Source organism: Poeciliopsis prolifica, unplaced genomic scaffold, assembly GCF_027474105.1.
Source record: "Poeciliopsis prolifica strain line A6 unplaced genomic scaffold, Auburn_PproV2 SCAFFOLD002, whole genome shotgun sequence".
In the NCBI taxonomy this organism is placed as follows: domain Eukaryota; kingdom Metazoa; phylum Chordata; class Actinopteri; order Cyprinodontiformes; family Poeciliidae; genus Poeciliopsis; species Poeciliopsis prolifica.
Genome location: NW_026562377.1, coordinates 24,016,043 through 24,151,708, shown reverse-complemented (window position 1 = coordinate 24,151,708; position 135,666 = coordinate 24,016,043). Strand labels below are relative to the sequence as shown.

Genomic DNA, 135,666 nt, shown 5'->3' with positions numbered 1-135,666 from the left:
CGGCAACCCATTGATTAAGGGACGAACTCCTACCATCACTGTCCCTGGATAGCCATGCTTTTTTGATGAAGTGAGAGCAGTTGCTTTCTTTGATTGGTGCTCTGTCATATTGCAGACTACTTAAAGGACAGGTTACATAGGCAGTATAACCAGCGGCCAATCAGGATTAATGTTGTTGAATAAATTCTTTGGAGGAACGCTCAGCGGCATTGCATCCCAATATGACGCATCTCTCTCCTGCAACTCAGAGCACGAAGGAGTTTATATTTTTTTTGTAGAAGATATTACATTTTATATGTCTTAAGTAATGATTCACATGTATATTGCAGGCAAAATGCTACATGTACTCACACAACCATTACCCTTTCAGCCAGGTCCCCAATGTATGAAGAGGAGATGAAGAATAGATGACATCTTGAGCTCCGGCCTTATGCACATGTTTTTATTTTTACCCCCAGACTTCTTGGGAGCCATCTGTTTAAAGATTTAAAGAATATCTTGCTCTTGTCAGCCTGTGAGAGTCAAGTAGCTTGACCAACAGCTATACAAAAAAAAAAAAAGAAGAAGTACTATCGAGTAAATGTAGATCTCTGTCTGGGGTGAAGGGTGAGCTAGAAACCAAGACACAACTGACAAAAGATATTAGTTTGAAGACCAGATAATGTCCATGGACGTGATGATATGTGCAAAGAGTTCATGCAATGCACATCTGACCCGCTGTGCTCCCTTTCGGCTGATTGAAGAATTTAGCAACTTCCTGATGTTTTCCCTGCAAACAGCCTCTGCTGCACATACTTGTGGGCTGTTTAGAGAACAGTTCGTTCTTGGCTTCATGTCTCAGTCCTGACAGTCCTGAAGTGAACAGAGGATTGGAAAAAAAAAAACAGTGAGTAGATCTGACAGCTCACCCTGAAGAACTAATTCTGATGTATTCCTTACCTTGAATGACTCTTAATCACAACTGGATGTACTCTCCAGAAACAATAGTTTAATAAGAGCTCTAAAGTAAGAAAATCCATGTGTGATAACCTCCCTGGAATTTGTTTTTCCAAAGAATATTTTAAAGTCTTATGTTTGCATCTTAAACTTCCTGCTCTCCTTGTCTCCTTGTTGATAATTGGCGTTCTTAGGCAGATGGCAGTTTTTAGAAAAAAGCCAAGTTCTGACACTGAGTGCCTCCCTCAAGACTTCTCCCCGATTTTCTGAGAAAGCCTCTGAATAGATCCCGACAAGCCATTACTGTTCTCCACTTTCTCCTGTTTATTTCTATTTACAGCAGTTAATACAATTATTCCCAGTCGTGACCTATTTAAGCGGAGCATGCTACGAGCCATTAGCATTCAGAGAGTCTACAAAGTTACCACATTGATGGATTTGTAAAAGGAGGTTGTGTTTTTTACCGCATGCGTAGGTGGAGGTTCAGAGGCCTCCTGTTTGTCTTCATTTAACTGATTTTCTGTTGCCATAGGAGCAGGCCTCTTTTTTTTCTTTTCCCTTTTCCCTCCCTTGAAAGAGCAGCACTTCAGAGCGCACTGTCTGGATTCAGATCAACAAGAAGGTGTCAGGGGAGTAGTCCAGGATTTTACGCTCATCATCGCTCCCATTACATGACTCGCAGCTCACTTTGGAGAGAATATTTAGTTGAGAACATGGTTTTTATTCCAGAGCCAATCATGAGGATGTTGCAATGTTTTGGCAGATCTCTGACACCAGTGTGTATGTGTTGCCTGCTTTCAGAGAACATCAATCTTCCATTGTAAAAAGAAGAACACGTCTAAAGTGTCTTTGTCGTTCTTTTACCTTCATTTCTTTCGGAAGGTTTTCAAATCTTAGTGATGTTGCCTTTGATTTATGACTCCTTTATAAAAGACTTAAGAGACTTTGCTGTAAATCAAGTGGAAAAAGAAAAAGTCAAAATTCCACTGTAGGCTTGTTTTTCTCTGCGTATTAGTGGCCCTGACCTTTTCTTTGTCTGAAATATTTTTAATTCTTGGACCATAGCACCGGCTTTGCTCTCTTTTGGCCAATTAAATAATTGAGTTAATTTGCCAATTGCTCGATTGGGTCTGATGATTTTCCTTGAAAGAAAACTTTTTCCTAATCTGCACTGTATGATAAACAGAATTGGACTGGATTGAATCACTGAATCAAATTAATCTGGACAAAACTGGTTTGTACGTAACGATGGTGTTGATTGTTTATCGGTACTAGGTAGAAAAACAAGAAGGGAAATAATTAGTGGTGGGACTCTATTAAAATGTTTAATTTTATGTCTGTAATTGTAAATATCGACAAAATAAGCAATATTTTAAAATCAACGAACCTTTTTGCTACAAATCTAAAGAGTAATTACACGTAGGAGCTCAACAACAAAGATATTTGTTTTAAACCCTTAGCTGTCATGAGGACATCAGTGTCCTCATACTGACTTGCAAATACATTGTTTGGTTGTGACAGTTAATGTTTTTGCGTTACTCAACCATCTGATTGGTGCAAAGTCCTGTACAGCTTTCAATCGAATTGCTTTTAGTTGACAATGTAAAAATGTTCCTGGGTTAATACAAAACTTTTGGCAAGCCATTGTCTTGTTTTCAGCTACTTTGACAGTAGCTGAAAACAATACAATGACAGTAAATTAAATACATATCAGACACCATCTTAATTAGGTTGAAAAATTCACTTTAATGGACAGAAATATGCACATCAAAAATATTTTTCAACAATTTTTGCGACCAGTGATCCCGGGGCTGTTTTTATGAGCTACATAGGCAGTTGCTCAGGGTAGCATGAGAAAGGGGAGCACAAAAGTAAAAAGGTCTTTGTTGCACCCCAAAAAATTGTTTTCATTGTTCTTGCTTGCACAATCACACATGGGTCCTTGCACTTATATCTGCGCAGGACCCATGCGTGGAGTTGGCGCACCTGCTTGCTGCTGAGTAGGGAAACCAGCTTATGTGCTATTTATTCCAGCAAGAATCTCAGATCATTTCCTGCTTTTTAATTGACTGGAAGAGGAGAAAAGAGGAGGGACTGCTAACAAGAGCTGCTACTGTCTTTGGGGAAAATCTTAAAGATATTAACCTCTAATGACTACAGGCTTGCTTCTACTATTTGAAGTTTCTTTTAGTCCTCAGAAGTTTCCTCTAAAGTTTAAAATTACCTTTGACATGGTAGAGAAACGCTAGCGATTCACAGCCATCAATGAAACAGCAGAGAGAACAGAAACTGACAAACAGAAACTGTTGCAGATGATGTCTTCACCAGCTACAGATTATAAGAAAAGATGATTCCTTTCAAAGTTTGTCATATTGTTTCCGGGATGCGATGTATCCTTTTCAACAATGCCAGAGAGTCCCTGTTGAAAAAGTGGGTCAATGGAGCTATTTTTAGTAGCCATCGCACACCCCCATTTTTGCAAACAAGCGCATGCAAAAATTCCAGATGAAACGGCACCCAGCCACACCGAACAAATATTCCAAGTGAAATCAAGGTGTTCAACTTGCCGGTAAATGGGGTGAGCTATTTATCTGGTTTCAAACTTCACCTCCCTGCTGAGATGAGAAGTTGTGTGAGGGCATGAAATGACTGGGAAGGAGGCGGCTTTGCCTCCCTGAATTGCCTTTGAAAAAAACCTGGTGGTGGGATGGAGTGGGGTGGGGGGTGCTTGTGAGACTTTTGGGTCTCTCTGTTCTAAAGTGGGCTTCTGTTTCATCATCTCCCCGGTCCCGGAGCCTTGCGTGGCTACCTTGTTGTAATTCCTCCTCGTTTTCTCGGGTTTCTCTCTCATATCGCCTTTTTTTTTTTTTTTTCTTATTCCCAAACACATCATTTGAAAAGGAAGTGTTTTCTGCCTTCCCTCTCCGTTAGAAGTGACACAGTGGGCGATGATGTGACGGAAGCGTACCGGAGACGGCGTCCTCACATGCGCCGGCGCTGGTTTAATGTTCTGCAATTGCGCACAAGAAAAAGTTTGTCAACTAACAGAGCGTGAAGCAGCGTATGCTCTAAACCCGGATTTGGAAAAACATGAGCCCCGGATAATTTGAAAAGAAGTAACCAAGGAAGTGAGCAAGTATTAGACAGGCCTCTGCCGAGATCATATGCCGTTAATGAAGGCAGGGAAGCAGTGAATTACTGCGTGCCTTGAAATCAGACTCAATAAATCACATGAGAGTGGGGGAATGGCCCCAACAAACGGGCGAGAGGACGGCAGTGGAGCAGAAAGTGATTTTGCGACTGAGCAGAAAATGCACTGTATTCCTGGGGGCATTGCATGACAAATCTGTGAACTCTTACTAAAGAGAGGTGGAGCATTGTTTGCAAGAATTCATGAATGGCTGTTTTCACCCCGCGCTAACCTTGGAGAAGGAAAGCTGTGTTAATTGTGGCAGGACTGGGTCATGCTGGAAGACAAACCTTAGTCCAGGTTCCTCCAGGTAGGTTTCTCACGTGGGAGTTCGCGCCGGCGACGCCCGAAGCACCAAGGCGAAGCCATGTGAAGCTTTTCGTCACCACAGGGAAAATCTCTGCTGGGCCACAACTTTCATCCTTCCAGACACCATGACAGAGGTCACTTATCCAGGAAGACCCCATTTCTACTTTCTCAAGCAAAATCAAACTCCCATGATGCAATATTTGGTAAAGTATGAGCTTCTCACTTCTGTTGTGCCCATTTTCCTTCTTTTTTTTAATAGGTAAAGTAAGGAGAAAGTTTCTCCAAAGGGAAAAAAAAGTCTAAGGTTATGTAAAAGATAGCTGAAAATATCCTACCTTGCTCAAAGGCAGTGGTTAAGAGTAAATGTGTTACTTGCCACTGTTGATTCGTCAACTCCAGTCGAGCTTTCATCCTCCTGACATTGGTCTCGCATATCGAGGCAATCATTTTTCTGCCTGCTATTCAACACAAGTCAGACTGGTGGGGGCGCTCGAGGCGGACGCTCCTCCTCAGACGGGGTCGGGAAACATTTCAGAGGAACCGGGCGCCGCGGCTCTCCGGGGCCAGTCCAGGGTGACGCCGCGTGACGTCCAATGGAGGAGCCGTTTGGGTCGGTAGCGACACGCGCCGGCCGGAAGGCCTCGTCCGAGTCACAGTCAAGAGGTGGCGCGAGAGGAGATGAGACAGAATCAGGCCGGCCGAACAAAGCAACAAATAAACACAGGTGGACTACAATTCTGACGATTCTTTCATCAGGGGTTGCGCATCCACCTCCGGACTGTGTTACTGCATGTCAAACATGTTGTAATCGCTCATGTAGGACATGAGTCTGCTCCCCGCGGCGCTGCTCCGCTTGTTCTGCTGCAGCCTGATCATCTCTGGACCAACACCGCCACCTAGTGGCCGGATTGTCTCCCCCTCTGGCAGGGACAAATACCCCCGCTCCTTGTTGCCTCCCAGTTTATCTGGGGATCGGCATCAGAACCGATTCACACATTTTTAATCAATCGTAAATATTTCCCTGCATTTGGACCGTCTGAAGACATTTATTGTCCCTCCTCGGTTCTCCGCTGTGACGATTTTGAGCAGTTTTAGCAGCAAGTGTGGCTTTATTTTACTGCATGTCAAGTCAACATAGTGAGGTGATCCGTCTCACTAACAAGGACCGGTGTGAAACGTCTGAAATCTGACGTCATTTAGCTGTCAATTAGCTGTCACTGCTAATTGATAGAGTGAACCAACCTGACCCTGTAATTTTGGACCTTTTCTGTTCCTGTGCTGCAGGATTATTGATTAAATCTGGACATCTAGAGGCCGTCCACGGATCAGTTGTTAATGTTAACAGGAGGTTACAGTTTGGAAGCTGATCAAATAATCCACCCCATCTGTGATGAAGTGCAGTTTCTGTCCCAGGTATTGCCACTTTCACCTTGATTGGCAGAAAGAAAAATCAGTTGTCTGGAAATGCTGCCACTGATGAAAAGCAAAGACAAGGAAAGCTGAGTGGCATCAACTGCATGCTGGCTTCCTGAGCATATTGACCTGCTTCTTGAAGCTACAGTTACATACTTTTTAAAAATAAAAATATGCCACTTATAAAAACAATATTTATTTATTTATTGTCAAAATTATTATTATGTTGTGACAGTATAATCTGTGGGGGAAAAAATCAAGCTCCTTTACATCACTTCATCAGAAACAACCAATAGGGGCCAAAAGGAGGGTCTTACTGCTGCCAATCACTCTCACGTAGACTCACATCCTCCCCTTGCTCTCTTCTACACCACAGCTTCTTCCCATCAGCAAAACCTATCCTGAATGCTAAAGCTGGTTAGCATGGCCACTTATGACAGTGGATGAACAGTTTCCTGAGAACGGTAAGTTGTTTCTCCTCCATTAGCACATTTAGCGGTAAGAACATGAAGTTGATTGACAGCACTAAGACCCTCCTCCTGGACTTGATTGGGTGTCTTGACCTGGAACGGTGCTTTTTTTTGGAAGACCATAGTAGTTCAGGGTTGAGGTGGAGGAGCTTGATCTGTTTTATATTGCACTGTCACAACATGGTGATAGTTGTAACAAATATGTAAAAAAAAAAATCATATTTTTGTAAAAGTTACATTTTGCAGCTTTTAGTTTGTTAAAGTTCATATTTTATATTTTGAAAAACAAGAACTAGAAAACTGCAACATTTTATCTAATGAATATTCTGTGTTTTTGTCCACGTCTGTCATTTTTGTATGTGTGTGTTTAGCAGAAGCAGGAATGATTGTTGCTTTCCTGCTTTTAAACAGTCAGTTCAAATTGCAAATAATCTTTGTTTAAATACTGTGATACGGTGCCATTTTTACTCCAATCCCACTTATGATTGATGTTAACAGTCTCTGTTGAATTAGGAAATCATTTTCATTACCAGAGTTAGTAAATCAAAGAGAAAACAAAAAATTGATTGTCTTCCAAATCCAGGATTTATGAATGGCAGTCGGCTGGAGCCAGACACGTATCACTATCTTTTTGCACTTTACCCGTCTAGATCAGCTAAAAGTAATGCAGTAGATCAGCACAGACAAATATTAGGCCTTGTCTTGAACTATAGCAAAACACATTTGCCTTATCCTTCCACCAACTTTTCAAAATCCTGTTTTCAAGACAAAATGTCTTTCTTGCATTTCCAACTGCTAACTCTGTAGTTTTACATTTCACCTCATAACTCAAAATACAAGCCGCTTTCCCTTTGTTCCTGACAGAGGAGGTCAGGAGTTTTAACCTTTCATCTCTGCAAAAGCTAACAGCCAGCTAACGCTCCGATTTCTGGCTTTCCAGGCACCGAACTGGACCGATTCTCCTGACCCTCTCAGCCGCTGACTGGAAACGTCCTAATGAACCGACTCCCAACAGGTCAGCCCTCGGTCTCACCCAACAAGTTCAATCGAAGCTGTTTCTCCTCCATGCGCTGGAAAGGGATCCCCATGGCAATGTACAGAGCGGTGAGCTCGGGGTCAGCATGTGCAGCTCTCCCACGCCACACAGCTGCAGGCTCAGGTCGGCCTACGGCAGTCCAGGCACTTCGCTCTCAGAGTGGAGTTCGGTTAGGATTCAAAGAACTGACCTCTGCTGGAGACTTTTTGGGGTAGCTATGTCTGAACAGAAACGTGTATAATATTTTCCCTAAAAGAAAATCTGTCTGTCGCTGGATGAAGCTGTACTTTTCTGCAGAGCTTTTACTGGACCAAAAACACTGAAGGTTTGGTCATTTTTCAGCTCGTCGAGCTTCTGCTGAGTTAATGAACCCCTCTTGGCCCGTCGGCTTCAGTGAGGTCTCAGCCTTCCTCGGAGGGGAAAAAGAAGTTGACACTGTTGCTCTCCCTCAGCTCATACAGAGACCACGGCAGGGACCACGGAGGTTTATGCTACAGCTGCTAATTCTCTGTGAGATTTTATGCAAGTTCAAACACGTCTCCATGTGTTTGTGAAATAAGATACGTGTAAAACGTAACAAATAATTTCTGCTCAACAAGAAAATGAAGAATGGATGCCTTTAAGACATGTTTGTCTGCCACATAGAGGACAGTTACAAGTACCTAGGTATACCACAAGCAAATGGCAACCTCAATGAGGTCACAAGGAAAGGAGCCACAGCTAAATACCTCCAACGAATAAGGCAAGTCCTGAGAAGCCAGCTCAATGGCAAGAACAAAATCCATGCGATAAACACAGCTATGCCTTGCCAGTAATCAGATACCCTGCTGGAATAATTAGCTGGCCAAAGGAGGAGATAAAAGATATTAAGACCAGAAAACTACTAACAATGCATGGAGGGTTCCATCCCAAATCCAGAACCCTGAGACTGAACACGAGCCGCAAGGAAGGAGGCAGAGGACTAGTGAGTGTGAGAACCACTGTCCAGGACGAAACAACTAAGATCCATAAATACATCAGGGACAAAGCCTCACAGACAATGTGCTCAGTGAATGTCTCAGACAACAGGGAACGGAGGTTGAGGTGCCAGAGATACCATCATGGGAGGACAAGCCCCTACATGGGATACCACCAGCAAATAACCCAAGTGGCTGATATCAGTAAATCCTACCAATGGCTGGAAAAAGCTGGACTCAAGGACAGCACAGAGGCCCTCATCCTGGCCGCCCAGGAATAGGCCCTAAACACCAGAGCAATAGAGGCCCAGATCTACCACACCAGACAAGACCCAAGGTGTAGGTTGTGCAAGGAGGCCCTGAGACAGTCCAGCACATCACAGCAGGGTGCTAGATACTGGCAGGGAAAGCGTACATGGAACGACATAACCAAGTGGCAGGTATAGTGTACAGAAACATCTGTGCAGAATATGGACTGGAAACCCCGAGATCAAAGTGGGAAACACCCCCAAAAGTGGTGGAGAACGCCAGAGCTAAGATCCTGTGGGACTTCCAGATCCAGACAGACAAAATGGTAATGGCGAACCAACCAGACATTGTCGTAGTGGATAAACAACAGAGGAAAGCCGTTGTGGTAGATGTAGCAATACCAAGTGATTGCAACATCAGGAAAAAGGAGCACGAGAAACTGGAGAAATACCAGGGCCTCAGGGAAGAACTGGAGAGGGCCTGGAAGGTGAAGACCACAGTGGTGCCTGTGGTCATCGGGCCCTCGGGGCAGTAACCCCCAAACTGGAGCAGTGGCTACAACAGATCCCAGGAACAACATCAGACATCTCAGTCCAGAAATGTGCAGTCCTTGGCACAGCCAAGATACTGCAGACCTCAAGCTCCCAGGCCTCTGGTAGAGGACCCCAGCTCAGAGGATGAGAACCACCCGCAGTGGGTGAGAAGGTGTGTGTGTGTGTGTGTGTGTGTGTGTGTGTGTGTGTGTGTGTGTGTGTGTGTGTGTGTGTGTGCGTGTGTGCGTGTGTGTGTGTGTGTGTGTGTGCGACAGACTGGCGACCTGTCCAGGGTGTACCCCGCCTCTCGCCCGGAACGCAGCTGGAGATAGGCACCAGCACCTCCCGACCCAGTTAGGGAGAAGGGTGCTCAGAAAATGGATGGATGTGTGTGTGTGTCTGTGTGTGTAAATTTTTTCCCATTGGTTGGTTGAGGTGTACGTCACAACCCCGCGTTTCGATCTAAAACCATCTCTTGTCTTTCTGTTCTTTCTGTTCTTCAACCATCTGTTCTTTACAAGACAGATCAGACAGTTTGGAGATATGACCCATTGCTACAAGCACAAACAGTCGTGGCATACATGTCCATGTATGTCCATATATGTCCTATGGGACCAAGAGGAACACCAAACGTCACTCTTAATAAGCTAATTAATTAGTGAGCATTAGTTACCACTGATTCAGACTCATGTTTAGCTCAGATCTTTCTGGAGATTTGCTTTGCGTCCGCCTGCTTGTGCATGCAAACGTTTGTAATGGCTGTCTTAGTTCTCAACGTGCTCATCTGACAGCAATTAGACAGGAAACCATAGGAGCCCGGATTCAGAGGTTGCAACATGATGGTAAATTGCAGATGAACATTAACTGCACTTATCTCTTGAGCGAAACACGCGCTGCACGACTCACCCTGCGATTATCGTGCTCTACATACGGTTCTGTTTCATACAGCATCCACCAGAATTAAGCTATGTCTTGTTGATTCGATGATTAATTCATGTTCATATCCACCGTCAGTTGTCGACGTGCGTCTTTGGAGAACCCTGAAAAGCTGCGTGGAGCTCCAGTTGAGTCAGAAACCGAAGGAGATGTTTTAGTGCGGTGGTGCCAACTGAAATGCTTAGGGCTTGGCAACATTGAACACTTAAAAAAATGCAGGGCTGATTACTTGGCCGAGATACAAGGATGCAGATTTCTCTTATCTTCACTCTGACTGATGTGATGCATCATAGGGCATCATAGGGCAGAGTGTTTTGTAAGTTGAATGGCTTACAGAAACGTACTTAGGCAGACATCCCATAATGCATTTCCTACATCAAGCGAAATGATTCACTGCGGTTCAGGTGCCCAAATTTATCTTGACTTCAACTTTCAGGGTCCTGTATGGTAAAGTGCCATTCTGTTTTAGTGAATTATTAATACCTCTGGTTTAATTAATCTTTTTTAATTCAATTTTTATAAAACAAATCGATGCATCCTGAAACCTGAAGCTGGGAATTGAACTGGGAAAGTGGAAAAAAATCGTAATCTACTTGTAATCCCAAGGACTGGGTATAAAACTCAAGCTTTCTTTGTTTGGACATTGTCTGAAGAGTCTGGACTCGTTCAAAATGCCATGGAGGACAATGTTGTTCAAATGCACTTTTCCTTGAGTCCCACTGAAGTAATATTAGCATTATATATCGAAGTCGTTACGTCAACGTAGCTTTGCTCTCTGAAGAGGCGAATCCGAAGTTCAACCTCATGAGATGACAAAGACAGCGTAAATTCTAGCATCCAAGTAAACCGGGGGAAGTTGGAGGTTTGGGGGTGAGGAGGGCAACAACAGTGACGACAACAAAATCATAAAAATGTATATTTTTATGGCTCTGGTGTGTGTGTGTGTGTGTGTGTGTGTGTGTGTGTGTGTGGGGTGTGTGTGTGTGTGTGTGTGTGTGTGTGTGTGTGTGTGTGTGTGTGTGTGTGTGTGTGTGTGTGTGTGTGTGTGTGTGTGTGTGTGTGTGTGTGTGTGCATCTCAGTTAAGGTGATGAGAAGGGTAAAACTGGAAAGACACTTGGCCCTCAGGAGTAACACGGGGCAGGCAGCGCTGACCACTGACTTTCGCACGATAGAGAGGGCTGCCTGAGGCAAAGAACCGCAGGCGCCCCTTCCAATCCAGACTAAGCCTGGAGTGAGGTCAGCCCGGCGGCTGGGATTCCGGACAAGCATTCTTTCACCGACTGGAGCTTATTTTCATGCCAGCTCATGAATGATGTCATGACCAATGTGTGCAATCTTAAACTTTAATTTGGACAAAACAGGATCAATGAAGTTTAGTACAAAGTGATTCATTTAAAGCGACTGATACAATTCGAGTGTCACCTGCAAGCCTCAGTTTTACTTTGATACATTTTTGTTTTGTTTTTTCTAATATAGTAAAATTTTTCCTAGTCATTTAGAGCATAGCGGATTTTATCAAAGTGTGCAATGTTTTTTCTCTTTCTGTTTTTAAGAACAAATACATAAAAACTATGCAATATTCAGTTTGATCACCAGGTTTTTGCTCTATGTTGAATGTTAATTTATTATTAAACAAACTGAGGTAATTTATTTAACTATGAAAGGCAGATCTTACAGGAAATAGGAACTTTACAACTCCGTCTGTAACGTCATACATTTAAACACTCTTAACCTTCATTATTTTCCCCCTCTTTTTCCACATACTGCTACAGAATTAAAGCAACATTTATTTATGATCATGCTGTAGTTTAACAAATTCCTGCTGTTATATCATGAGATCAGACATCTTGATCAAGAGATCATGACATATGCGTGGAGCTCATATTTCAGGTGAGTACCGATTATTTGTTATGTACATATTATTGAGAAGTCCACTTATTTCAGGAACTTTGTCACAAACTGAAATACATTATGTAGATTAATTACACAGAGATGGATGTTTGAAAGCAACTAATTTCTGTTAACTATAACTTTCCACTTACAGCTAACAAAAGCATGATATTATAACTTAAGGCATCACATCAGACCTGTTGCCTTTGTGAAAAATAAGTCTAAAAAAACACCTGCTTGAAGGTTGTCAATTTTCAAAAGGTACTTTTTAATCTGACAAATGAGCCTCACTGGGAAGCATATGCTAACTTCTTAAATATGACGTTTTTCGTGATGGACTGGCGGAATAAATTAAAAAAATCACTGTAAAAATAAATCGTTGAGTAGAGGTTGAACAAACTGCTTGTCTCTGTTTGGGATGTCGTGAAGGGATGCAGCGGACTGCAGAACCATCCGTCAGCTCCTGGTGACATAACTCTGACGCTGTTGTCTGTCGTCACGCCAGAATGTCAGGCCTCTTGAAAAACAAGTTCGCACAGAGAGTGTGGAGAACAGATAACAAAGCCGTGTGTGTTTGTGGTCGACGATTGAGATCATCGTCCCAACAAGAAATTCTTCTACGTTTTTAGTTACAAACCATAGACATTAACTTGGATCATCCACTGTTACGCAAAATTTGCAAGGTCTTATTTTACTTTAAATTGTTTTCAAGAGACTACAAACAAAGGTGATTAAGAGATTACTTTTTTTTTGTGAGAACTTCATCAGGAACGCATAGCTGAAGGAAATCACCTTTCGAATCCCTAGAAATAACTATTTGACAGTCGATCAAAATATCAATCACTTTAGAAAAAAAAAAAGATCAGAAATAAAAGCTAACGGCCATTCACTGCATTTATGAGAATGACAATTTGAGGCTGCTGCCCGTGGGAGTAGCTTAGCAACCGTGAAGGAAGAATGCCTTAAGAAACAGGAAAAATGCTTAGATTGCTTTGACAGAAGCAGAATGTGACTGGAATGGCTTCAAACTCTGAACAAGACTCTGATAGAGTTGTCATTGGAAACAAGTGGCTGCGTGAGCAAAAACGCACACAAACTCACATCCAACTGCTGCTGTTCAAGGATTTGAGGGAGGGAAAACTCTCACTGGCTTTCACTTCTGGTTCGCGTCACCCTGATTGTTTCGCTGCCCTGCTCGATCCTCAAAGCTTTACTGCTGCAGTTTTAGGCAAACAGTGGGAAATTGAGCCAGAAAAATCAGAGCAAACTAAACCTGCCATTAGGTTTAGAAGCAGTTGTAGAGTGTACTCGTGTAAAGCTTAAGCAATGCATATTTTTTATGTTTCTGCACTGCTTCATAGTATAATAGATGGAGGTTGATGTCAGACTGTATCTGTTTGGCATATTTACAATGAAAACACACTGCATAGATATGCAGTAATACAAAATGCACGTTATGTACATACAAAAAGTACATTACTACTCACACATCCCTTGGTGAACATCATTTTTGTTACAATCATGTACGGTATATTATTGTTAATTATATTTATTTTTTTATATATTTTTTATATGTTTTTTATATGAACCTACTGAATTTGCTCAGTGTGGGACAATGAAAAACATTTCAATTCAGTCCACTGTCAATTGTATCGACTCTTTCTTTTCTATTAAAAGAGTAATTTCTTGTGACAAATTAATTCAGCTTCAGCTTCACTGTCATCTATAGTATTGTGAATCAAACACGCCAACAGTCACAATAACAGGAAGCATTTTGTAAGCTGTCAAATCCTGACATATGATCCCTGCACAGATCACATTTTAGAGAATAAGGCGTGGCTTAGTTTTTGGTGAAAACAGTGTTATGTTACTGATAAAGGGAGGATTCATTGACAAAGTTTTCTTTGGTGTGTTTGAGACTGCATGATGTGGGTGTTATGAGGGGAGGTGTAAAACAGTTGATGTGGAAGAGGCCCTCAATGGAAAGAGCTCAGGAGACCCTGCTTTAATGCATGAAGTAATGTACTTCTCATCATGTAGCAGGTGCTGAAACATGAAGTCGAGTCCCATTCGGATCAGAATTTGCATGGTGACATGCAAAGTAGGCATGGCAGACATTTCCTTTCCTGGGGGACTCACAATATGCCAGTTCTTTTGCTGTACGACTTGGGTTCAAGTTTATTTTTCATCGTGCTAATTCGATGGAAATGCGTTGAATAAAAGACATATTAATGCACATTATATTAGCATTTGATGCAGTTAACAGAGGCTTGGATATTGACTCAGTTGCCAACAGTTTTTGAACATCTTTCTCATAGATGCTGCAGATGTTCAACTTTATCTTTTTTGACCAAAGTCGGAGTTTTGGGTTTTACTGTTTGAGAAATATGAAGACTATATGTACTTGATATATCTAACCATATGAGTTTATGAATTTCTTTATTTTTTATAAGTTTAACCAAAGAAAAATATCAGAAAATGTAATTTTGACCGTGTAATTAAATAGTGTCACATTCGAAGTCAACAAAAGTCCTATGAGACATGATGTGGTTACTAACTTTTGTTTTACCTGATACATTTATTTGCATAATTACAGGAAGAAAAAAAAACCAGAAAAGTTTTCATTTGAACTCAAACATGTCACATGTAATACTACCAGCAGCAGGTTATTCTTTAGACCATCTTGGGTAAGTTTAACATTGGTTGTTAATAGTTACGGAGCTAAAACACTTCATTATCTCTTGTCTTTTATTTGCAAAAGACCTTTTTGTGTGTTTTTTTACAGGAAGAAAAAACAATTTGTGCGTGTCAGTAAATTCTTATATCTCTAGTTCATTATTGAGAATAGACAATCAAAATGCACAGAGAGTGTATTTGATTTATATATTTATTTTATTTTTAAAAAGGCATCTTTTGTGGCTGCCAAACGCTTGCCGGCTTTGGTCCTCGTTGGGAAAAGTGTGAACAAAACTGATTTAATGATTTAAGCTCATTTTAAAAAAAACAAAAACACACACACACACTGATAAAATCAAATCTTAGACTTTCTTTTCTTTTCTGTTTTTTTTTTACTTTCATTTTCGATTTTGGAGAGCGTTCTAGTCCTGCTGCTTCCGCCTGTTCATTCAGCTCCCAAAGTTGAGCACATTTCCTCCGAGAGGACAGGCGAGGTGAGTAAGAGCTTATCGCTTTCTAATAAATACCCAAGTTTGTTTGACAGGGGAGCAACCGACGCACACGTCCCTTCAATCACTAACTAACTAACGAACTAACTAAATAACTAGTTGCTCTCTCTGGTTACGTTTCTCCTCTTAATCTTCTCTAAGAGTTCGTTTTCGAGGTTCATAATGGCAAACGAAGAGAAAGGAGTTCCCACAGAGAAGCAGCAGAGCCCGCTCAGCTCCTCCTGCTCCAGCGGACCGGCGGACTCCCAGGAGGCCGCCTATCAGGCTGAGGTCGCCGGGGAGCAGAAGACGGATCTCGGTGCGGCTCGCCCCCAGCTCGCTGACCTCCCCGCGGATTCCTTCCTGCAGCACTTCAAGACGAGGAAGTTCTTTGTGTTGAGGGTAATTGGCTCCATTTCCACCTCGCAATGCTTTACTCTTCTTCTTTGTTTTGCTTCTTGGACGTATCGGTGGGTGTAAATGGTTTGAAACCGCCTCTCGTTGTCTCATGCAAGTTCATCAATGACCAAAATACCGGAAATGCAGAATAAGATTGAGCTGATCAGCCTGTTGAACTAAAGTAAATGTACAACATGAGTCAGTCAATCAGAAAAAGGGGCCCGAATTCAGCTTCCATGAGGTTCTGAACTACTCTCTCCTCTCTTCTAGGAAAATACATTTTTGAAATATTATTACATCTAAAATAAGTTTAATGTCAGCAACAATGGAACATTGATAAATATAAAAAGAACAATGACACAAAAAAGTCTTTTAACTTATTAAAATGTAATAGGTGGAATATTTTTCAAATATAATTCTGAGTTCATTATCCAAAATAATCTAAATGTTTCTTTAAATAATATGTTAAATCTGCTTGAGTGTTCCTCAGTGCAAATCCTTAGCTTAAAGGCCTATACTGTATGGATGAATGTACTGTCTTTGAGCCAGGCTGGAGCGTGTTTTGTTGGGATTTTATTTGATGGACCAACACAGAACCTGGTCAGATTTGATGTAAAGATGCCCAGGTTCTGGTCATCCTCCTTTCTGGAGGAAGACTGCTTGACTGCAGCAAATTATTTGATGGCAGTATGGAGGACGATAATGATGGCCTGCGAATCGAGTGATGTAGTTTTATTTAAAGTATATTCTGCAGCCATGCTTAGTCAGAGTATCCAGCAGGGCACTGAACACACATCCCTGTGGGATACCAGTTTGGGATGAGGGCTTTTTAAAAATATATTTTTTAATTTATTTTCTGGCGTATCGAGATAGATGTATTTCGCTAAAGTGCAGTGAAAACACATTTTTTTATATTATATGTGATAAATAGCTGGGTGGTACCATTAGCGCAGACCATGAAGGAGACAACAGGAAGTGGCAAGACAATAGTTTTTTAGTTTTTATTAAAAAAAATTTCAGCCAGTATGCATCTGGCTCCATCACATTGCATAAAAAGTTGTGTGAAATCGGCAATTACAGTTTCCCAAAAATGTCGCATACTTAGCAGCTCACAAGCATAAGAGGCATGTTGCGCCAACGTCTGGATAAAACGCCAGCATCTCCTCTGATTGGCTATATTGTAAATATATCTCATGTAACCGTTTACATCCATCGCCGCCATGATTTTGAATGATTCATCTTAGTCATGTTTGATTTTAATTTTATTTCTTATTCCATAGAAAGACTGAAATTGCAAAATAGTGTTTCCTCAACATCAGCAGAATATTGACAAAGATTTGCGCACATTTTTAGCAAAAATGCAGCTGCTGGATAAAACACGTGTAATAGATGAACAAACCTCAGCCTGGTGGAGTTGCGAGTAAAGCCTGGTGGCCCGCCAGGCTTATGATGCACCCCGCCAAATTGTCTGTGAATAACAACTGCAGTATCAGATCAATCAAACAAGCCCAGTACTTTGGGAAGAGTTAATGCTCTGTGTTGAGTACAGATGACCTCCTCCCTCTCCTCTCATTTTCATGATTAGTGTACAGCCAAGGACCATCCGTCAGAAATGGTAATCTTCAAGGCTGTGTAGACGGATTCATGACCCTGTGTTGAGGAATGCTCTTTCACTGAGATTGATACGCCGCTCTAAATCCTCCTGGATCTGTCCTTGTCATTAAACTATTCCGTCTCTAATGCACACACGCTCTTCTGAGTCCGTTTCATCCACGCTGTTCTTCTTTTTCTTTTCTTTTTTTTTTTTTTGCGAGCGCATCTCAGAAGCAAATGTTTGATGCAGGCCTGTTGTGTTGGGTTAGCACTGGGAAAGCATCCCAGGCTGCCAGGCCAACTCTGCAGTCAGCCCCAGCCAAAGATTACAGTAAGACTGTCAGGAGTCCTCAGTGTGAACTCCTAATCGTTTTAAGTTCTCCAGCTGGGAGTTAAAATAATGAAACAAAGTGAAAGGATAGAAAAAGAAAAAGCCAGTGTCTGACAGTTTGGAGGGTAGAGTGCAGAATTGCGTACAGGAGCTTTCCCGAGCGTCGTCAGATGTCTGTGTTACTCAGATTTTGGTCATGTTCAGCTTCCCCCTTTTTGTTTTTTTTTTACAGTCATTCTCAAACACCTACACTTCACATCTTTGTTTACCGTGGTACTACCCCCCCACCCCCACATACACACACACCACCTCCCTTGTTGTTCTGGTTGTTGTCTTTGACGCAGAGCCGCGCTGACATTTCCCTCAGTCCCCCCGCCGCACATCAGCCTCAAAGATAACCCTTAAAGCCTCACTTTGCCACAGCGGAACATTAGAAAGTGACACCCGGGCTTGTTTTCTTGTCTCCTCAGCCCGGCACTCTCAATCAGGCCGTCAAAGACATCGAAGCTCTGGTGAACAAGGAGGAAGATGGCAGCATTCACGGCACCTGGCTGATGGCAGAGTGAGTTCACTAGGCTGCGCGTGTGTGCGTGAGTGTGTGTGTGTGTGTGTATGCGTGTGCATGTGTGTGTGCGTCCTGTCAGCATGTGGGGAATGTGATGTAACTTCTGATGTGATTGTAGATGAATAGGGACCTGATCATGCTGATGGTCTCTAAAAATTGAAGTACACATTTATTTTAATGTGCTTTTTACTGTGACACAGAGTGTCCATGAATAAATGCTACAATCAATCCTTCAAAGGATTTGATTTATGAATGGGTGGAATTATGTATATTTTATGCTCGTCTGACCTTTTACTGTATTTAAATGATTGCAATTATAATGTGATGCTGTGAATAATTCAACATGGTGTATGTCTGGATCAGGAGTGAATATTTAGCTGTTTTGGTTCTACTTTTGTTTTCAAATCAATAACTAAGGATGTCTGTCATCAAGAAAATTGTGAACTAGGCCTGGGAGATGAATTGATCTGATCAATTAATCACGTTTTTTTTTTAAACACACACACACACACACACACATATATATATATATTATATTATTTTTTTTTTTTCCCCCCACAAGTATGCACTACTTGGGTTACAGTAATTTTTAGTACACCATCTTATTTTAAACACAAGATGTTTAACCTCAGATCCAAGTCAACGGGCAGAAGGTACCAACGAAATAAACGCTAAGTTTTTAAAAATATTTTGTGCCATTTGTAATTTCTTTTTAGGAAGAGAAAGGGAGAGTGAAAAAAAATCAAGATTTTTATCACCCAGCCCTGGTGGGAACATCACAGATGGTACAGATGGTATAAGTAGTTGGCTGGTACTGATGTGTTAAAAATAAATAAATAAATAAATAAATTCAAGCAAAATCTTACACTGAAAATTTGAGAAATTCTTAAAAGAAATATTTGTGCTACATTTACTGCTCATTGCCTCTTACCAATATAAAATTTATACTATCTCTAAGTTTTGGCAGTGAGATTATGTGTGAGATATATTTCTAAACATAGTTTACAACAATTTGTCCAAGTTCAGGTTGAAAGCTCCAACATGTTGGAATATTGAAAATTAAAAAAAGGAATTAAAATAGTGAACATGGTTAATGTCAAAAAAATTAATACAAATAAATAGAGAAACTTGGAAGTTTGGATCCAATAAAGGTGAAAATCCGAAAAAGAAATGCTGCATTACAATGATACAACCTGAGTCTGTTTAATCTCTGGTAACGTTAAAAGACATTTAACATCGATAAATGCTCTTAGTTCAGCGCAAATTCACAACATGTAATTTTAAGTGTATTTAGCAGTAAAAAAATGAACATTTACAGCTACAATAAAATTGTTTACATGAAGCAGACTGTTAGACTGGCCCAGTCAAAGTCCAGACATGCATCTAATTAAGAATCTGTGTCAAGTCTTAAGATTACTGATCACAGATACTCTGACATGTTTTCCAAAGCATGATGGGAAAAGTTTCATTTCGACTTGTGCAAAGATGGTAGGAAAATCCACACCGCCCTTTTGTTTGGTTCTTGTAAAATCTGACAGAAACCACATCTCTTCTCTTTCACTTCGCCATTGCGCTCTACTTTCTGTGGCCTTCTTCATGAAATCTGATTTGAAATACAGTTTTGTGAAGTAAAAACAAAAAGTGAAAACTGCTCCAGGGGTGTGAATCCTTTTGTGAAATGCTGTAAATTTTGTGTCTTGTCCATGGAGTGAAAATGCTCTTCCCTGATGTTTCTCCTAATAAGGAAGAAAAGACAAAACAAAGAGCCTGCAGGTTGCTGCGTAGAAGGTCTTTCTCTCACCTCCCGATCTCTTCTTGTTGACCGCTGCTGTACCGTTCTGCCGCCCACACTCCGTTCCTGATTTTCTGCAACACCACAATCCACAATGCGCACACCTAGTCAAGGTTAAGTCATTTGATTATTAGAGTCAAACCTCTTCACCCACACCTATCCCATGATGCCTTGGCTGTGCAGTGAACTATCTTCTTTGGCTCCTGGCTGCCAGCTACAATCATGAGTGGTTCACTGGGAGAGGGCCACGCACACTCGGCTCAGCGGGCCGTAAGAAAGGGAGCCACTCTGAGAGGAGCCATGCCACCACGAATTAGCACGGCTCTAAGGAAGAGTGTGTGTGTGTGTGTGTGTGTGTGTGTGTGTGTGTGTGTGTGTGTGTGTGTGTGTGTGTGTGTGTGTGTGTGTGTGTGTGTTTAAGAGAAGAAGATGAGGGTGTGGGGGGAAACGAGACTTTTTAGTAATTTTAATTACGGCAGGAGATTTTCTGGGCACTGATAATGTGCTTCTGCTAAACTGACGGTACCTTTTTTTTTTTTTTTTTGTAAAATTTTCAGGGATTTTGAAAAGCCAGCATGCATATTGTATGATGTTTGCCAAGGGCACTTTTAGAAATTGTGAAAGTTTTACAGTACATAATTGAAGAGATTTGCAAAACATGTTTTTGTGTCTGAGAACTCAAAATAACCTCTTGGTGATTTTTTTTTTCTTTTTTTCTCTTACATCTGAACTGACAGAATAAAATTGCATTTTGACAAGCGATTAGTAACCAGCTTTGAATGTTCTTATCCTTTTCTCAATCACAATGTTGTAGAGCTACCTTTCTTTCTTCTGTGATCTAAAACAAATTTCATCAACATGTTATAAAGACTATATATACATATATATTTTATTTTATTTATTTTTTTCTGTGTTGGGTTTTCCAGTTAATGTTGGATTAATCTGATAAAATGCTGTCCAAACTCAAACAGTTTCTTTAGTTCTGTCCAGACAGGACTCTGACGGAGACGACTCCTTTTAGCAACATTAGTGGCTAAATATCAGCTGGTCGCATTGGTTTTTATTTTGTCTCCAAAAGAACAAAATGCTGCAACACAAATGATTTAAAAGGCTTACAAGACAACAAATGATAGCTACAATGTTCAGAACTATTGTGACATGTAGTTCTGTCACGATAACAAAGTTTGTCCCAGTAATTATTGCGATAAACGATAATGTTGTTCTTTGGAGACCATTTATAAGTACTTATATTTATAATGAATAATAATGCAAGTTTGCCCTTTCAAAGACTGATGAAATTTAATTTTGTAAAGAAAACTTAACACTGCAACTGGAAAATATTGTAAATATCAAAAGTAAAACAAGATTTTGAGATTTTTTTTTTTTTTTTACTTTATAATGTCACTAAATGATTAATTGCTTATTGTGACTGGTTTAGTGACAGATTGATATCATGAGCTCTTGCTTTATCCCCAGTAGCTGCCAAGCTGATACGACTTCATCTCAGGAAGCCTAAAGTTTGTCCTACACGTCTTGGCCTTTCCCTTCCCCTCGTACTGATGATGTCTCACCGTGTGGCTGCTTCAGGGTTGATCACTGGAACAACGAGAAGGAGCGCCTTGTTGTCATCACCGACAACACGCTTCTGATCTTCAAGTATGACTTCGTCCTGCTCGGCTGCGAGCAGATCCAGAAGATCCAGCTCAACTACATAGACCGCATCGCTCACGGTTCCTTCAGCTTCCCAAAGGGCTCGCTGCTCAAGTAAGTCCCTCCACTTCTCAAGCTGCATAATTCATGCATAGAGTGCATAAATTATTCCCCCCCCCCCTACCGGGCTTTTTTGTTGCACTGACATGTTTCAAATCTTTATAAGTTTTAGTATCAAAGACAACTGGAATAAATGGACAAAAGTGTTTTCAAATGACGTTTTTTGAGGGAAAAGGTATCCAAAGCAACTTGTCATATCTGTCAAGTTTTGGATTTGAGAATATGGAAAACTTTTAGCAGGTTGCCGACACCATTAGGGCAGAGGAGGGATGGACAGAGAGGTGGTTAGTGTACAGTCTGACCTCCTTCCCACCCCCACATTACTCGCGGTTACGCGTGCAGCCGGTGGATTTATGTCAAAACAATCCCCAAAATGCCTTCTATCCCTGTGACAGGACTAATGTTGGCTACACATAGGTGACTTTAGATTTAGTTTCTGAGTTGACCAGTCAGAAATATTCCAGAAGGAATACAGGCATGTCAAAAATGAGCTCAAGTCGCTCTCTGGATATTATTGGCTCGGGAAAAGCCATTTCATAACATTACTGGTCGAATGCGGTGTCAGTAACAAGGCTGCCCTATAAAAGCGTCATAATGGACACCGGCAGAGATTAAAGAGGAGAAAGAGGCAGAGAATTCAGACATCCTAGATTTCATGGATGGGATACCACTAGTTAAGGGATTAACTAGAATCAAACAGGTGTGAATTGACAATTGTGAGTTGATGCTAAATAAGTGAACTGAAAACTAAATTATTGAAGACCGTCATGTTCCACCATGCTGGATCTTCTTTTTCTGAAATGCTGTGGCTTTCTGAAGGACCCACATTTGTCTTGTCAGTGCCTAAAGACCTGGGGTTAATAAACACATTTCTTTCTTTCTTTCTTTTATTTTTTTTTTTTTTGGCAAAATGTGAGATGGATCTCTGTTAATTTTGGTCAGCAGTGATTTTCAGCTTTAAGCTCTCCTGCAGATGTACTTTTTTGTGTAATTTTTATCTAACCTTGGAATATTGATCTGTTGTTAGAAGTCAAGTCCAGGTTGCTGGTTGACGTTGCTGCTTAAATTTTCCTCTTTTCAGGGAGTTGGTTGGCAATTTAGAAGCTTTAAAAACCCTCAGCGAGGAGGATTACAAATATTAACCCTAATTATATGAGCTCTGCGCTCTAATTAGTTTCACAAAAGCTAAAATTCCCTGTGAGAAAATGTCCTTGTTCCTCGTGATTAACCGGTGTTCTTTGCAGCAAAACCATGCTTGCTCAGTTTTTTTTTGACCTACTTATTCCAGTTTTTAATTTTTAATATATTTCTTTAATCTTGTATCAGACAGAGTCCATTTAAAATAAATATCTAAGGATGCAATGAAAAGTGTAACACGGCGCAGGGAGCTCACGGGGACAACAGGGAACAGAAACCCGCTTCGCAGGAGGATGAAAAAAGGGCGAATTGTGCCTTTTTCTCGGGTGAGGCGCATCGCTGTCATTCGGAGCTGTCACTTAGCTGATTAGTGGCAAAATTAATGTCCTTCTTTCATGTAAACCTTTTAAAGACGGGCCCAGGGGACACCGAACCAACTAAAACTAATTTGATGAATAAAACGTAATGTGCCGCGACGAGCTTAGAGAGCGCGGCCTTTTATTGGAGGGTTTATCTCGGCACGTTGCGCTGAATTATACATAAAGCGCCTGTGAAAGCCAACCGGGAGTCCGGCTGTAAAGACACAGTTTTCAAATAGCAAAGACTTGAGCCTCAAACATTCCCTCTGTCTGTCTGTTTTCTCTTTTAGCTCCTTTTCCTTCTCAGATTTCTCCCTCTGTCCCACAGGAAGTGTGTCCTTTCTTGTCTTGGTTGTGGATCTGCAATCGCGTTCATGTATATATGAAAAGCAAAGTCTTGCTGCTGCTTGAACCTTCCACAGAACTTTCTGTTTTATGAGAACAGATGTTAGGCGGGGAAATGAAAAGTCAGCTCAGGAAATAATATGTTAAAATGGATATATCATGCTTTTAAATCCTTCTCTTTCACATGTAAATCATTTACTTATGGTCCATATAAAGTCTGAATTTCTCATTACTGTAGCTCTACAAACTCCTAGTTTACCCCGTTGGACCATTTTTGTAGTTTGAAAGCAAATATCTACCGGCAGAGAAACTTTTTCTTCCAAAGTTTATTAAAGATGTCAGCAGCAGAAAACTTGTCCATCCAACCTCACATGTTGGAGCCAGAGTCTGACCCATGGCAGGAGAAGGAAGATGGCCAACCTGCAGAACCACGCTTTGACCTCAGTGATGTTGATTCTGTTTTTACACCCTCGCCAAATGCCTACAATATGGAGCTTTCTGCTTTGCTGTGTCCCTTGCTTCCTAAAAGAGAAGGAAGTGAAAAATATAACCCAAAAAAGAATATAAAGGTAAATATGCAGCACTGGGAGAAAATACTCTTAGCATGTGTTTGTATTTAAAATACACAAAATATGTTCCCTTTAGCACTGCAATAAGTGGAGTAGGAATAAAATGTAACTTTTTAAAACAAATGTTTTATTTGGTTCTGATAGAGTAACGTGAGTCTTTGGTAGAGATATGTTGTAAATAATGATCTGCTGAAAGCATCTGGGTCATGCAGGTGCCTTCATAGTTATTCCTGAATAGAGCTTTTGATAGTGAAGGAAACTACCCAGCTCCTGTCACACTGTTCCTCTGTTCATTTTGATACGCTCAGGCTTTTAGGGGTTTTGTGGAGCTGCTATCAGTAGGCAGTATCAGCAAGCAAATGTGGCATGCATTCACACACCTTGAACTCCCCCACATCGTGGCAAGCACAATCTTCATGTAAACCTATTCATTAACCTTTTAACCTTTTATTGGGATTTAATGTGATAAACCATCAAAAGTAGTGCATACAACTGAGGCCAAAATTGTTCACAATACTCCAAATATTTAGGTTTTGAATGATTTGTTTTTAATGCTGATCATGTTGATTTTATAAGAAAAAAGACAGCCATATTTGACAAAGAATTGCACTTTTCTAATGATCGCTAAGGAGCTATTTACATATTTCAATACATGATTTTTCTTTGGTGAGGAGCTCCAAGTCTTTCAAGGGTTGGAAGGGTTGGAACGCCTCCATCTCCCTAATCCCTCACTTCCTGCACCGATGTTTACTTTTCACTACATCAAGTCAGAACTCCGACTTGACCGCTCCGAAATAGTTTCAGTCATAATAGAGATGTTGATGAAATTCAAAGAGAAATGAATAATTTTTTTACCACTTACTTTGTATTGCAGCTGCGTTTCATCACATTTTAAAATATATTGATATTTTTTGATGCTTTCATGGAAACAACACTGGCAGAAAATGGTAATATAAGGTGTAAAGTTTTGTGAAATATTCCACCTCTGCTGTCCTCTGAATGGCCCATGGAGGGGCGATACCGCCCCTGTTGAGAAATGATAATCTAGATGTCCACAGTGATCTGAGAAGATTTTGGAAATTTTCTCATAAATTTTGTATCTTTTTTTTTTAAATGCATTTTTCAAATCAGTATTCAGTTACTTTGTAGAAATTATGCTCCACTTTTTTTTTGATAGCATTTTAATCTTGGGATGTGAAAAAAAGTTTATATTAATCTGTTAATTTTCATTAACAAATTAATGAAAATATGTTAGGAATTTTACAATAAATTTCATTTTATATGAATGTTTGAATTTTTGTGGGTATTGGGAAAAAAGATTTTTAATTGTCTCTTTAAAACCAGTCGTTTAGATGGTAACATTGGAAGTCATGCAGGTGAGAAAGATTTATTGCGTGTAGAAGTTTGAGTCAAAAAGCTCTTTTAACCATTCACAGATGATAAGCAATAAACCAGTTAATTGTTTATTAATCAAAATGAACTCAATAATTTTCATTTGGATCATTTGTAAATTTTCTCTCTTTTTCTATCAAAAATTGGGCGAAAAAACTCTTCATTCTGGTTCCTTGGTCTCAACCAAACTGTGTACAATTTTGTGACTTAATTAATTTGATCAGTTATTTGTTGTTTTGTTCATTTATTTTGAAAAAGTCTTTCATTATTTAGACGGTGAACTTTCATGATTATGCCATTACCATTATCTTACTGGAAAATGGTTACAAAGCAACATAATGTATCGCAATAACTCCCATGACAATTTATCATCCAGCAGAAGGCATAAATATTCATACTGTTTCGGCCTGGGAACTTGTTCTATAATCCAGATCTGCTCAAATATAATCCAATATAAATAAAAAGCACACTTCAGATTTCTATTTGTAAAGTATTTTTCCCTGCGCGTCATAATCATGTGCTACATTGTGTCTGTCTATCGCATCAAATCTGTGAGAAACGCACAGGTTTGTGCTGTGACGTGGCAAAATATAATAAAAACAAGAAGTTCTGAATATTTTTGCTCGGCCCTGCAGGCGATCTTTTATGAGTGCTGATAGATGGCATCTAAACTGCTTCGAGACGGTTTCATACCTTTTACCAGCCTGATGCTGTAAATTAGTTTCGCTCGTCTCATGATTCACTCCCACATCATTTGCATATTAGACTTTTATAAACGAGAGCCCAGAGGTATCATCGAGCTCCTTCAGGTTATCCATTCACACACATCGCTCACTCAGGGCAACGCGACGCCAAACGCCAGGGTGGTTTTTGTAGCCGCACTCGTGTCATCATCGTCGAGGCGTGCTGCTGATGGCTGTCGTCTGACCACATGATGTCAGTGTGCACCCTCGGTAGAGCGGGTTAATGCAGCAGCGCCACATGGCTTCATCACATCCCCACAGCTGCTTGCTGCCCTGATCTAATCCCATCCTGCAACTGTTGCTGCTGCAGAGTGCTGCGATACCGATGCTCACAGATCTGGTCGAATTGTTCTCCAATCACGTTTTGGTGAAAACAGTTACCTCTGTTCATTGTTCTGTGATTTCTCCCTTTGATTTTGTTGTTGTTGTTTGTTTTTTTTTGTTTTTTTTGAAGGTTAAAGCTCAATTCTTGAAAAAGAAATCACAACCCTTATTTGTTTCTAAATATCTGCCTATAGTTTCTGGAGTATTTTTTGTTTAACGGAAGCACTTCATAGTTTCCAAAACGACTGACCTCCATTATCTCCGGATTCCACCCTTCAGACATTTTTTTTTTTTGCTACATATTCTCCAAGTGCACAAATTAACAAAAAGGACCCAGAATTCAGGATCTCTTTAGAGATGGTTTGAGAGGCATCTTTCTAAACCGTCTAGACAAACTAATTATGTAGAATCATCTGCTTCTGTTTTGTTTTTTTCTTCATTTGTATTTCTGTCTCAAACAGCTGGGTGTGGAGCACCGATTGCTACAGCAGAAGCCGTAAGAAAAGGGTAGAATGTGCCGTTTTCTGTAGCTGAACTCTCCCTTTGACCACACCTTTTCACGCCGCTGCAGCTTATTTATTTAAACAGCAGAGGGCAGTGAGTCGGTGCACACTTTATGATAACGACATGCAAAGAAGTTTGGGAAAGACCCAGCTGTTTGCAATGCTATTTTTTCAATTTGCTATTACATTTTGTCATGATGCAGAAGACAAGCTTTCTAACAGGTATGTCCTTCAGCCACACAAACAGGAAATAAGTCTTTTATTAAGTTACCTTGAACATTACTGACCACGCACTGCAAAAACACAAAATCTTACCAAGTATTTTTGTTGAAATACTTGGTGTCTAAATACAAGAGTATTTAGACTTTTACCAAGAGTCTAAATATTTGCACTATATTTGATAGTGCAAATATCTTGATACACTTGAAATAAGACAAAACTAACTTACAAGAGCCTTTACACCAAGAGATATGAGCTTGTTTTAAGTCAATAATTGTTTAATGTTGATAAGCAATCAAAATTCGTAGATTCTTTCACTTATAACAAGACATATTTTCCCACAATATAAGTTAAATAATCTGTCCGTGGAACTTGCGCTTTTTATTAGTAGTATTCAAGAATTATCGACTTAAAACAAGCTCCTGTATCTTGCTGGAAAGGTCCTTGCAAGTTAGTTTTATTTATTTATTTCCAAAACTTTATTTATTTAGTTTTGTAAGTTTTATTTGCACTAGAAACTAGACAAAAATACTTTGAGATTTAGTGTTTTTGGCGTCTGGTGTTGCACAAGAAACTTGCAGAGAGAAGAAAATCGTTGCAAAGCCTTGAGAATGCGCTCATCCACCGGTGTTGATGAAATTCATATATTCACCTACATTTTGCTCGGAGAAGGTTGAATTTTCTCCAGTTCAGATCATAATTATATAAACGGCTTAAAGACACTGAAACCATTCAGTACGCCCTGCTGAATGTTATTTAAGGATGAGGCAAAGGTTTGTTCATCTCCTGTTTGTGTTTGATTATAGCTGGTAGTTTTTCCTAGCTAGCAGGAAAATTATTTTGCACAGTGGGAAAGTTCGAAGAACTCGGTGGACATCGAAAAGCTTCATACAACTTAAAGCGGAAGTTTTATGTAAAATTAAAATTTTTAAGCCTGATTTTGTCTTCTGATAATTCCTCATCATACCTGGAGTTTTGCTTTGATTCTTCCATGCATGTTTCAGAAATGCTTTCGTCTCCCATAGCAACCATTCAGTTGTGCAAAACAGCTGGGTGGACGTAGCTCCGCCTTCCAGGAGCAGCTCCGCCTTCGTTTTCTTTTTTTTTGTAACAACTGAATGTAACTTTATTTCTTTGATTGTGCTATAAAATAAGACTGTATGCCTGAAATACACATCATTCTGCCCATTTAAAGTCCTCTGGAGCCAATTTTGATTAATTGTCACAACAAATTCCAGCTAAAGAGGTTTTTCACTAGTCAATGAAAGTATCAATAAATTTGAAAATCATAGTTGGTAGCACTGTTGCCTTGCAGCAAGAAGATCCTGGGTTTGATTCCCGCCCTGGGCTTTTTCTGCACGGAGATTGGCACCAGCAACCCTTCCAACCCCACAAGCGACAAGGGTGTTAGAAAATGGATGGATGGATTCAATGTTCACCAGGGTGAAAGTGATAACTTATGATAAAACTTTATTTCCATATCTCCCACTCCCAGTCAGACCAAACATATATCAAACTATTTGCCCACAATGACAAGCAGGTTGTTCAGTAAAATCAAAACAGCTTTTTATTTATTGATTGATTTCATATATTGTGATGATGCTTCCTGATTTCAATATGACGCCAAATCTGATTGCGTTCAAAAATGATGCATGTTTTTTCTCCAGGCCTGAGAAACATGGACAAACCTCTAATACACGCTGCAGATTATAGGCAGAAGTTCCAAAACTTAAATTGGCACAAGAATAAATGCAGCAGCCTTGAAAAAAAAAGGTATAATGATAGGTCTCACGAGTAAGGAAGTATTTTGATTTGGGAGACCTCAGATGATGATGATGGTTATGAAAGAGTCTGCAGAGAGCAATAAAGTCCCGAAAGTTACCAGTCGCAAACAACCAGATCAGTCTGTCGAAACCAACACGGGCACAAAAAGAGGCTCCAAGTCTACAAAACTAGAAGACTCACAAACAAAGTTGCTTTAACTGGTCCTGTTATCAGATGTGGTCCACCTACACAGTGCAAATAGAGCCTATGAAAGAAGATGAACTTAATTGGGAAACCGACCCATCGCTGTAGGCTTCCTGAAGTTTCTGCTGTGTTTAACTCTTTCGTCTTCGTCTCCTATTAATGTCAAATCAAGCTTGAATTTTTCCAAGGTTTCATTTGACTGGGCTAAATAATGCAGAAAGTGGATGCCCACTTCTTCTCGTGTAGATACCAGGGGAAGTCATGAGCTGATGTACATATGGGTTTACAGGCTTATAAGAGCAACTTCCAGACCACTGCAGTTTAGAGATGGTATCATGACGCCCTACTGGGGGCTGGGTCCACTATCCAGAGTTTTTTTTTTTTTTTTTTCTTTCACAATGAAACCAAAAGATGTTTGTGTTCATCTTGATGATCTCATCTTTTCATTGGATTGGGTTACCGATAAAAATCAACCTCAAGAGGAGACGTACATTTAAAGTTACTCTGGAGGTGGTGCTGACAAATTAATGTTTTCCGAAAAATCTGAAACCCTTCCAACAGCCCCGGCTAACCTCCACCCTGTTGTTTTCATATCACAAGACCTGCAAGATAAACCCAGATCTCTATTTTGATTGACTACTTCTGTCTTTACATTTGGCTCGTGTCCCATCTGCTAAGATGGGAAGCTGATGACCAATGCTGATCAAGATATGGAGGTGTTAAAATCAGTCTGTTTGCAAACAGAGACATTGGTGAGGACAAAGAAGAACGTAAAACTGAGAAATGGTGGATTGTTGTGGAGATATTCAGGGCAGCAGGGAATTTCCATGGGAAGGAATGTTGGAGCTGATAAAGCAACATAATATGAAGGGGAACAACTTTTCTATTGCATAAACAAACTAGTCTAAAGCATCTCTTAACAGTTTACTGTATAACAGAACAAAAATGTAGTAGATATTTGTAATGTTTATTGCCCAACATTAAAGTGCCATACAGAGCAAGCCTAGCTTCTGAGAAATGAAGAAAAAACTGAGACGGCCCCGTCAGAATTTGTTTTTTCTCAGTACAGAGTCCCTTAGAATTGAGATTTGCCGATACTTTGCAGTCAGAAAACTGTGACTTTATCTTATCATTCTAATTTCCCGTCCATCCATTCAAGCTTCTATTGCTTTAGCCTAGCGTCTTTACCCAGCGGTCACTGGACGGGAGTCAGGATACTCTCTGGTCAGGTCACCAGCCCAACATCATCAAATTTAAACCCCGACACTATTTCAATTTCTATTATGTTTTTTCTTTTAATAAAGTTCATAAACATGTTTTTGTCTTGCCTTACATGTTTTTAAGGAGGAAATCCAATTATGAAAACATGCACAGACCCAAAGAAAACCTTTGCATGATCTAAAAGGTGCAGAAGATGCATAAAATCTTCATACACGCTGCTCTCATAACACACATCACTGTCCTCATGAGGCTTGCTGCTGAAACTTCAGAGCTTGTGGACTCTGCTTTTTCATCGATGGGAATATTTGCCAACAGCCCTGCAGCTATAGCATTACAGTTTCTTTTTTTTGTCACAGTAGCATGGTCACATGTCTTCGTAGGATGCACAAGAAGATATGTAATGAATAATGTAAATAGGCCTTACCCTTTCCTTTTGTTTTCCAGGTCCCACCTTTCTTCTCATTCTTTTCAGCCTTTCACATCTTGGTGAGTGGATGGCTGACAAACCTGCAGGTGCTGTTGAGCAATCGGATCAGATTTGTTTGTGCGCTTTGAAACAACTCGGGACACTTGCCATGACAACTGGAACTTGCTTGATATTTATCTTTTATGTTGACTTAAACGCCTGAAAGACCAGGAAGCAACTTTTCTTCTCTTGGACATAGAATTACAATTCAATGTTTACTTTGCTTTAAAAAAGTGTTAAAATTAACTTTATAGGAGAGGTCAACGGTGGGAGATTTCCTCCAGTTTGACCTCTTGGCCCCTTTTTTTCTTCTTCCATTGGGTGTTATTGAGGTGGTCTCTGAAACCTGCCTTTTTTTCTGATTTCGGTGACTGTATCCAGGTGAGGTGCAGTGAAAGTCCTAACCCCAGCTCTGCTGCATAAATACAGGGGGAAACTAGCAAAGCCTCTGGCTGAAAAGCCCAGCCCTGCTCTGCCTGTTTGGGCCGGTCCCTCTCTTGGTGATAGCTTACCTCTGGAATTCAGCAAAGCTTTTTTATATTCCCATTGATTGGACAGAAACAGCAGGACGCGCCTACAAAAGGGGCAGTGTGTGCAAACTCCATCGTCCTCAGCCGCTTTTTTTTTTTCTGAAATACAATCACTCTTTCAAGCAGAGATTTGCTTGTTGTGTTAGGTTTTTATTTTGTGTGGGGGTTTTTGTCAGCGCTCCTTCCTATTCTCTCCACACCGCATTTACTTTGGTAGCGGGAGTTGCGATGGGGCGGTAGGAGGGAGACTCAAAAGTGTTCGGCGGCAGCGGCGGTGTCACTCTGAGCGTACTTGTGTAAACAGGGTATGGTGATTGCATTATGATGCAGCCCCTCCCTGCCACCATGACATATCAACAGCTATTGTTTAGCCTCAGGTGTTTAATTCTGGTTGGCAGGAAGCAAGCTGTTGCACAAGGCATGTGGTAAGATTTGCACATCAGCATGACAGGTCATTAGCAAGATCAGAACAGCATTGAGAAATCGCCTGCGTTCTGCTTTTATTTGTTTTTCTAGCTCCTATGAAATCCAGATGTTATTTCTGCTCAGCGTTTGTCACAGAGGCTCTGACCACAAACTCCACTAACAGTGGTTAGAGTTGTTTATCATCCAGAAATAAATCACATCAAACATCTTAACATGTTTATTAGTGTTTGGATTTTGGAGAATGTTTGATTAATGTCTCCTAATATATGTGAAGCGCCAGTAGTCCTCATATTTCAGGTTTGTGGTGACAACATAAAATTTCCATACTTAAAATTAAAATTGTAATAATTTTGCTAAACATATTTGTTTAGATACGAAACATCTTTCGTATCAAAATCCACCTCTTCTACTCTTCCACCCGAAGAGCTCTTTGTCACATCCAAGTTTGGGAATTGCGGTTGTGGAAATCTCTCTTCAAGAAGGATTCTTTTATAAAATAAGTTAACACCGTAAGAACTTTGTTCTCTTGAACTTGGCCTGCCCAACCCCTTTCTACGAAGTTTTGTTTGAGTCTCCTCTCCCTTCAGTGCTCCATGTGGGATTTCTCCCTTTCCTTCTCCCAATTTCTTTGCATGAATTCCAACCCGGACCAATCAGCTAACAGAAAGTGGAGTTATGAATAATGGCAATAGCAACGGCGGAAGTGAACAAAGCCGTTCAGTCTGAGTTGTTCGGCGCTTCCAAGTAATTAAAGTCTGGGAAAGAGGATCGTCTTAGACGGTTTATTGCTGGCAATGTTGTCGTCACCACTTCTCTCTTTGCAATGTTCATTTACAATGCACCCAATTTCTGGTAAGCTTCATAGCATTGCTTCCTGCGCGACTATGTTGTTACGTTAAGTTAGGTGATGACCAAACATTAGCAGTTGGGTAAAATCAGATCCAATCGAGTCCACGCCGCCAATAACCAATTGCCAATAAGCTATTTGTCAGTAGTGGAGTGTCAAGGCCCTCTGTATGAACAAAGGCTGGTTTTCATCAGGCTAATTTTAAGATCGTCCAACAAAATCAGGCAATCTTAATAGGTTGAGATGCAAATGACTCCATGCCGCTCTTTGAACAGATAGTTTAAGTTTCAGTGGCTATTGCCAAGTCTCAGATCAAAGACTGTATGCAGTTCCATCTAAAATCTTGAAATCCTGCCTGTTTTTCACTGATCTTCACCCCCCACCACCACCCTCTACACTTGTTCTCACACATGCGAGTGTTGGACTGTGACCCCGGGCCAGCAGTTCTCAATTCTTGGCTTGTGTCTGTGTTGAGCCAAGCATTTACCACAGGCTTGCTCAGTTTCACTTGGGATGCAAACCGTTTGAGATGATTTTACAGCTGATAGGCATCATGGCTTCTATAATTACCGCAACCCAAATCGGCAGTCTTAAAGACGAGAGCCTTCCAGAGCTGATTTTAAAAAGATCGCTGCTGCAGCTCAGCTCTCCACCCTTGGATTGGTTTTCTCTTTAGTGGATGTATCTTTTCATAAGTCAGTGTTGACACGTGTCTCCTTGAAGTGTTGGGGACCAGGGGGCTCTATGCGCTGGCAGAGGGAGACGTCTGGACATCAGGACAGTTTCAACCTCCAATTAATCATTTGGTTAGCAACAACTTTAATAGTTTGTTGGGGATAAATGATGCTGGAGCTCCAAGAAGGGCTTTTTATAGCCAGTTTTGATCTAATTTCAAACGATTGATACTCTCATGATGAGAATTTGTTTTAAACAAAAAAACTTGTTTTTGCTCGACTTCAAACAACATATTCAGGTCACAAGAAAGGGTTATATGAAATGAAAGGTTCATATGAATGAGTTTTTTTTCTTTACTTTTGTAATATTCATGCTTGTCTTAATCTACGTTAAGATGGGAACTTTAGCATTGTTAGCGACTACCGTTAGCCAGTTCTTCTTGCCGTGATTTCAAATCATTTTGTCACTTTGCTACTTCTTTCATCATACAACAAATGCTCCTTTGCTTTGTTACAGATGGTTGTAAGCTAGCTTGTGGATCTTTATCAGTAGACTCTGTCAACAGGGGCAAGTCTTGGTATTTTTTTTAGGAGGGGCCAGGTTGGGGCAAAAACTGTAGAAGAGCGGTATACTAAAATAGCAAACCTCCTCACACCTCTTTATTTTTTTTTACCTTTTTCAAACTTCCAGTGATTACTTCATTTTTGTCCTCATTTATTTCAACTAGTATTACTTTGACACTATGTAGGAGGCTGTTTGAAACGTTCTTTGACCCGCCACAATTTGAGGTGTGGCCAAGAAAAACTTGCATTCATTTTAGGTCTTGCACGCTTAGATCCCCAGATCACGTTTGACGGGCATACAGTATGTAGAGATTTGCAGGGCTCTTAAAGGCATGTAGGTCAGCACCCACATCATTTCGAAGATGAGATCTTTGAATGGTCGGGGTGTGGTTTCACTCCGGTCTTCTGAGGTTTTCATTAAGCTGAGAAAAGATATGACCCTGGGGCTTTTTCATTTGTATTGCAGTATTTACTTTAAAACCAACTGAAGAAAGAGGAGCAGAAGAATGACGAGGTTATGAGTGCACTTTAGCTTACCGCTAAGCCTGGCATACATCAGATTGTCGGCATTAAGTATTCACTCAGAAAACAGATCACTTATCTGGTGATGCATACATGTGTGGGAATGATATGGTGACACAGGAATTACATTCTTGTTTAATTGCTGCTTTGACTTTACGTCGTAAGTTTATTCAAAGGATGCATTGAATTTTAACACATGCAAATACCATTCACTTTCAATGGGAATGTAGTTTCCACCTTCCTTCTCTCCTCTGCTCTTTTTCCTCTCTTCCTTTTTTTTCCTGTCCGAGTTGCATTTAATATAAGCCCAAAGCAATTTCTAATAAAGCCTTCAATCTATGTATTTGTATATCACATGGAAAATATAGCAAAAGTTGTAATGCTCCATTTGTGAAAGTAAATCTGTCCTGGACACTGAGAGAACAATTCTGATGGCTACACTGATGGACAGAACAATATTTAAAAAAAGAGGGAGAGAATTCAGCCTTACCTTGAACCCACAAATTCTGCTCTGTTAAAATTTTATAGCTGACATCACTGTTATAATACATATTTTGGCAAAAGTAAAAGTATTTGTTGCCTCGCTTTAGAATGCAGTTAGATCCTGTTCTAAATTTGATATATATATATATATATATATATATATATATATTTAAATACTGCGATACAATAAGACTGTGGTGTTTCTGGTTAAGGGTGTCTCATTGTGATTTTCTGCAAATGTTCATGTCTAATTATCAGCCTACACTGCTAGAAACAGCAGTGAAAACTCTTATGTCTTAGGCAGCTTTGTTCTTTTCACATAATTTCTTGTCCAGAAACCAAGACAAAACTGAAAAAAAAAAAAAAAAAAACATCTTTCCTTCAGATCATCTGGGTTTCTGTCTTAAGTCAGGGAGAGATTGACAGAAAAACAAAAACAAGATGCACAGTCAGCGCCACAGGTCAGCTGTGACAGGAAGCTGAAAGGCTGTCACGTGGGTCAAGTGTTACTGACGCTTACGGAAAAAAAAAAAAAAAAAAAAAACGCTTCTCTGTGGTTTTTTTCTGTTTGTTTTTCAGGAGAGACGGGGATGGATTGCGCATCTTCTGGGACCGGCTGAGGGAACCCTCGTTCAGCTCCAAGTGGAACCCCTTCGCCAACGACTTCCCCTTCACCACGTTCATTCACCATCCTGTGAGGAACATCGACACCTTGGCTGCTCTCTGTGACGTAGGTGGACTGATGACGTTTTTGTTTTTAGAATTATTTGCCTCCCCAAACGCTGCGAGAGAGACATGTTTCCTTTCTGTTTCTTATCACAGAACCCATGTACTGGTGCTTCAAGGAATTTAGCTGGTTACAACAATTCTGATCTTAGGACAGAACGATGTTCTTCTGGAGTTCTTAGAATAATCCACAGACACACTCACTGCCTTAGGATTTATTCTATTAAAAAAATGTATGTATTCCTATGAACCCCTCCCTCCCAATTTAGTGATTTTCATAGTGAAATAGAAAACCCGACACATTAAGGCTTCAGTTGCGTTTTGCTTCTGAAGCAACCCAGGTGTAGGTGTTGTTCTGACGTCTCCATGTTTGGTGTGGTGGAGTGAGTCAGAACAGCAAAATGATAACTGGAAAAGGAACATCAAAGACGATTCATTTGGAACTGATCATTTTCAACTCTGAGAACTGAGACACACACCACACACACACACACACACACACACCTGGATCCAGGAACGAGCTGCATCATCCAATCTCACGAGTCGGTGCTGAAGGCAAAATACAAGAAAACTAATTTGTTTGAGTTTCAAAGATTTATAATCTTTATTGAGTAATGGCTGTTTTCAAGACAAACTTTGATGAGAAATATTTGTTGTTTCCACCAGACTTGATCTCATGACATTAATCGTCTTTTCTTCTCCATTTTGTCCTCCATCTTTAGAGTTGTTAGCTTTTGATCGGTTGCCTCAAAACTGGGATTTGATAAACACTCTCAGCTCTCTTTATCGATTAAAACCTGGATTCAGTGAGTTTAAAGCAAACATCCAGAGCTCAGTCCTGACTTAAACCTGCAGCACAAAGCAGGAAACGGAGAAGAAGATCCAGACAGAAAAAAGATAAACAAAATAAGAAATGAAAAAAAAAAGATTAAATAACGACACATATTGTTCGCTGATTCACAAATAAATAATGACACAGGCTCTATTTTAAGTCTAGATTTGCCTGATGGTGCATAAACAGTTCAAACGATTCTGATTCTAAGTTGGAGTGTTTTTTAAACATTTTAACAAGCTGGATTTTGAGGAAAAAAGTAAGAATTTCTGAATTTTTTTGTCAGTGACCTTGATCTGCTTCAGTAGAGTTCAGAAGGCACGCCTTTGGCCGGCATATACAGGTAATCTGTGACGTCAACGTGAAAAGTTTTTCATGCACTTTCATTTGAGACATTTCCAGCGAAGGATCTCTGTGTCAGTCTGACGACGTCCTTCACATACTTCTCCATGTCTCTGCTGGCGATTGCCTAGCATAACCAACACGACACGTAGCGCTTGTGTAATCTGGTCATGTTTGAGTCCTTTGCTAAAACCGCTCTGTTTACATTGTGCGGTTTATCTTTCCTGTCCCGTTTAAAACCAAAGTAATCTCAAATGGGCGACTTTGTGGTTTTTGGCCACTAATTCCTACATTTTTGGACATTGTTCCACCCACAAAAAAACACAAACGTCACCTGGGACTGACAAATATCGGCTGGTAAAATGTTGCATATTGATCATCGTTACATCATGGCGCATGTGGAGCTCAAACTGTGTTTGTTACGGCAGGAAACGAGGTCGTTTCACCTTCCTGCCCCACTGAGGGGATCCAGTGGGACTTTTTAACAGGCCACAGTACCTGGAACCGTCCACTCTCTTGTCCCCGAGTCTGAGTCAGTCAGGATGCGTGATTCACCATCCGGCTTAAGGATTGCATCAAAGCTGCTGTGGGTTTTTTTGTGTTGTTTTTGCAGTTTTCTGTTCTCTAGCTGCTGGTTTTTAAAAGTGCTGTTTAATTAATTCGGGAAGATCTTTTTGTTCAGTCGTTTTTAAAACGATTGTAGTTTCACAACGAATGTTGCCGAGCTCAGATCTGATAAGACGGAGCATCTTCACACCTCAAGGTCTGGAATTTAAAAGGGAAATTGCTGAACATTACTCAACCTCGTTTTTAAAAGGTGTCATCGATGTTGCAATCGGGAATTTGATCCCGTCTTTGGTAACAAAAAAAAAAGGGAAAAAAAAGTTTATTTAAACAGAAACTGATCCTCTGCAGCAAGATGCTTTTGAAAACTGTAAATGAGGTGAGGCTGCTTCTAGAAGCGACACAATAAACAGTTTAAGTCGGACTAAAACGTAAAACTTTTCCTCCTTGAGGCTAAAGATCCTTCACCTCCACATGTCTGAACCTGATCACTACAGTATGAGTTATGTACAGATTAAATAGTGTGCCATACAACTTCATGTTTGTTTTTACTTTCACCTTTGTTTATTTTATTTGAAAAAGTCTCGTTTTTCCTCCCGTGGATCATAAGCGTGCGCTAGCATTCACTAAAATCTGACGTTTTCGTATCAGTTGGAGAGTTTTACATTAAAATTTGTGATTCAACAGTCTGACTTTGTACAGGTGTGTTTTCTGGGAGTTCAACATAGTTACTGGGTGTAACTCCGCTCCTGCGCAGCACCAAGGTAAATATGCTGCTACTGCTGTGAGGAAAGGAGTTAATTACCCTGCTGTGGCAGAAATTACAGTTATGCTTGACAGCACTTTATGGTTAGGACATAGATGTATGTTGACATACTAGAGTCCTTCAAACAGTTTCCTAATAATGGATATAGAAGTGGTGAACTGCACCGCTGCGGTAAGCTCTGGATTTTGTCTCAATTTTGACATCATTTGATTCTGCTGCCCTAAAATGAAGAAGGTTATTTATCAGAAATCCAGGGGCTCTGCATCCCTGTGTGTGAAAACTGGTAGACTCTTAACACTGGAATGTATTACATTCATTTTACTGATGTGCATCACTTGTTTCCATCCGTTTTACTGGTCAACAGGTTTTCCGACTGTTTTAGGGTCATTTTGATGAGCTGAGTTCAAACGTCACTTTGGTTTTGCTCAATCAGGTCGACTTTCTGAGCTATGGAGCAACATGAGCGTCAAAATGCTCGACTTGTTCCCACGTCTGGATCGGTTTCCTGAAGATCAATGAGTGGTGAGCAGGAGGAGAGACTCCATCAGGACAGAAAAGAGACGTGACGTTTGAATACGCTGTTAGAAAACGTTTTTAGAAATATTGATGGAAATCAATTGATAATGTCACAAAAATGTGACCAATTTAATCAGAAGATTGTATTTCTCTGCATCCCAGAATTCCCTGCATTAACCTATTTTATTCACACTTACAAGGAAGAAGGAGCTTCCCAGCGTGTTTGTGACGTCGTAGAAAAAGTTTTACATTAAAAAAAATCAAATCAATATCTTGATTTTGCAGAGACTTGTTTTAAACGTAAGTTGGCTTTTAATACATTAATCACAGGTCAGACATCTGCGTTGCGTTCCGTGACTAGAGGTGGTTGGGGCCCAAAAGAACCTTCACCACTTCGTTGGATGCATTTAAAAGGTTAAAAAGAAATGAAAGCAAAGCTCAACCTGTGCTGATATTTCTGATCTTTCCTCAGATCCAGACGTTTTCCGAGAGGCTCAAGCATGCGGCTGAGAGAGCCCACATGAGAAAGCCGATTCCTGGGAAAGCCAACGGCGTCCTGGTCCTGCAGCAGCCAATCTACATCGAGGCGTACGTGGGCGCCATGTCCTTCCTCGGAAACCAGAACAAACTGGGCTACTGCATGGCCCGAGGAAACCTCGGATTTTAAACTTGGTGTAACTTTTTTGATGTTTTCTCTGAATTTTTTTTTTTTTTTTTAAATTTCAAAAGTTAATGGAAACCTTCCAAAAGCGGGTCAAAGATTTGTTTTTGTTTGCTTCTGCTGGTCGCCACGGCTCGTTCGCTGCCGTGTGATTCTCAGAAATATTCCCGGTTTCAGAGCGGTTCTCCTCTCTGGCTGACGCTGCCCCCCCCTCCGCCCCCCTGCTGCTTTTGCTCCCCAGCGATATGGTAATTCAACTCTTTCGCAACGAGACTCTTTTCTTCCTCCCCCGGTATTTCTGTTAGGAGCTCATTCCCCATGCCATTCCGCCCCTTAGAGATTCACTGGAGCATAGGGGCTCATTTGTCAGCTTAGTTTTTATCATTCTCTGTGTATTTTTGCAGTGCATACAGTTGAGGAATTTCCCTTTAGTTTTGTGAGTTTGCAGCTAGCTTCTTATGATTTTTTTCTTATGCCTTGTTTGTTTTTTTTTCCTCATAAGAATCGGTTCTCCTCTTTTGGGGTCTTTACAGAAAACGGCAGCATGCTGCCTTTTTCTTCTTTTTTCCGTTAAACGTTTTATTTCTAGGGTTACGTTTGTTGATTTCTACAGTAGAAGAGCTGATTAAGTCGTTACAAGGCAACCAAATAACTCAAAGCGGTGTTCATGAAGAATTCAGTGAATACAAAATGAAATCTGATCTGATTAATATTTTGTGGTTTGTGAAATGAGTTATAGCCGAGTCACTTTACTTCTTTTCATACACGTTTTTGATGGTTATTATATATACTCTAATGACAAAATGCACTTGGGAAGTAAAGTGATGGAGCTGGGATTGGGAATGTATACAAATAAATTATTTTACAACAACATGCCGTGCTTTATTTAATCCTAATACAGAGTGGTCATAATTATTTGCTTGTTTCCTGGTGAAAAACACACAGAGCCTCCTTGTATTCTGTTCAGCATTGTTTCAGACTGATGTCCTCCACTCCACACCGCATTAATGCAGTAATTCATTCAAAAGGAGCCCCAACCAGATATATATTGCATATATTTTTAGTCTTTGTCTGCAAAGAGCATGAACTGCATGGTTTTCTGGTTGACTTTTTGAAGTTGTGTCTCTGAGGGACAGAAGATGAAGAACTAACATCAGGCACAAAACATCTCATAATTTTTGGCTATTACTGTACATGTTCCCAAATAGAAATGAAATATGATCTTCTCGGCAGTCTTCACCGCTCGGCCATGAATTCACCGCTGCGTAGCGATGAGGCGTATCTGCAGCATACATGCAGGATGATGTTTGAAAAGATTCAAAAGTAATCAAACTGTACAGGATCAAAATTTAGTTTTCTAAATCAGCTACAGGTTTGACTAAAACAGCAGAAATCCAGGTGTGATGGGGCATTGAGGTGTGCAGGTACACAAACTATTAATAAAGTATCAAAATGCATAAAAAATGAAGTTCAGAAGAATATGATGCAGTAAGGACAAGATTATAACAACATATTGAGTGATTGTCAAAAATAGTAAGTGCAAAATCCTTTCTTTGTTGTGATCAATTGTCATGGACTTTATTCGTATTGATTTCTTTTCATTATTTTATCCTAGTTTTTCCCTTTTAAGTTCAGAACTTTTTTCTTTTGCATTTAACTCATAATTTCACTCTCCTGTCTCCAGTTTTGGTGCTGCTCTGAAGTCACTCTGCTGGACTTCCTCTTTACCCGAATGAATGTGCATAAGCATATATTGATGTTATGTCAAGAAAAAAAAAAAACTTGTTTATAGTTGTCTTTTTCTGAAAAGACATTATTTATGACAGAAGTAATAAATAAAACTCAGCTCTATGGATTATAAATAGATGGTTCCCCTGCAGGTCCAAAGATGAGACCCGGTGGCTGCGTCAGTTGACAAAAATCTCCATCACGGTTTCAGTCACGTATTTTTATGTAGTTCGTATTCCGGAGGGAGGAAAAAAAAGAAAAGGTTTTTATTGAAAAGTTGTTCTGCGGCTACAAAATGAGCCCAAATCACCACCCTTCCCCCTCCGTACAAAGACAGTTGTTTTTTTTGTGTGTTTTTTTTGCTGACATGGCGATCAGATCCATTTGACGCCTTGGTCTCGTCTGCCCAGAGGAATCCTCTCTGAAGCTCTTGTGGGTTGATCTGGTTGTACCTTTGACTCTCGTGTTGCTGATGAAAATGAATCCTGCAGCCAACGGTTTCAAACAAGCCGAACTTGTTCTGTCTCACTGCAACTGTCGTGAATCTGAACATTTTCATTCTGCCAACTGAGCCCTGAAGAGTCTCAGGTGTAGTTCTGGAGAGTTTGTTTTTTTTGTTTGTTTTTTTTTTGCAAGGTGATGAATTTGGGTGAGTTTCATTCTGGTGTTGAGAAACAAACGAAACAACAAAATGTTGTTTTGTTTGTTTTTTACGTGTGAAACTCCTACTGTGTATTTTTTGAAAACTGAAATGACAAACAGGAGGCTGAAAGAGAAAGTCAAAAAGTTGTTGGACCTAAAATCAAAATCAATAAACTGATACACATCAAATGTTGATCAAAGTTCCAGCTTTTATGAATTGAGGCAACTCTGAACAGGTGGATTTGAAAGGAAGTCAGTGTTTCGTCTGTTTTGCTGTTTTCTGGACTTTTGTTCCAGGTTTGTGGTGCTGAATGCTGCTTCTCCATGTTTGGTTCTGGTTCCGGGGATACAGAGCAGAACCAGAAGATCTGAGGGGTCTGGAAGGTCGCTACAACAACAGCAGATCTTTAAAGTATTTCAACAATTGAAAGATTTAGAAACCAACATCAGTATTTTAAGGTGATATTTTCTGAGCTACAGGGAGCCGGTGGAAGGACTTCAGAACCGGGGCGATGTGCTCTAACTTTGTGGTTTTGGTTGCAACACCAGCAGCAGCGGCGTCTGGATCAGCTGCAGCAGAAGGATTGACTTTGTGAGGACACTGTTCCAGTAATCAATGCAACGAAAGATCTTGCGGCGACATTTGCCCTTCAGTCCTGGTGACAGAAGGCCGATTTTGTAACTACCTTTATGTGACCCTGAATACTCAGGCCTGGAGAACAAAAACGCACCACCTACCAAACCTTGTCACAATCAGCGCAGCTAACCCTTCATTCCAATGATCTCACAATGGAAACGTGTCTCCCTAAAATCCATCTCGACAGTCGCGCTGAGACGACGAGAAGGCGGAAAAATGAACCGAAACTGTTCCAACCATCAGAAGACGAGAGGGAAGTTACCCAGCAGTCTGTGCAGCTGTAATCCTTCAAGGTAAATTACAAGGCCGGGTTCGACGCAGGAACATATTGCTGTCAACACGGAGAGCAGGAACATGTTGCTTTCTGGAAGAGGTGATCAGAAAACAGGATTAGCAGGCGGCTAAATGGACTCTCATGAAGTTTCTCACCTGACAACAGCCGTGCCAGAGCGAGTGCTTTTATTTTGTTTCCATGGAAACCTCTTTGACCTTTCTTTCTTTTTTTTTTCTCTTTTTTTTTTTCCTCTTTAAGTTTGACTTTGCAATCACCGTGACTGTATCTTTGTGCTGCGAGTGCAGGAGGGCGGCGAAGCATGCGGCCTCGCCTGTGCGCCGTTGCTTTCTTTTAACGCCACGGTTGGGGATGAATAGGAAGCGCCGGCTCAGATGTGCGTGCAGGATACAGGAGGGCGTGTTACCGACAGCGATTTACCCTTTGTCCTCGCATGATCTTTTTTCTTTTCTTTTTTTTCTTTTTCTAGATCATTATGTTTGGCCCCGAAGGTAGAACAACTGAGTTAGAGCGCCGCTGCGCTCTGTGAGATTTACATGACAGTTGAGAACTGGCGGACGAGACGAGACATCAAGGTCAGGACGGCAACCGCCAGGTGACCTCAAACACAAGGTCACGGCAGGAAAGGATGAGGAAGCGAGTATAGATGAATGAAAAATTGCTATTTTAAAAAAAAAGTTTTTTAAATCTGAAATAAGCCACAAATGTCATTTTAGTGATCGTAAAATGAACTGCGGTCTAAAACGTCATGTTTGAACAAATAGGTTTTCAATTGGAATCGCTTCAATGTAGGGAAAATCCTCATATTTCTCATCAGAATAAGACACTGAGTTTGAAATAAGATGATCAGTGATCCAAAAACTTGATGAACTTTTGAAAGTTATTGAGAGATCTGGGAAATAAAACATTACTTTTTAATGATCTGCTGCTTTCAGCCATGCGTGGATGAAGCTCCACTTGGTTAACCTGGCAAAGATAAATGAGGTTTAGTGCATCTGCATTCCTTTCTGCAAAGGTAGGCCATTGCCTTGGGCTAGACAATATGTGTACTTAGCTTCTTTTTTTTTTCTTTTCCCCACCCAGTGCAGCATCAAAGAAATTAACTCGCAGTTTGTGGTTATTAAATGACACCGGTGAGTACAAGAAAAACAAGTCAGCGTGATGAGGATGCGGCTCAATTCTGGCCGCTCCGCAAACTTAAACAGATACTTCAGGAAATTCAAAGTGAGGTCCTGCGAAAAGTGTGCGAGCGGTTATTACCTTACCTGCAGCAGGGTTCTTCATCCGCTAAAACATTCACATTCGTCTCCCCCATTAGACCGAAGCTAACGCCGCTAACGAGTGGAGGGAGAAACGCCACAGCTGAGCAACTGCTGGAGTTCAATTCCCATTTAGCTCTCATAAATAACACCAACAGTTCCATATCCGTAGACTTTGAGGAGTTCTCATTAATTATGATGATACATGGGCTTCTCTTGTAGAATTTAACTTTGATCAAATCTTTTATATTACATTTTATTTGCATGAATTTCGGTTCTGATTCCCATTTGGAGCACAAAATTTGAGTACAATGTGGCACGGGTGGCATCTCGTTCTCAAATTTTACTCAAAGCTCTCCAAATAAAAATATTGGCGCTCGGTCAGAATGAAACAACAAACGACTCCATTTCTTACTGGGGAAGGAGGATTAAGTGAGAAATAACAAAACCTGCAAAAACTGCGTCTGGCCACGCAGGTTCTGTACAAAATGTTGGCGGGAAACGATCAGAACACGCCTTTGAGCCATCGTCATTGTTTTCATTTCGCGGCCAATTAGGTAAAGGCTTTGTTTATACCAGAAAGGAAAGTCGGAGGCGGTGCGCCACCAATAATCTAACTGTGTGAAACACAAACTACGAACAAGCATGTAAAGCATTCCTGATTGACTTTTATTTCTGCTCCCCAACTTTCCTTTCTAACCAGGAATTGCTTCGAACATGAAAATATGGTTCTGGTACATCTAGCAGATTCAGATTAAATCTAATTTATTTTACCAAGGTGTTTCTTCTGACTGTCAGTCATATCCACTTTTACAGAGAAATGAAGAGGCAATGACTGACTGAAAAGCTACATCCTAACTTTAATAGTCTCAATAACTTGAGTCATTTTAGACGCGTCTTGGTTTATATGACTGATTCGGTTTCATCAGCTTTCCTTGCTAAGTGCCTTCAGGTGTGTCGTCTGTTGCAAACCGCGCTACATAAATAACCTGCATCGTGTCTACCGAAGCATGACCAGGAGGAAACAACATTAAGTACCAACAAACAAATTAGTTGCGAAAGGAGCCTCCTCCTGGATAGAAGCCGCGGTCTAATGGGTTTTGTTGGGAGGTCCAGGCCGCCTTTCCTCCCCAACGGAAGTCTTCATGTCTGGCTCGACAGGTCCAAGTGGTTATTTTGCCCTGAACGCGATGCGAGACGCGTTCCCCCGTTGCCCCGCAGTGGAATCTGAAAGCGAGAGGCTCAGGAGCTGCCCGTCAGGGCCCGCGACCCCGGATGGCCTCGGCTAACAACCAGAGCTGCCTGGGATGCTTGAGGCGAGTAACTCAAGACAGATTCTGCGAGACACTCTCGCAATCCTGGTGTGGCACGCAGTCTTCTCATCTCTCTGAAATACCTCCCAACGTCCTCGTGGATGCGCCAGCCTGGAGACCGGGGCTTCTTTTTCACAGGTCAAGCCACCTCGGGTCACCATTTTCATTTCTCTGACATCCGCGTCGCCTGTTTGTTTGGTAAACACCTGTCAGACGAGCGCCGGTTGCTAAAGGGCCGAGTCCAGCGGCCGTTTCCTATTTTCTGAGGCGCTTTTCCCCTTCTTCTCACCTCGCTCGTATTTCCATCTGTTGCCCTCGCAGCAGCGAAAGCAGTAAGTGTGAAGGAGCGAACGTGCGTGGGCGCGCGCCTGCGCCTGCCCACGCAGGTGTTGTGTTTGCGCACGGACACTGCTGGCTTGTTGTCTGAATCGCTGTCTTGTAATGGAGCTAGAGACGCTGTTGTTATTTATCCCTCTCCCAGCTGTCACTGTTGTGTCTGGAAGTGTGCTCGCTGAACTCGGAGCCATGGGACACTTGGAGAACTGTCAAATCCACTAACGCTCCCAACTATGCAGAATGTTGCAGCCCAGAACACACCCTGGATTTACTTCATGGAAAACAAAAGCTGAGAAGGATGTTTAAAAAAAAAAAAAAAAAAAAGTATAACCTTTATTTGACTCCATCAAGTCTATTTATGTTTTGTTTTTTTATTCTTTTTTTTGAAAAAAATACTCGCCTACATTTCTTGCCTCTTGGAGTATTTTTTGTCTTGCAAAGGATTTTCTTTAGAGGCATTGGAGTAAAACCGACCAAACGCAAATAAATCCACACCACACTTTTCAGATTTATCTCTGTAAAAACAATTGAAATCAATGCGTTTTTGTTTTTTGTTCTTTTGGGGTTTTTTGACATGCACTAAACTGTTTTGGTCCCTCACAAAAAAAAAAAAAAAAATCTTGTAAACTGTGAAGGAATATGAAAAGGTTGTCAAACACTATTGCATACGATTGACTAAAGCGGCTCAATCACAGACTCGCCCGTCTGCCATCATCACTTCAGTGAACCCTCTCTGAATGCGCTGGAGGGATTTGATTTATTCATTTACGTGTTTCTCTGATAAACATCAGGGGGGACGTGTGGCCTCTGCGCTCGCGGCTCCTGGAAGCCAGCAGGCCGTCAACAGCGGTGGGGGTGAAGCGCCGGTGACGCGTCGCTGGAAAGACAAACGGCGGAAGTCGGAGCGAGCGGCGGACGCACAACCCACGTTCAGCCGCTGCGCACGCAACCCGACGCCGGGGACGAGATTTTATTGCTGCGGTGGAAAACAAAGTGTCTGATCTGCGGCACCTAGGCTGTGATTAACCGGAGATTATCATTAACTTTAATGAATGCTGGGGGTTCATGTTTGGAGCTCGGAGTGAAGCGTTTCAACACTCATCTGCTCACCAACACGGGGAACATTGGACTCGTGTGGAGAGAGAGAGCACACTTTATGAAATGACTATGATTTACATCTGCAGGTCGCATGGGGTGTGGCCCTTTAAGGTTTGGGCATTCAAAGACTGAAATTGCCCGGTTTTAGATCTTTTGCGGCTGCTAAGAAGTTTCCTTCCTGCGTTTTCCTCCATCCGGTTCAATTCAAAAAGTGCGCAACACAAATGTGCGCAAAACTTTGTCGATAAAAAAAAAAATAAAATAAAAAAACGCGACTCCCGTAATGTCAAAAGAAAAAACAAAAATAAAACTGTTTTTGTGACAGTTTAGCAAAGTAGACCAATTTCGAAAAAGGTGAAAAAAAAACCAAACACCTCATCCTGGTGTAAAAATCTGAGTTGCTTTTTCAAAGTTGCCGTTTCTATGAAGCAAATTAATTTGCGTAACTTCAGTTTGCGCCATTTTATGGTGGATGGAAACGCAGCTATTGATCCCAAAGGGACAATAAATGTCACTAACTCAAATGGCTCCAGACTCTTCAGGCAGTTGCGGATGAAAGATCTCCTGGAGCAACATTCGCTTTCTCTTTGAGACCAATAAAGCGTGTTTACGTCTGAAGGTTTTGTATTTCAGCAATAGGGCAGCTCAAAAATGCTTTGCATCCTCATAAAACCATTGTTACCAATTGAGAAACGGCGATAAACATGACATTGCGTCAAATGCCACCATCGAAATCGTCAATACACCGAATATGCTGATCGACGTTCCGTTTGCTGCTAATCAAATCAGCTCTGACCGTCTTAACCACCGATTTCAAGTCTTTCAGCTGTTTTGCCCTTTTCTGGACGTCTGTGGAGGATAGAAACTCTGCCTATCTGTGTGTGTGTTTAAAAAACAAAAATGCCATTTAAACTTTACAATGCCAAAGAAAAAAAGTGGTGCTGATTTGTGACGACTTTTAAGAGCCTTTCATTTGACGCTACTCGCCGGACCTGTAATGAAATCTCCACTGTTTTCAGTTTTTATGAGCGAGCAAACACGCCTCGCATGGGCCGCATGTCAAAATAGTATTATTATTATCCTCCAAGAATGCTAACCGCACCGGTCTGAGCCGGTAGCCCTCGCCGCCCGAAGGCCCTGCTTCCTTAGCAAGTGGAGCAATTTACGAGTGAGGTTAAGATGTCAGCGTGAGCTGCGGTTACAGACGGCCCCGCTCTCACCGTCCCCCCAGCCTGACCCCTGACACAAGAGCTCGCCTGCCCTCCTCACCCCGCCTCTCCGTAAAGCGGGCTCCTCAGCAGCTCCTGGCGTGAACCGCCGTGTACCCAGCAACCTCCTGGGATGTCCTCCCCTCCCCCTTCGCCACCCGACACGGCCGCCGTGTCGGGCGCAGGTGTCCCAGAGGCGGGAGGCGGTCGTGACGGCAAGGAGATGTCCACAGCAGCTGTGGGCTACGGTTTCACCAGATGTCTGCCGTTGTCGACCTTCAACTGCAGAAGAAACGGTTTCTCTTTGCAAACGACTCAATCTTACCAAGATTGATTTTGCTTTACTTCTCAGCGCAAATATCTCAGTCCGTTTGAAATGATTAACTTATTCAGCAGCAAGAGGTCGTTTTTAAGCGATTAATTCCTTAATATCAGCGTCTGTGTCCCTCAAATCTGGAAGAAACTTCCAGAGAAGTGCGTGACCGCTGAAACACCGAGCTCCTTTAACTCAAATCTAGAGTTGCTCAGAAATTAAACGTCGGCCAACATGTTCGATGTGCTCTGTTGATTTTAACTATGGCTCTTGACAAAATGCAGCGACTGCGGCTGGTTTTCACTGTGTGACATTTTTCCATTCTCATGCTGTGAAGCACTTTGATGCTGAAATGTGCTGCAGAAATAAACTTGACTTAACATTGATGAAAAGGTGCTCGCTGCACTGGGAGGTAATGTCCCTTATAAAAAGTAATGCTCCCATGATACAAATGAAATAATCTGCTGACACTTTTTCATCAATATAAGGAAATTATGGACCTAAAATAAGCTGATGGGAAGTTACTTGTAAATCAGTGCACTTGAAATAAAATATCTGGGCTAGAAACTCAACCTAAACTCTTTGATAAGATTTTGTGTTTTTGCAGTGTTTGCTTGTCACGGCTCCCGTGGACTGAGGCCTCTGATGAGACACTGATGGGAGGAAGTCTGCGTTTTACTCCCTCACAGCTGCAGTCGTGACAGACTCTGATCCTCTGCGGCTCCCGGGACTCGTTGGACGGCACCGCAGGAGGAATGTCCTCTAGACGGGCGATGTAGCAGAGAGTTTGTCCTTTATAGCAGAGCCTGCTGGTGGCACTGTGACACCTTCCCACTGGTCAGGTAAACAGAGATTGAAGAAGTGCTCAGGTCTCTGGAGAGTGCCTGCGATGGACTGGGTGTCACCCACTTGACCGATATCAGGTTCAAAACGCACCACGACCTGATGTATCAATTTATCTTGTAGTTATTTTAATTTGATGTATCTACGTTCTTAAAATAAATGTTAAAATGGCAGCGCAAGTACCACCGGCTGCCTTGGCATCGACCTCATAATTGTACAATTTGACATGTGGAAAATAAATGTGCAAATATTGAAACATGCTGATTTAGAAAAAAAAAAACTGCAATAAAAAGGTTGGTGCTAGAACGGGATGGTGATTTTTAAATTTTTTTGCCGTAGTTTTATTTCAAAACTGCAATAGAAGCGCTTTGCTCACATCACACGAGTCACATGATCAACGCCTGGATGTTGTCCCCAGTGCAAACCACAAAGAGGAAAACAGGAAGTGGTCGCGTATTTTATTTAATAGAAACAATGCAATTGTGAAATTGTGTTGTTTTTTCTTTGTTTTTGCTTGTGAAGTATTGACGCTTAATGGAAACGCAGCTACTAATTTTACGTGGACTGCTTTTGGCAAACGCAGAAGAAATGTTGGTATTTGTATTTAAGATATGGACATATTTTAAATTTCTGTATTTCGTTTACATTTCATTTCATCAATATACTGGGACATGAGAATGACATCAAGCCCACCATGTTTTTGGATTTGCTAATTGTTCATTGACCAAGATGGCAAATAACAAAGAAGCCAATAGCATCTCTGTATTTGGTAATAAATGAATTTATTTTATAAAACTGCAATGGAAACACTTCTCCCCCCCCCCACCTGAGATGATCAACAACCGTATGTTGCCACTCGAAGTGGCAACATAGTTGCAAACTACAAAATAGTCAACAGGAAGTAGTTGGACGATGATGGCGCAGCATATTATTATTTGATAAGAAATTGCATTTCTTATTAAATGAAAACATCAAATTGTAAAATTGTGGGTTTTTTGATGGTAACATTAACGAAGCTTTGCGCACATTCGCAATGGAAACGCAGTTACTTCTAATTCCATAGATGTTTTCCCAGAAATGTCTCCGTTTGGTAAAAGTCTGTTTCACCTTCATGTCGTTTTTCCTCCACTTCAACATCATTTCCTACATCGTGTCAGTCCATCACCAGAATCTGTAAGATAACTAGGAACAATCGTTCTCAAACGACAAGCGAGCGTTGGGCTCCTAATTTCTGATTTCCCAAAAAAAAACCCCACAAAGTACTGTCTACTGCACAAGTGGAGGTCCAAAAGTGGATTTCTTTCAGTGCAGACTGGGCTGACGGCATTGATGTCAGCGTGCGGACAGAGTTTACATTCCTGCAGTCTTCAGCGTGCGATGAGAAGCAATGTGCCATCAACACGGCTGTCAGGTCACGGTGCTCACTGCTCCGATCGCGGCTCGCACACGGACAGACACAGACACCCAACGGGACGTGAACCGGGCCCAGGATGACTTCAGCAGCATGCGTGCGCTTCCTGGCATCGCTGAAACCTAGTCAACCGCTTTTAACATTGTTTTGATAAGAGGAATAGCGTGGTTTTCTTTTTTAAAGGCCTCTCCTGTTGATGGATATGGGCCTTTTCTTCTTCGTCAGCCTCTGTGTGACTAATACTGAGGAAGGAGTAGGTGTGATGACACCTGTGTGTTTGTGTGTGTGTGGGAATGTATGGCCGCCTTAGAATCACCTTACAGTAATTTTGGCGCTCTGACAATCTGTCAGAAGGGAAATAGATCAGCAATCTATTTACCATCCTTCTTTGCACTGGGGGAAAAGAAAAATGTCAGCAAAATACTATTTTGGGTGACTTGATTGATTGTGCTCAAGCAAGAATTTGGTCTGTTTGGAAGCTTTACGTCTGTTTCTGGATCTTAGGGATTATTGAAACTTACGGCGGACATTATCGACAGCCTTTTTTTATCTTAAATTTATTTACGAGTAAATGGAAGAAGTTATGTAAAAATGAGAAATGTAACTTTCATCACTGCAGCTGGTTCTTTTTCTAGAGCTCGTTATTTGTCTAGAGAAACTATTCTTTGGATGCCCTAACTACACCATAGCCTCTGGCCAAAGCTGATTTTAGAACTACTATTGACATTTTGACATGATTATGTGGCTTCTGTGTCCAAGTAGCTACAAACTACTCGAGATGAACCAATCAGAATTTCTCCAACCTTTGGTAATTTCTGGTTGGACCTGCTGAAACCAACCGTGGCTGAATTTCTCGTTTCAGCGCTATAACAGGATAACGGTGTTGAGAATTCATGTTTCCATCCTCCATGACATGAGCGTTCATTAATCAGTAATATTAGAAGCAGGGTCGACCGTACTGTGTCTGAGTGAGAGAGGAGTCACCGTAATATTTCAAAGCCGTCACAACAGAGTAGACATTTTAAACTGTCTGCACCGTCTTATAATAGCAGTTAGCATTGCTAGGGTTACCAATGGCTCTACCAGTGTGTGTTCAATTTGGTCACTTACTTTAACGCTGAGATTTCTGAAAAGGTTGCCAACATTTGTGTCCCGTAGCACAGAGGAGAGAAGCTCAAAAGGATCAAACTTAATTGAGCCTTCCTGTTATCTGCTCGTTTAGTCACCAAGGCTAATGGAACCACAAAGATGTGTTGAAATACGTTTAGGTTTTTAAATAACTTTGTACATCTTTGGGCATTCTCTGACTTGATTTCGAAAAGCTTCCTGATTTGTAAACTATTTCATTATGTGTTGACATGGATACTGGAGTTTAGTTGCAAGTGAAAGCTATTAGCACTTATGTTGGGTCCTGTGTGATTCTGCATAGTGTCACCTTCCTGAAATAATGGCCATCTTTTGCCAAAAGTGATTTTTTTTTCCCCCAAAAAAACATCTTTTGGAAAGAAAGAGCTGATGACTTGGGCCATTGTTTTAGGAAGGGGTCATTATTCTGGTATTGATCCGATACCAAGTAAATCACCAGTCTGCATCACCGATAATGATACCGAAACTTTTCAAGTGAGATTAAATCATCAAAGATCTGATATTTAGGTGATTCGTGTTTGTTTTTGGTGTTTTTGTTCAAATAATTAAAAAAAAGAATTTGGGCAAAGTTAAAAGTTATCTACAAAATACTTTAATAATTAATATTGTCATGATTTGTGTGCACTTCCAAAATACATCGCAAAAATTATAAGCAACAAAATTATTTTAGCGGTAGAGTTGGAAAAACTGCAATACAAACACAAATTAAAATATGAATCTAAAGTACTGACCCTGACGAGTCTAGAATCTACCCAATACTGATTTGGTGTATCGATATTATCGACATTGTGGATCAATCCGCACACTTCTACCGTTCACTAGCTGGCAAAAGACTGAATTATTTTAAAGTTTCTGTCTCTCTGGTGTCTGTTCAGAGCCAGTCAGCTGAAAATCCGACCGTTCTTGTCACTATCTGATTTCCAAGTTGCTATTTAAAAATTAGCCTTAAAGGTTTTGTAGACTGACAGCTAAAGGACAGACCGGGAACATTTGCTTTTAACAACCACAGGCTTCCCCCTCCAGCCCCCCGTTTGTTCCTTTGTTTTTAAGTTACCGCCATGGATTTCAGCAGAAAAACACGATCCAGCCGTATGTATGGAGCTCATTGGACGCCCGAGGGCAAAATAAAAATGGAGGCTGTTAAAAAACATTCCCACAGCTTAATAAACCATGCATGCTTATTTGCTCTGAGCCATAATTCTGTTGGTGAACGAGCAATAGATCATTACCGGGGTTGAGTGAAGTTGAAAACTTGGACAAATTCTTGCTTCCAGGCTCTATAAATTAGATGGAAAAAAAGACAACCGAACTACTGAGAAACCTCCAACATCACCTTCTCTCAACAGCTGAAAATGTGACTGCATTGTGTCTCTGTCAGGCTGTTGCAACATCAGTCAGAATCAGTATTGGATTACTTCCTAGGAGATTTCAACAAATCAGGAGAAGGATGAAACAAAAGTAATAAAAAAAACCTGTATGGCGGGGCGACGTTGACAGTAATTTATTATTAGTGGCAGTTTATTACTAACAGCAGGAGAAGGAGAAGTTGTAGCAGTTTTGCTATACTGTTATTATTTTTACGTGAAAGACGGTGACACAGAGGCCCATTTTCCACATGGCCAATATCACTTTCTGCACTGAAAAAAAAAATGAAGCATTTAAATTTTTTTTTTCATATATGCCTCGCTCTTTTCTGACTGTCTTTAACAGCCAGGCTGAGGAAGTTCAAGACTGAAAAGGTCAAAGGAGACACGAGCTGCGATTGTTTCACCTGCTTTGCCTTCTTCTTTGGAATTTTGATGTTTCGTCTTGATAATCTGCCATCTCCTGGTGCAGGATGAGTATTGGCAGCAAATTGGCAGCTTGGAGACTGTGTATGCTAAGAGTTAAAAACCAAACAAACAAAGGGAAATAAAAAGAGAAATTTCAATAAGGTTTTGCGTGTGACGAGCTGGGATCTTGATGTTGACCAATAGGACAGAATCTGACTTTGACTCTCCGCCCACCGGGCTCCCCTTCCTTCCCTTTCACCTTTTTACACCTCGAGTCTTGCATAGAGTCTGAAGGGAGGAAAAAAAAGAAAATGGAGATTAAAAAAGATATCTGTAAATAAACAAGCAAAGGAGAAATAATAGGTAAGAAAATGCAAAGTGTAAACAACAAAATGATAAAAGTGTAAACAAAAAAACAAGTATTAAATAACAAACATTAAAAAAATGAATTAATAAAATAAATCTGGAAAAGAACATTTACATTATTATTATTATTATTATTATTATTATTATTATTATTATTATTATTATTATTATTATTATTATTTTGTTTGGAACATTTGGCACATTATTTTATTTATTTGTTTCTCTTTAGTTAGTTCTTTAAAAAGAAACTTTCCGTTCTGTTTTTGCAGCATGTAGCTTTTATCAATCAAACCCAGCCTTCTGTATTCTGCTCAATGTGCTGACGGTGGAAAAACAACTCAGAAAAACGTTTCTCCGCCGTCATCGGTGGTCATGCTAATTAGCCTTAGCATTCGCGACAGGCTACATGGCGAGCCAGCTGTAGCCTAGCATAGAGCAAGTAGGAGGGTTGAGCACCAGAGCGACTGGCAGCTGGTTTTTTTTTCACAAATTGTCTCTAATGTTACACTGTCACAACATGATGATTTTAACATATGAACAAAAAAAAAAAAAAAAATAATGAGTGACATGCTGCAGCTTTAACATAATTGACTTCAATTTACAAAATGATTGCAAATTGCATAGTGTAGTATTATTGTTATACTGTAAAGCTTACGTCAGAAAAGGGACAGGGTCACATTTATTTTCATATTATGCTCCACCCCTCCAAAAGAAAAAACAACCCAACAATTTTAGCATGGATGTTTTATGCTGCTAAAAATCTTTCTACTCAGAAAGAGGGTGACTTGATTTCATCCTACTTAATGTGTAGGTTTGTGCGTCTATACAGTTACAGTTTGACGTGTAACTTTGATCCGCTGTTTGCGGAGGAAATGTGACTGACGGAATCTGAACTCAAATGGCAGCTGAGATTTTAGAAGAAATCGAGATGTCATTCTGTCATTCATTATAAGTCACAAAGCAGTCATTGTTTGAATTTTGAGATTATGTTTCTATTCATTATACCTTCAGGGTGTGTGTGTGTGTGTGTGTGTGTGTGTGTGTGTGTGCGTGCGTGCGTGCGTGTGTGTGTGTGTGTGTGTGCACGTTGATGGGGCGGGGCTGGCTAGCAATCTGGCCTCTTTAACTTTAATGGAAAATCCAACTGATGACATGTTCATCCCCTTTTTCTCCCACTCGTCTTTCTCTTCCCTCTCTCTCACTCTCTTTCTCACACACACACACACACACACACACACACACACACACACACACACACACACACACACACACACACACACACACACACAAAGCAGCTGCAAATATGAGAGCATCAACAGTGTGTTTCTTACAGCACTGAACAGGACTTTGTTTACTCTTACCTTCCCAGCGAAGTGTTTGCTTTAGGAGTGAAAGTTCAGAGGTTTGTCATCGAGTCGGCCTTTTCTCCGACTCGGAGACATTCCAGTCTGTGTGTGAACAGGGACGCATGTTTCCAGCAGTCAGTGAGCGACCCGAGCAGTAGCTGTCTCTCCACTGTTGGAGACGAGCGAAGAGGGAGAATCGGTGCGAAACGATTCTCCGCTCCCCGGAGGCAGAACAAACCCGTCCTGCAACTTTTTCAGGTTGGCCCACTGCGCGTGGTGAAGTTCAGATTTTGTTTTTCCAGACTTCTTCTCCTGCTTGGCAAAGACGGACTATCTGGCACTACACAAAACAAAATAATAAGTATAATAAAGATCATAAAAGTCAGCATCACTCCAGCTCCTCATTTGATTTTCTAAATGCTGGTTTGTTACCAGTTTTATCGGAAACCCAAGTAGATTTTGTCACGTAACATTTACCAACAGCGATCGTGTCAAAGCACAAACGCGGTGACGGTTCAGTGTCCTGTTCTCCATGATTATAAAATGGAAGACTAATGAGAGGCGAGTATTTATCACATCGTTTATCATCTATCGCGATAAATTTCTTATTGTTGTCACAATACATTTCAATTATTTCCGTTCCAAGCCCCCCTTAAACTGTCTCTCTGATGTTTTTACCATTTTCTCCACCGTTTGTTCAATGAGAACATGAATAAATGTCAGAAAGTATGAGTGTGAGCAGTTTGGTGATTAAAAATTCCACTTCTTCCCACGACAGGCGTCCTAAAGAGTCATACTGACGGAAATGTTTCTGAGGGACAATATTTATGTTTGCAGGGCGACGACTGCTGTGTCGTGTGTCACAAAAACATTTTTTTTTCTCTCTAGAATGACTTAAACTTGACTGTCTTCTAACTCACACTGGCCAACCTGACTGAGCATGAAAGGATGTGCAGAGAACAAAAAATAAAATAAAATACCCACCCAAACCAGGTGCGCCAAAGTTGTAAAAACGTACCAAAGAAGACTTGAGGCAGCGATTGCTGCCATAGAAGCCTGAACAAAAACATTAAACAAACGACTGCGAGACGTTGTGAAACTCTGGATTAACAAGGTCGTGGTGATAAAAACAAAAATCAGTTTTTGCCTTGAGATCCCGAGAAGGAAAAAAAAAAAAGATTCCAGCATCTTATTTCACTGCAGGTCTGCAACAAAATGTATAAGAAGCAGAAGGATGTTTTATTGACTTGACGCATCTAAGTAAATCAAAACCTAAATTGGACATATTTTTTTGTTTTCTTTGGTTTTTTTCATGACCTCAGGGCACTTGCTTACGCATCGCAGTGGATCGCTCCAAACACATTAAGTCAGGTGAGGGAGGTGTGTGATGGTTGCACAACCGTCTCGGTGCCTCAGACCGCAGCTGTCACATCCATAACAATAAATGGAGCATATTGTTGAGGGAGCTGACAAATCATAACTGTCTTGCAACATCAGAGAAAATGTCAAACTGTGTATGCATATTTTAGATCTATGCATCTAAAATAATGCATAGATCGGAAATTTTAACATGATGTGCCACAATGATGCACTACACACAGGAAAGCACACTGGATTTAGAGTTTGGTCCTCAAAAAAAAAGATAAGATAAGAAATACAAAACGAACATCGATACTTCACTAAAAGAAGAACAGGAAATGATGAGAGGAAAACCTCATGTGACACAACATAGGAGTGAGCCACATCCTGGTAAATGGCTCATCGCTGTTGCGAGAACTGAGTGACTCTAAAGTCTTAAAAGACAATTTTCAAAATGTTTTTTTTTTTTTTTTTTTAATAGAGGTTTGCATAGAGGAAGAATGTTTTGGCGTCACTCTAAACGGTAAAATGTTTACCGTGTCATCAAGTTGATGTTGAGCAAAGACACTTGTAATAAAAAGCATGATACAAAAATAAATGTCTGGCGTTCAAGCTCTGCAGCCGCCGAGTGACGGGGTGACAATTAGTTGAGCTTTTTATGGATCATATTACAATAAAATCAGCTGGTTGCAGGTTTGATAAAATGGGAGTATGGGCTCATTTTGTAATGCATGTAAAAAATATTTTTTAAAAACTTTCACCCCATTGAGTGTTTTAACCATTTTGTTTTTCTTTTCCAAATCAGTCTTGATCAACAAAGGTACCCTTATTGTGAAAGTGAAATCTGATTTCTACAAAATGACAACAAAAGCAAAATGCCAAACATGAAACTAGTGAGTGCGGAAATATTCGAGTCAGTGTTTAGTAGATGCACACGCGTTTTCTTTCACTGTCTGCTTTGGGCTCAGGCCTGCAGCGTTAGCTTGAATCGGACTCGGACACAACGTGTACGTCTCAGGCTGTTTGGATTTTTATTTCCTTTGCGCTATAAACTCTGTTTCCTGTTTAAGTGAGGATGCCCCGTTATGCCCCATGCACGCACACAGCTGCGTTTCCCTCCATAGCTGCTAGTAGCATTTTGCATCCATTAGCGGCTCGTTGGCGGGAGGGAGAGCATTGCGCAACACATGACAACAGTCATCTGGTCGGAACACGGTGTGCTAAATAGCAAAGCGCAATTCAACCAAGCCTCAAGGCAGATCATTTAGGAATTTTAAAAAAATCAAGGGACTCAAATCATTTGATGAATCATTACAGAATGAGTTATAGGTTCTTAATGTGAACCACATTAAGAAGGTGGGTCAACTTCAACCCTCTTCAATGATTGTAGAAGTTTTAGTCCATAGCCAGGTTTAAAGAAGAAGTAGATCTTTTGGTACGACTTTAAGTTATCTTGGAAAAGAGGCTTTAGCTGTAATATTTGTCTGGCTCCAGTAATTGATTTGAGAACAACTGGATTACTATGTAAAATATAAATTTTATTAGCTTCACATTATGTTAGAATGTAATTCCCTCATCTAAAACATACCGCGAGTGTTGCGTTGAGTCTTTCCTAGGTGTTTGAGAAATCCTGTGATCTGCCCTGGCAACCACTCTGTTTGGAGAAACATTTTATCTCACCAAGACATTTTGGCAACTGTGCTTCCCAGCGCAGCCTTCCCCTGCGACTCCGCCACTCAGCTCCTTCAGACTAGCCAGCACATTTGCAAACACCTGTTGGAGCTGCGCATCTGTGGAGCTCATTATACAAGCTACTTCTTGGTCCAACACTGGTAAAAATGTTGTTTAAGGGTTAATTGAGAAGCTGTGATGACGTGCAGAAGGCGGGGTTTTATAAAAAAGCAGGAGCTACTTAAAAAGACAGGTTCAATTTCAAGGGATTAAAATGTGAAGTGAAATGTCTTGTAAGTCATAGTTGACATATACGGCATTGTTATAACAACTGAAAGTCGATAAAATGGTATAAAATGGTACTATGTAGCTGGAAAACATATATTACTGCCCCTTTAAGGAGGGACTGGTGTTCTCAGAGTCAGGAACAATTTAGGTCTATTGTACACATCTTACATCATTTGTTCTATGCCACTCTTTTTTATATCGTAGATATGTTCATTTGGATGGAGCTTGTGGGCTGAGCTCACCAAATAAGAAGGGTTCATTTTCATCTGCAGGCATCAGAACAGAACCAGGTGTCACCCAGGCAGCCTGCCACTGTCTCAGACTCTGGATTATGTGATGTGAAGCCGGAGTTCGACACCAACAACGTGGGCGAACAAACGCCACTCATAACCCTATTTGCAAATCAGTACTCCATCATCATCGTCAGCATCCCAAGGTGGGAATGGTGATTTGGCCGCAGCCGGACGCATCACGTCTGGATCTGCCAAGGATAAAACGAGAGGAGCACAACCGACCTTCTGAGTCGGTCGCACCGTTGTACCTTAGCAGAGGCACAATCGCAAACATTCACCCCAAGGAGAGATACCACACCGCATGAAGTGACGTCACCCGGCTGGAAGCCGGCCCTACCTGACTCTCCACGCATTCCCTTCCCGTTACCTCCTGCTTTTTACAGATCGGCTTTCATACGGTGAAAATTCTGTAAGCCGGTCAATTAGCAGAGAGGATTACACGCCGCTTCACACAGGCTGACCTCATGGCGGCCAAAGCAGAAAGCAAAGCGAGGACATTGTTGAACGTCGAGGCCCCGCGAGTTTTATTGAGCGTGACTCATGATTAGGAATTCTGACAGTGAGTTCAGCACAGATGAAACTAAGCCAGCGCCATATGCTCCTTTTGGGGGGGTTGAGGCCAAAAAAGTGGAGAGAAGACGTCCAAGTTTCTCCGGACAACACGTTTCCCCCCACCCCCCAAAACTTCGCAAACAGTTCAGCTTGTCGGACGTGTGATTGTCCGATGGTTTTGGTATGCCACAGCAGGACTATATCCATCTACTCATCTGAGACTCGAAGAAATGCCTCTGAAATATCCACTTTCATCCAAGCGTCCCAGTACGTCGACAGCGTGTTTTATTTTTAAAAGCGTATCCGGTGACAAAGGACACTCTAACCCCTCGCTTGGATTACAGGCGGACGGGTGCAAGCATCATTATGTTCTACGCATACATGCTTTTTAATAGGTTGAGAGGGAGACCAATCACACTTGTCAGCCTGTTGCCGGGATACCGGCAGTGTGGTTGCTAAACACCGGTCCACAACTTTTACATCATGGACTATATTTCTGAAAGTTAGAATATGAAAGAATATTACATTACCGCGCAGAAGTGCTGAAGCAGGTCCCAGCAGCACCTGCTCTTTCAGTGTAAAATATCAGCGCCCCTCAGACACCGGCGCCCCCCCACCCACCAAAAGAGCTCCCGACTCTTGGAACAATTTCCTCGTTTAACTCCCTGCTCGCATGTGAGAGGATAATCATCTTCTAATCCTAATTAATTGTCGGCCTAAAAATAACGCGAAGGGATGAGGAGCGTTTTGAGTGAGAGCGAGTGTTTTGGGTTGAATGTATCTTTTTTTTATATCTCGTGATGACGGCTCGGTTGTGGTTTTCCAGGGATGAGCATTTAGCTGTAATTTGAGGCGCGCATTTATTTCCGTGTACTAATTAATTCTCCCATCAGATCGTTGTCGGTTTAATGAGGTCTTCTCTGTTTCAGCTCTGCGTTTTGGCTCTTTTCTCTCTCCATATCTCTCTCTCTCTCTGCTGTAAATGGGTAAATTATTAACACCGCACCTGATGCGAGCTCTGCCCCATCAGGGATGTTGACTGACATCAAAAGGCAGGTTTAGTGTTGGATTAGCCGTGATTGATGCTTTGTGGTTCACTGGTTGATCTGCTTCTCAGATCTGGGACCAGTTGGAGGGAAAGCTTTGATTGGGGATTCTCTCTCCTGGGAAAGAAAAGCAAAGCGGTCCAGTTGTACCCGTCTGAACTGAAACGGTTTTAATCCACAGGTTTGTGGGGTTTTTTTTGTTGTTTTTTTTCTCTCCCTCTCTCTCTCTCTGATCCTCGATGGCCTCCTGCTTACCTTGGTTATGAATGAGGAAGAACTGCCGGCCATGTTTTTTTTTGTTGTTGTTTTTTTTGTGTGTGTCTTGTAGCTGTTCATTATCCTTTTCAGTAATAATGATGACACGTCCAATGATGCACAGATTTAAAGCCTTTTTTTTTCATCTTTTGAAAATGAAGAATTACTTTTTCAACAAACCCTTCCTTATCGCTTCTTTTTATTTTTGTCAGTCGTCATACTTTTGCCTTTCCGAAGGACAAAAGTTGTCTCGAATAAAATAAAGACCAAATGCAGAGCCATGATTACATGAACACGGGAAGAATTTCATTTTATTGTTGGACAAACCCAACATTCCCATAATACCAACAAATAAATCACAACCGGCCTCAAATGTGTGTTTTAAATTAAACGCATGTAGTGCAAAGGAATGAAAAAACAGACTAGGAGTTCCTCAAGTCTACGTTTTCGGCCTACTTTTATTCAACATCTACATGATGCTCTTTGGCCAGATTACAGAGTCTTTCAACATCTCTTACGATAGCAAGAGTGATATCAAACAACTCCATCTCTCTGTGCTACATCTTGGCCATAGTCCATCACTATCAGTGGATCTTCATTACGTGAGTCTGAATTTGCTCCACCTTGATACGGATAAGACGGAGATCATTGTTGTAGACGTGGGTATCATTATTAAATCAGTTTAAACTCTGTTGTCATGTTAAGTCCAACACTCCTTCAGTTTTATTTGTACTGTCCCAAGAGAAATTAGTGCCAATCTTAGAGAGTTCAGTTATGCTGAGATTTGTGTTTTTGGATGTGGAGAGAAAGTATCTGCAGAAAGTCTTCTAAAGCACAAGAATAACACAGAGAAAGGCCCTGGACCTGCTGCAAGTTGACGTGTGTTCAGTCCATTTATATTCAGAATGATTCAGTTCAATGCAGTTGTCGTTTTAAACAGTCTGTTGGAGGAAAACTCCCTTTCCTCGAATAGACGGGATCAGCAACTAGCAGCAAATCTTTTGATTCGGTAAAAGTGGTAAAAATATGTTTTTGAATGTCTTTTGGGTTGTGATCATAACATCTTGACACAGCAAGTTGCAGCTACGTTACAACTACAATGTTTCTGTTTGTTTTTTGTGTGTGGGGGGAGGAGGGCTTGTGAATTTGGAAACATTCATGGTAATATGTTTTCTTTAAAGTAGAGAAGTAAAAGTCATTCAAGAAGCTGTTCACTTGCTCAGATTGCGTTTCAGGTAGAAGGTTTTGGGTTCGAATCCCAGGTTTTCTGCATGGAGTTTGCAAAAGTAAATAGTGAAAAATAAATAGTGATGTAAAAAAAAAATTAAAAAAAACAACAACATAATTTTATTATTTGTGAAAAACTCAAAATTGCTTAAATAAATTTGAAGAGTAAAACTGCACTGAAAAAAAACAGAACGCAGCTTAAACTAAATTACTTTCATTGGTCACAAATAAGTAAATTAAGTTTATCCAACTTACTTTATTATGTTTATGAAGTTCTCGAGGTAAACAAACGTAAAGTTTGATTTACTTCATTCAGTTACTTGCGACATATTAACAGTTTTTTGATGTTGGAGCCGCATTTTTTTTGTTGTGATTTTTAAATCTGAATGTGCAAACTGAAGCTGTAAAGATTACATCACACAAATGCAGAAAAATTACACAATCAAACTCGCTGCTGGCTTTGGCCAGTATGACTTCAATATTTTATTTTAAATCAATTTAAAAAATGTAAAAAAAAACCCAAAAATGTTCTTTTTAAACTGGTTATCAAGAAAAACAAGGGTTCCCAGGTGCGGCTCTGGCAGTGATCTGAGGACGATAACTCAAGGGTTACACACGGCAGCAGCCGTAGGTTTTGTTCTGTAATCCATCATCTTTATCAGTGAAAACACAGATATAAGCTGGTGTGCAAACAGTGAGTCACCGTGACTGGATGTGACTAACCAAACGGTGATATTTGCACATCAGAAGCCTCCAAACATTTTAACGAGCAGGGCAAACTCGCTTCCTCACAGGGTTCTCGCAAGTCAGGTGTTGGACGTCGCGTTGCAGCGACTCTCCTGCTCGTCATAAAACCGGTAGAAAGTGAAAGCGGCAGGTTCGCGCCGAGTGTGATCACAAGGCAGGCTTTCTCTGCCAACTCATTTTGCCGCAGTCAACAACAAAGCAGCGTACTCTCACCTGCGGCCTCATAGTGACCAGTTTGAATGCAAAATTGGAGCTTAGCGCAAAGCGTCAAGTTGGCGTAGACCTTGGTCCATACCCATCTTTAGAGTATTGTGCTAAAGGTGAATTTGCAACAGCGGAGGATTTCTTTTAGATTCATCTCTCAGTTCGCTTTTAACAAACGATTAGTCATGAGGATCAAACAAACAAGTCAGGTTCCCAACCGAAGGTGGTTGGACGGGCGGCGGGCCGTTCCTGCTTGGCGCGTCGCCACTGTGGCCTCGAGCTGGGTTGATTTTCTCAAGATCACAACAAGATGGTTTTTTAGCGTCTGTGACAAAAGGCACATATGAGGGAAAAGAGAGAATTTTTTTTTTTTGACAAACCTTATCGTGGGAAAGAATCTCTTAATTGTCTGGGAAGCTATGTATTATGACACGGGACCCGGTAAGGCGAACTGGTTTAACTGGTTACAAAGGGAAACTAATGCCATCTCACATTTGTATTTCTTCAGTGCCGTTATGAATGTGTGGGACTGGTTTATAGGATGGAGTATTTTTTCTTTTTCTTTTTGCACTCAAGGAAGTGATTTTGTGTTTAAGTGTAAACATGTTTTGATTGAGTTCTGTCGTTGCAGATGAGCTGCTGTCTTTTTGTTTTCCTGTCCTCAGATGTCTCCATCTGTTTTCCCACAGTTAGCAGCTTCACACCCCGTGAGCTTTTTACCCAATGTGTCACTTTACAATTTGACAGAATGATATAAAGTGGTCCGCAGCCTAATTATGAAATGGAAGCAAAATTATGCAAGATTTTCTTTGCAAGTTTGAAAAGTGTCAATTGTCAATAGAATCGCCTGTTGTATGTATATCTCCAATACCTTTGCAAATCTGGACACTGAAATTAGTTGCAAGTAATTATTTTCAAACTCTTGCCACAGATTCTTTATTATATTTACATCTAGGTTTTGACTAGGTCATTATAACACATTAGGCCAAATCCCTGAACCCTCTTCTCCAGCCAGGTGTTGTTATGGCATCATGTACAGAGGTTGAAGTTAGATAATACACCAAGACTTTTAATTGTCTTATGTTTTTTTTTTTTTTTTTGAATGACAGTAACTGAAAGTAGTTAAGCAGATCTATTTTAAAAGTCATTTTATTTGTTATTTGCAGGTGGGAACATGTGCAGTAGATGTAAAGTAAGATGGGGCCCAATATTGAACTTTGGGGTACCCCGCATGTGATTTTTGGGAACGCTGATGTAAAGTTACTGACATTAAGAAGTTCCTGATCTTTAAGTAAAACTTGAAACCAGTCCAGTACTGTAGCAGAAGGTCCCACCCGGCTCTCCGGTCGCTCTGGTACTATATCATGTTCAACAGTGTTGAATGCTGCGCCTAAGTATGTTAATAACAGCTCAGTGTGTAAATGTCATTGAAGATCTCAGAATACCACGCAGTCATCATCATTGAATACGACAACGTCTGTTATTAATGTCTACAAAATGCTTAAAAGTTTAAGCTTTTGCAAAGCACCGTTCATCCTTCTGCCACTTTGACATGCTTCCGGGGATGTAACAGACAATACGTTGCTGGGCAGTTTAGTCCATAGGCTGTAAATTGTCGCCTCTCGGACACTTCACCGGACACTGGTAGTTTTGACTCATCTGGATTTCCCCTGCATTAGTCACCAACTGGAATATACACACAGACGCGCACAAGTATGCTCACATAGCTCCCCACGCGAGAGAGACCGGCCGCGGTGCGGTGTGTGTGTGTGTGTGTGTGTGTGTGTGTGACTGACACAGACAACACAGCCCTCTATAGCGCGGCGAAACGCCGGGCCGTCTCCATCAGCTGCTCCACCAACTGCTCTCTGGCATCCAGCAAATTTTTGAGGCTGTGCGAATGGGTCTGCACAATGCCTCCAGCACAACGAAGACGCTAGAATGAATTGAAGAGATGTTGGACTGTAAAATCGCACAGGCCGCCCGCCGTCCACTGTGTGTTTTTCGACTACAGATACAGTTGCAGATTAAGAGCTTAGCGCTCCCTAACCAGAGCCTTGTGAGAATAATAACCACATTAGACATAAGTGAGCTCCTACTGATGACAGTACCAGAGATGTCACTGACGTAGCTGCCAAGCCATAAACACACGCATGCATCTGATATGAAGTAATAGGGGTTCAGTGACTGCGACCCGAAGCCCGAGCCTTGGAGTAATTAATGATGTAAGGGTGTCAGATGTCACTGTAAATATCAGATTTAATGACACCTGGAGGTCAGCCTTCCCTTGCTGTGTTGAGAGGCAGATGAAGTCAAAGTGGGCAAATGAAAGAGGTTAGGAGAGAGAATTTGCCGTAAAACATAAGACGACAAAGTACAACGTACTTTTTACAAGCCTCTTTATTTATTTATTTATTTTTTTTTTTTACTGTAGGTTTCCAGTAAGCAACAACTTGGCTTTGATTTTCAGCAGAGCAGCTGAACAAGCTGATTAGCATTTCTCGCTGTGACCACGGAGAAGCATTCAGCTGTTGGTTCACTTAGCTATGAATGACATTCAAGACAGCAGATTGCGGACAATCTGAGAAATACAGTGACTGAATACTCTCATCGTGGCTACAAATGTCATTACCTCAGAGTCTAAATGATGGATTTGAACCTTTATTTCTCTGGGTTGGAATGAAGTTACAACATACATGTTCCCAGATGTGTCAGCGTTGGCTTTCTCCGATCCACATAAGTTCCAGATTAGGTTTACAATCTCCAATATGTAAATCCGCTTTCATGGATATTTGGATAAATATTCCTACCTGGAACACACGGGTTTTGTAGCCATTAACTTGCTCCTGGCATAATGCAGGCTGGATATTTGACTGTTCTTCTTGGCACTATATGGCATTTCATTCTCTGGTTTTCAGTCGTCATCCAGCTGTAGCTCACAATTGTGTCAAAGTTTCAACTATCTGACCCAAATCGTCCACTTTCAGAATAAATCAATTAACTGGTTCATTTTAATGGAGAACCCAGAAACTACCAAGTTTCTATAATAAACTTGAAGATGCTGGAAAAATGAGTTTCCCTTTCCAAAGTGAATCAAGTAATTTTAGAACGTTGCTTCAAAGGGGGCTGCTGATCAAGAACCAAGGCTTCAAAACTGACACATTCAAGCTCAACTGGAATTTGGAGCTGCCCACATGGACGAGTAAACTAGCTTCTTCTGTTGTTGGATGCTCAGTTTGGCCATAATGACAATGACAAAAAACCTAAAAATAGATAGCAAACATTGAAACGGTTGTAGGATTTCTCTTTTGCTCTGACATTTCTCCTGGTAGCATTTGAATCTGTTTGGTTAGGTTGTATTTACCCAGAATTCCCTGCGCTCTCGTCTGTTTCCTGCTTTTGGAACGGTCTCCGGTCCCCTTGGCGTTCACACATGCCTTTGAACTGGGACCGAGGTTTTTGGGTGGGATACACCCAGTTCTCTGCAACACATGCTGTTTTGATATGTAGCCAGATTGTTCAGTTTTACTGAACAATCTGTTCAGTAACAGATTTTGTGTTTTCTGTGAACCTACACGGCTTGTGGCAAACAGCTTCTCTACAGCTCCTCCAGAGCTACCAGGAACGATTGTCACCGTCTTTGCCAGCCCGTTAGAGGGTCTAGGACTAGTGGTTGTGCTTTACTTGTTCCATTTTTGGATGGTGGTCCACAAAATGTTCATAGGGATATTATTCTATTATCTAATCTACCTCCATTTTTGTTTACTATGATTTTTTGGGGGGGCACTAATGGCCTCCATTGACAATTACCAGACAGGAAATGAGCCGAGAGAGAGAGAAAAAGAGGGAGAGAGAAAAAAGAGAGCGAAGAGGGGAAGACATGCAACTAAGGGCCTCAAGGTTTTTATTTATTTATTTTTTTGTTTGTTTGTTTCTTTTTGTATGTGGTGTAGTGGCCTTATCATTACACCTAAACTTCCCTACACCTCCCTGCTGTGCGCCTGTCTGTTTTTTCACTTATGTTTTCTGACAAACTTTTCATGCCTTTACAAGAACTGCAGGATTTGTTTGGAGATTAAATTGCGCAGAGTGAAGGCAGTTGGCAGCACTGATTTTTGCTTAGATGTGCCAGAGTAAAGGGGGCTGAGTACGAATGCACAAAACTCTTTTCATGTAGTTATATTTATAAATAGCGTAGAAAGCCATGTGCCATTTTCACAATATTGAGTTTCTTTTTGTTAGTCTATCTCATAAAATCTCAGTAAAATACATGTGAAACTTGAGTTCATTGGGTGCGAACGCTACTGTATAGTTACTGAACCGCATTACTCTGACCAGGCTTTCTGCCCGGCGGACATTCACGAGATCTGCTGTATCTATGTCGTTTTCTCCCAGGTACAGAGTGAGCTCTCCGAGAGGTAAGACTGACACTTTACATCTTTATTAAAAGTACAAGGGAGTAGCTTAGAGGTTTGTGTTCCCTGGATACACCACATCTATTTATTATCATTCCCCCTCCGTGACCCTATCTTTTTATTTTAGCTTGCTGACTCATCTGCTGTTCATTTCCGAAAACCACACAAGACATCTAGGTTTACATCGCCATACTGTCCGGACCAGGGGAAGAGGGTTCAGGGATTTGGCCTGGTATCTGCCTACATAGCAGCAAATGGAGGCCAAAGCAACAAATGCTCAAGCTTAAAAACAAATTATTCTTATGTTTTGTTTTAGTAGTTGCTTTAAACTGACAAGGCATTGGAGAAGACATAATCAGCGTTTTTGCTTCACTGACTTGGCACATGATTTAAAGGTGCTTCTATTTAAAGGAACAGAAAAAAAAAAAACGGTTCCTGCCTCCCCACCAATAGGACACGCTTTGTCTTTTCATTTTAATTTAGTGAAAATTATTCTGCGAGCTACACCCAGTCAAAGTGGGTCAAAGACCAAAGTGAACTTTTCCAGACTCAAAACAACTCCAGACTCAAACGGTCATAGCATTTTAAGGGAACTACATTTGTAAACCTTTAAATTGTTGTCATGTTTGCCTTTATACATAAATACCGATTTGCATTTACACAGAAAACAATGGAAGGAGGCGACGTGCCACCGATTCTCTCAATGTCTGAAACACATACCGAAATGTAGCGCGTATCTGGTCCCTGTGGGTCAGAGTAGTAAAGTGGTGCAAAAATATATGAAGCATTGCTACAATTTTTGCCTCCCGGGTATAATAATGTGAAAATTAATATTAGTTATTAGTAATGCAGTGATGCCTATACTTCAACTTTTTATGAACATCTTTATAAACGTTTAATTGGGAAAGTTTCTACCTGGATCTTTGCTTGGTCCGTTCATGTTACTCGCTTGACATAGGAAGGTTAATGAGGACGCACCACCTCCAACTTCCATTTCCTGTACATGAACTCACCTGTTTCCTTGTAAATAAACACGCAGTGCGAGGACCTGTTAAGGGGTTATGAAATAGCATTAAAATAAACCATTGTCTGAAATCAGAGTTGTTTAAGAGAAGTCCGCTTTGACCTCTGCCCCTCTCTGGCTAGCCTTTAGCATCAACCTCCAGGGTTAACTAATTTTCATTCATATGACATGAAGACACCAAAAGAGTTATTCACTGTAGCTCAGATATAACCTGCTTATAACCTTTATTTTCCCTCCGCAGAACCTCACTTTAAAAATCCCAAAACAATGGCGTTGAGTGAATATTTCATTTTCTCTCCGGCGCTGGCAGATCTATAATTAAAGCGTGACGCAACAGACGTGGTCTCAGCTGTCCGAAACCGCTTTGGAATCAGGGTGGAAATGTCAGAACAAGGCTGGAGCACCACACGGACAAGAAGAGGACGAGAAGGAGCTTTTCAGGATGTAGGGGCTGCAGTCGTCTGTGTGCGTGTGCGGAGGGGGCCACAGGGGTCAAATGTAGTTGCTTGATATCTATATCCTGGCAACAGAGAGTGAGTGGTATCTTGTACAACTGGAGCAGGGGATTGGTCAGCGGGTCGGCCAAGGCCCCTCCTATCAGCGCAGCAGCCTAAAAAAAAAAAACTAAATTCAAAACATCTCTGAAACTTTCTCCACTCTGCACTGTAACCCCCGGCACTTTAACCGAGGCCTCTTTCGTTGTAATCTATTAATGTCTGTGGAGGTCACTTGTTTTTTGCTGTAAGCCGAGTTTGGTTTTGTAGCTCAAGCACCGGTGTTTCTTCACGTAGCGCTCACAGCAAGCTGGTTCAAAGTCAAGTTTGGCATGACAACATGAACTCACCTTACGCAGCTTTGCAGTATTACCCAGAGTTTCCATTTCGTCGGTAAGTACTCGCGTAAACAGTTTTGATATCATGAGAGTTTTCAGCCGGATACTTAAAGGGCTTCGATGAACAACGACAGATGCACTGAAAATCAATGCTTCTTGTTACTATTGTCTGTTAATTGCTAATAATGGGATCGTCGTGTCCTGCGTTTGACGCCGAGTGTGTGTGGAGGTCCAAAGCGCCCTCCAAAGCGCCCTGACGACAGTGGCGTCTGCCCGGATCCCCAGCTGCTGCCTGGTCCTGATATATTTTTATGTGGGGCTCACCAGTGGCAACAGTGTTAGTGTGGAGGGGTATTTAGGAAAGATAGCAGACACAAAACCGTCCCCAAAGATCTTCATCTGATGAGTTATTTAAAGAGGTTTAAGCCGAGGAGTTTATGTATAAAAAGAGTGTTTAATATGGGGGCTTCTCGTTCAGTGGGTGACCCAGACTGATCCCTGTTCTTCTCAGTCCACGAAAGCCTTTGATATGTCACTATATTATGGTAGCTTTACAATTGTGTGATGCGAAACTAAGTACATCTTTGGCATTAAGCTGGTATTATTTTATCACCTGAATTTGGCTGCCCTAATTTCATTTACATGCTATGCATTTGAAAATAAGTTTGCCTAAATGATTGGCTTGTGCTTATTTGAACTGGCCTGATTTGATCATATGTTTCTACATTACTGATTATGTGTTGGACCTTTGTGTCATCAGACGCTCATCTCAATGCCATATAAGCAAACTAAACTGAATCTGGAAGTGGCTACATGCTTACAGAAAAAGATAAAATGAAAACTAAATATATTTACGGAAAAACACACACACACACAAACATCAAGAAATTATGCAAAAGAATTATATGACTTTGATAGAAAAATGAAGAAAATAGGTAAAAGTTTAATAAAGTTTTAAAAGAAACACAGGGGTTAAAAAAACAACAGCAATGAAGAACATTAGTAAAAAAACAACAAAAAAAAACAGAAACAAAACCCATAAAGAACAGTGATATAAAATCAATTACTGAAAAGTGTATGTTTTTATTTATTTTAGTTTTTATAAAAAAAAAGTTAGGAACTGAATATCAAGGTCGAACATTGATTGGAAATATAAGTATATTAATATAAAAGAATAAGAGAACACAAAGAAAAAAAAAACATATGAAATAAGCTAAACAGTTTAAATCTATATAGAAAACCAAGTTAAAATATATAAATATTCCACTTTAAAGGTGGAAATTGAACATATGCTAGAATACATTAGCACCATGATCTAAGTCTAGTGATTAGACATGCAGTAAATCATTACAAATTCATCAACATCTCAAGAGTTTAAATCACTTCATCTTTTTCTATTTAATTCCAGCAGAGTTTGTTTCTTGTTTCTATGGAAATAGAGAATGTCCTCACAGTCTCTTAGCACATTAAGTTCAAAAGAACGGCCATTTAAATTTGCTGTTAAAAAAAAAACAGACCAGAGGAAAATCCTCTCTTACTTTTTCTTGGTGAAGCTATGAAGCTTCAAACTGTCTTTGTGACTGTAAAGCTTGGTCGCCTTCATTTCTTTGTCATTTTATTTAGTGTCTATTCTGTCCCCCTAATAAACAAACCACCATGTTTTCACTACCATTTAACTGTTTCGCCTCCCTAAAAGTAAGGGGATGAGGGAAGGGACACTGGGGCTTTCTATTGTTTTGCAGTCATGTCCCTCTTCCAGTCGGGTCTGACGGATGAAGGGGGGTGAGGGGGGACAGTTCTTAAAGCCTTTGAAAAGTGATTAATAATGACACTGGAGAAGGGCCCCCGATAGCCCAGGCTGTTTGTTTTGATTGCATTTTCATCGGCCGCTGTGCCCAAACTGCCAAGAGACAATGGCCGTCCCTGTTTAGCGGTGACCTCTGGCCCTGTCTCGTCTGGAGGCGCTGTGCTGTGTTTAAGTGGATGCTGAACAGCCTTTGCCTCTGGCTACCTGAAAAACTCTCTGAGTAACCCGACACCCAAACGCAGAGAAACCAACGGCGAAAAAAAGGGATAGTGCCCTCCAAACCAGTGGAGCAAAACTAAATTGTTACATGAAAAAAAGAGAGGCAAAAAAAATCTTATTGAAATAAACCCTGAAAGAAAGAGACGGAATTGCTTTATGCCATGTATATCTGCATAAAACCACATTGTTCTTTGTAAAATGTCATTTTTCCAAGTACAGTTATAATTACACATAAATATATATATTTGCTTTTTTTTAAAGGGGTGAATTTTTAAAACGTTAAATGTTGAAATGTGAAGGGAAAATTTGTACATTCTAGTCTGAAGAATGACATTGCTGTGGCAGTGTTATATCTATTGTTATGATAAATCAGAAACTAGATCACAAAAAGTGAGCAAGCCACACGTGAGTACATGTGAATAATTGAAAAATGTATTCAAGGTGGCTCTTCTCACTATAAACCTGATGCTCTGCTTTAATTCATGCAGTCTGAACTGTCGCTGGTCAAAATAAAATGCAGAGGGAGACAGATTAGAGTTTTATACACAAACAATGAGGTGACTGTTAAACTAGTTTGACATAAAAGACCGAGGATTAAAGCAACACTTAAAAAGAGCTTAGCACCATTAAAGCCCTGGTAAAAACACACCTTTGTCTGCTCTCTTTGTCAAACGGACACGTCACGGGTTCTCTACCTGCTGTCATCTCGCGATATTTTATTTAATCGTTGCATTGCTAATCAGCGAGGTGTCTCCGAACACACTGGCCTTGCGTTGCACTGCATATTTCATTGCAGGTAATTTAATAACCTTAGTTTGAAAAGATACGTCAAAGTACCACAAAGTCTCCATTTTGTGCAATGAAGGGGGAAAATTGAGGATATTTACATGTTTTTTATATTAGCGCGGTTAGCTTAAAGAGTTTCTGAGCTAGCCGAATATGCTAGTCACGTGCGATTAGCTAATTAGTTAGGAAACCCCAACGGCTTTTTGTGATATATTCAGGTGGACAACTGAAGGTAAATGTGGCTTTTCGTCATTTTCAAAAACATGCTAATACACCCCGTGGAATAAAAGTTCAGTTCAGTTTAAAATAAATTCTTGTACGCCAAGGAAAATTTGCTTTAAGCACATTCATTGGCGAATTCACAAACAGTTTTTAAAGGAAGACTTTCGTCTCTAAAAGTAAAACTTTTTTTAGCTTAAGTTATCATTTAATCTGAATGGCTCCACAATTAAATACCAAATATAATAAAAAGCAGTACTTTATCAGTATAAAGTATGTCTTGATAATACTTTCTGTGAAACGTCTGATTGTTAAAAACAATCATTTATTTTACTACCATAGATAGTAAAATAAATACAGATTCTTTAGCACACAGTGTATTATTGAGAAACCCTTATTGTATTAATTAATACAATAAGGCATAAATAAAAATGTATACCTAATAGAAATGATTAGCTGACATAAAAGGACATAGGTGGAAGAGGATGAAAGACCCCACTAACTTGTTGGAAAATGCCCAAATCTTAAGACTAGTTTCTTTCTAAACGCTAAAACATTTCTCCATGTTCCCATTCATTACAAGAATCTCCCCTAAAGTCAGAATTGTGACTATTTAAGTCAAAAGTACTGAAAAGCTGATTGTTGTAAATTAAGCAGTGTTTGCAAAAAAAAAAAAAAAAAAATCTTATGAATAAAACTTGTGGGCTTTGAAAAAAGTAAAAATTTATCCAAAACTAGAAACTATTTTTCACAATTGACCAAGGTTCTAATAATCTTATTAGTCAACATGTTTATTTAAAACGTGTTAAAAACACAAGACAGACCTCACAAGCCCAGTTAATCAACAAATGGGTATCTGAATAAAACTAACTGAATTGGAAAAGAAAGCTAACTCGAGTGAGTCCAAAAAGATAAGTAGATAATTTAATGAATTTAAACATGGAAATGACACAGCCAATACAACCATTAGCCAATTTAGTCGTGGCATTAAGATCAAGGGAAGTTGTGAAATTGTTTTTTGTAACTTTTGGATCATTTGTGGCCTGACTATTTTCAGACCACTTTCAAAACCATAATAGTAAAATTTTTAAAAACCTGCTGCACCTCAGGATCTGACCTAGACTTTTTGTTTAGACTTTGAGTAATTTCATCTTGTGTGGAAGCGTAGTTTTCCGAGCTGAGCTTGTCTTCAGTTGACAGGTGTCCTCAAAATACTGTTCATAGCTTCTCATTTTTGAATTTTTACAAGTGGATTTAAACCTCTTCTCATTGAAAACCCTGCTTTAGTGAATCTTTACACAGTGTATCCGATTCACACCAGCCTTTACTGTTGCAGGTTTTATTATGTACATGATTTGTGAGAACACAACATGAGCTTCCTTTTATTCTTTCATAGACGGAAGAAAGATGTCACAGATCAGTGTTGTGAAGTGTTATTATTCATCTATCAATAATATGTGTATTTAGTGGTGGAGCTCGTGTGTAGCGGTTCAGGTTGATAATTAAAACCAGCTGAGGAGACGTTTACCGAACTGCTGAATCCAATTTGAAGTCCTTTCAGCCTTAAAGCCAAAGCAATGTGTAGTTTCTAATTGTTGTTGCACTTAATAAACTCAAGCTTAAAAATTGTTCTCCAATTACAAAAGTGTGACACTGAAGGACTTACTCATCAGCAGGACAAAAACAAAAACATCCCACCCGCAGTATTATTATTATTATTTTTTTTTTTGACATTGAAAGCTGAAACATAATCCCTCATCTGCAATTCTACAGTCCCTTGTGGGTGTCTGGCAGATAATTAGAATTTTTTGCTTCATTAGATATGCCTGTGTTTCTTAAGTCAGGTATTAATATCCTTCATCACACAGCGTTGGGGAATTCCAAAACCTAAAATAGTGCCAGCTTCGGATCTCGGCTGCCCCCATCAGCCCACCTCCTGGGCTCGTCCGGCTGCACACGCATACCAGAAACGGTGGCAGCGCTATCGCATAGACCACGGGGGGAATTCCACTCGCCTCAGACTGCAGCGCGCGCGCCGCTTCCAGCAGGAACAATGGTGGGGCCGGGCTCCGCGGCAGGTGTAATGTTTCAGGGGAGCAGGTCAAAGTGCCTCTGTCTGAATGGTGCATAATCACCATTATGTGTAGTACAAATATTCAGTATTATGCAGGCTGACTTCTTCACAATGGATGTGACTTCACGAATGGCTGCCAGCAGGACTCCGCCTTCCTTTCTTCCCCCTGGCTGGGTGGCCACATCTCAGCTCTGCACATCAACTCTGACTCTATTTGCTGACTGCACACCTTTTTTAAAAAAATAAAAACTACAAATTAAAATGCTCTACAACCTGATTACAGAATTGATGGTTGTCAGAAAACTGACTGACAAAGATGTCTCTGTTTGCAGACTCAGGGATCCGTCTTCTCTGCTGTCCTGGAGAGAAGGCTCGTTATTTACTACTATGAGCCAGCCGGGACAGACGGCTGACTTCTTCAGTCAGGATGTGTTTAACCAGTTGTTTGATATGCTGGACCAGTGAGTGAATATTAAAAAACAAATAAACAAAAAAAACATCTCAATTATCTGTGGGAATTGGTGACTAAGTGACTTAAAAAAAGTGCCTATGAACAATGTTCTTGTTTTTGTTTTGCTTAGGTCTGCCATCCATTCAGTTCAGCCCATTGAGCTCAACTTCACTGAGAGTCCCACTGATGGCTCAGCGGGGAACACCATTCAGATCAGCATGGACTGCATAACAATGCATGAGCCAGACGACATGGTTTCTGTGAGTATGTCGATTTCACAGAAGTGAGTTTTGCTGTCTGAGTTCATTTCACTGAGGGATGTAGAGAAGCAGCAATAATGATATTCAAATCTGGTTTTGAACCTCTTAAAGCTGCAGTATGAACTTTCACAAAATAATTTTGATAGGTTTGATAAGAGATAGACAATCTGTGGAAAAAAAGATCTCCCAATGTTACTACTGATATGTGAGAAAATCTACCACTCCTGATCAAAATCAGCCAATCAGAGCCAGGGTTGTCAGACTGTCAATCAATCTCATGTATGCGTTGCGCAGTGTGCTAATGGTAGAGAAACAACTTACTGTTCCAGGAAAACCTAGCTTTAGCATTTGTAGTGGGCTGTGCTGAGGTGAACCAGCTGTAACCTAGCATAGAGCAAGTTGGAGGGCGTACAGTTGAGTGATTGACAGTGCAGCACATTTCACCTGGCTCTAATAAGTTGTTTCTGATGCAGCTGTGTATTTGATCATAAATTATCTGTTAAATTATACTGTCACAAGATTATCACTGTAATATTGTAAATACTTTAATATTTTTTATAAAATTAACACTCTGTAGCTTTCAAGCTGTGATGCCTTCAGCCACAGCTTGAACAGTGTAATGTCTGTCTCTTTACCCACCATCAGAAATCAAGTTCAGTAAGCCACACTAGGACTTTCAATACTAAGGCTCTTTCTGCTTTCATTTTTCATGCAGCAGTGGAATTTCTTTGGACCTAGTTGTGTAAATGAGGATCTGAGCTGAGCTGTGAGAAAGCCAGTTTATCTGTATCTGTCTGAGATGTTGTCAGGAAGGATTTTATCTCATCTAGACTGAGCTGCGTTTAACCTGGGTGGCCCCCCGGCTCCTGAGAACAGTAGATCACAAACCGGGTTCATGGTTGGATGGGCACTTGGATTGTCACACGATCCCCTCCAGTCTGAAAATCAAACTAGGCTAAGCTTTATTATCGCTTGTCACTTTAACCATAACATCTTTTCATTTAAAAAAAATATTTGAAAACTGTTTGAATTTTACATTTTTATTGTTTCTTTCTTTGTCTTTATCACACATGAAGACTTCATGTATACAACACCTTTAAAAAGTATTTATACTCTTAACCTTTTCACATTTTGTTAAGTTACAAACAAACTCCAGTTTAGCACATTATGTAATGTACTGGATAATTGTGAAGGAGAACCAAACGAAAAGTGAATTTCAAAGATTTTAACAAATAGAAATCTGACAAGTGTTTGTTTAAGGGATCCATATGATATGGCTATGATAACCACTCAGATCTCATTTTAGTGGCCAGTTGTCCAACAAAATACATTAATAATTTTGATTTTACAATGACAAAATGCGAAAAAGTTTAGAGTATGAACGTTTTTACAAATCACAGTAAGTTTGTAGACTTTGTCTCCATTTTCACAGAATAAACATGTAATAAATAAATTACTCCCCCAACGTCTGCTGTTTAGGTGGCGCATTTGCACGGGACAACCAAAGTCTGAGATTTAGCTGAAATGTACAGAGAATCCCTGGATATGACTTTAACACACTGCGAGATTAACTTAAATTTTTACTGAACATTTTTACTTTATAAATTACTGATATGGTCGATTTGCGCGGGATTAACAACACAGACAATTCAGTCAATCAGCCAACCAAATTTTATTTGTGGAGCACCTTTCAGCAGCAAGGCCTTTCAAACTGCTTTACATCATAAAAAATCCTAAAATACAAAGTCATCATATATTAGAATACACAGTCAACAACATTACATTATTACTGAATTGTTATAAATAGCATGTGATTGCTAGGTAAAATTAGAGACGCAGCGATTCAATCTTAATATCTGTATCGGTCTCAATATTGAAAAAAATTCTTGATCAGGTATTGTGACAGTAGGTCAGATCCATAAGGGTAGATCTATTCAGTCTAATTCTCTGCTTTGTACTGCGAGCGACGTCAATGAATATTTATTTTACATTATATCTAGAATTAGTAATTGCCCTTTCTAAGCCATTTGAAAGATGCTTTGTTGCATTATTTTTTTTTGCACGTTTGACTAAAGTAGCCACCCTACTGTTTTTATTAATTTGTTTATCATTTATTTTACATTTTCTGTTCTACTCCTAATTGCACTCACTGAACAAATTAAAGTTGTTTTTCCATATTTGACCCAGCTTGTGAAGCTGTTGGTGTATTTCAATGTGCTGTACTAGAGTTATCAAATAAATTTGTAATTCACTACATTTATGTCTGTGTTTAAAAAAAAAGAGAGAGAAACTTTATAATTCAATTCATCATTGTTTTTCTGTATTGGATCGGTATCGACCGATACTAATCCAAAAATATCTTTATTGGTATTGGAAGTGAAACAAGTGAAAAAAATGAATCCCATAGGAATAGAGACATTTCCTCTTTTAGAGAAATATTACTATTCTTTTAGGTTTAGTTTTAAGTTTCATCTAAATTGATGAAAACATAAGTGCCTATTTAGATGTCCTATAATTATTTCATTAAGCTTGCGCCACATGATCTCTTGTTGGTTTTGCTGGTGGTGTGTGTTTTCCCCTCCCTGTGTTGGAATGTCGTTGTCCAGCCAGAGAGGGAGAAGAAAAGAAAAAAACACAGCAAATAAAATTTCTGTTTAAGGAGCTGAGTGATGTTACCCCTGTGCATCCCCCAGGGGGGCGTGTGCTCTCTTGAACCAGTGATTAATGGCCCCACCACCCACTTTCCTCCACTCCAAAAGAGGGGCGTGGCTCAGTGATTGGCATGTCAGCAACTTAGGGAACATCCGTGGCAGCCTGCCAGTCACCAAGCCACGACTGTTATTATCAAGTCTGCTCTGATTAAAAGCTGCGGTGGGCAAACCCGACCTCACCTTATCCCCCTTCGTCTTCCACTCATGGAAAGGTGTGCCCCTTTTTTTTATATATATCTCTCTCACCACTCTTACGCCGCTCAAACACCCCTGGGGGAAATCTATTTGTGTTATAGGGTTTGTGTTTAATCTGAAATTCCTTTTTATTCTGGATTTTCTTTTCTGTAGCTTCAGGGCAAGAATTTACCACAGCACCTACCTCTCCTGCAGAGGTCTCTGCTCCCATCTATCAGTGCTTCTCCAGGTAGAGGTGGGGGTCGGAACAGAGAAGGAGGAAAAGATTGAATAACATGAGGAATGTAGCAGGAATAGCGACTGGAGAGAGGCTCTGTCCCGGCCCAAACAGCTGATTTAACTGGGAGATAAAGCTCTGATCAGCTGTGCGTGGAAGATGCAGTGGCTAAGCTGACAGAATGAGGTCCTCTTCTGTCACAGGTCAGAGTTTAAACGGGAGTACCTCAATCGACACACGGCGTCCCGGAGATCTAATTACATGTTTGTGTTGGGGTTTGTGCTGTTTGGCCACACCTCTGCCGCGCCGCCTCCCCCCTCGCTCTGAGCCGGGGCGCAGGAACGTTTTCTACGCCGTTCATTAAACTGAACAAAGCACAGTTCTTATTCGAGCAGTGTAAACTAAAGGTGAAAGCTGTTGATACATTTCTATTCACTCCTTAGATTTTTGAGTTTTTTTCCTACACTTTAACTGGGAAAAAAGAAATGAGATCACCCACCGTAGTTCTGGTATTTTGAAAGCATCGTGGAGCACAGCTTGCCGTTTAACCTGGATTAGAAACAGAATGGGATGGAGAGTTTTAATGCTCCGCCAGGTGTTTTTAAGGTGCAGCTGTTTGTCATAAGAGCTTCCCATGGGCCAACAGAACAGTCCTGTCACTTATTTTCTAAACTGTACTTTTTTAAAACACGAAGAAAGGAACCGTAGGATATTTAAAGGCTCAAGTATATATTGTTTTATAAATCTGTATCCAGCAAGTGTTCCTTCTGCATTTGTTCAGATTTAGTATATTGCTAAATTGTTCTTTATAACATTTATGATTCAAAGGTAATTTTCCTAAAATTAACTACAAATGTAGCAAAGTTCATACTTTTAGTTGATCTCTGCAATTAACAATTATTTTACTAATTGATTAATTGTATAAAAACACTTTCTGCAGATATTTAATTTCACCACTTGAGTTGTTTTTATACATTAGAACTGCATCAAAAGGTGCAAAATTAATTGGATTAATTGGTTCAGCCATTATCTCTCAGTGAACCCAAAGAGAAGTCTTCATTTTCTATGTGTTTTTTTCAGGATTTGACTTTCCAGTCATCGAAGAAAATTGTATAGTGTCTCTGGTTTGATTCCACTCTTCACTCTCCTGTCTATTTCATTCTTTTTGTTTTGTAGAGTCTTTAGACAGCAAAGAGTAGTTTGTGAGGTTTATGGTCAATTTGTCCAGATTTTAAGGGATTTACAGTAACAGTCCTCTTTGTCACAGAGGTCAAACAAAGGCAGATTTTGCTCTCTGATAAACCAAGCTGTTTTATTTTTGACCAACAGATTACAGGGAAACCGCTGCTCTAAAGTAGATTTAAATGGAAGAGCTGATTTGAAGGATAGCCACCCAAGTGATGCTCCATTGAGCACTTGCGTCTGTCAGTCGGGATGAGAACTTGCTGTGTGTTTAGGTCAGGTGTCTGTGCCTACCCAGACACTGCAGCTTGACACCTGATACTAAACTAATCTGGGCGACTTTAGGAACAGGCTCTTAAAGAAGAAAAAAACTTTAGAAAAGCCTCTTTTGTCTGAGCCCCTGGATTTGCTGATCCCCCTGCAGAGCCTATATAACCATACATCCTTTCACACTGTTGCATTACATTTTGCACCGTTTACACTGACCTTTAATATCTTACTGTTTATTACATATGTATGTACATATATGTGTGTATGTGATCTAATTCAGAGCTAAAGGTAAGGTTGAATGATGCGGTACATTATGCAGAACAAAGCACCTCATAGATTAAATCAGACAGCTAAAGGTCCGGCAGCATGAATGCAGCCACTGTTCTCTACAACAAACACCAGATACTCTAACTGCATTTTACAAGTCTGTGTTGTTTCAGCTTAATTAGAAGTTTGTTTAGCTAAGCTAGTTGTCTCCCTCCAAAGCGTCGGCTCGGCCCTCTGTATGGAGCTCTTTCAAGTGTTGATTTTTCCCTTTTGTATCCGGCTGACCTGCAGGCCTGTAGCCTCTGGCTCTGCAGAGGGTGTGGTTGCTTAATAGGAGACACTAAATTCACATCACAAGTCTGCTTAAGTTTTCAGATAGCTTTGAATCACTCAACCCACAAGACCAGAGCATCTGCCCCGCTGGCTGTGCAGCAATGCGTGTGATTTGTGTCCCACTGACCGCTCTGCTCTCTAGGTGCTGTGTGATTCCACTGCTCAATCTAAAGCTTACAGTTTTAATGCTGAATAGGCTATACCAGTTTGCAGATTTTTCTTGTAATCTCATTTTTAGCAAAATAGAAAAAATGCTTTAGAGTTTAACTGAACTCCAAAATATTTGTCACATTTAAATCCTCAAAAAAGTGAAAGCTTCTGCACACATTCTTAATTATCAGGAACTTTCATTTGCATTGCTTTATCAACAATGAGCATTTTTTTCCCCCAAAAGGAATATTTGATTCAAAACATGTTGCAAACGGCACCTCCAACTCTCTTTTCCATTGATTCATTTAAATGTTAGAGAGTTAGCAGATGTGACTAGCAGAAGAGAGCTAGCTTCTTCTCTGTTTCTGAGTAGTTGTCTTAACCTTGTGTTTCTAGCGCTGCCAAAACAAACAGACCCTTTGATTTCTTTCTGCATTTTTATGTTTCAACCACAAACTCTAATATATTTTATTCTATTACTCAATAGTCCAACACAACGTTGTGCATAATTATGAGTGCCTTTAATTAGTCATCCTACTGGAACTTCATCCTCCACCCTCAGCCTCAAGTCATTTTCAGCTTCTAACAAGTTTTCTTCTTTCAAGATTTAAATTTAATCAATTCCCCTATTAATTATGTGCAGCTTCCTTGTCCCTGCTATAGAAATGCACTCCCAGCATGACCCGACCACCACTGTGCTTCATAGTGGGGATGGTGCATTCAAGGTGCTGTGTTAGAGTTCCACCTCGCATTTGAATGGAAAGTTAAAATACAATCACATGGTGTGTGGGAGACTTCAATCAGAAATGCTTACATCTTTCTTTCACAAAGTGCAAATAACATTGTTGCCCAGTAAGCAGATTGACCCACCTGAGCAGTGGCAGTCTGTTGCTCCTCCAGAGTTAAATTTGTAGTTGTGCTGCACTCTTTCTGTTTTCATACAGTTGATTGAACAATGCTGAATGAGACAGAATATTGTTTTATAACTTCACTAATTTAATCTTTCCCACAACTTCACTCTCTATTGTGTTGTCATGATGCTGTTTGCTCACTAATATTCTCTAAAAAATCTTCATTCATTTATATTTATCTGTTATTTGCACTTAGATTGACTCCATTCACTAATTTGCTGACCTCTGAAGACAGTAGTACTGTAAGAGTCTAAATATAAATGCTTGTCACAATTTTGAGATTTGTACTCACTAAAAATGTGTAAACCAATGCCTGTTGCAATAATTAATGAATTGCACAAGACATTGAAACGAGGTTGTTCATTTCTATTCTGAATAATATTTTTTAAATGTTATTTGGAAAGAGTTCATAATCCATTTTACTTATGGTTTCATTTGTTTGTTTTTTTTGCATATTTAAAATGCCTTCCAGATTCAGTGTTGCATTCTTTATAAAATTAAAATTTATTGGTCTTTGAGAAGGTGTGGTTGCATTGTGCCATTATCGATATACATCACTTAAAAATGGTCTCAAAACAACAATATCATTGTTTACTGGGACAATTTGTCATCCAACAAAATTTGTTGTGACAGCGAGTCTAAGCGCATTCATTCTCTTCCTTCCACTTCTCAGTTACATTGAAACAATTACAAATGAAACATTGAAAGAGCGGGAATTCCTTTGCAAGGCAACGCATAGACTAATTCTTGCAAATGTTTTCGTTTCTTGTCAAGCTTCAAAAAGTGAAAACGAAAGAAGTCAATTCCTCCCAATGACGAGCATTTGATTGCCCGACATGCAGCGAGTGCAGTCCTCCTGTCATCTCCCCTACAGCACCTGAGAAACATGCATGTTTCCAAAACAGATCTGCTGCAGTCTGGTAGATACAAGCAATCTACAGGAGCCACATTGTTTTTCCAAAGAGCCTCCCAACCCCTCGACTGGATGGAGAGGAGATCAATTCATATGCAAACTTTACCCCTTCCAGTCTACAGCTGACACTTAGCAGCCTGCTGTGTTTCACGCTCATGTTTACATGTTTTTCATTTTATTTTCATGTTTATACATTTTCAAATGTATTTCGTTGCTTTGCTTTAATGCAATTCAATATTTATTTTCCAGAGGGAAATTAAACAATAGACGTCTAACATCCATAAGAATAAATGTCTTTTATTGAATTTAGATCTAATTGAGTCTAGAAATGTTTTATATATATATATATATATGCATTTTAGGTTAAACCTATTTAATCTGCATAAGCATCAAGAAAAATCCCAAATGAAGTTAATTTGTAGCAGCTGACATTGCTTCTGCTGGATCTGAAGTTACAAAATCGAAATAATTCCCTCCCTCCTCTTCCAACGTTTACCTCCGAGCAGTTCCACCGAGGTTGACTCAAAAGTACTCTTTCACTCCAATCCCAGAATCTTCTTCTGGGTATGGGTGTGGAGTGTGGAGTAAGGTATTGGACAGGTAGCTGCAAACTCCTCCCCTTTCTTCCAGAACTTATAACCCAACTACCCATAGATCCCTGAAGAAGCTCCCGCTCGTCTACTTTGCATCCGTAGTGCACATCCACTCCTTTCAGAGAGAGAAGGAGAGATTTGTGAAACCCTGGAGCCAGTGGAGCAAACAGCAGCAGCTCTGCTCAACCTCAGCGCCAACATGTTGTACCTGGAGACAGCGACCACCAACTCCTACAATGAGGTAAGACCAGCCAATCGACCTGTGGGTCCACCTTCAGATGTTGGACCCCACCATCGTTGAAAACACGTCAAGAGTGTAGGCCTTCTTCTTTTTTATTTATTTTAGTTTGTCTTATTAATTCCTTAAAAATCAATTTTGGTTCTTGTCAACTGAACCAAAACATGACAAATGAACTAATGACTTAAAATCTGGGAACAATGCCAAAAAAAATATTCCCCATTAAGTTGTTTTTTTCTTCTTCTCCCTCAGATGTTTTATTTTACATAGCAGTGTATGCTTGTGTGGATCTTTGTGCAAAGAGGCAGAGCAGAGGAATGTAAACACCTGAAAACCTGTTTGAATCCTTCGCTCTTGTGAAATGGCTGCTGTCTGGCCTCAGTGAAGGGACAAGATTTGCTTTGTCGGGTTGTTGTTAGGCGGGCATTTTACATGGTGCGAAAAGTTGTTTGTCGTACCGTTGGATGCTTTTATGGGCAGACGTCTGTCTGCAGACAGTGGTTATCGAAACGGAGATATGGCAGGAATAGATGAGAGCGATGATGAAGATTGTGAGCTTTTATTGGGTTCTTTTGCATTTTACAAAATGTCAGTGTTTCTACACTATGTAGGTCTGTAAGAACTTTAAAAAAACTTGTAATTTAGATGGGAATAATACTCTCACCTTCCTAAAGATAATGGCCCAAGTAATAAAAAAAAAAGTAATTATGGCACAAAAAATGCTTTGGACCATTTTAGGAAGGTGACGATGTATAAAGATGAACATTTATGGAGCTGTTTGAAAATAAAACTCTTCCTTTTTTCCCCTTAGAGGATAAACATAAGACATTCAAATTGTTAGTGCACCAAGCATTTTAGAAGATGAAAATGTCTTGGGCAAAAATAAATGTAGCTCTTTTTCTGTAAGTTAGACATTATAGACAGTATAAGGTGTTGTTTAAAATCACTCATGTTTAATCCTAATGTTCGCTATCAAACAAGATAAAACCAGAAAAAACGGGTTCAGCCTCCTCCCATCATCATCGCTTTAGTCTAAAACTGTGTCGATTTTCTTTCACCAGCCCAATCCTCCGTCCAGTGCAGATGTTGACTAGTTGATAGATTCTCAGATTGCAGGTTGCAGATAGCAGGTGTGTCACGTCCCTGTCTTTTAAGTTGTAGAGAGGTGGTGGGAGGTGAAGGGGCCCGGGAGGGGGGCTTCTTTAAGTGGTGTCCAGCTCAATACCTGCAGCATACGGGGTATCGGGTTGCCCCCGTCTCCAGTCTCCAGGGAGCCGCTGCGGTCATTAGAATAGGGCTGGCCAGGCGTTGCTGTTTGGTCCAGGCTCCTAATTGCTTTAATGGTATGTTGATGCAGATACAATCACCTGCTCTGCCCACCCCAGCAGGTATGAGGTGCAGATAGACCCTCACCCAGGCCCCCACCGCAACACCCCCTGCCCCCACCCAGCCCCTGTTGAGCCTTTAATGCCTCCCACCCCTGTGGTCACTCATCACAGTCCCGCAGATGCACTTAGACTCCGGCCCAGGGAGCGTGGAGGGTCACCAGAGAGACTGGAATGGGAGTTATTCCCCCCTCAGGCCAGGTCTGCTCTGGTTCCTGTTGCCTCTCAGGCCACCAGTCTGTTGTATAATGACTGCTGTATCAATAAATGCAGAAAGAGGAGCACTTGCTGAAGTTTAGCCAGCAATATTAGAGTTTTGACATGTAATGGACCAACCATCCCTATTCAGCTCTGGCCAGTTTGAGTGCAATTTAGTTTATTTATGTAGCTCATACAGAACATATGTGACAATTCACAGCATTTCAACCCATTCCATTTGATTCTAGTTATCAAACAGTGCATCGTTCTCAGTTAGAAACTTTTGTTAGACCACTTGGAATGACCGTCTAAGGAAACCCAGCAGGTTGCATTGAGTAAACGGCTTGCAGCATTCACTCCTCTTAGACTAGCACAATGCTTGAGTTGTTAGAGCAACCCCTCATACTGAGCATGTGTGCATCAATGACAGTGGACATAAAAAACTCACCTTCACAGGAAGAAACCTCCAGCAGAACCAGACTCACGACGAGCCACAGCCGTCAGATCTGAGTTTAGTTTGGTGATGTTAAATTCTCTTGTGTATTTAAATCCAATTAGATTTTTTTTCTTCATTAAACTCATCAAAACTAACAGCTTTCACTTTTTAGTCTTACATGTACGTTTTGAAGTAAAACAGTTGCGTCAAAGTGTTGCATTGGAAAACTTTGGTCGGTGCTTCTCTTGGTTTTCCAAAAAAGCCATGGATACTTTAATAGCATCTGTCATTGGCTTATCAATAAGTACATAGCAGGATGGAGCAGAGGGTAATTTAATGTGTTAGTATGCCATACCAAATGGGAATGTGTTGGCCCTATCAGTACCGTCTAATTTAGTGCTGCCAAGTGTATTCCAGGTATTCCTGATATGTGTTGTGCATAATTTGGATTCCAACATTGCAGCGAACAGGCAATCGCTGTAAAGGTCAGCGCTCTTTTTTCCCCCCCCCCTGCCATCATGAAGCAGTTCCCCTCAGTCAGCGTTCATCACAGACACAGAAACAGACCTGAAACAGTCAGCCGAACCCTTCAGCAGCTTTATTAAAGGCCTGTGAGGATGTCAGGACTGCTGATTTACTCCCAACATCCCAGCGGCCCGAGCACACGGTCGGCCATAAACGGGAGGAATTTTTAAGAGCTGCTAAAGTGGTTATTAACTAGTTACTGTATTATAGTGGAATGAGATCTCATTAAAGTAAGCAAAGAGAGGCAAAAAAAAAATTGCCTTGCGCAAAGCCCTTTTTCTTTTGAATCTTTCACTTCCAGCCAATTAAACATGAAAACCCGATGAGCTCAGGTGAGACCGCTAACTGCCCAATTATGGGTTTGTCTGCCGATTCTCATCTTTGATCCTAATATTCAGTTGGGCCATGACGAGGATTATTTGGGAGCGTGCCAGACGCTCTGCTTTCTGCTCTTTAGCTTTTATCTGTTTGGTCTCAGGCCAGCATCAGCTTTATTTCCCCCCTCTTCTTATCTTTCTTTAGAACAATTCAGGATTGATAATTGGTGCCTGTCACATCCCCCATGGTTGGCCCTCCTGCATCAGGAGCTACGGGTGGCTGTGTCTTCTCACTGCCTGAGCGCCTCGGTGGGAGTTGCACCACAGTTCAAAGGGATCGCTCTGATATCATCGTCAGTCACTCTCACATACGGGAAAACGCCGCCCAAGCAGGAAACTGAGCCAATCAGGGACCGCCCTTTTTTTATTACATTTATTCAGAAAAGATTGTTGCATTAATAACGAATCTAGCTTTGAAACGAAACTGTCGATCGTATCTTTTTCTTCTGCTTTCGGATCACAGGGACTCTGCAGCCCATTGAGTTGAAGCCCTCCTAATGCGTGTGTGTGATTAGTCCTTTGTGAGAGACTGTGTGTGTGTGTGTGTGTGTGTTTGCAAAAACCTGGAGGATCTCCAAAAGAAGGAGATTTTCTTTCACCGAGTTTCTGTTCTCCATTCACTAAACACTCGTTTCCTAACACCTGCATGACCGCCATAATTGTCCTGCAGAAAAGCTTCCCATGAGCTCTGTTGTCATAGTTTCCGGAGGGGGTGAGGTGGAGGCTAAGTGACCCTCATCCAAACAGTGAACCTCTGTTGCTCAAACGCCTCTAGGTTTACTCAGATGACCTCTTTCAGGTGTGTCAGTCTGACTCTTTCATTCGTCTTTGCCTGAGTCACAGCGCATGGATCCATGAGTAATAAACACGGCTCATCGATTTCTAAATCCCCTCCTTGGCTATCCGTTGTATAAACCAAGTCCTCTCTCTCTGGCTCTCTCTTTGTTTTGCTGGTCACCTGGCACAACACTAACACCTGGCAACGTGGTGGGTGTGAAGCGGACATCTGTGGTCAGCTTGAAATAAACGAGAGCCCCCCCTCCAGAGATTAATGGCCCTCCGACGAGCGAGACACAGCACCTCGTCCAGGAATGTGCCATTTATAAACGGAAAGGAATGGGGCGAATGGCCTGGCTCTGACCCAGGCGTACTCTCCATCCTGTCCGAAGGCTGACATTTGAATTCCTCCTGTCGGGCGAGTTCGATCGATGGAGAGGAGAAAATTTAATAGATTATTTAAATTTTTTAAAAATTATTATTTGAAACAAATGTATGATAAACGTAGCTGACCATATTCTATTGATTTTTGTAGGGTTTTAATGAAGTTCATACTTTTCACAATTTTTTCTCCCCAATTTTTTGGTTATTCTAATTTACTCCACTTCATTGTCTGATCTATTTATGTTGTAAGGAACAACAGTGTTTCCCTGATGAAACCCGCTACCTGGTGGGAGGGGCAATGAGGCCCCTACCATCAGTTACTGTATTATAGCGGTCCACTGTGTTTTTGTGACAAAAATATTTAAACGGTTACAAAAATTCAAAGGTAGAGGAGCAGGCACCATGACCAGGAAATGATGCTGTGTGAGGCTAACGGGCAGGATCAGGGACGACGACCCCATTGGTGCAGACCCCAAGTTCAACTATAAACCTAGCTCAATCTGTCTTTACTGCCACTGTTACTGCCATGTAAAAAACTATTTCAGATGAACGACACCTGTCCTGGTGGCCTGCCAAGCTTTGATAATACACCGGGGGGAAACCCTGAGTCATCATGTCTTCCCTTTTTAGGCGTGAATTGAACAAGACAAAAACAAATCCACTGTATGTTCTGACCACATTCCTTTGTTTTGTTCTCCCTCCCCGTCATTCTGCTCATTTCCTCTTTAGTCACAGTACACGAACCTGGGGCTCCTGAACAGCATGGAGCAGAACAATGGTTCGACCTCCACCAGCCCCTACAACAACGAGCACGCTCCGAACAGCGTGACTGCCCCGTCGCCCTACGCCCAGCCCAGCTCCACCTTCGACGCCCTGTCCCCGTCACCTGCCATCCCCTCCAACACAGACTACGCCGGGCCGCACACTTTCGACGTGTCCTTCCAGCAGTCCAGCACGGCCAAGTCTGCCACCTGGACGGTAAGAGTTCCATCCGTCTCTTGTTTTTGTTTTCACTGTGGAGACCTGGCTCTATTCTTCTGAAGGTTTCTGCTTGCATCACCAAGGTTTGATAAAGTTACAGTTTGAAAACAACACGAATTTTCCATCATAATCATTAGTAGGCCTGCATCGATAACATATTCTGCTGGATGATAAATCCCCCCAGTAATTATTGCAGTAAACGATAATCTTGTTTTAAGACCATTTTCAAGTAATATATTGTGACCTTCCTAAAGTAATTTTTTTTGTCAAAAGTGTTTTTTGTGCATAAATCAGCGTTTGGCAATAAATTACTTGATAATGACGTAATGATGTAAGTTCACCTTCTCAATGACTAATAAACGTTTAATTTTGTACAAAAGGCTTTTTACACTGGAACTAGAAGAAAATCCAAAATAAAACTCAATAACCAAAAACGATTTTAAGAAAATTGTATTAAAGCACAACCGAAACCATAAATAAAATCAGTTCAGTTTGAGGCAAATCCAGGTAAGTTACTGATAACTGCTGTAACCAAACTCTGACATTTGAGCTTTTTTCACTCTTTACCTTTCTTAAGATCTTCTTCAGCAGGTGCATTTCTTAACACATCCTTCAGTTTTGTAAGCTTTCGGTATCGGAAGCAAAGGGAACCAAAGCTTTAATGTTTTAGCTGTCATCATATGAAGCAGTTTTTCAGGTTAGAGGTTAAAGGAACTCTCTTTTTACGTTTGAACTCCTTATCTGACTCCAGATGCTTTAGGCAGATTCAGGTGTACGTTAAAAGTCCTCAATTGCACAATTACATTGGCAAGGAAAGAATGTCACTTTAGATGTATGGCTTCAAATCACGTCTGAACCTGAGGCACTTCTAGTTAACTCGCTGACAGGAAGGGAGGGGGAAGCATCACTCACCACAGACGCCGTCACCACCTAAGACATTTACAGCCCTGTCCTCAAAAGTAAAACTTCCAGGTTAAGATCAATTAAGTTCAAAGGAAAATGAGCGTTTTTCCAATGTTGTATGCTATTTATTTTTAGTTCAATTTGGCAGTTTCCTTTTTTTGAAGTCTTGGAGTTCTTCCAGAAGTTTTTGTCTTTTTTTTTGCTTCTCACCTTATCACTCAAACAGAGCAATGGAACCTAAGTCAAGGAATGAATCATTGTTTTGTCTACATATACAAGATATCTGAAGTAAGACGTTTCTTTACCAGGATCTTTTTGAAATGACCTGAATGATAGTCGTGGTTGTAAGAAACAAGATTTAGGACCTGAGAGTCAAAGCGACTTTTTGTAGATTTTCAGCTAAAAACTGATTTCAGAAAATCAGTGTGTCCTAAACTACTTCTCTCTACAAACAGAGAAAGGAGAGTAAATATGTTTTGTGTCAAACTGAACAAAAAGCCCTAAAGATACAGTTTAAATTGCAGTCTGCTCTCAGGTGTTGACACTCCTCTGGTGGGTTTGGGGAGATCTTTTATGCTTGAGTGAGTCTCAGTTCAGTGACTACAATGTTCTTGTGCAATCTTGAGAAGTTTCCATTTTTTGTTCCTTATTCTTGTATCAAACATTTTTTTTAAAATCTGAATTTCTGAAACGTTAAGTTTTTTTCTGCACCAGTTTGTATCTAGATGTTATCCTTTGTCTTCGATCTGCTTCACCGCTCAGCGTTTACCTTTTCTATTGTTGTGGCATCTGAGTCATCAATGAGACTCACTGGTGTTTTGGCTTCTAAACCATCTTAGAATTGAATCACAGATTCAAACTCTTATTTAAAGAATTTGTTCAATATTTTTTCCACATTAAAACCTTTACTCATATTTCCTCACTGCTGGTCATTTCCGTTTTCTGTAGTTCTTCTGAACCAGGCAAACATTTTTTTCCTACATTGTGGTTGTGCATACTACTTTCCTATTCTTGTTTAAGAGTGAAACATACTGATATAAGTCTTAAGTAAGTAATTAAGGATACTTTTTTTGACACCAATACAGATATCTGAGGTTTAGTATTGGCAGATACCAAGAAGAACCGACATAAATGTACTGAATTACAAATTTATTTGATAACTTTGCATCAGTACAGCACATTTAATAAATAAACCAAGTGCTTCGCTAGCTTGGTCAAACAGAAACAACACAGCTTTAATTTGTTCAGTGTGTGCAGCTCAGAGTATATCAGCCAATGTAAAATAATAAAGAAACTGAAATTGAATATGTTGACGACCTTGAACAAACATGTAAAAATAAACTGCAACAAACCTTCTTTCAAATGGTTCAGAAAGTGCAATTAGGAATCCTAAATATAATGTAAAATAAATAATATACCATGACATCGCTCAGAGCACAAAGCATAGAATTAGACTGAATAGACCTTATGGATTGGGAGTATTATCAGTGACACACAATCTAGAATGTTATTTGTATTTCTGGACCGATGCAGATGTTAATATCAGGTGTGTCCAGAAAGCTCCAGGTCGGTCCATCTTCATTCTTTTGTCCTTCCATTTGGATTGTTAAACTCTTTTATACCGATGTACTAATGTGAATCAGTTTATTTCTTTTAGTGATTTTTTTGTGTAGCTATGAAAATAATCATTAATGCTCAAATCTCATGTTTATTCTAATTTAATTGTATATTGTGCTATGAAGACTTCACATTAAATCCTATTTGAATTCATTTTGGTTCTGATCCCAACAAAAACATCTGAACCAACTTATGACTAAACTAAAATAACAGGTGACCTCCTGCTGGTAGATACTAAATACTGACATCATTAAACCAATCGTCTTAAGACACACTATTGGTAGACTTTGAAGCATTACTTCAACTCACAGGCTGAGACTGTTAGCCTGAATGTTCTGGACTACAGAGTTTAAAAATAAAAACCTAGAGAAAGATTGAATTGTTATTGTTGACATAGTGGCCTCAGTTGACCCTAAAGTTGAGCAAAGTTCATCTGTGTTGACAAAACTCGTAAACAAGCTGAAGCGTTGCTTCAGGTGCGGCGATGCCCCATGCAGCTAGATGTCACCGTGTGACAGTGAAGCCACACAACCAGCTGCTCCTGCTGCGGTTGTGTGTGTGACAGGTCTGAGGGACAGCTGTTGCATCAGCGCTCCACCTGTTTGCTTGTTTACGCGCCTCTCCGCTCAGACAGCCTGACTGGCTGGTGCATCCATGCTCCCTAGCGGACGCCTGTAAAGATCATGGCTTGGGGCGATGTATCGGGACGGGACAGTGGTGTTGAGCATCAGCATGTGAAATCCTTTGCGGTTGCATCATGGACCTTCTGAGACACATGTGGATGATTACATAAGGAATCTTGAATCATCAGCGTGATTTTCAAACCTCTGCTCCTTCTGCGCCGATTTCAACCTATCCTGCCTCCGTATAAACCCCAGGGAGTGCTCTCCTTACTCACCTGCCACGCCAACTGTGGGATTGCAGCAGTCACCTAATTCCCACACCGCCTCACTCATCCCTCTCATTTTCACAGCCCCAAAAACAAAAGTGTTTGTCTGAAGTAGAACCGTGAGTTGGTTCGCAAGAGGCACGCCCCAGGAGCCTGCTTTACTACACATCCCATCACTGACTTCACACGGGGAAACAGCCTGAGTGCCAGAGTCACAACACATCATGATGCAAGACTGGTTGGTTCGGTCTGAATGTTGTTACACTCCAACAAACACCTTGACCTAGTACTTACTGATTTGCATATGAATATCATTTAAAAGTTCAACATTTCTTGTTTTAAGTTTGAGTCTTTGGGATTGTATCAAATGCAAAGTAACTTAAAAGGGACTCAAAAATTCAAAAACGAAAGCTGCAAAAACTTTGTAATAGTGCACATCCTAAAAGAGAATATCTTGTTGAAGCCTTTCTTTATCTTGCAACAAAGTTGTTAATATTTGCCTTCTTGTAGCTGAAGTCACAGTTTACATTTATGCAAATGTTTACAACAATCCCTTTATACAAATGTATCCGTCAGGATTTGGTCCCAAAACCTTGTTGCAGAATGTAGTTCAGTAAGGTGTGCTTCGGCACAAAAACATTGAGCATCACCGAAAGAACTCCATACCCACCGTAAAGCACAGTGGTGGCGCCAGCATGCTCTGGGCTTTGTGTTTTTTATTTAGCCTTCATTTAAACAAGTGAATTGATTGAGAACGAATTTGCAGCAGAAGACAGAAATTAATGTCAACAGAGAAAAAAAAATTTATGAACAGAAATACAACCATGTTCATACTGACTAAACTTACCATAACACACAAGGTTTTTAATACCAGTTACAATGATCATTAACTCATTTTTACTGAACTGATTAAGGTTGATACTTATACTTTGAGAGTTTTTTTTTTTTTTTTTTTTTTTTTTTTGTAAATTGTTCCAATCATTGTTCTTGCGCTCCTCTGGATGAAGCCGGAGTGAATGAAGTTATGAATGGTTCCACACTCCGGTCTGGTTTTGTTCACAGCCCTTCAGGTGTCTGCCGGATAAATATGGATTTTTATAAACAGACAAACATGCATCCAAATGACCAGCTCAGGGCTTCATAGGAGGAAATCAAAAGCTTTTAACCGGAGTGCAGAGCTAAACCTGAGAGAAAATTATCACCTGCAGCGAAATTCATGCTCAGGTTTTGCAAGTACAGTGTACAAGTATTATAAATTTAAGATGGAGAAAGAAAAGCGAATGCTTAAAACAAATAAAGGGTCATCAAACATTTAGTTTAGGGGTATGCACACTTATTCAACCAGGATTTAGCCTTTTTTTCTGTATTTTTTTTCTTTCTAGAAGGTTAATAAATTTATTAGCTGAAAAAATGTTTTAGATGTTATTAAATTTGACATTAGTTCAACACTACAGAGGTGCAGACATGTTGTCACGTTTGCCAGCTTTCAACCTGAGTCTTAATCCTAATGGGACTGATAACATTCATCAGCCATGACAGCTCTGCTCCAAGTAATTATATTTTTTTGCCGGGCTGATTTTTGTATTTATTTTTTTCCTGGCTGGCCTCACAGGTAGCCCTTTTTTTTCAGCCTCGTCCTGAAAGACGAGCGTTTACAGCGTTGCTTCTTGTCTTAAAGGAGCCTCCCTCTCCTGATCTCAGGAGCTCTGCCTCAAAGCTCTCCTTAATCTGAGCCCGATAGCTCAACGGCTGGACTGACTGACGGACAGATGGCAGAGAGCCACCGAAGATGTCACCGGTGCTGCACAGATCCACTAATGCCCCTTTTTTCTTTTCTTTCTTTTTTCTTTTTTTTTTGAAGACTTGTGGGATCTTCCACGGGACTTAATGGACTGTGTACTGTACTTTTTGATGACTGTTCTTACGGAGACACACCTAATCCCTAACCCACACCTTAACCTCTTCCTGTCTAGGATGAGTGTGACACACACACACACGCAAACATGCACAACTCGTCAACCCTTCCCAGAACGTCTCCCACGCGTTTCCCCCCCCGCAGCGCCGGCAGCCTCCGACCTAATGGGTCAGATTAAAAGCAGAAAGGTCAAACAAATAAGCAGTTTTATCTCCTTTTTTTCTGAATTAATGGAGTGTAGCAAATGAGGCGACCATTGTCAGGGCGAAAGATTGGTGGTGTTTGCTGTGTGTATTATCCGCCGCCGTCAGAAAGCGGCCTGAGTCCGGGCTATCGGTGGGCCGCCGCGGAGCTCAAGGGGGGATTACAGTAATGGATTGACGGCCTTTAGGTAATACTTGTGTAAATACCGTGTGCCTCTTTCCTGAACCCTGTGCTCTCGCAGAGGGCTCTGTCTTTTTGAGGAGAGTTAAGCTTGATGGCTGCATCTCACATTGCGCCGCAGGAGGAGGACAGGCTGTGAATGCTCAAAGAGAAGAGTGTTCCAGCGAAAGGCAGCAAGACGCAGCTTGTCCCTGGAACATCTGTGGGCCCGTCCCACGCCTCACGAAATTGGGCCGAGACTTGTTTGTGTCAACGAGCTTGTCACGACTCGCCCATCGCACGGAGAGAGAGAGCCTTGAGAGCCGCAGATGGGAAAAGAGGTGGAGGGGGAATTTTTTTCTTCTTCTTCTTTCTTCCAAGGCAGAGTTGGAAAAGTTTTATGACAGCTTTGGGATCTCTCCATGATCGTCATGGAAAAGCACATTCTTCTGCAGCTACAATTACCAGAGTCAATTTATTTTTTTCTTTGGGGGTCGGTGCTGCGTGGCTTTGTTTAGCTGTTTTTTTACTCGGAATGTACTTCCTTTAAAAAAAAAAACTTTTTTGCAAATATTATTGATTTTTTTTTTTACACTTTACACATCAAAAACACAAAAATATTTGCTGGACAACTCGAAGAAAAAGAAAAACGGCAATGATAGAAAAGTCAAGGAATCAGCCAGGGAAACAATTGTTACCCTGCAAAAACACAAAATCTCACCCAGTACTTCTTGTGTAGTTTCTATTTCAAATATCTTTGTGTACTTGAAATTAGACTAAACTTTTTTAGAAAGATATGAGTTTGAGTCAGTAATTGCTTAATATTGATGAACAAGTGCCAGTTCCAATGGCAGATTATTTAACTCCTAACATGGATGAAATGTCTTGTAATAAGTGAAAAAAATCTGTCACTTTTTCATCAAAACAAAGAGTCATTGATATAAAAAAAAGTTCCTACATTTTGCAGAAAAGTTACTGGTGAATTAGTTTTGTCTTATTTCAAGTGAACTGAGACATCTGGATTAGAAACTACCCCATAATACTTGATGAGAGTTTGTGTTTTTGAAGTGTAACAATTAATACAGTTAGTTGCTTAAACCAGATTTTAAAATTTTTTATATCACCTTTATTTAATCAGGTAAGTTGATTGAGAATTATTTTCAACAACGACCTGATTAAAAAAACCTTAAACATCTTACCTCATAGAATATTCTACTTTACAGTCCCACCAAGCAAAATAGATTTTGGAAATAATTTTAAGCAATACTAACAGTTTTACCTTTTCTTTTTTCCTAAATGAATATACATTGGGTTTTTATAGTTGCTCTATTGCTTATTTTTAAGCAAAAAAGAGTGCAGGATGGAGAGAAGTGAGCAGGAGAGTGATGTGCATTGGACCCTCTGACTACGAGCGGCCACAGGGCAGCGTACAGGTTCGCCTCGGGACGCTTGTCATCACATGATCGGTTGGTCAAGATAAGTTCTGCTGACGACCGGCAAACGCTTCTCTTTTTGGGGGGATGGATACGGTCCTCTAAAACATTCAATTTCTTTAAATAAAGAAGCGGTTTCTTTGCTTCTGCTCCTCAAAAAGCAGGAAAAGAAGGAAAGAGGGGAAGGGAAAGGGGGGGGGAAAGCAGCTTTTTGGATTATTGTTGATTTAAACAGGTTTGGAAGACGCTCCAGGCATGACATGACATGTCAGGAATGAAGAAGACAAGACCAGAGGCGCCAAACAGTGCTTGTTTAAGGCCTGATGTTTGTCAGGACTTGACTCCTGCATGCGCCCGCAGCGCCTGTCAGGGAGAGAAGAACGCTACAGCTGTGGGCCTGCCTCAACCTGCGCTGCAGAGGAAGTCTCTCTTTCTCTCTTCTTCTCTCCCTCTTTCCTTGTCAGGGGGAACTTCAGCAGGATTTAGAAAGTAACAGCATATTCCTGCAAACTCTCCTTTTGCAGTTTTCTGCCAGCACTAGTTTAGCAGCAGCAGTGCATTTGCTGCCTTCGTTTCTTTTGGTCGCGCCACGTGTTGGATGTCCGGCGGGCCAATCACCCGCGATTCCCACCAACAGTTTTTTCTTTTCTTTCTTTCAAATGATTGTGATTAAGTGGCTCTCTGCATTGTGCGGCCGTGTTGTTCCTCGCCTGTGTAATTCACATTGTGACCAATGAAAGGCCCATAATTACACGTTAACACCTGAGCACCGCGCCCTGTGTGAGCCACTGGATCCCATCAGTCAACTCGCCGTCCTCCTCCACCCTGAACGCTCTCAGCAGCAGCCTCTGCGCTCGCTCTCTGCACAGCAAACACACACACACACACCAGCAGCAGCACACATAGTTGTACTCTTAAAAGTTTGTAGCTGGAGGGCTGGGATGATTTCCTGTGCGGTGTGTGTGGGGCTGTGTGTGTGTGTGCTTTGCATAGGACGGCGCGTAAACGCTAAGGTTTAAGATCATCTAAACAAACTGCTTCAAACATCTCTGATTGGATCATTGTGCATCACCTCATGTTGTTTTTGCTACATAAATCCTCCCTGTGATCACACCATTAAATGATCATTTTTTTCCTTTCTTTTTTTTCGCCTCCTAATCCTTGGCCCTCTTTTTCTGTTTTTCCTCGCCTGCGTTTGGCTTCTCCACCTCATTTAGCTGATTGACAGAGGCGTACGGGGAGTATCAGGTTAGAGGCGAGGGGACAAGCACCACTATTTATCTTAACTTCTTTTTTTCTTTTGTTTTTTTTTCCTACTTCTTCAGAAGCGGTGGTTTTAGAAAATCGCTTTGATTTTAAGGAAGAATCAGTTCAGCCGTCGTGTTGACATGCATGTCACAGAGCCTGAACTGTGCTTAGGGTTTTAAGTCGCCATTCCTGAACTGCAAAAACACAAAGTCTTGCCAAGTAATTTTGGTCTAGTTTAGAGTTCGAATCTCACTTGAAATGAGACAAAACAAACTTACAAGTGACTTATTTTTGTTGTTTTTGCAAGATATAGGAGTTTTTAAGTTACTCATCTCTAAATGTTGATGCTACTGGCAGGTTACTTCACTTAGGAAAAAAATCTTCTACATTTTGGAAAAAACGTTTCTTGTCAGTTAGTTTTGTCTCATTGCAATAGAAACTAGACTAAAAAAATACTCAAGGTCATATGAATCTCACAAAACTGCTCTTACAACTTTAAGTTTTGCTATTTGATAAAAAGTTGAATAGCAGATAAATGTGCAGTAAAGATTAAATGTGGTTATCAACTTAACTTTTTTAAAAAAATATCTGAAAAGTGTGGTGTGCATTTATGAATTCATCCCCGCCTACATTTAAACGTACAGTACTTGCAAAAAGCCCAGTGAATGGTTTGCTTTTGTAATTTGCCCAATCTATAAATGTTAATTTAAACTACCAGTGGGTGATTTAATCTCAGTATAAATCCAACTGTTTGGCTTGTTAGAGAACATTAGTGAACAAGCAGCGACATGAAGACCGAAGAGAGCAGCGGGCGGGTTAGAGAGAAAGTTGTGATGAAGTTTAAAGCAGAGTTAGGCTGCGTATTAACCCCCCTTTACTCTGACGCACCGTAACTAAAATCCAGTGAAACCAGTTGGAAATTCAGTCCGTCAATAAACGTAGAAAATCTGCAGAAATATTGCAATATTTTAACGCTGTAGCCTGTAGGTAACTCTGGAGGAGCTGCAGAGATTCACAGCTCCCGAAAAGTTGTGAAGAAAAAACACTGCAAAGCACTGAAAAAACACAAAACTTTACCAAGTGTTTTTGGTTTGCTTTCTAGTGCAAATATCTTTCTACTCTTGAAATAAGACAAAACTAACTTTTTGCAAGAAAAGGGAACTTGTTTTAAGTCAACAATTTCTTAATATTGCAACAAAAAAAAAAAAAAGACTTCACCTATAAAACAAGAAAATGTTTTGTTATAAGTAAAGTAATTGCTGGTTGATCCAGTATTTTTTTAAATCAATATTAACAGATTACTGACTTAAAAGAAGCCCTTATGTCTTGCTGAAAATACATATGTAAGTTAAATGTGCTGAGATATTTAAACTAGGAACGAGACCAAAACTATAATTTTGTGTTTTTGCAGCATGGGATCATGTAGATCAAAGAGTTCAGATTAAACCCAAGATAACGCGTGTCAAAGGTACTGGCAGGGATACAAAAGGAAATTTTAAAACTATATAGTTTTTCCTTTTCGCTTCCCAATTATTCACTGTAAAACAAAGTGATGCTTGCAGTCGCAGTGTGACAAAATCCCACAGAAACCTGTATGAGGCACTGATTTCAGTAAATCAGAACCTGCTGGTTGAGTTGAAGTCAATAAGAAAACAGGTTTTGCATGGAGTCAGGTGTGTTTGTGCTACGTTGGGGAAAATTTACTTTAACATATCCTGGTACTGGGATGAGTTCCCTGATTCACTGGAATTACACTTAATAGAGGAGGAATTTCATGTTTGTTTGCATTTCCAAACACAGCCGCTGGCGCTTTTTCTTTTCTTTTTTTCTTTCCTCTCTCTCTGACAAGGAAATATTCACCTCCACCCCCAGCCTGTGTCTTCTGCACACAGAGGGATTTAAGGCCCTGCTTACACAGCAGTGATTTGAATGGTTTGTTTACACAGTTGGGTTGTGCCTATTAGTAACAATTCAGTCTTTTCTGATGGCTTACTGCTTATCAATCCCAGCAGTGCCAGGGATCAAGGCACATCCATTATTTATGACCGTGAAGCTTGCCAAGTTGAACGCGGGCCAGCTTGTGTTTGAGCAACCATCGTATTTCGGCATCGGTCACGGGCGGATCGTGCGATTAGTCCTCCACTCCTGCACTCAGACCTGAAAGCGATTCATTTCCAGCCAAGCGCACAAGTCAGATCTGCACCCGGCCTAATATGTAGCTGGAGCATGGCAGCCACTTCACAAGCGCTGCTCTGTATGATGAGTAGCCGTCAGATGCGTCAGCAGAACTCTGATCAAAGCCAGGGCCCCCGTCTAATTACTCCTGGAGGGGTCCATTTTATGGCGGAAGTCCCACAGGCTCTCTGTATGACACTTTTAAGGTTGCCAATACACACTTGTTGTCACCAAACCTCCTCTGTCTCTCTCTATGTGTGTGTTTATTTATGTAGGTCATAATCACAGTGTTGCGTTTTGCACTTTTTGCCTCAGGGAAGAACCAGAAGTGTTCAGTCGGGGCAACAGGTGTTCCAAGATGAATCTGTTGGAGATAATAAACGCAAACTGTAAAATCTAAGAACAGAGACGAGTTTTCCTTCCGCACTGCAAAAACTATCTCCTTACAAAGTATAACAAAGTGTTACCAAGTATTTCATTTTTTGTGCAAATATCTTAATACTTGAAATAAGACAAAACTAACTTACAGATAAAGTAAGTTAGTTTCAGCATGACTGTAGAAGCTTGTTTTAAGTCAATAATTTATTAATATGGACTTAAAAAGAAACGTACTTGTTCCACCAGCAGATTATTTCATGTTTAAAATGTTTTAAGTCAAATAATCATCAATAACTTACTTACAAGTTAGTTTTGTCTTGTTTTGAGTGTACTAAGATATTGCGCTGGAAACTAGACAGAAAATACTTGATAAGAGTTTGTGTTTTTGCAGTGCAGATGATATTTCCTGTTTGTTCAAATGTTCTGATGCACAGGTGTCAAACACGAGGCCTGCAGGCCAAACCGGCCCGCCAACAAAGGGCCACATTGACAGTTTAAGCTTTAAGTTGTCTTCTCTAAACTAAGTTACATCAATGTGAAAAGTTGTTCTGGATGATTACTGTTTAAGATGTTACTAATCTAACACAGAGATTAATCTTAATATTTTAACGGATAGTTTTCTTAATGCATTCTACCACAGCCGGCCCTTTAAGGACATTTATAATCTTGGTGTGGCCCAAACTAATGTTCATTTCCACCTCTGTTTTTATGTTTCAGTACTCGACAGACCTAAAGAAGCTCTACTGCCAGATTGCCAAGACCTGTCCCATCCAGATCAAAGTGCTGACCCCTCCTCCGCAGGGGGCCGTCATCCGGGCCATGCCTGTCTACAAAAAAGCCGAACACGTGACCGAGGTGGTGAAGCGCTGCCCGAACCACGAGCTGAGCCGCGAGTTCAACGACGGTCAGTCCCAGACCTCACACTCTGTGATTGTTGTTGGTGCGAAGCGTTTTAATGACCCTGACGGCGCCGCTTCCAGGTCAGATCGCGCCGCCGAGCCACCTGATCCGCGTGGAGGGAAACAGCCACGCCCAGTACCTGGAGGACACCATCACCGGGAGACAGAGTGTACTAGTTCCATACGAGCCTCCACAGGTGAGGAGACCTTCAAGCTTTTCCAACGGTTTGCCACTTTATAAATACAAACTGCGTGAAAGATGGTTTTAACGATGCTTACAGATGGAAAAATCTGAAAAGTTCATTTTTTTACTTTTGGCCTTTGGAGAGTGGCAAGCAGGAGGCCGACGGTATCTAAAGGTTGACGGCTTTGGGGGAGCAGCAGAAATGCAGAAGAAGTGAATCTGATTGGAAAAATAGCAACTTTATTTGATTTTAGAAATCTAGCAGCACAAAGATGGTGGTGGAAGCATCTTGTTCCAGCCTGGAGAGACTGGATGACTTTAGACGGGCAGCCAAAACCACAACAGATCAAAGAAGATTTGTTCAAATGACCAAATCCATTTGAGACTTGAAAAAGTTCTCCATCCAATCTCACTGGGCTTCAGCTATTTACAGTGCTGACTCAGGAGGGGCTGAATAGAAATCACTCCACTCCTAACAGAGAAGGTGCCAAAAGTTTTTCAATCCCTTCAAAATGATGCACTAGTTTTGGTCTATTAAATAAAATACATAGGGGTTATGAAAAGGTTCATCTTTATGGTGTTCTAAGGCTTTGTGAGGAAATGCTAAATATTTAGTTTGAATATATAGCAGCAGCTTTTATAATCCATCTGCCCGGATTGAAATCAAAGGCTACAGCTCAACGTAAAATAAGAATAAATCAGTATTTTGTCATATTTATTAGAAAAGCACCTTGAAAACATCAGTGGACCAAAGTGCTTGACAGTTTACACCAAATCAATGACATAAAACACATTAAAACTATGAGTTAACATAGAGCTACAGAAAACAAGATGAGTCGAAGTGTGACAAACGTATTTTTAAAAGAGATTTAAAAAGTCCAATCTCTCTGTCTTTGTTTCCCCTCTTCAGGTCGGGACAGAATTCACAACCATCTTGTATAATTTTATGTGCAACTCGAGCTGCGTGGGCGGAATGAACCGGCGCCCCATCCTCATCATCGTCACCTTGGAGACCAGAGAGTAAGAGACGCCGCTCCGTCCTCTCCGGCAGCTGCTGCCGTTCGCTCACCTTGTGTCTGACAGAGTCTCCATGTCCCCCTCCCAGTGGACAGGTTCTGGGCCGCCGCTGCTTCGAGGCCCGGATCTGCGCCTGCCCGGGCCGAGACCGGAAGGCAGACGAGGACAGCATCCGCAAGCAGCACGTAACGGATAACTCAAAGAGCAGTGAGGGTACGAAGCGCCGTAAGTAGGGCCGGGGGCTGGTGGCGGGCTGATGAGCTTTGGCTTTACGTGACGTGCTGATCGTGTCCAGGAGCCTCAACCACTAACACTGCGGGAATGTTAGCGCTAGCGTTAGCATCCCCTCTGCCTGCTGCCCTGCTCCATCCTTCCTCCTGTTCTGCCTCAGCGCGAGTGTCCAACATGCCACGGCTTTCCATTCACTCCGCTTTGGTTTTCCTGCTCTTTTCCAGCTTACCGCCAGATTTCCCAAAGCATCCAGATGTCCACCATCAAGAAGAGAAGATCTACAGATGAGGAAGTGTTTTGTTTACCTGTAAGTCTATAAATTATAGAGTAAAACTGTGTTCTGACCTCTGAACTGCTTTCTAACTCGCTCTGATTTTGTTTTGTCCGCTGCAGATCAAAGGTCGTGAAATCTATGAGATGTTGGTGAAAATCAAAGAATCTCTGGAACTTATGCAGTTCCTACCCCAGCACACAATAGAGTCGTACCGACAGCAGCAGCAGAACCTCCTTCAGAAACAGTGAGTGCCAGCTCTGCTTGTTCTGAAATGAAACAAAACAGTTTTCCAGCAACAGTAGAAAAGCATCCATCAGCTTTGTGGCCAGGCTCAGACCTTCACCACCCAGTTCAACCAATTCTGGTCTCTGTTCAGCGGCCAGAATGAAAAACATGGAAAATAAAGTCGTCTCTATTAGCGGTGACGTCACACTGGGTGAGAGAGCGTTTGCTGTAAAGTGAGCTTTTATTCTTATTTTAAAACAAAGAGGTGGTATTTTGAGTGTAAATTCTTATGTTACTGCATAGCGACATTAGCTTTGCTGATTGTAAACTTCAGTTCCAGCTTTTAATGTAGGAACTTAAAGCTGCAGTTTGTAACTTAGCATATTTGTTAAAGCTGCCTCCATGTTGCCACAGAATAACATGTAATATTTTACATATTATTAACTGATATGTAAAAAAGACAAACTTTTTTTGTATTTTTCGACAAAAGTGATGTACTGCAGCTTTATGTCAGCTCTCTGGTCACCGGCTGGTTCCTGGTGCATTTCTACCTGCATGTTTTCCTGCGTGACTCCAGCTAAACACCACTAACCGAGCAGATTTGATAGATAAAGGTAATGATCGTGCTGCCGGTGAAGCGCTGCAGCGATCCAGAAATTTACCCAGAATCCCTCAAAGTTGCCACCCTCAGAGGGCAAGCCTGCCGTTAAACCGGGGCAGTTTTTCCTTCCCTACCGTCTCGTTTTCTCTCGAATCGGGAGCCAGAAACCCGAACGGTAACGAGAGGCGGCGTTTAAGTTCTCAGGTTGGAGGTAACACCTTCGGCTGCTCTGCCAGCTTCAGCAGAGTCAGAGTGCTTCACACGCCTTCGACCCATGGCAACCAGGAGACGGTTACCGCCTCACTGTGAGGTCACGCTGTGAGGTCAAGCTGTGTTTCTGCTGCCTGGCAGTGAAACACGCAGCGATTTCTGAACCGTGTTCCTCTCAGCTCCGCTTGTCTCGTGTGTTTGTGGTTTTCCTCACTTCTTCACTCCATTGTACATAAATGACTTCAGTTCTGTCTGCATTCACACTGATCGCCTCCCTGTGGTGAAAAGCCCTGTTCTGTGTGCGCACACTGCCATCTTCTGGCCAGCAGCTGCAATGCAGTAAGTAAATTGCTGAAGCCAAAGGTTTGGTGAATATTTTCCTGCTGCTTTCTTCACCTCTGGCCCACTCCAGGGTTTCTCTCTCTTTCTGCCTCTCTCTCTCTGTCTCTCCTCCTGCGCTGAGCCCTTATTTCTGCTCTCTCTCTTGTCTCTGGTTCCTCCCTGCAGCCTGATAAAAAGCCGTCTGGGCAGCCAGCTCCTGGAGTCTGCAGGAGAGCAGAGGCGGCGCTGCAGCTCCTCCTGAAACTCTGCTCCACATTCCTCCTCCTACTCCTCCTCATCTTCATCTTCCTCCGGCCTACACGGACCTCCTCTCTGCCTACTTTAGTATTATTTTTTCTCCTGTCCCTCCTCCATCCTGTGGTGGGGCTTGTTTTGCTGGACAGACTCATTTGACTTGACTTTGCATGCTGTTTGTGAAGCGCTGCCATCTTTCAGCCGGTAGGCTGAGGTTTGTACAGGAACAAAGCCTGATTGCTGCTTCTTCTTCTTCTTCTTCTTTTTTTTTATTCTATTTGAGACTCCTGAAGTAAACGTTTTGAGCCTTTGCGTTGTTCTGAGAGCTGGACTCAAACTATTTTTTGAGGGTATGATTGAAACCTACCTGCTAATGCAGGTCATGTTTTCTAAAGCCACTGCAGGACAGTTTGTGCGTTTGAACTTTTCCTCGAAGTCGGCTTCGAATAGATCAAGCTTGAGATGTGCACCATGTGACCTCTCTGTTTGAAACAGATCAGCTTCTCCTGCTGGCTTCTGCACGCTCTTCTGTCATAATATAATAAAACGGAATAAAAGCCTTTTCCTACTGGAATCTGATTCTTTTTCTGTCATTGAAAACAAAACACAAAAACCACAGTAATCACGAGGTAATATGACATGACTGGAAGATTTGTGTTTAGATTCTGAAGGCGTCGCTAACAGCACTTCGCCTCTTCTCTCTCCTGCTCCAGAACCTCCATGCAGTCCCCGACCTCCTTCGGGTCCAGCTCCCCGACTCATGGAAAAGTGAACAAGCTGCCGTCGGTGAGCCAGCTCATCAACCCGCAGCAGCGCAACACGCTGACCCCTTCCGGCATGACGGGAGGCCTCACTGACAGTAAGTCTGCTGTCCGCCCAGCCACCTACTCCCAAACACACACGGCTGCCCCCAGAGCCCCGCCCCGCCCCACAACGCCCGCTGGCATGCTGAGCGTAGAGATCCACCCGTCAGAGGCTTTCTGGCCAATTTTTGATCATTTTTTGTAAAGCTCTAAGCTGCAGAGACGGATCGCTCTTTTAAAACTTGAAATCAGTGCCTCCAGGAAGTTGCGACGTTGAGATCGCAACCATTAATGCGGATTCACTCGACATTTGCAAATTTTGAACAGACTCGCAGCTCTTGCCAACTTTTCCGTTGATCTGACCCGATTTTCTTCTCTTCTGACCAATGACAGCAACTCGGCTGGATTCTGACCAATCGTCTTAGCCCCATTCAAATCGAACTTCCTGTTTCACCAAACATGGAACAAAGAACATGGAAGCTGAAAACATGTACGACGCTAAAGATTAGCATCTTTTCTTCTCCTATGTAAAGGACTCACATTGAATGACTAACGTGGAATTCATTTTGCACTTTGACCTCTGATTTCATTTGATTTAAGTGTTCCATTCCAACAAGGTACTTGAAATCGTTTTTTTGGACTTTAAATATTAACAGTTAAATCTCTGTCCTTTGTGAAAACTGCAACTTGCTGAGAGAGTTTTTGGCCACAATAATCCCAAAGTGACATGGCAGCATCCTGGAGGGACTGATAAATGAAATGCTTCCAAAAAAAACTACAAAACTCACAGAAACTGCAAACACAATGAGGTCCTCCAGGTTGCGGAGCAGACAGACTCAGCTACAAACAAAACCCAACCAGCTAATGAACTCAAAACTTGAGAGGGTTTAGTTACTGTAACCACACAGGAGTCTTTAAAACGAAGAGGTGATGTCACACTGTGTGAGTCTGTTACAAAACAAAGCTAAACTGTGATTAGCTTTAAGGCGTTAGAGCGATTAGCACTGTTAGCATTGCTGTCGGTATTCTGATGGAGGAAGTAGATCCTTATTAACTCGACTCTGACAGACGAAACAAAAAATAGCAAATAAATAAATAAATAAATAAGTTTTAGTTTGGAACAGAAGTGAACCAATGGCTGAGATGAACAGATACATTTACAGTTAAATTGATGGACATAATAAAGCTAGCTGGGATATATTAGCATATACTAGTTACTGCACTGAGGCACAAAGGAACACTATGTACATTAATAGTCCTGAAGTCCTGTGATGTATGTAAATAATTTTTAATGAATATAAGACGCCTTAATTTCAGATGCATGAATTCAACACTTAAAGTAATGTTGCCATAGAAACGAGCTTCATCTATCAAAATGTCCTTAGAGACTCGGCTTTCTCAGGAACGACTTCCACACTAAAGAGTGGTAGAAGTAGTGATGATGGTGTTATATGTATGCTGTGTTCACTGATTGGCTAAAAGCCACTGTGGAAGTAGCTGCCCCCCCACAGTGCCCCCCACCCCTCCGTTTCCGCTGACCTTTCCACCCAGAGCAGTGAGATGAAGGCTCACGTTAGCTCCCTTTGTTTCTGCAGTGACCCCCATTATGGGCTCCCACATCCCCATGAGTGCTGACATGAGCTCACTGAGCCCCACACACGCCCTGCAGCAACAGCTGCCCCTGGTGCCCTCCTCCCACTGTACCCCCCCTCCTCCATACCCCATGGACAGCAGCATCTCCAGGTATCTAAGCAACGCTTGTCGCCACACATCCATGCCGCTTCTTTGGTTTTTTTGCTTTTGCCTTTTACCATTGCAGGAACGCTGTACCTGTTCAGTTGAGTAATCATATTTTTTTTGTAGCTAACAGCATCACTTTAGAATGGTTTAAAAGACAAAACACAAACAAAAAAAAAACAAATGCTTTGACGTCACACTGCGAGTTAAAAAGTTAACCAGGAAGCTGCAGCTGAATGTTTTCACTGGTGGTGCTATGAGAGCCGACCAACAGTCTCCTGCTTGTCCTCCTGCAGCTTCCTCCTACGGCTGGGCTGTGCAGGCTGCTTGGATTACTTCACAGCACAAGGCCTAACCAACATGTACCAGATTGAGAACTATAACTTGGAGGTGAGCCCTTGCCTATCCAACACGAGTCATATGATGGGTTAGAGAGAAGAGAGGGGCTCGGCCTGCGCATACTAACCCCTGCCCCCCTCCCCCCCTGTGTAATGACCATTAGGACCTGTCCAGGCTGAAGATCCCCGCCGAGTTCCAGCACATCATCTGGAAGGGCATCATGGAGCACCGACAGGCCATGGACTTTCCCCCTCCGCCGCACATAGTGCGCACCACTAGCGGCGCCTCCACAGTCAGCGTGGGCTCCTCCGAGGCGCGGGGCGAGCGCGTCATAGACGCCGTCCGTTTCACCCTGCGCCAGACTATCTCCTTCCCGCCTCGCGACGAGTGGTCCGACTTTTCCTTCGACCTGGATTCCCGCCGCAACAAGCAGCAGCGCATCAAGGAGGAGGGGGAGTAGGAGCCGCTCCGCTCGCTCTCTCTCTCTCTCTGCCATTTCACATCTCATTTCACATTTGAACATTTCAATTAAAAACAAAAAAAGCCTGATTGTGCAAAGGCAACAACACATCCTTTAAAAAAAAAATTTGCAGAAATGCACTTATGTTCATTTTGTATTTTGTATGTTTGTTTTTTTATTACTGGGGATGAGCACAGCTGTATTGTGTAATTTCTTGAGAGCACTTAAGAAATGCTGAGTATTTCAATGTTGCTGACTTGTCTGGGTTTTTGCTTCTGGTTCTGTAAATTAGCCTGGCTCACCGGTTGTTGTTTTTTTTTTTTTTTTTTGTGGAGGCGGAATGGATTGTAAACATTTCATTTCTTCTATAAGAAGTATTAATTGACAGGAGCAGCAGCTTGTTTTCTACTGTAGCTGTAGTTTTTCTGCCACCTTAATCAGTCAGCTTTTGAAGTACGTTTTTTTGAGATGGTCATTCATTTGATGTAGCCACATATAGGCCTAATGCTTTTGACCCAGCGTTTTTCTTGTTTTTTAACATGACTGATGTATTTTAGTTGTTTAAGCCGAAAGTAAGCATTTGATTTACCACAGACATGTTTTGGTATTCTTTCATTAAATAAGGTGTCAGAAACTCAAATGTTTGTATATAAGTTTGTATATAAAGTCTTTACAAAGTGTTGTAGTCCTGCGCAGTCGTTCAAGCTGCACAGGCGCGAGCATTAGTTCAGGTCAAAGTCGTGAAACCACGAATTAAATGCTTTGCTTTTTGTATGTTTTGTAAATATTTGCAAACTTATCAAGGGTATTTTGTTATAAGTTCAAAATAAAGTTCATAATATCTTGTCATTGTTGGAACAGAGTTTAAATTTTCAAAACTTGAGATTGGCAGCTGAAGGTTCTGATTTAAAACAAAAAAAATACCAAAAACTTTTTTTCTACCTTTATTTATCCTGAGCATCTGATTCATACATGTTATGGTGTCTGATCATGTTTTGCTTTAGTTAGGCCATTTACAGAAAGTCGCGCACACAGATTACTTTACATTAATGTACAGTCAGAGAAAAATAGGCATCTTTAAGCTGTTTTAAACAAAATCTCATTGGGTTTTTTTACACATCATACAAACTGAACAAACACCTGCTCAAGTTTGTAGTCGAGTCCAGAGTCTGGGGCGATGAAGCGTTACTCCACCTCAGCTACGTGAGCCACCTCCACCTCCATGGTGTGAATCTCCTCCGACGCCTCCTCCTTGACCCCGGACATGGCCTGCTGGGCCAGGACGTAGTTCACCACCTGCATGATGCCCTGGTCCGACAGCGTCGCCACCGAGCCTTCGTTGGCAGCCTGCGCAGCCTGCACCGCCTCCACGGCCTCCACCGTCTCCTCTGTGATCAGCACCGTCTCCAGCTCCTCGGTGGCGGTCGGGTGGGCGGGCCTGAGCTCGGGCGGCAGGTCGGAGGCCAGGATGCTGACGGCGTGCTCCACCTGGGTGCCCTGGTTGTGGAACTGCAAGGTGTCCTTCTCCAGCATGATCTTCCCCGGGAGGCTGTCCACGTGGTACTTGGCCATGTGCTTGCGCAGCGTGCGCGCGTCGATGTGCGCCTCCTGGCACATCGGGCACACGTACGGCCGCTCGCCCGTGTGGGTCCGGACGTGGCGCTTAAGAGAGCGGGCGTCGGCCCAGGCCACTCCGCAGGTCAGACATTCAAACGGCTTCACGCCTAGAAAAAATGAATCAATAGAGTCAGAACACTGAACACGTTCATCACACCGCAAAAACAGAAAATGTCACCAAATGATTTTGGTCCAGTTCATAGTGCAAATATCTGTAGAAACCAGACCAAAAGTCCTCTGGGACATTTTGTGCCGCTCACCCTGGTGGTTGTTGATGTGGCGCCGGTACTCTCTGAGCTGAGTGAACTTCCTGCCACACTGCTGACACTCCCGCTCCAGGTTCTGCTTCACCCGGCCCTTCTTGCCGTGCGTGGCTTTCTTCACGTGTCTCCTGAACAGAGCCTTCTCGAAGAACTCCTTCCCGCACACGTTACACCTGAGGACACAGACACGGTCACTGCGGCTGTGCGTGCTGCCACTGGCCAATCAGCAGAGACCTGAACACGGCCTCTGTGCTTGGGCGAATCAGACAGAGAGGTATTACTGCAGAGGTTAGATCTGGACTTTGACTGGACCTTTCTAAAGGTGGAGACACTGTGTGTGTCAAACATTGCTGTATAATTTGGATTTGGTTTACAAAAAGAATCTGATACTTTATTCTTTCAGCCATATTTCCCATTGGCTCAAATTTTCCAAACTTGGAAAAAAAACTCAATCATTTCTGTTTTAACAGCTGATGAAGTGACTCCATTGATGCCATGCAATCAGCAGAGCAGCTGCTTGTTGGGTAGTGACGCATGCTAAAGTTCGGCTCTTACACAACAAAACACAGCGGTGAAATGAGAGCTGTTAGAGCTGGTCGAGTTCGCTCGGCTGCGTTGCTTTTCCTTGTTGCGCCAAATCAAACCGATTCACTTTGTTCACCGTGAAATCAGAGAAACGAGCCGAACGCTTTGCCTGAAAACGACGTCGAGAGAAAATTAGATCCCGTGGCGATAAAACCTTCTGCTGACAGCAGGTTAGATTATTCCAAAAATAACAAACTCATAAATAATCATAAGAGTAAAATGGCATCGGTGTTTTTATACATTGAAGGAAATGATTTTTTGGGTCAGTTGAAATATTCAAAGAAGCTGAAATGAGCCAAAATGCAGTTTTTCACTGCATCGCCTGTCAGGAGTTAGAAATGGCTCCCTCTGGTGGCTGTACGAGGTATTTGAAGTTTGGCGATAAAAATAGGTCAATTCACTACAATATGGGTCATTTATCACAGTTATTAATAGTCTCTTATGGTGCTTTTCTACATTCTCTCTCACAAATCTGCTGAACAAAATAATTCTCCAATTTCAATCACTAATATTTAAAATGTAAAACAATCTTTTATTCAATGATCAATATTAATACTATTAGCCCAGAGTTAAATATTTAGGACATTTTTCTTCTCGTATCTGGAGTTAAATTCTCAAACGTCTAAATTATTTAACGATCTAAATTATTTAAATTCACTAAATGTCAGAAAGTTTTGGCAAGAGCATTTTTTTAAAGAGAGGGTGAAACTCTGGGTGAAACCATCGGCTTTAGCTGGAAATAACTAAAGTAGCGGCGCACTGACTGGCCGGTACCAATTCGACTGAAGCGTTCCTGAGTTGGCGACGGTGGGGCGACTATTTCCGACTGCCAACGCTCACGCATGACCTGCTGGGCGTAGCAAGAAGTGAAGCGGGTTTTGGTTTCATTTCATAGCTATGAAAGTAAGGAGGCTAAGCTGAACTTTTTTGTGGAGGGTTTTGCATCATGTTCCTTCTGTTTTGCTACTCTGTGGAATCAAAATGCTCCTGCGAGGCGGAGTGGTGGTGAGGAGGAGTCGGGCCGCTGTGTGTTTCCTCACTTGAAGGGCTCCGACACGCTGTGGGACTTGACGTGTGAGTACCAGTCCTTCTTCCAGCTGTAGCACTTCCCACACACCTGGCACTGGAAGGGCTTCAGGCCCATGTGCTTGTTCATGTGCTGCTGGAGATCCTTCGATTCGTAAAAACTCTTCTCACAGCTGCAGAGAGAGACAGAGAGACAGAGTGTGAGTCAGTGGGTGGTTTTTGTGTTTGGGTCACAGAGGCCAACGGCAGCCGGGTCACTCACTGAGAACAAGAGAACGGACGCACTTCTGGTTTGGGCTGGTGCTTCTTCAAGTGCTTGCTCAGAGCTGAGGCTCGGTGGAAGGTGGCGCCGCAGGTGTTGCAGAGATACTTTGACTCGCCTGTGGATTTCGTTTGGAGGAGAGAGGTTTTTAAAAATGGGAAATTTGAGCTGAGCTTCTCGTGGCTTCAGGGATTCTTCTGCACGGCGAAATAAAGAAAGCACAGCACCGCCAGGGTGAACATTTAGGGTTTTCAATGTACGTTACAATGTGTTTTATTTTGAAGTAAAGTAGAGATGAAGTAGAAGAAGAGAAAAGGTTAAGTTGATCGCATGATTAGCCCAGGCTTGTGGAAACCTGATGATAAATTGTTTCAATAATTACTGCGGTAAAAACATGGCTCCTCTATTCGCCCTTTGACATTTTTATCAGTGTTGCACTGAGAAGCAGCTCCTATAGTGAGCTCAGGTGTTTGCTAATTGCTGCTGGCTAGTCAGATAAAAATATCTGCAGATATTTCATTTAACCACTTAAACGCACTTTGTGAATTAATAAAAATGCATAAAAATACAAATAGTCTGAAGGAGCTGAGTGAGAGGGAGTTGAGGAATGTCAGAAACTTGGAAACTGCAGTTCCATGAAGGAGTCCAGGGCCATCCAGGTGTTTTACACAACTCAACTGAGATTAAAGAATTTCTCAAACAAGAATCAAAGCAACAGCACTTTGTTTATGATGACTAATAAAAGTTGATTTTACATAACACTGCCCCTTTAATTAATGTAGTTCAGGTCTTCATGTGGTTTCAGATACGTTTTTAACAACCACACTGTGTGTGTGTGTGTGTGTGTGTGTGTGTGTGTGTGTGTGTGTGTGTGTGTGTGTGTGTGTGTGTGTGTGTGTGTGTGTGTGTGTGACAGAGAGACCTGTGTGCAGGCTGGTGTGCTCCTCCATGCTCCTCTTGCTGACGAACGTCTTCTTGCAGTACTCACACTGGAACTGCTTGGTGACGTCGTGCAGCACGCGGTGCATCTTCAGGCTGTGCTTGTGGGCGAACGTCTTGCCGCACACCTTGCAGGTGTGCGGCCGCACGCCCGTGTGGGTCAGCATGTGGATCCGCAGCGAGTACAGCTTCGGCAGCGTCTTCCCGCAGATGTCGCACACGAACTCCCGGCGGGTGTACGCCGCCGCCGCCGACTTGTCGTCCAGCTCGCTATCTACTCGCTCCTGGGGGCCCGGCTCCGCCAGGGCCCTGGGGACGGACGGCGCCCGCTGGCTTCTCTGCTGCTTATGTCGAGCCAGGTGAGCCTGGAGCGAGGCAGCGTACTGGAACTCCTTACTGCAGAGCTGGAGAACGCCGAAACCAAAACAAAACAAAACAAAGCAGGATCTTATATAAATGCAAGAAAATGGGGAAAAAAATGTTGTATTGAGAAGCACAATAAATAAAAATGCTAATTTTTTTTCAGAACTTCGTATCCAAATATGTTGTCAGAAAGTTAAGTGGAAGGAAAAATCCAATTGGGACAAGTGTTGCTTTGGAAGGATTCTGAAGCAAGCCGGAAGGACCAGGTCCTGCTTTGATGATCATGTGATCCATACTAATGATTATTTTACTGAAAATTTTACATTAATAAAATGCAAATATACAGAAAAAAGTAGTAATAACAAAAATCCATACTTTAAAAATCAATAAAACAATTGATGATTCTGACAATTAATTGGATAAAAATATCTGCAGATATTTCATTTAACCACTTAAACACACTTTAGAAATTCATAAAAATGCATAAAGATACAAATAAATTCCTTTTACTGTCTAAAATCCAATAACATTAGCGATTGCTTGACAATTTGCAGTAAGACTGAAATGATTCCTCCAATGATTCAAACCTCAATTAAGATTTTTCCAGGAAAAGCCTGGAAGCTTCATTGGATTTTGCTTTATTACACCTGGGTTGTTTGTGGCGGTCAGCGCTCTCGCCTATGAGTTGTTGCTGAGTGCTAGCAACAACTGGCACTGAGATGTGAAACTTTCCGTCACATAAGCAGTTGTTAAATTGTCTGCCGCGATGCTCGGAGAGCCGATTCAGAGCCAACGATAGGAAGAGGAGAGAGAGAGATGTTTACAGACAAAGGTTTTTTTTTTCCATCTTCAATACAAATTGTGCATTATTTTTGCACCGAACAGAGTGTGTTTTGTTTTTAAGCAAATTGACTTTTTTGAGTTTACAAACTCCAATTATTTCAATCATCGATTCATCAAAGTTGATCCTATTAATGGTTTCAGGCCAAATCCCTGCAGGCTGACTGTCTACTGACTCTATTACAGAGCAAACTGTGCTCTGGTCATTTAGACCTAATATCTGAAGGACATAACCATCTGAAATAAACAGAAATAAATCAATCGTCTCTGATCTACTGAGACGTATCTGTCCTCATCAACACTCACGCTGCACTTGTAAGCGCGGGCCTTCTCGTGCTTCAGCGTGTGCATGATGAGAGAGTAGCGCCTCTGGAAGGACATGCCGCACTCGGAGCAGGTGTGCTCGCCGCTCCCGGCGCTCGGCGCTGCGCCGTCTTGCTGCTTGGCCTCCGCCTCCGGCTCCACCGCCTTCGCTGCCGCCTCGTCGGGTCGAATCTCTCCGACCGTCACGCTCTCGGCGGCGCTCTCCTCCACCGCAGCTTCCGGATCGCCCTCAAACTTAGGCTCCATCGGCCTCTTTGGTGGTCTTCCTCTCTTTCTCGGACCCACCTGTGACGTGGCGTTTTTTTCAAAATGGAAAACTGTCACTGGATGCAGTTTAGTGAAAATAATCACAATTTTCTTTTATGTGCCAGGCGTCCTGAGGAACTTTATGAATGGGGATGTTTTTGTGTTTGGGAGGTAATGGTTGCTGCCCGTGTAGCTACAGACGTGCAGTGAGCTAAAAAAGGAATATTTAGTAGTTCTTAACATCACTTATCATTATCATAATGTTACCACAAAATATTAAGATAAAGCCTCAAGTCCATTTTGCCCAGGCTGTCAAACAACTTGGACTAAACCATCAGCTGTACCTTTGGGGGCGTGGCAGGGGGCGGGGTCACACTCTTCCCCTCCTCTTCATCCTCCAGGCCCATGTGCAGCCGGGCATAGCCGCCCTCGGCCATGTAGCGCTGCCGCAGTCGTCTGCCGCTGAGGTCGTCTGAGGTCGCCTCCTGCTTGTCGGCGTGCTCTTCCTCTGCCGGATCCTCCTCTGGCGGTATCCACCCCTCCACCTCCACCTCCACCTCCCGCTTCACCTTGGGCGGACGGCCCCGCTTGCGTTTCTGAGGGACGGGAAGCGTCTCTTCTTTCTGGGCCTCGGTCGGAGCGGCTGCCTCCGACTCCAGCACCACTTCCTCTGAGGGGGCGTGTTTGTCGGCGTCCATGTCCAGGACGAAGGCGCCGGCCTCGACCACCTGCGGCTGCTCCATGGCCAGGCAGGCCGACACCACGGCGAGCGACTCGCTGGCGCCCGCCTGCCCGCTGTGCGTCACCACCGTCATGGTCTCGCCCTCCAGTCCTTCGCTGCATCCCGATATGAGCGTGAGGGTGTCGCCGTGCTCCCCCTCCCCGCCGTGAGCGATCAGCGCCATGGTCTCGCTCTGCCCGGCCTCCACGCCGTCTCCCTCCACCGCGTGGGTCAGGACCGCCACCGGCTGCTGGATGCAGGCGCCGTGCGCTACCACAGTGCTGCCGTCGTCCTCTATGGTCACCATGTAAGCGTCCGGCTCCACCTTGGCGTCGTCAGTCGCCAGGGCGCTCGCCACCACCGTGTGCACGTCTCCTTTCTGGTACACCGTCAGCTTCTGCTCCTCCACCTGCTTGTGCACCGACTCGCATATCTGCAGCACCTCCGTCATCAGCAGGTGCCGGGCGAGGTTGGCAATGTCGGCCATCACACAGAAGTTAAAGGTTAGCACTGAGGTGTAGGCAAAGTCCAGGAGCGGGAGGAAGCTGGCCTTAGCGAAACCTGGAGAGGGAGAGAGAGAGAGACAGAGAGAGATAAAGAAGGGGAGAAAGAAATGTGAGAAAGAGAGAGAGAGAGTTTAATAGAAACATTGCAGACATTTCCTCAGAAACTTACCAGAGTTAAAAGGATGAAGCATAAATTTAGGGTGGAAGTTTCTAAAGTGGGTGAGGCAAGAAAGGAAGGAAGAATAAGTGGAAAAAAGGAAGGATGGAATGACGAACACTTGAAAAGGGGAGGAAAGCAGCATGGACAGAACAGGAAGGACATCAGGGATGGAGGGAGAAAGAAAGAAAGACATGAAGCAAATGAAGGAAGGAAATAACATTCAGAAAAAGTATAAAGTTCCTACTAAGAACAGGAAAACAATGAAATCCCATCCCACTACTACTCTCATTGTATGCCTGCGTGTGTGTAACGAGTGTGTGTGTAACGAGTGTGTGTGTAACGAGTGTGTGTAACGAGTGTGTGTAACACGAGCGAGAGCAGCACAGCGCTCACCAGAGAGGTCCACCACGGCCTCGTGGGTCGTCACGGCGCCCTTCTCGAAGAAGAGCTCGTTGAAGTACTCGCTGCAGGCGGCCAGCACGGCCTTGTGGGCGCGGTGCTCCTCCCCTTCGATCAGCAGCGTGATGTCACAGAACTGGTTGCTGATGCGCTGCTGGTTCAGTTTGTCCAGCATGGTCTGGCTGTGCTTGGGCAGGAACTGGTTCACCTCTCCTTTGCTGTTCACCTGAAAACAAAACGATTGCAGAGCAAGCTGCTGAAAAGCCGTTGGAGTCGCCGCCGACTCACGTTTCTGACGCAGCCACGTACGTAAACCACTTCGTGTTTCGTCGACCCCTTCGCCAACTTGGGTCTCGGGGAGGACAGGTCTGCTGAGAACAAAATGTCCTCTCCGTCCTCCTCCTCCTCGTCGTCCTCGTCCTCCATGAGCCCGAACTTCCGCCTCGCTTGCCTGGAGAACGGCCGCGGCCCAGAGCCGTCGTCCGCGCTGCGCTTGCTCTGACACTGGGCGCATTCTCTGATGTGGTCTTTCACATTCTTCAGGATCCCTGGAGGTGGAGAAGAAGAAGGCGGCAACATGACGCGTTTATATCGCACACGAAGATATTGAAGCATCCTTTAACAAAAATATTTTAGTAATAGTTTCTGCACTGTATAATAGTAGAAGACAGAAAAGACAAATCTTAAATGAATCCACTCTTAATTGTTTGTGTAAGTTTTGTGAGACAAAGTCGTATGTAGGTCATAATTAGAGGAAATTATATAATATGTCAAACTGGTTGCAACGTGCTCACATCCAGCTCTGTGCCGTGTTGTGCCGACGATTAATCCATCCAGCAGCAGGGTTAACAAACGTCAAAGACTCAGAAAACACCAAAAGCAGGATGAAATTTGCATTTTTAATGTAAAAGCCTCCATTCTGCTACAAACATGTCTACATGGGACTTTGCTGAAAAGGTTGGAGCCCTACTTAAGAGCATGCCTGGAGGAAGATGGAAATGTTTTGTGAAAGAAGCTTTAAAGAGCTTCAGGGTTAGTTGTGCACAAACTAGCCTCGCGGCCCCGGACCCCCCTTGGCGACGCCCCTGATGAATTAAAAATATGCTTGGAAGACATTTCTGATCCCTCTTACGCCAGTTCGCCGCTAGTTGGCAGCAGAGAGCAGCTGAATGTTTGTGTCAGCAGCTAACTGGTTTCCGTTTATTTCTGACAACGTTAAAATGGACTCAATTAGACCCTCGGTGTAAATACAGACGGTCTGCTGGGGGCGGCTCGCCCCGGGGCCTTACCTCTCCACCAGTACTTCTGAGAGATAATTTCCCAGGTGAGCTGCTGGTTGAGGTGCTCCCCTCCCTCTATAATGTGCGCCTGGTTGATAAGTTCCCTCCTCCGGCAGTCCTGCAGCACCACCTCCAGCTCGGTGAAATCATTCTGGCCTTTCTGCCGGCGCTGGTAAAACAGAGTCCCGTTCCTCACCACGTAGCAGGCCGCCGCTTTCCGGATTTTCCTCTTGGTATTACCAGAGGTCCCCGGCGCGTACGGTTCCCGTTCATCTGTCAGATAGCGGAGGATGGCCAAGTAGCTTTCTTCACACGACATGGCTCGGCTTATCCGCGTGTTTCCCCGCTGAAACGCGGTCTTTTCTTGAATTAGAGAGGCCTCTTCAGTCCTCGGCAGAGACGTGTGATTTTTATTAGAGGCCTGGAGTATAGTTTAGGTGAAACAAACGCGCCAAAACGGCAACATTTTAATTTGTTTGCTAAGGTGGAACTGCAGTTCGCGACAGTCAGGGTAGACTTGCCCGAACAGACAAAATGGCTGCTGCACAGCCGGATTTTGCGTAGTCAGAAGCGGAAGTAAGCGATGGACCTCATCCACCACAAGAGGGCGCCAACTGACCTCTCAAGGAGAAAACATCCGGACGGTTTATAACTTACACTTTCGTCTTTAATTTGAAAAAAATAAATAAATAAATATAATTTAACCTCTGGATACAAAAATTCCCCAAATAATTAAAAACATATTTTTCAGTCATAATTTAGGACAGGGTAGTAAATTATAGACATGACCTGTATGAAAATATCTAGACTAAATAGGAGTTTCACATTTTAAAATGTCCACAATCCAACAACAGAACACGCGTATAATTTAGCCATTTTCCATGGACATTTTTGCATGAATGGTGCGTTAGGGTAATCCTTAAGTCCCGTCACCACCAACCTCGTCCTATGGATGGGTGGATAGACCAACAAGCAGCCCATTGATGGTTTTCACACTTGCCTCAAGCTAAGGAGACTCAGAGGGAAAAAGCCTTTTTAATTTTGCTTGCTGCATGCTTTTTTTTCATTAATAGGACAAAGGCTTTTTATACCCGGTTGCCTTTCACTACGGTCATGTTCAGTCAAAGTACATAAAAACATACATTTGATACAACTTCATTTATCATTTCTTCTTTTTTTTCTCTTTTTACAGCATAAACAACATTTGGGGAAGAGAGGCACTTCACTGTCTGGACATGCAAACAAGATGTTTTTCAGTGTGAAAGCAGATGGCTTCAGACTTGAGTCTTGTTTCATCGTCTTTCAGTTTCTGTCATCAACATTGTCGACAAAGGCTGAATACTCAAACATTCATTGGGGTTATGGTTTACAAACAGAAGTTTTATTGATTAACATTTGCATGAAGTCATGCAGTCATGAAGTCTTTTTGAGTTTCAGGGGCCAAAGAGACAAAACTACTTGCCCTCTGAACAGAGAACAAGTGTCTTCATCACCAAGGCTAAGGCCAGATAAAGGTGCGCATGGTCATATAGTGCTTGCCTCGTCTCCTTGCTGAGTTATTAGCAGACCTAATGAATACAGACACATAATAATTTGACTGGTTTGTGTGGAGATTTCACAATAAAGAGACGTGAAACCATCTGTCTATGCAGAGAGTAAACGTGGCAGTCGTTTCACGCTGTGGATGTTTCCAAGATCTTCCCCCTCACTGCGCCCCAAGCCTCCTTTTAATATCTAGATTTCATTAAAAATTCGTTTCTGCACTTTAACAGGATAAAGCGTTGAAAATCTTTCAAGTTGCCATGTTACAGCCATGAACTTGAGTGTATTTTGTGCGTTTGCATTCATCCCTCTTTCCCTGACCTTGAAGGAGGCTCTGCAGAATCCTCTGGCTTTAGCAGATAGCAATTACTCATTTCAGCGCCTCGACACAGATTCAAACGTTCTCAGACCGACACTGGCTCTGAAGGCAAGAGGAAAAACAAGTTTGTTGGAAATTGAAGCAGTTTTCAAGCACTCGAAAGGCCGCCCTTCTGATCATTTCAGTCAACTTGTGAAATTGCGTTACTTAAACAAGCGAAAGTGAATCTCTTCATATGATGAGGATTTTCTGACATCTCAAACTTTTGTTGCATATTTCTGTTTGTTTTAGCCCAGATTAAATGCAGCTTCAGTGATTGGTTAGGGCCCTTTTTTCATTGGTTGTGGAATGCTTCAAAAGTCACCAGTGATTGGTGTAGGCCAACCAGAGATGGCCCAATACATAAGCAATTTAAGATTGCTTAGGGCCTTCCACAAAAGCTCGAATTGTTAACATAGACCTAAAATTTGTATGCGTTCATTGAGAATCGCTTGTGAAAAATAAACATACTCAATATGTAAAATTATAACACACTTGAGGCCAGACTTATAAACATACTTCAAGTTCGTTAAGGATTATTCAGCTTAAAGCATGTTATTTTGGAACAACCAAGTTTGGAAACACTTTTTTTCCATCACACTAGTCACATGATCAACAGCCAGATGTTGCTACTGGCGGAAACGACAAAGAATATGACAGGTCGTGGTAGGAGGATGATGGAAGGGATGTTTGTCACATACAAAAGGGCATTCACGCATGCTTTTAGCAATATTTGTTATTTAATGCAATGTTTTTTCAACATTAGAGGAATATCAACAACGTTTTGTACACATTTATAATGGGAACAAAGGTATTGATAGGCATTAATCGTCTCCAAAAATAAAATTAAAAATCCCAAAGCTTCCACTCTTCAGATTATCTGGTACAGGTTAACCTGAGTCATAACGTTAACTATAATCGTAATTTATGTGATTCTTTTGCAGTGTAACAAAAACCATCTTTGTTCTGCCTGAGTTAAATATTTAACACCTTCATGAAGTGTTACTTCCCCTCTGATAATGATTTGAAAAACTGGACTTCTTACTGGGAGTTAATATGTTTTATTTTTTTCTCCAATTGCTTGTCTTTAGGAAGACAAGATGAAGTTTGCAACCTCTTTGGGCTTTCTGCACATCACTTCCTCTCAGGAGTTTATATTACATCTCAGCCGTTGTGATGTCCAACAGGTGCTCTGGGTTTTGTCCCGACACAACTGGACAGACCTGCAAGCCGTCAAACCCACGATTCGCGACGCAGCGTTGAGCGCCGTAACTCACCGGCAAACTCTCGCCGTACCAAACCCGCAGCCGTGATTGGCCGTCCTGACTGAGGCTGGGAGGAAATCTGTTTGAACTGGAGGGAGGCCAGACCTGGCCTGCCAGAGCAAACGAAACACTAACCCTCGGCTTCGTCTGGTTCCCTTGGCCGGTTGCTCAAATGTTGGATATGATCTGTGATGGTGTTACAGATGCACTTTCGAGCTGCTTTGTTTTTCCTCGTTTTCATCCATTTAACCCCATCATCCCCTCAGAGCCTGATAGCTGCAGGTGACTGTCAGATGACTTTATTATTATAATAACTCAGAACTAGTCCAAATAGTTTGGATGCATTTTTTGTTCTTTCCTACTTCAGGAAAGTTTCTGTTCATATCATAGGTTTGTGGTGCTTTTCTATTCTAAAGAAAAATATATAAAATGTCAGATATTTCACATGGAGATATTAGAAGACATGGAAAAACCTCACATAACCTTGTATTAAAGCAGAAAGTACGGCGGCCACCATAAGAAAGGCTCACAGTATTTAAATTATGCCGCATAACTGATCAGTAGATTATTGTGAGGGAACGGCAGAAGAAGAAAAAAACACTCCCGTGTCCCCTGGAGCACAGAAAAGATGTACTTTTCTAATCGCAAAAGACATCAAGTAAATTGTAATATTTGCCAGGAAAGACAAATAATTGACACAATCTCTGATTCTCAAGTAACTATTTCATGCACTAAAAGAGTTATCATGACTTCCTACAGATAAATAAATTTGATAATTAGTTGGGCTTTCACTGAGGCATAAATCCCCATTTCTGATTAGTTTGAAAGAAAGGAAGCAAGCTAAATGTCTAACTTACTTAAGTGAAAACACATCCTCCATCTGTACTAAAATAAAAAAAGTCTGTTCTCCTCATGACCACTTGAGCTGTAAATAAAACTGGGTAAAGGTGGATTTGCCATGGGGAGCTGCTCTCTGCTGCAGTGTTTAGCTGCTAAGTGTTGTGTTTTCTCGTCTACATTTGTCCGTGAATCCCAGACAAGATAAACGTGTCCCCGCGTCTGTGGTCGAGCACAGCTGGAGAAGTGAGCCAGTTTCAAGCTGCCTTATCTCTCCTTGTCTCCCCTTTGTTACTACCAAGGCCGGGTAGAGCGATAAGGAGCCGGCCGCGGCCTTTTCTGGCAGCCGGGTACTTTTCCATTGCACATTTCTTTCAAAAACACCTGCAGGGGCCCTGGCTCTCTGCTGCAAAGACGAGGCGACGCATGAAGGGCCAGCCGGACCTTATTGTTTCCTTTAAATGTTTTTATGTGTTGACATCAGAAAGATAAAAAGTCCAGGACGCCCAAGTTCGAGAAGGACGGATCCCTATTATGAAAGAGGCAGTAATTGTCAGCCTGTTTGTGCCGCTCTTTAAAAGCCCTCCGAACGTCCCACAGTCTTTAATGGGGTTTTGTTTATCTAATTCAACGACTGTAAAACACTTTGTGCTTCTTTCATTTCACTCTGGTGCATTAGCTCTTAGATGGAGAGGATTGATTATCCTCACTTCTCTCACTCCAAAGTTTGAAAATACTAAAAAAAAAAAAATGAAGAAGCTTTATCTGTTGCGAGGTCACCGGCAAAATGAAATGTTGAACATTTAGGATGATATAATAGAATGGCAGTGGGAACATCTGCGCATGGAAGCAGATACAAAAATAAGCAATAGTAAGTTAAACTTTAATTATGCATAGAGTCAACCATGCAGATAAAGGATTCCCACACCTTGTGCACAGTAGAAAAATGATACCTCGGTTTCAGTAATCTTTACAAACAGAAACTAGAAATAAGTTCAAACCTTTTTGTTCATGTCACAAAGATCACGTTTTGGGATGAGAACTCATTACCTGATGGTTGAGAGCTTCCACTTTACAGGTCAGATGCTTTAACCTGTAAAATAGGTTCAACCAAACGAACCTATTGTACAAACTAACCCTTGGACCCGCTCTCAACCCTCCAGTATGACCCACATATCACTTTTACCCCTTTATTTTTATTGATAGCTTATGCATAGAAACAACAACAGCATCGACAAAAACACAAAAATTAAAAACTGATTCTTTGTCTCCTAGTGGAAATGAACTTCCATAGATTTTTTTCTGTGTGATGAAAAGCTGCAGCGTCTGATACGGTCGATAAGGGCTGACACCCAGGGTGGCACGGCCTGCGGGGCCGCCTTGAGCCAGCACTGGTTAAAAAGCCCAACCCGTGAACACTGAAAGAAATATTCCGGTTGACAGTGGCTAGTGAAACTAAGGCTGATCTGAAGCTTTGGATGTGACGCCAAATTAAAGGGATATTTTGGTGGGTTTTTTTGTTGTTTTTTTGTGGAATCAGGATTGCATTTCATCACTTGTGGCTGAGGATCAATACTTAGACTTGACATCAAGAAATTTTTGCACCTTCTAGCTACGATTGATTGAAATATTGCTAGAAACTGAGATCTTCCCTTTGCATCTGACATGTCAGGGAGGCCAGCTTTGAGAAACGTGTGTGTGTGAGTGTGAGTGTGTGTGTGTGTGTGTGTGTATCGTGAGCATGGACCCTAACCTTGAGAGGCCCTTTCTATACCATGAGAAAACCTCAGAGTGTGACTGATCTCTGGATCCCAGGATAGCTCCACACAACAAGGAGAGACACATGTTGGCACATGCTGAGCTCTCAGTAAGATGGATGAACATCTCTGGCCTCCCAGGCAATGCAAACGAAAAGCCCCATCCTCGCTAATGAGAGAAACAACACCAAGCCAGGTGACGTTGATGCTTGGGCTAACTCATCGCAGATCCATTTAGCTTCTTCCGTCGCGGCCCGTAAACAACCTGATTTCCTCAGCGCCGCGTCAAACCCGAGAAGTCACCGGAACGGAATCCAAGAGCAATAATGATGCTTTTGTCTGGAGGTGCACTGCAAGCAGTGAAAATAAAGAAAAGCGAAGGGAAGCCTGAGAACCGACAAGGCCCCCGAGCTCAGCTTACGCACCTCTTGTTCCCACAAACCTTTGGCCGCCTTCCCACGTCACACACTTTTTTTTTTGCCCTACTCATCTAGAAGGTGGTGTTGGTGGGGGGCAGAGGGGCAGTTATTCTTAACCACCTTCTATAATCCAACACCTTCTTACTGAGTGCGCAGGACGAAGCCAAGTTGGCTGCACAAACACAAATCCACAACTCTCTTCTGGAAAAAAAAAAAGCTCCAAAAAACAACAACAAACAAAAACAACTTCCTGAAAATCCCCATCATATATTGATTGAGGTCAACTGAAAATCTTTCAGAGGTTTGTTTTTCACGAGCGAATCTGAATCATTAGACGTGAAACCTGACTCCAAAGTCAATATGGCGGACACGCCCCGACGCCCTGCTGCAGCGTGTTTCCTGCTGGTTTTTGGTCCATAAAGCGAGGTCGTGATGCAGACACCACCGGATTCATCACTTTATAAGGCACTTAAAGTGAAAAAGCAGTTTCCCATAACTGGGTTTTCTAAACTGCTTTTAAGTTTAGTTCAGTTTAGGCTCCTGCAGCCACACATCGTGGGTCTTATTTATGGCTTTTTAAGAGTGTGACCAAAATGAGTGGCTAAGTTGGGCGGATGTTGTTTTTGTTGTTTTTCTTTTTTTAACACTGTTTCTGGTGTGTATTTACATGAAAAGTAAGACGAGTCTAAGATAAGAACGCTGGATGCTAACATGCATCCAGCTAACGTGCGCTTAAACTGCAAAACATTGTTTTTGGATCCTCATGTGTTTGCATGTATAGATGAACATATGTACATGCAGTCTTGCATTTTTTTTATTATTATTCATGTGTTTCAAGTACAGCATATTTACCAAGAAGAAAATGAAGGTGCGTGTTGTTATAATTCAAACCATTTTGCGTGATGAAGATTCGTCGGGTTGTTTATGGAACTATCCGTATTCCTGAAGAGTTAAACCAGCTGACTGACATTCTCTTTGGTTTTAGCCTGAATGTGACCAAAACTCAATTAAACTTTAATGATCCCGCAAGCCGCACCAGGAAGAGCCAGAGCCATATGTTCTCCCTGTCCCAAAGTGGGATCCAACCGTCCAACTGTGCCAAAAGTTTTCACTTCAGTAGTTTTCTCACAAAAGAAACAATCCCTGTTAAAATTCCAGAGAGTGGATGTGGATTATCTACACCAACAGGAATGTTTTGTGGCGCGGCGGGGGACAACACATGAGCTTGTTGCAAAAAATTTCTGAACATCATTTTTTTAAAAAAACATAAAAATGTATTACTTTTTTCTGGTCAAAGCCAAATTCACAGATATAACTTGAAGTGAGTCTTTGCAGTCATGTCCAAATGTTTTTATGTTTACTCTTTTGATTACTGGCCAATAATAAATTGCATTATACCTATTAACTGAGCTTTATTGACTTAAAAAGTTTGTGCTGAAGCTTATTTTATGATTTTATATTTCCGTGTAGCTAAATATAAAGAGTAAAGTTGCAGTCAAACATCATTTACTCGTAACAAACTTCTTATTCGATCAGGAAGATTGTTTCTCATTGCAAATGAGACGGGCGCCTCTTAGAAAACAAAGGGAAAGGAGTATTTAACTTCAAAGATCAACCAAAAAAATTATTTAAAAGTTGTTTAAAAAGATTTATATCTTCTCCATAGTCAGTGGTTAAACATTTAGTGACTTTTCAGAATTTAATGCCAATAAAGATGATTTCTGAGCAGATTTTCAGGCTCTTCTGCTGGTTTGTTGATGATTTATGTTTGGGGATGAGCTCCAGGTCAAAGGACCCCGTACTCCCGGAGAACCCCTGAGGGTTGCGGTCGAACTCCTTCTCCAAGTCCACAAAACTTGTCGACCGGTTGGTTGAACACCGACGCGCCCTCCAGGACCCTGCTGAGCGTGTAGAGCTGGTCCAGCATGAAAAGCACACCTGAATATCCGAACCTCCGAGAGGACAACCTGACGTTTTCAGTTGATTTGAGGAGCGTGTCAAACTCCATCCGGATTTTTGAGAGTGTCTTTCTTCTTGAAGTCACGTTCTGCTTCAACTCTTACTGAATCATTATACTTTTTCACTTTCTGGAACTTCCTGTTGACGCTCTCTTCCAATTACTGTCAAATTGAAAGTGGTCAGAGAAATTAGTCCCTTTGAAGTCCAGTTGTCTTGGCGTCTCATTTTCTGCCTTCACTCTGTCCAGCTCTTGGCATTTCACACTCACCGATGCCTCTGCTTTTCCTGTGTTTGCCTTAAGTGTCTGTTTTAGGGACACACTGGACATCTGCAAGGCATTGATTGCAATTTTCAGCCGTTGCCGATCATGTGACTCGAGAGATGTGGAAAAGTGTTTCTGTTGTGAAGTAAACCAATTTTGATACGTCTAAATGAACCCACCTCATCCTAACATCAAAGGTTTTTTTCAGAAACGAGACGTTTTTTAAAATTGCCGTCGTGCCATTAACCAAACTTTTTTTCCAAATGTGAAAATTCAATGGAATTGTACAGTCCATTGAAGCGCAGCTGGTGTGAGTGCATATATTTGAATTTGTCTGAATTCGAGGATGATCTGCCTTCAATCAAACCTCTGCATCCGACTCTTGATTTTAAAACGCCACAGTCCGTTTCCAGCTCCTCTGTGTTTTGTCTCCCATTTGAGAAGCGCTTCGGTTCAGTGAAGACCTGTGTGGCGAGTTTGCGCTGCAGTGCGCCCCCGTGCTGTCAAGAAACAAAACAAGGCAGCTGTTTTTATCCACAAGTGAGCGCAGCGGTATTGAGTGCAGAGGCTCCCTAAAATAAACAGCCTATCTGTGCAGGCCTGGGGCGGGGTCAGGGTCACACTGCATGGCGCTCACACATCCCAAACACAGCCCCTCACTCCCGCACCGGCTGAGAACAGAGCAGTCACTGTGAGATGGACTGGGATGGAGTTTCTTTTAACATATTTTTGATGAGAGAAGCTTTAAAATCCACTCCCGACATCAAAACCTCAACACGTTTTGTAATGCCGCATCTGCAAACTGCCGTGTATTTTCAGGAGATTTCATATGATAAACCATCTCATTGTCCAGTTGAAGCAAAAGAATAAAAAGTTCAAAAAATTTTTTGAAACGGTTTTATAAATTACAATCTGAAAAGTGTGGGATGCATTTGAATTCAGTGAAACTGCTCAGTCCTTTCCCTGTTTGTACAACCAGAGAGGCATTTTTAGTTGCAAAATGTCTCATGCGCAATCGGATTGGATAGAAAATGTCTGTGAACATCAGATTTCAAGTCTTGCCACAATTTGTCTGTTGGATTTACCTCTGGACTTTGACTGGGCCAGTGAAACACTTGAAGTCATTCTGAGCTGAAGTATTCCATCGTATTTCAGGCTTTATTTTCATGCCGACAGGTTTTCTTACCAATGTTCCTGGTGTCCAGCTCCATCCATAACCAGTTTCCCTGTCCCAGAAAAAGATAAGCAGGCCCTCAGCATAATGCCGCCGCCTACACCACGTCCTGTGCAGAGCTACTTCTTCTGCAACAGTGTTTGTGTTTGTTTTTTATGTGACCAGATGACCTCCTGGATCACACCCACAAAATCCAATAAGTAGCAAATAAGTTGAGGTTACAAATATTGAAGTGTATCAACAATGGTCCCCATAAAAATAAACTAATGTGAAATACTTTTTAAATGTGCTGTATATAAAAATCAAGATTTGTGTGTATTATTTACTCGTATGGGGAGCAAAGACGAACGTTGTGCTTGGATCTTATTTCGCAGGTCAGAGTGTATATGCGATCGCATAGCTCAGTAGATTAGAGCAACAACCAGCCAGTAATCTTCAAGGCAAAGTCCCTGCAATAAAAGAACGAAATGAATGGTGATAAAACGCCACAACACTTGGGTTTGCGTAGCTTGCCAATAGCATTTAGTGGTTTAAAAACGCACTCTGAGTCAACCTGTAATGAAAAGGTCATCCAAACACACCTTTATACGTCGAAGTCTGCACAACCCCTCCTAAAATTCCTGGTTTTTGTATTGTAGTAAAATGAATAAATATTTTAAAAGATTTTTCACAAGATGATTTGACTTCTATCCCATACCTTTCAAATAAGAAACAAACAAGTCTGTTAGGAAAAATTTAAGGCATATCTGAACCTGAAAAAAAGCAGCAGTCCAGCCTTCCAGTGAAAGTAAAAGATTGCTTTGCCAGGTCTGTACTTCAAAGTATTTTACACAAAGTAAAATAACTTGGCCAATTCGTTAATGCGCTATCCCACTTGATTCAAATCTTGCTTACAGCACAATTTGGGCTTTCTTCCATCGACTTGGATTGTCTGGTAGAATTTCTACTGGGCCAATCAAAGAAAAGAAGAAGTTGTGAACAATGACGTTGTTTTCTAGGCTGTTTTAAAATTGTATTCTGCCTGTAGTTTTAGCGATGGCAGCGGAGCGAGCGGGCAACGCCATTCAGTCCAGGTTGGCCACGCTCCCAAATATTGACTTGATATTGAATTAATGTCAATGAGTTGCCTCGTTTGGTGCGGCACTCCTCTCTTCGCAGTGGAGGATGATTGTTTCCAGCGCAGGCTCTCTATCTGCTATTATAAATAATCCCGCTGTTCGCTCTGAACCAGCAGCTCCAGCAGGAGAAAAGCTGTCGTACTCCAAGCATCACGTCAGCCATTTTAAAGACCATTTTAAGGATGCTCATTGTCCCCCGAAAAATGACAAAAACCTGGACATCATCATGAATCAATAAACTCTTCCCAGGCCGAACTTGAAAATTGGATCTTATGCTACTAACACTTAGCTGTCGTCAACAACTCAGATGGAAGTGAGCGCGCCGCGCAACACAAGAAACGACCCAACCGGAACACGGTGCATTGAATAAAACATAATTTAATGACACTTCCAGGCAGATGAATTTTCCTCCAGGAATTTTTAATAATCGGGGAATCACTCCAGGAATCGTTTCTGCCCTGCGTCCTTGTTTCATTTTTATCACCAGGGCTTTTAATTTTATGGAGTTTTGCTCAGTTTTACACCCTTTCAGCTTCATTTATGTATTGCGTTTATAAGTAAAACATTCAATCTGTGACACTGACACAAGTATGTGGCGTATGTCTTACGCGTCGTACAATGAAAACGTTTGCTTCTGGTAAAAAAGGCAGAGTTTGTAAACCTATTCTCCATGTTGCTTTGCTGCCATAAAAGTATATTTAGTACTTAATTACATGGCAGCTAACTACAGATTCTAAAAGTGATTGCAGTAAGGAGACTTTAATAGCTTTGTGGCTTTTCTTCTAAACTTTAATTACAGCCAGAGTAGGTATTGTTTTGAAAGGATCGTTCTTCATCTTGCTGTAATGAAAACTTGTAGGTGGGAGGAGAGGATAAAGCGGGACTTTAAATCTTCCTAAATCTCCGGACTGAGGAAGGAGGCTTTCCCTCACAGGGATAGGAGGTCTCTGAGGGCGGGAGGCCGCTGCACGTGTGTGGCTCTCCGCTGGCCACCGTTCGAAGGGACAGCTGTGTAGTCCCAGCGGTGTTTGGCCCCGAGCCTGGAGACGGCAGCTGCCATAAGCAAACAAAGCTGAAAGCGACACCGGCCTCGGTCCCCCGTGTCCTTTCAAGGTGGCGCGGAGAGACCGGCGACCTTTATCCACTCCACCCCATTAAGTCTGAATGGATTTGGAAGGTTGAGACGGTGAACAAACCCCGGAACAAATGGACTAAGAATGCGGACAAAATGGCAGCCAAACATCTTGGCTGTACTTGTTGGTCCGAGTTCACATTCTGCATAGGCGAGCTGCAGCGATCCAGCACACAAGACCAAATAAAACAAACTGGACCCACGAGAAGGAGACATTTTAAGGGAGACGCAAAGCGGAAGCAGAGGAACGGTTTCTCAAATTGCTATGTTTCAATGAAGTTTAAATGAGTCCAAAACTTTGTGTGGTCCATGTTTCTGTGCTTGTCTAGTTTTGTTGTGGCCTCTTCGCTAAAATTAAAGCGATGGACATGCTTGTTCACAGTTCAAGAAAAGGGTTTTATCCATCTCGAACTGTGTTTTAAAGAATCTGGTCAATCTATTGACCGTCTTCTGATGGTTAATCCTGCAGCACTCAAGCTGCTGTATAACCTCGTCGGGATCAAAATAGCTGTGAGAAATACATTGGTTTGTGTTTAAATTGCTAATACATAGCTAACAGTAGTAGTTATCATCTGAAACTAGCTAAACTCATATGTGCGAGAAAATTCGCTCTTGCTTCTGAGGAAAATTCAAAGCAGCGTTATAGCTCAGTCTCGTTTTTTCCAGATAAAGCCACATTCACGCATGTCCTCTCCAGGTTCTCCGTCTTCCTGCCACAGTCCAAAAACATGACGGTCAGGCTAATTAGCTTCCCAAAATTGTCCTTACGGGTGTGCCTCTCGCCCAATGACCGCTGTGGATACACACCAAAACCCTAATCCCTGATGTCAACCCCTTTGGAGAAGTATGCAGGCACACTAATGGTTTTCCTTCTCTGTTTTCTGTTATGGCAGTATCATCAGTTTAAAGCTTACCTTAAGCCAACTTAAGCCCAAAGGAGCTCATCATGGCTCAGCCAACGTTTGGGAGGCTCATACTTTCCCACCACTTCCCACAGAGTTGGTTCTTTGCATCATTTTCAATAAATAAGTGAATAAACGTTTCACTTGTTTTTTTTCAAAATGTATTTCCATGAAGCAAACACAATAATATTTAATAATAAATATTTTTTATTCAATTTTTTTTCCACACAGACAAAAATGGCAAACATAACATGTCATACATGAAGAAACGGTTTGGCAACCATTCAAAGTAGGTGCGACACAGTTGGCTGCAACACACATACGGCCTGATTTATAGCTCCAATTTTTCCATCAAGAGGATATCCTCAATCACACAGCTCACTGAGCACTTTTTGGTTCTCTTGCTGGGAAATTGTAGAAGAGATTCTTTTTTTTTTTGTCAAAAATGCTATAAACATTTTACATTCTGAGAAACACTTGCACGCTGTTAACGGTTTTCCCAGGTAAAAAGCTCACATATTCTCTGGACTCCAAGGCTGCGCAGATGCTTATTTCACTGTGTATCATTTTGTGCCGTCGTATATCAGTTCTTAATGCGAAAGCAATACAAAAAAGAAGAGTGATTATAAGACAACATTCCTTAAGTTGGTCTATTTATTACATGAAAAGATATAAAACAAGAGCTTTACCACTTTTATGCTTTATGGTTACTGTGATATGGCTGAATAAGTAGTGGTTATACGTTTCATAAGACACTCCTTACAAGGTCTATAAATTCTCAAATTCACAGTCAAAGTCCGTCAGTCTGCACAAGATGTACTTCCACTGCCGATCTCTGAAATAAAGGAACAAGAAGAAAAAACTGTCAGTTCGACAAGCGTGTCACCTGGGGAGTTCTTGCCTTATTCACAACAAAATAATCTTCCTTCTGGCCAGGCTGCTTTTGAACAGGTTGTATCCATTCACAAATAAGTTGTTGGCGTTTTAGGCCTAACCTGAGTACTCCGCTGAATGTGGTCTGGGCCCCTCGGATGAAGTAGCCATAAGCAGGGATGACCATCTCTCCCTCCTCTCTGTAGTATTCAGGAACGTCGGCGGTCTTCCTGAGGAACGCAGCGGATGATTGTTTAACGTTTTGAAAATGTAGATACTGAAATATAACATCCGCCAACCTTCTGCTCTTACTTTACTGAGAGTTACAGGAGCAAAACAGAAACTCTGGGTTGCACTTTAATCTCGTATTTTTGGAACAATTTCAATTCATGCATTTCCTGTTACAGAACATTTCCAACTGGTGCATGTAAGTAGGGCTATTTCTTGGTAGTGCTAGTAAGTTTTGGCCTCCTCCCTTGGAAATATGTATGTCGGAAAACCAACAATGTATATCAACACACACCAAACGGCGAAACATGGTGGTGGTAACATCATGGTTTGGGGATACAGCAGGGACAATGAGCCACAGCTGTGCCATAGTTGCTCAGATCAAAGCATATTTGTGTTAGATTGGCCCAGTCAAAGCTCAGACATTAATCCTTGAACTTTGGGAAGACTTCACAATCATTGCTCACAGATGCTCCTACTTCAATTTGACTGAACTGGAGTTATTTTGCAAAGAATAGATGGAAAGTCAAATTGGATCTCTTTACAAAAAGTATTGACTCAGGAACCTGATGGGAAGTTTTAACTTTTTGTACCCAAAAATTGTAGCACTATTCCAACATATTTTTACTCAACTAGAAGTATAAAGTAGTCGTCCATGAAATTTCTTCATTAAGGGTAAAAATGTTTTTGATAAAAATGCCACTCAGTTACTGGGTAACTGATCCAAACATCAATCATTTGATATTTAAAAATTACACAATCAGACGGAGCAAAACATAAGATTAAGTGGTAATTCTGGTATACTAAGGACCAAAATGACAATAATTTATAGGAATGGCATGAATACAAATTAAAATCTATGACTCATTCTTCATTCAGTTAAGTTGCTCGCAGAGGGTAGAGTATCCAGACATTTCAATCAACTAATAATAGTGATACTTTGTGATAAAATTACGCTCGTAAGAAGTACAGTGTAGTAAAAAACAATCCTAAAAGTACTTGTTTTATAAAAAGTTGCTCAAATAAATGTAACCACTTACTATCCAATTCTGAAATCACATAGTCACAGACAAAAGAAATTAAATGGCCAACAAGGAACAGTCCAACTTTACATAACAGAATGGATGGAGGCTCTGTGGTCAAATCAATGTCCTCACTGCTTCCACTAACAAGTCACTATGACATCTGCTCAATGGCTGCACAACGCAACACTCCCAGTTCAAGCTCATTGGTCAACTACTGATACTACTGATTGGACCTCTGCTGTGCTTCTGGATGTGTGCTACATCATATCCAGACATGACAAATTCTCCTGGGTGCTTTAACCGTTTTTTTTTTTTGCCTGGAACGTATTGTGAATGTGAATGAACCTTTTCTCCCAGCCCTTTGTGCCGCACTCTTGTGGTTGCTCTCGATTTGCATCCTCTAACTCTCAAGAAAGAAGGTGCCAAAAGTGACAGGCTGCTTGCTCAGCGTGCCCGGCGTACTGTGTGCGAACGTACATGCAGGAGTACGGACAGCGGCGTTTGTAGTAGCAGCAGTAGAACTGCCATTCGCGGGGGGGATTCAAAGGTATTCGGGTACACGTGGATGTCCTGCAAAGACACAAGTTATGAGTTGCAGTTTGTTTTTGGGTTTTTTTTTTCTTCATGTTTGCTTTGGCCCCATGCAGTATCTGGACGACATCTTAGATGTACCAGAACCAGACAGCAGGAAATGCTGCGTGTGTAGGAGCTTATCGCAGCAAAAATGAATACAGCTTTCAGTCAGTCGGGGTAATTTCCTGTAGGGTAATGTTCTACCCTGTTGACTTCAATCAGCCCGCTGTGATAAAGACAGATGGGCGTGGCAGCAATTAAAACAAAAAAAAACACTTTCACAACGGAGTCCAAGTGGTGCACTGAGTTCAGTTAAGTTTAACCCAAGGTAAAAAGTTTAGGATTTAAGTTGTGCGTTTTTCTCCAAACCACACCTGTCATCAGATGCAGATATAGACTCCTTTAGGTTTTGTTTGACCGAAGCACGCCGTCGTCAGACTACAATTCCTCCTTTCAATGGTGTTTTTTTCCAAAGGGTCATTTAAATCCCTTAATTAGAAAAGCTCTCAGTGAAACTGATGGTTAGAGAAAGGTGTTTACTTTGGGTTTCGGCGTCTAAAAGTGCACACTTAAATCCAACAGCGGCTTCTTTGTTTTGAAAAGAGAATGTTTTTTAGGTATTTGATGTGCTGCTGTGTGAGAGACAGCGGGTAAAATCCCAAAGGTATTAATAAAGTTTCTATCATCTATCTTTTTCTTTTTATTAATGTACCCACTAACTGGCTAGGCTTGGCCTGGATTGTGCGCACACAATGTGTTAACACCATTCGATTTTTATGAGTGCTGTGTTGCAGAGATTTCAGGAAATGTCTAAAACCATACGGCCTATAAATCCGGCGCAAGGATTTCTAAATGGGCCTCTGACAAAGGACTCTGGACAGAGATGTTAGAATTTTTTGGACACGGCTGTGCTCCCAGGAAACGCATCGGAGGAAGATGATGATTCATACCGGGTCTGGAGGGCCTGCTTTGCTTCTCTGACGGAGAAAACGGTGACCGGACTCCAGCATTTTATGACAGCAATAAAAAAGGAACACGTGTGAAATCTGTAATGCAATTTCAGTTTGAGACAAATGAAAATGCTGCATACTGGCGCCCCTCAGGAGTTATTTGTAAATGTACAACTAATGTTAAATGCATCATTTTTATAACTAACTACAGAGATAAAGTAACCTAATGGCTGATTCTGACATATTTATTATGACATGTTCAATAACATCCTTTGTCCCTTCTTAGTTAATTATTAAAAAGTGGTCTGCTTAGAATTTGTTCAAGTGACAAATTATCACTGGTGAAAAAAATGTTGTTCTCAACATTAATCTTGTTTGTTGTTGCCAAAAATAGATTTGGAAATTGCATACCTGGTTTGAAAAGCAAAGTAAAACGTAAATTATTTCAAATGTTCTCAATATTTACTTACAGGTGTGTGGGTCACAAATATGACAAACAAATCCTTTTTAATGGGCAAAAAAATTTTTTCGAATGGGTAATATATATTTTTATTCAATAAATATTCCATTATTAAAGAAGTAATTGACATTTTTTATTGTTTTTTTTTTCAAACTGGGGATCTGCTGAGAGATTGTGACCACTCAAGAATGTTCTCGCACTTGTTACCAGAGGCTAAAGCTAACAACAAGCCAAACTGGGCCCAAGACAAACATATTATACCTTCTTAAAACAACTCCTCTCACACTCGCGCCAAGAAGACATGGGCTGGTAGTACTGACCTTACAAGGCAAGCACACACCATAATATGCTGCATTTCATGCATCAAGAGCCAGAAAGTCATAGAAACTTAAAAATTGGGCATTGTAAAAAAAAATAAATAAAATTTAATAAAATTGGATAACTTGTTTTTTTTAACAGAGGAGAAGCTCTAGCTAGTTATTTGGGAAACAACAACGCATTGATGCTAAAACGCTATCTGATATGTGTTTGGCGCCACCCTTTGACTAGGAGGTTAATAGTACACACGGTGCAGACGCATCGACTGCAGCAGGAAGTTTTACTTCATATGAACTTTGCAGCCAACAGAATACTAATGTTTAAAACTGTATTTTATGTTTGTTGCGGTTTATGTTAATTATTGTATTTAGAGTAGCACTTAGATTTCTGTAAATGTAAAGTGTGTATTAAGTAAAATGTATTATTATTAGTCGTAGTAGTGGTAATAGAGAAGCGGAGTTGCAGGTATTCGCCTCAGCTGGACCTCCGTTAAAAAAAAAAAGAGAGAGAAAAAAGTGTCATCTTTGTAAAGTTTGTTTCCAAGGAGAATTAAATTTTTTGATCAATATCTGAACCCAAGATGAGTGAAACGGAGGTTATTTTTTGTCACTTTGAATTGCTTAACCAGAATCCAAAGTCAGATCCTTCCACATATGTTTTTCATTTAGTTGAGCTTCCATTTAATTTCAACAAAGAAACATTTGATTTTTCTTCAGGATCAATAAAATATTTTTGAATTTGAATCTTCTCTTCAACTTAAACATCAAGACAAAGTAACTTGCTTTATGTCCCAACCCAGGATTTGTACCACCAATCATCGTCAACTTCAGGTTTGGTAATTTGAAATATGTGTTGTGACTTTTATCTTTTTTTTTAACAGCTAAAATGCTATTGATCATTGTTTTATATTTGTTTTATATGATCTGTTCAACTCAACTCTTCTGTATATCTACTGAGACCCTGGAGATCCGTATATTTGAATTTCAAGCACCCTACTCTCAGTGTGTGGCACCTAAAAGCCTGTCCAGCTGAAGAGTCAAAGAAAGGCAGTACCCACCACTCCAATCCGGCTCGGTTGATGTCGTCCCACCAGCAGTCGCTTGGCTCACCCATATTATCAGGTACAGGCTGGCACTCAAAAGACCACAGTCGGTCCGAGCCTTCCTTCTCACTGAAGTAGCTCCTGATGGCAACCAAGAGCTCTCCATGGGGGCACTGGAAGTTGAAGCCCTGGCGGTAACCATTCACCCAGCCCATGTCATAGTGGTCATATGGCTGAGCTGCCACTGTGGCCAGCAAAGACAAGACAGACGCCAGCAGAGCAGGATTCATGTCGACGACCAGAGTCTGTCTGCTCTACTGTCTCACAGCTGTCTCACTTTAAGCTCCTCTGAGCCCTTTTGTTGCCCAGATGTTTCGGATCCAGGAGGGATGTGTAATTTTCTGGTCGCGGGACAATTCCAAACGTTGTCCTGACCTAACTTTTTAAGGTGGACTGCGTCGCAGAACACGCACCGAGTCTTTCTGCAGATAAGGGTTTACCTTAAATCACATGCTTTTCTTGTTTAGATGTAATTCAGATATTTATGTGATGCTTTTGCCTGAATGGAAAAATGTGCTCACGTGGTAACCACCGCGATCCTCATGTGGCAGGCTTTTACCGAGTGAATATTTTAACACTTTGCAGGCATTTTAGGGGGCAGTTTTGTGGAAACTGAGTGGCAGTAATATTGACAAGACGTACTGAAATTAGATGAGCTGCAGTTAGGTTTGAAAGAAACAGCTTGGTCCATAATTTAGACCAAGATTACAGAAATTTGTTCCATTACATTACAATCAACATGTAATTATACTTCACAGTACTTTTGGACCAGGCAATGCTGAAATGTCTAAATGTTGGTTTACTTTTTAAACACACTTTTGTGTGTGTTTGCTTGTGTTTGCATGTAAGCCCCCTTTATACAAACAAAATCCAAACCATAGGTGCAAATGTATGAGGACGTGCATGCAACACTGAAGCCGTCCTTTAGTCAGAAGAACATGGGGCAAGAAAGAGTTAGCTCCGGTTGCACTGATCAACCATCATTTCCTTTGTGGTGAGACGTCCAACTCGTTCCCAAGCAATAATTGCTCCCATCAACTCTGACCAGCTTCCCTGTACATGCTGTAGAAAAGAATCCCCATAACATCATGCTGCCACTACCTTGTTTTACTGGTAGAGGATGGCACTCAAAAGACCAGTCTTTTGACGCTTAGTGTTAGTTTTCTTGGGGAGGTCACAAATTTGACCATGACTGTCTCGTGAGAGTTGGTCATGAGGAATTACGGTGAAGCACCAATGAACAAATGATCCAGCTCTGGCTAAACCAAACATATATAAAAAATTAAAACAAAATATTCACCTATGTCCTTTTTGTTCCATCCAAGAAAACCCTAGGAAAAAACCTTGGACAGCCTCCAGAGCAATGTTGATAAGTATTGGCAATTGCTGTGTTGACATCCTTGTTGCTATTGACCAGAAGCTAACCAGCTTTGAGGCCAGACTGACCTTTGTAAAGTCGTCAACAAGGAACTATCATCAGCTCTGAGAGGATTGTTAGCCAACAACAAGTGGCAAAACAGCTCCCCAACGACAAAAGGAATATCATGAAGACATGCTATGACATGCCCAATATTAAAGCGAGAAGCAAACTTGTTTTTTTGTCTTTCGATGGAGATTATGCAAGACTTCATAGGTCACGCTTTATAGAGCACGACCATTTACTATAAACCGGTCAAGAACCACTGTACCA

General features: G+C 41.5%; 4 protein-coding genes and 1 long non-coding RNA gene across 11 annotated transcripts; 2 read left to right on the top strand and 3 right to left on the bottom strand.

The window, feature by feature from the left end:
* Positions 1–14,585: 14,585 nt before the first annotated feature.
* tprg1 (tumor protein p63 regulated 1) lies at positions 14,586–40,105 on the top strand. Its single transcript, XM_055020356.1, has 7 exons — positions 14,586–14,606; positions 15,012–15,089; positions 15,246–15,485; positions 17,877–17,968; positions 21,351–21,527; positions 35,405–35,555; positions 39,044–40,105. Exons 3-7 carry the CDS (start codon positions 15,267–15,269, stop codon positions 39,236–39,238), a joined length of 834 nt encoding a protein of 277 aa, XP_054876331.1. The 5' UTR covers positions 14,586–14,606; positions 15,012–15,089; positions 15,246–15,266; the 3' UTR covers positions 39,239–40,105.
* A 12,968-nt stretch (positions 40,106–53,073) lies between these two features.
* Positions 53,074–55,111, bottom strand: LOC129378067 (uncharacterized). Its single transcript, XR_008608023.1, has 3 exons — positions 54,958–55,111; positions 53,448–53,518; positions 53,074–53,337 (listed from the first exon to the last, which is right to left on the bottom strand). It is a non-coding gene; the product is annotated as an uncharacterized LOC129378067 (long non-coding RNA).
* A 13,569-nt stretch (positions 55,112–68,680) lies between these two features.
* tp63 (tumor protein p63) lies at positions 68,681–107,040 on the top strand. Of its 7 annotated transcripts, none has more exons than XM_055020091.1 (14): positions 68,681–68,910; positions 74,293–74,421; positions 74,542–74,671; positions 87,463–87,711; positions 99,353–99,539; positions 99,616–99,731; positions 100,629–100,738; positions 100,824–100,948; positions 101,191–101,273; positions 101,360–101,484; positions 103,566–103,711; positions 105,251–105,398; positions 105,689–105,782; positions 105,895–107,040. In XM_055020091.1, the coding sequence occupies exons 1-14, from the start codon at positions 68,858–68,860 to the stop codon at positions 106,189–106,191; spliced, it is 1,992 nt and encodes a 663-aa protein (XP_054876066.1). In that variant the 5' UTR covers positions 68,681–68,857; the 3' UTR covers positions 106,192–107,040. The 7 variants fall into 7 exon arrangements, with proteins under 7 accessions (XP_054876066.1, XP_054876057.1, XP_054876092.1 ...); XM_055020082.1 differs by having other exon boundaries at positions 100,824–100,960; XM_055020126.1 differs by lacking the exon at positions 68,681–68,910 and adding an exon at positions 71,613–71,677 and having other exon boundaries at positions 100,824–100,960.
* An 81-nt stretch (positions 107,041–107,121) lies between these two features.
* On the bottom strand, positions 107,122–116,248 carry zbtb11 (zinc finger and BTB domain containing 11). The gene is made up of 10 exons (XM_055020022.1): positions 115,732–116,248; positions 114,752–114,990; positions 114,437–114,668; positions 113,001–113,938; positions 112,393–112,695; positions 110,867–111,287; positions 109,945–110,062; positions 109,697–109,855; positions 108,069–108,244; positions 107,122–107,915 (listed from the first exon to the last, which is right to left on the bottom strand). Exons 1-10 carry the CDS (start codon positions 116,039–116,041, stop codon positions 107,377–107,379), a joined length of 3,435 nt encoding a protein of 1,144 aa, XP_054875997.1. The 5' UTR covers positions 116,042–116,248; the 3' UTR covers positions 107,122–107,376.
* Positions 116,249–128,636: 12,388 nt separating this feature from the next.
* Positions 128,637–134,295, bottom strand: dpt (dermatopontin). Its single transcript, XM_055020265.1, has 4 exons — positions 133,932–134,295; positions 131,051–131,143; positions 129,443–129,550; positions 128,637–129,282 (listed from the first exon to the last, which is right to left on the bottom strand). The coding sequence occupies exons 1-4, from the start codon at positions 134,204–134,206 to the stop codon at positions 129,216–129,218; spliced, it is 543 nt and encodes a 180-aa protein (XP_054876240.1). The 5' UTR covers positions 134,207–134,295; the 3' UTR covers positions 128,637–129,215.
* Between the last annotated feature and the right edge of the window lie 1,371 nt (positions 134,296–135,666).

Bases quoted from the DNA above. Each gene is read 5' to 3' on its own strand.
- dpt (XM_055020265.1), bottom strand. From the start codon at position 134,206: ATGAATCCTGCTCTGCTGGCGTCTGTCTTGTCTTTGCTGGCCACAGTG. The intron at 129,551-131,050 runs GTACGTTCGCAC...TGCGTTCCTCAG, and splicing joins CGCTGTCCGTACTCCTGCAT to GAAGACCGCCGACGTTCCTG. The intron at 129,283-129,442 runs GTTAGGCCTAAA...CCTTTATTTCAG, and splicing joins ACATTCAGCGGAGTACTCAG to AGATCGGCAGTGGAAGTACA.
- tp63 (XM_055020082.1), top strand. From the start codon at position 68,858: ATGAACTCACCTTACGCAGCTTTGCAGTATTACCCAGAGTTTCCATTT. The intron at 68,911-74,292 runs GTAAGTACTCGC...CTCTGTTTGCAG, and splicing joins CCAGAGTTTCCATTTCGTCG to ACTCAGGGATCCGTCTTCTC. The intron at 74,422-74,541 runs GTGAGTGAATAT...TGTTTTGCTTAG, and splicing joins TTGTTTGATATGCTGGACCA to GTCTGCCATCCATTCAGTTC.
- zbtb11 (XM_055020022.1), bottom strand. From the start codon at position 116,041: ATGTCGTGTGAAGAAAGCTACTTGGCCATCCTCCGCTATCTGACAGAT. The intron at 114,991-115,731 runs GTAAGGCCCCGG...CTCCACCTCCAG, and splicing joins TCAGAAGTACTGGTGGAGAG to GGATCCTGAAGAATGTGAAA. The intron at 108,245-109,696 runs GTGAGGAAACAC...CTGTGTCCTCAG, and splicing joins AGCGTGTCGGAGCCCTTCAA to GTGTAACGTGTGCGGGAAGG.
- tprg1 (XM_055020356.1), top strand. From the start codon at position 15,267: ATGGCAAACGAAGAGAAAGGAGTTCCCACAGAGAAGCAGCAGAGCCCG. The intron at 15,486-17,876 runs GTAATTGGCTCC...TTGTCTCCTCAG, and splicing joins GGAAGTTCTTTGTGTTGAGG to CCCGGCACTCTCAATCAGGC. The intron at 21,528-35,404 runs GTAAGTCCCTCC...TTTGTTTTTCAG, and splicing joins CCAAAGGGCTCGCTGCTCAA to GAGAGACGGGGATGGATTGC.